Genomic DNA, 131,351 nt, shown 5'->3' on the forward strand with positions numbered 1-131,351 from the left:
TGCGGGGGGTGGTGTTTCAGGGTTTAGGACAGTACAGTGGTGTTCGGGCAGTGTAGGGGTCATGCAGGGGGGTGGTGTTTCAGGGTTTAGGGCAGTGCAGTTGTGTTTGGGCAGTGTAGGGGGTCGTTCAAGGGGGTGGTGTTTCAGGGTTTAGGGCAGTGCAGTGGTGTTCGGACAGTGTAGGGGTCTTGCTGGGGATGGTGTTTCAGGGTTCAAGTCAGTGCAGTGGTGTTCGGGTAGTGTAGCAGGTTGTGCAGAGGGGTGGTGTTTCAGGGATTAGGGCAATGCAGTGGTGTTCCGGCAGTGTAGGGGATTGTGCTGAGGGTGGTGTTTAGGCTTTAGGGCAGTGCAGTGGTGTTCGGGCAGAGTAGGGCGTCATGCTGGGGGCTGTGTTTCAGGATTTAGGGTAGTGCAGTGGTGTTCGGGCAGTGTAGGGCGTGGTGCTGGGGGTGGTGTTTCAGGGTTTAGGGCAGTGCAGTGGTGGTTGGGCAGTGTGGAGTGTCTTGTGGGGTGGTGTTTCAGGGTTTAGGGCAGTGTAGTGGTGTTCGGACAGTGTAGAGGGTCATGCAGGGGGGTGGTGTTTCAGGGATTAGGGCAGTGCAGTAGTGTTTGGGCAGTGTAGGGGGTCGTGCAGGGAGCTGGTGTTTCAGGGTTTAGGGCAGTGCAGTGGTGTTCAGGCAGTGTAGGGGGTTGTGCAGGGGGCTGGTGTTTCAGGGTTTATTTCAGTACAGTGGTGTTCGGGCAGTGTAGTGGGTGGTACAGGGGTATGGTGTTTCAGGGTTTAGGGCAGTGCAGTGGTGTTCGGTGAGTGTAGGGGGTCGTTCTGGGGCTGGTGTTTCAGGGTTTAGGGTAGTGCAGTGGTCTTCGGACAGTGTAGGGGGTCGTGCTGGGGGTGGTGTTTCAGGGTTTAGGGCAGTGCAGTGGTGTTTGGGCAGTGTAGGGGGTCGTGTTGAGGGTGGTGTTTTAGGCTTTAGGGCAGTGCAGTGGTGTTTGGGCAGTGTAGGGAGTCGTGCGGGGGTGTGTTTCAGGGTTTAGGGTAGTGCAGTGGTGTTCGGGCAGTGTAGGGGGTCGTGCTGGGGGTGGTGTTTCAGGGTTTAGGGCAGTGAAGTGGTGTTCGTGCAGTGTAGGGGGTCGTGCGGGGGGTGGTATTTCAGGGTTTAGGGCAGTGCAGTGGTGTTTGGGCAGTGAAGGGGGTCGTGCAGAGGGGTGGTGTTTCAGGAATTAGGGCAGTGCAGTGGTGTTCAGGCAGTGTAGGGGGTCGTGCAAGGGGCTGGTGTTTCAGAGTTTAGTTCAGTGGAGTGGTGTTTGTGAAATTGAGGGGGTCGTGCTGGGGCTGGTGTTTCAGGGTTTAGCGCAGTGCAGTGGTGTTTGGACAGTGTAGGGGGTCGTGCTGGGGGTAGAGTTTCAGGGTTTAGGGCAGTGCAGTGGTGTTCGGGCAGTGTAGGGGGTCATACTGGGAGTGGTGCTTCAGGATTTAGGGAAGTGCAGTGGTGTTCGCGCAGTGTAGGGGGTCGTGCTGGGGGTGGTGTTTCAGGGTTTAGGGCAGTGCAGTGGTGTTCGAGCAGTGTAGGGGGTCGTACGGGGGTGGTGTTTTAGTGTTTAGGGCAGAGCAGTGGTATTCGGGCAGAGTAGGGGGTTGTGCGGGTGGTGTTTCAGGGTTTAGGGCAGTGCAGTAGTGTTCAGGCAGTGTAGGGGGTCGTGCGGGGGTGGTGTTTCAGGGTTTAGGACAGTTCAGTGGTGTTCGGGCAGTGTAGGGGTCATGCAGGGGGGTGGTGTTTCAGGGTTTAGGGCAGTGCAGTTGTGTTTGGGCAGTGTAGGGGGTCGTTCAGGGGGGTGGTGTTTCAGGGTTTAGGGCAGTGCAGTGGTGTTCGGACAGTGTAGGGGTCTTGCTGGGGATGGTGTTTCAGGGTTCAAGTCAGTGCAGTGGTGTTCGGGTAGTGTAGCAGGTTGTGCAGAGGGGTGGTGTTTCAGGGATTAGGGCAATGCAGTGGTGTTCCGGCAGTGTAGGGGATCGTGCTGAGGGTGGTGTTTAGGCTTTAGGGCAGTGCAGTGGTGTTCGGGCAGAGTAGGGCATCATGCTGGGGGCTGTGTTTCAGGATTTAGGGTAGTGCAGTGGTGTTCGGGCAGTGTATGGCGTCGTGCTGGGGGTGGTGTTTCAGGGTTTAGGGCAGTGCAGTGGTGGTCGGGCAGTGTGGAGTGTCGTGTGGGGTGGTGTTTCAGGGTTTAGGGCAGTGTAGTGGTGTTCGGACAGTGTAGGGGGTCATGCAGGGGGGTGGTGTTTCAGGGATTAGGGCAGTGCAGTAGTGTTTGGGCAGTGTAGGGGGTTGTGCAGGGAGCTGGTGTTTCAGGGTTTAGGGCAGTGCAGTGGTGTTCAGGCAGTGTAGGGGGTCATGCAGGGGGTTTTTGTTTCAGGGTTTATTTCAGTACAGTGGTGTTCGGGCAGTGCAGTGGGTCGTACAGGGGTATGGTATTTCAGGGTTTAGGGCAGTGCAGTGGTGTTCGGTCAGTGTAGGGGTCGTTCTGGGGCTGGCGTTTCAGGTTTTAGGGCAGTGCAGTGGTCTTCGGACAGTGTAGGGGGTCGTGCTGGGGGTGGTGTTTCAGGGTTTAGGGCAGTGCAGTGGTGTTCGGGCAGTGTAGGGGGTCGTGTTGAGGGTGGTGTTTTAGGCTTTAGGGCAGTGCAGTGGTGTTTGGGCAGTGTAGGGGGTCATGCGGGGGGTGTGTTTCAGGGTTTAGGGTAGTGCAGTGGTGTTCGGGCAGTGTAGAGGGTCGTGCTGGGGGTGGTGTTTCAGGGGTTAGGGCAGTGCAGTGGTCGGACAGTGTAGGGGGTCGTGCGGGGGGTGGTATTTCAGGGTTTAGGGCAGTGCAGTGGTGTTTTGGCAGTGAAGGGGGTCGTGCAGAGGGGTGGTGTTTCAGGAATTAGGGCAGTGCAGTGGTGTTCAGGCAGTGTAGGGGGTCGTGCAAGGGGCTGGTGTTTCAGAGTTTAGTTCAGTGGAGTGGTGTTTGGGAAATGGAGGGGGTCGTGCTGGGGCTGGTGTTTCAGGGTTTAGGGCAGTGCAGTGGTGTTTGGACAGTGTAGGGGGTCGTGCTGGGGGTAGAGTTTCAGGGTTTAGGGCAGTGCAGTGGTGTTCGGGCAGTGTAGGGGGTCATACTGGGAGTGGTGCTTCAGGATTTAGGGAAGTGCAGTGGTGTTCGGGCAGTGTAGGGGGTCGTGCTGGGGGTGGTGTTTCAGGGTTTAGGGCAGTACAGTGGTGTTCAAGCAGTGTAGGGGGTCGTACGGGGGTGGTGTTTTAGTGTTTAGGGCAGTGCAGTGGTGTTCGGGCAGTGTAGGGGGTCATACTGGGAGTGGTGCTTCAGGATTTAGGGAAGTGCAGTGGTGTTCGGGCAGTGTAGGGGGTCGTGCTAGGGGTGGTGTTTCAGGGTTTAGGGCAGTGCAGTGGTGTTCAGGCAGTGTAGGGGGTTGTGCAGGGGGCTGGTGTTTCAGGGTTTATTTCAGTACAGTGGTGTTCGGGCAGTGTAGTGGGTCGTACAGGGGTATGGTGTTTCAGGGTTTAGGGCAGTGCAGTGGTGTTCGGTCAGTGTAGGGGGTCGTTCTGGGGCTGGTGTTTCAGGGTTTAGGGTAGTGCAGTGGTCTTCGGACAGTGTAGGGGGTCGTGCTGGGGGTGGTGTTTCAGGGTTTAGGGCAGTGCAGTGGTGTTCGGGCAGTGTAGGGGGTCGTGTTGAGGGTGGTGTTTTAGGCTTTAGGGCAGTGCAGTGGTGTTTGGGCAGTGTAGGGAGTCGTGCGGGGGTGTGTTTCAGGGTTTAGGGTAGTGCAGTGGTGTTCGGGCAGTGTAGGGGGTCGTGCTGGGGGTGGTGTTTCAGGGTTTAGGGCAGTGCAGTGGTCTTCGTGCAGTGTAGGGGGTCATGCGGGGGGTGGTATTTCAGGGTTTAGGGCAGTGCAGTGGTGTTTGGGCAGTGAAGGGGGTCGTGCAGAGGGGTGGTGTTTCAGGAATTAGGGCAGTGCAGTGGTGTTCAGGCAGTGTAGGGGGTTGTGCAAGGGGCTGGTGTTTCAGAGTTTAGTTCAGTGGAGTGGTGTTTGTGAAATTGAGGGGGTCGTGCTGGGGCTGGTGTTTCAGGGTTTAGGGCAGTGCAGTGGTGTTTGGACAGTGTAGGGGGTCGTGCTGGGGGTAGAGTTTCAGGGTTTAGGGCAGTGCAGTGGTGTTCGGGCAGTGTAGGGGGTCATACTGGGAGTGGTGCTTCAGGATTTAGGGAAGTGCAGTGGTGTTCGCGCAGTGTAGGGGGTCGTGCTGGGGGTGGTGTTTCAGGGTTTAGGGCAGTGCAGTGGTGTTCGAGCAGTGTAGGGGGTCGTACGGGGGTGGTGTTTTAGTGTTTAGGGCAGAGCAGTGGTATTCGGGCAGAGTAGGGGGTTGTGCGGGTGGTGTTTCAGGGTTTAGGGCAGTGCAGTAGTGTTCAGGCAGTGTAGGGGGTCGTGCGGGGGGTGGTGTTTCAGGGTTTAGGACAGTACAGTGGTGTTCGGGCAGTGTAGGGGTCATGCAGGGGGGTGGTGTTTCAGGGTTTAGGGCAGTGCAGTTGTGTTTGGGCAGTGTAGGGGGTCGTTCAAGGGGGTGGTGTTTCAGGGTTTAGGGCAGTGCAGTGGTGTTCGGACAGTGTAGGGGTCTTGCTGGGGATGGTGTTTCAGGGTTCAAGTCAGTGCAGTGGTGTTCGGGTAGTGTAGCAGGTTGTGCAGAGGGGTGGTGTTTCAGGGATTAGGGCAATGCAGTGGTGTTCCGGCAGTGTAGGGGATTGTGCTGAGGGTGGTGTTTAGGCTTTAGGGCAGTGCATTGGTGTTCGGGCAGAGTAGGGCGTCATGCTGGGGGCTGTGTTTCAGGATTTAGGGTAGTGCAGTGGTGTTCGGGCAGTGTAGGGCGTGGTGCTGGGGGTGGTGTTTCAGGGTTTAGGGCAGTGCAGTGGTGGTTGGGCAGTGTGGAGTGTCTTGTGGGGTGGTGTTTCAGGGTTTAGGGCAGTGTAGTGGTGTTCGGACAGTGTAGGGGGTCATGCAGGGGGGTGGTGTTTCAGGGATTAGGGCAGTGCAGTAGTGTTTGGGCAGTGTAGGGGGTCGTGCAGGGAGCTGGTGTTTCAGGGTTTAGGGCAGTGCAGTGGTGTTCAGGCAGTGTAGGGGGTTGTGCAGGGGGCTGGTGTTTCAGGGTTTATTTCAGTACAGTGGTGTTCGGGCAGTGTAGTGGGTGGTACAGGGGTATGGTGTTTCAGGGTTTAGGGCAGTGCAGTGGTGTTCGGTCAGTGTAGGGGTCGTTCTGGGGCTGGTGTTTCAGGGTTTAGGGTAGTGCAGTGGTCTTCGGACAGTGTAGGGGGTCGTGCTGGGGGTGGTGTTTCAGGGTTTAGGGCAGTGCAGTGGTGTTTGGGCAGTGTAGGGGGTCGTGTTGAGGGTGGTGTTTTAGGCTTTAGGGCAGTGCAGTGGTGTTTGGGCAGTGTAGGGAGTCGTGCGGGGGTGTGTTTCAGGGTTTAGGGTAGTGCAGTGGTGTTCGGGCAGTGTAGGGGGTCGTGCTGGGGGTGGTGTTTCAGGGTTTAGGGCAGTGAAGTGGTGTTCGTGCAGTGTAGGGGGTCGTGCGGGGGGTGGTATTTCAGGGTTTAGGGCAGTGCAGTGGTGTTTGGGCAGTGAAGGGGGTCGTGCAGAGGGGTGGTGTTTCAGGAATTAGGGCAGTGCAGTGGTGTTCAGGCAGTGTAGGGGGTCGTGCAAGGGGCTGGTGTTTCAGAGTTTAGTTCAGTGGAGTGGTGTTTGTGAAATTGAGGGGGTCGTGCTGGGGCTGGTGTTTCAGGGTTTAGCGCAGTGCAGTGGTGTTTGGACAGTGTAGGGGGTCGTGCTGGGGGTAGAGTTTCAGGGTTTAGGGCAGTGCAGTGGTGTTCGGGCAGTGTAGGGGGTCATACTGGGAGTGGTGCTTCAGGATTTAGGGAAGTGCAGTGGTGTTCGCGCAGTGTAGAGGGTCGTGCTGGGGGTGGTGTTTCAGGGTTTAGGGCAGTGCAGTGGTGTTCGAGCAGTGTAGGGGGTCGTACGGGGGTGGTGTTTTAGTGTTTAGGGCAGAGCAGTGGTATTCGGGCAGAGTAGGGGGTTGTGCGGGTGGTGTTTCAGGGTTTAGGGCAGTGCAGTAGTGTTCAGGCAGTGTAGGGGGTCGTGCGGGGGGTGGTGTTTCAGGGTTTAGGACAGTTCAGTGGTGTTCGGGCAGTGTAGGGGTCATGCAGGGGGGTGGTGTTTCAGGGTTTAGGGCAGTGCAGTTGTGTTTGGGCAGTGTAGGGGGTCGTTCAGGGGGGTGGTGTTTCAGGGTTTAGGGCAGTGCAGTGGTGTTCGGACAGTGTAGGGGTCTTGCTGGGGATGGTGTTTCAGGGTTCAAGTCAGTGCAGTGGTGTTCGGGTAGTGTAGCAGGTTGTGCAGAGGGGTGGTGTTTCAGGGATTAGGGCAATGCAGTGGTGTTCCGGCAGTGTAGGGGATCGTGCTGAGGGTGGTGTTTAGGCTTTAGGGCAGTGCAGTGGTGTTCGGGCAGAGTAGGGCATCATGCTGGGGGCTGTGTTTCAGGATTTAGGGTAGTGCAGTGGTGTTCGGGCAGTGTATGGCGTCGTGCTGGGGGTGGTGTTTCAGGGTTTAGGGCAGTGCAGTGGTGGTCGGGCAGTGTGGAGTGTCGTGTGGGGTGGTGTTTCAGGGTTTAGGGCAGTGTAGTGGTGTTCGGACAGTGTAGGGGGTCATGCAGGGGGGTGGTGTTTCAGGGATTAGGGCAGTGCAGTAGTGTTTGGGCAGTGTAGGGGGTTGTGCAGGGAGCTGGTGTTTCAGGGTTTAGGGCAGTGCAGTGGTGTTCAGGCAGTGTAGGGGGTCATGCAGGGGGTTTTTGTTTCAGGGTTTATTTCAGTACAGTGGTGTTCGGGCAGTGCAGTGGGTCGTACAGGGGTATGGTATTTCAGGGTTAAGGGCAGTGCAGTGGTGTTCGGTCAGTGTAGGGGTCGTTCTGGGGCTGGCGTTTCAGGTTTTAGGGCAGTGCAGTGGTCTTCGGACAGTGTAGGGGGTCGTGCTGGGGGTGGTGTTTCAGGGTTTAGGGCAGTGCAGTGGTGTTCGGGCAGTGTAGGGGGTCGTGTTGAGGGTGGTGTTTTAGGCTTTAGGGCAGTGCAGTGGTGTTTGGGCAGTGTAGGGGGTCATGCGGGGGGTGTGTTTCAGGGTTTAGGGTAGTGCAGTGGTGTTCGGGCAGTGTAGAGGGTCGTGCTGGGGGTGGTGTTTCAGGGGTTAGGGCAGTGCAGTGGTCGGACAGTGTAGGGGGTCGTGCGGGGGGTGGTATTTCAGGGTTTAGGGCAGTGCAGTGGTGTTTTGGCAGTGAAGGGGGTCGTGCAGAGGGGTGGTGTTTCAGGAATTAGGGCAGTGCAGTGGTGTTCAGGCAGTGTAGGGGGTCGTGCAAGGGGCTGGTGTTTCAGAGTTTAGTTCAGTGGAGTGGTGTTTGGGAAATGGAGGGGGTCGTGCTGGGGCTGGTGTTTCAGGGTTTAGGGCAGTGCAGTGGTGTTTGGACAGTGTAGGGGGTCGTGCTGGGGGTAGAGTTTCAGGGTTTAGGGCAGTGCAGTGGTGTTCGGGCAGTGTAGGGGGTCATACTGGGAGTGGTGCTTCAGGATTTAGGGAAGTGCAGTGGTGTTCGGGCAGTGTAGGGGGTCGTGCTGGGGGTGGTGTTTCAGGGTTTAGGGCAGTGCAGTGGTGTTCAAGCAGTGTAGGGGGTCGTACGGGGGTGGTGTTTTAGTGTTTAGGGCAGTGCAGTGGTGTTCGGGCAGTGTAGGGGGTCATACTGGGAGTGGTGCTTCAGGATTTAGGGAAGTGCAGTGGTGTTCGGGCAGTGTAGGGGGTCGTGCTGGGGGTGGTGTTTCAGGGTTTAGGGCAGTGCAGTGGTGTTCAGGCAGTGTAGGGGGTTGTGCAGGGGGCTGGTGTTTCAGGGTTTATTTCAGTACAGTGGTGTTCGGGCAGTGTAGTGGGTCGTACAGGGGTATGGTGTTTCAGGGTTTAGGGCAGTGCAGTGGTGTTCGGTCAGTGTAGGGGGTCGTTCTGGGGCTGGTGTTTCAGGGTTTAGGGCAGTGCAGTGGTCTTCGGACAGTGTAGGGGGTCGTGCTGGGGGTGGTGTTTCAGGGTTTAGGGCAGTGCAGTGGTGTTCGGGCAGAGTAGGGGGTCGTGTTGAGGGTGGTGTTTTAGGCTTTAGGGCAGTGCAGTGGTGTTTGGGCAGTGTAGGGAGTCGTGCGGGGGTGTGTTTCAGGGTTTAGGGTAGTGCAGTAGTGTTCGGGCAGTGTAGGGGGTCGTGCTGGGGGTGGTGTTTCAGGGTTTAGGGCAGTGCAGTGGTGTTCGGGCAGTGTAGGGGGTCGTGCGGGGGGTGGTATTTCAGGGTTTAGGGCAGTGCAGTGGTGTTTGGGCAGTGAAGGGGGTAGTGCAGAGGGGTGGTGTTTCAGGAATTAGGGCAGTGCAGTGGTGTTCAGGCAGTGTAGGGGGTCGTGCAAGGGGCTGGTGTTTCAGAGTTTAGTTCAGTGGAGTGGTGTTTGGGAAATGGAGGGGGTCGTGCTGGGGCTGGTGTTTCAGGGTTTAGGGCAGTGCAGTGGTGTTTGGACAGTGTAGGGGGTCGTGCTGGGGGTAGAGTTTCAGGGTTTAGGGCAGTGCAGTGGTGTTCGGGCAGTGTAGGGGGTCATACTGGGAGTGGTGCTTCAGGATTTAGGGAAGTGCAGTGGTGTTCGCGCAGTGTAGGGGTCGTGCTGGGGGTGGTGTTTCAGGGTTTAGGGCAGTGCAGTGGTGTTCGAGCAGTGTAGGGGGTCGTACGGGGGTGGTGTTTTATTGTTTAGGGCAGAGCAGTGGTATTCGGGCAGAGTAGGGGGTTGTGCGGGTGGTGTTTCAGGGTTTAGGGCAGTGCAGTAGTGTTCAGGCAGTGTAGGGGGTCGTGCGGGGGGTGGTGTTTCAGGGTTTAGGGCAGTTCAGTGGTGTTCGGGCAGTGTAGGGGTCGTGCAGGGGGGTGGTGTTTCAGGGTTTAGGGCAGTGCAGTTGTGTTTGGGCAGTGTAGGGGGTCGTTCAGGGGGGTGGTGTTTCAGGGTTTAGGGCAGTGCAGTGGTGTTCGGACAGTGTAGGGGTCTTGCTGGGGATGGTGTTTCAGGGTTCAAGTCAGTGCAGTGGTGTTCGGGTAGTGTAGCAGGTTGTGCAGAGGGTGGTGTTTCAGGGATTAGGGCAGTGCAGTGGTGTTCCGGCAGTGTAGGGGATCGTGCTGAGGGTGGTGTTTAGGCTTTAGGGCAGTGCAGTGGTGTTCGGGCAGAGTAGGGCATCATGCTGGGGGCTGTGTTTCAGGATTTAGGGTAGTGCAGTGGTGTTCGGGCAGTGTAGGGCGTCGTGCTTGGGGTGGTGTTTCAGGGTTTAGGACAGTGCAGTGGTGGTCGGGCAGTGTGGAGTGTCGTGTGGGGTGGTGTTTCAGGGTTTAGGGCAGTGTAGTGGTGTTCGGACAGTGTAGGGGGTTATGCAGGGGGGTGGTGTTTCAGGGATTAGGGCAGTGCAGTAGTGTTTGGGCAGTGTAGGGGGTCGTGCAGGGAGCTGGTGTTTCAGGGTTTAGGGCAGTGCAGTGGTGTTCAGGCAGTGTAGGGGTTCGTGCAGGGGGCTGGTGTTTCAGGGTTTATTTCAGTACAGTGGTGTTCGGGCAGTGTAGTGGGTCGTACAGGGGTATGGTATTTCAGGGTTTAGGGCAGTTCAGTGGTGTTCGGTCAGTGTAGGGGGTCGTGCTGGGGGTGGTGTTTCAGGGTTTAGGGCAGTGCAGTGGTGTTCGGGCAGTGTAGGGGTCGTGTTGAGGGTAGTGTTTTAGGCTTTAGGGCAGTGCAGTGTTGTTTGGGCAGTGTAGGGGGTCGTTGGGGGGGGTGTGTTTCAGGGTTTAGGGTAGTGCAGTGGTGTTCGGGCAGTGTAGGGGGTCGTGCTGGGGGTGGTGTTTCAGGGGTTAGGGCAGTGCAGTGGTCGGGCAGTGTAGGGGGTCGTGCGGGGGGTGGTATTTCAGGGTTTAGGGCAGTGCAGTGGTGTTTGGGCAGTGAAGGGGGTCGTGCAGAGGGGTGGTGTTTCAGGAATTAGGGCAGTGCAGTGGTGTTCAGGCAGTGTAGGGGGTCGTGCAAGGGGCTGGTGTTTCAGAGTTTAGTTCAGTGGAGTGGTGTTTGGGAAATGGAGGGGGTCGTGCTGGGGCTGGTGTTTCAGGGTTTAGGGCAGTGCAGTGGTGTTTGGACAGTGTAGGGGGTCATGCTGGGGGTAGAGTTTCAGGGTTTAGGGCAGTGCAGTGGTGTTCGGGCAGTGTAGGGGGTCATACTGGGAGCGGTGCTTCAGGGTTTAGGGCAGTGCAGTGGTGTTCAAGCAGTGTAGGGGGTCGTACGGGGGTGGTGTTTTAGTGTTTAGGGCAGTGCAGTGGTGTTCGGGCAGTGTAGGGGGTCATACTGGGAGTGGTGCTTCAGGATTTAGGGAAGTGCAGTGGTGTTCGGGCAGTGTAGGGGGTCGTGCTGGGGGTGGTGTTTCAGGGTTTAGGGCAGTGCAGTGGTGTTCAGGCAGTGTAGGGGGTCGTGCGGGGGGTGGTGTTTCAGGGTTTAGGGCAGTTCAGTGGTGTTCGGGCAGTGTGGGGGTCGTGCAGGGGGGTGGTGTTTCAGGGTTTAGGGCAGTGCAGTTGTGTTTGGGCAGTGTAGGGGGTCGTTCAGGGGGGTGGTGTTTCAGGGATTTGGGCAGTGCAGTGGTGTTCGGACAGTGTAGGGGGTCGTGCAGGGGGCTGGTGTTTCAGGGTTTAGGGCAGTGCAGTGGAGTTCGGGCAGTGTAGGGGTCATGCATGGGGCAGGTGTTTCAGGGTTTAGGGCAGTGTAGTGGTGTTCGGACAGTGTAGGGGGTCATGCAGGGGGCTGGTGTTTCAGGGTTTATTTCAGTACAGTGGTGTTCGGGCGGTGTAGTGGGTCGTACAGGGGTATGGTGTTTCAGGGTTTAGGGCAGTGCAGTGGTGTTCGGTCAGTGTAGGGGGTCGTTCTGGGGCTGGTGTTTCAGGGTTTAGGGCAGTGCAGTGGTGTTCGGGCAGTGTAGGGGGTCGTGTTGAGGGTGGTGTTTTAGGCTTTAGGGCAGTGCAGTGGTGTTTGGGCAGTGTAGGGAGTCGTGCGGGGGGTGTGTTTCAGGGTTTACGGTAGTGCAGTGGTGTTCGGGCAGTGTAGGAGGTCGTGCTGGGGGTGGTGTTTCAGGGTTTAGGGTAGTGCATTGGTGTTCGGGCAGTGTAGTGGGTCGTACTGGGGTATGGTGTTTCAGGGTTTAGGGCAGTGCAGTGGTGTTTGGTCCGTGTAGGGGGTCGTTCTGGGGCTGGTGTTTTAGGGTTTAGGGCAGTGCAGTGGTGTTCTGGCAGTGTAGGGGGTCGTGTTGAGGGTGGTGTTTTAGGCTTTAGGGCAGTGCAGTGGTGTTTGGGCAGTGTAGGGGGTCGTGCGGGGGGTGTGTTTCAGGGTTTAGGGTAGTGCAGTGGTGTTCGGGCAGTGTGGGGGTCGTGCAGGGGGGTGGTGTTTCAGGGTTTAGGGCAGTGCAGTTGTGTTTGGGCAGTGTAGGGGGTCGTTCAGGGGGGGGTGTTTCAGGGTTTAGGGCAGTGCAGTGGTGTTCGGACAGTGTAGGGGGTCATGCAGGGGGGTGGTGTTTCAGGGATTAGGGCAGTGCAGTAGTGTTTGGGCAGTGTAGGGGGTCGTGCAGGGAGCTGGTGTTTCAGGGTTTAGGGCAGTGCAGTGGTGTTCAGGCAGTGTAGGGGGTCGTGCAGGGGGCTGGTGTTTCAGGGTTTATTTCAGTACAGTGGTGTTCGGGCAGTGTAGTGGGTCGTACAGGGGTATGGTGTTTCAGGGTTTAGGGCAGTGCAGTGGTGTTCGGACAGTGTAGGGGGTCGTTCTGGGGCTGGTGTTTCAGGGTTTAGGGCAGTGCATTGGTGTTCGGACAGTGTAGGGGGTCGTGCTGGGGTGGTGTTTCAGGGTTTAGGGCAGTGCAGTGGTGTTCGGGCAGTGTAGGGGGTCGTGTTGAGGGTGGTGTTTTAGGCTTTAGGAAAGTGCAGTGGTGTTTGGGCAGTGTAGGGGGTCATGCAGGGGGTGTGTTTCAGGGTTTAGGGTAGTGCCGTGGTGTTCGGGCATTGTAGGGGGTCGTGCTGAGGGTGGTGTTTCAGGGTTTAGGGCAGTGCAGTGGTGTTCGGGCAGTGTAGGGGGTCGTGCGGGGGGTGGTATTTCAGGGTTTAGGGCAGTGCAGTGGTGTTTGGGCAGTGGAGGGGGGCCTGCAGAGGGGTGGTGTTTCAGGAACTGGGCAGTGCAGTGGTGTTCGGGCAGTGTAGGGGGTCGTGCTGGGAGTGGTGCTTCAGGGTTTAGGGCAGTACAGTAGTGTTCGGGCAGTGTAGGGGGTCATGCTGGGGGTGGTGTTTCAGGGTTTAGGGCAGTGCAGTGCTGTTCAGGCAGTGTAGGGGGTCATGCAGTGGGCTGGTGTTTCAGGGTTTAGGGCAGTGCAGTGGTGTTCGGGCAGTGTAGGGGGTCGTGCATGGGGTAGGTGTTTCAGGGTTTGGGGCAGTGCAGTGGTGTTGGGGCATTGTAGGGGGTAATGCTGGGGCTGGTGATTCAGGGTTTCAGGGCAGTGCAGTGGTGTTCAGACAGTGTAGGGGGTCGTGCTGGGAGTGGTGCTTCAGGGTTTAGGGCAGTACAGTAGTGTTCGGGCAGTGTAGGGGGTCATGCTGGGGGTGGTGTTTCAGGGTTTATGGCAGTGTAGTGGTGTTCGGGCAGTGTAGGGGGTCGTGCAGTGGGCTGGTGTTTCAGGGTTTAGGGCAGTGCAGTGGTGTTCGGGCAGTGTAGGGGGTCGTGCATGGGGTAGGTGTTTCAGGGTTTGGGGCAGTGCAGTGGTGTTGGGGCAGTGTAGGGGGTCATGCTGGTGGTGGTGTTTCAGGGTTTATGGCATTGCAGTGGTGTTCGGGCAGTGTAGGGGATCATGCTGGAAGTGGTGTTTTAGGGTTTAGGGCAGTGCAGTGGTGTACGGGCAGTGTAGGGGGTCATGCTGGGGGTGGTGTTTCAGGGTTAAGGGCAGTGCAGTAGTGTTCGGGCAGTGTAGGGGCCGTGCTGGGGCTAGTTTTTTAGCGTATAGGGCAGTGCAGTGGTGTTTGGGCAGTGTAGGGGTTCGTACGGGGTGGTGTTTTAGTGTTTAGTGCAGAGCAGTGGTATTCGGGCAGAGTAGGGGGTTGTGCGGGTGGTGTTTCAGGGTTTAGGGCAGTGCAGTGGTGTTCAGGCAGTGTAGGGGGTCGTGCGGGGGTGGTGTTTCAGGGTTTAGGGCAGTTCAGTGGTGTTCGGGCAGTGTAGGGATCGTGCAGGGGGGTGGTGTTTCAGGGTTTAGGGCAGTGCAGTTGTGTTTGGGCAGTGTAGGGGGTCGTTCAGGGGGGTGGTGTTTCAGGGTTTAGGGCAGTGCAGTGGTGTTCGGACAGTGTAGGGGGTCGTGCAGGGGCCCGTGTTTCAGGGTTTAGGGCAGTGCAGTGGTGTTCGGGCAGTGTAGGGGTCATGCATGGGGCAGGTGTTTCAGGGTTTAGGGCAGTGCGGTGGTGTTCGGGCAGTGTAGGGGGTCGTGCAGGGGTCTGGTGTTTCAGGGTTTAGGGCAGTGCAGTGCAGTGGTTTTCGGACAGTGTAGGGGGTCGTGCAGGGGGCAGGTGTTTCAGGGTTTAGGGCAGTGCAGTGGTGTTCGGGCATTGTAGGGGGTCGTGCTGGGGCTGGTGTTTCAGGGTTAAGGGCAGTACAGTGGTGTTCGGGCAGTGAAGGGGGTCGTGCTGGGAGTGGTACTTCAGGGTTTACGGCAGTGCAGTAGTGTTCGGGCAGTGTAGGGGGTCGTATTGGGGGTGGTGCTTCAGGGTTTATGGCAGTGCCGTGGTGTTTGGGCAGTGTAGGGAGTCGTACTGGGGGTAGTCTTTCAGGTTTTGGGACAGTGCAGTGGTGTTCGGGCAGTGTAGGGGTCTTGCTGGGGGTGGTGTTTCAGGGTTTAAGTCAGTGCAGTGGTGTTCGGGTCGTGTAGCAGGTTGTGCAGAGGGGTGGTGTTTCAGGGATCAGGGCAGTGCAGTGGTGTTCGGGCAGTGTAGGGGGTCGTGCTGAGGGTGGTGTTTATGCTTTAGGGCAGTGCAGTGGTGTTTGGGCAGAGTAGGGCGTCATGCTGGGGGCTGTGTTTCAGGGTTTAGGGTAGTGCAGTGGTGTTCGGGCAGTGTAGGGTGTCGTGCTGGGGGTGGTGTTTCAGGGTTTAGGGCAGTGCAGTGGTGGTCGGGCAGTGTGGAGTGTCGTGCGAGGTGGTGTTTCAGGGTTTAGGGCAGTGCAGTGGTGTTCGGACAGTGTAGGGGGTCGTGCAGTGGGCTGGTGTTTCAGGGTTTAGGGCAGTGCAGTGGTGTTCGGGCAGTGTAGGGGGTCGTGCATGGGGTAGGTGTTTCAGGGTTTGGGGCAGTGCAGTGGTGTTGGGGTATTGTAGGGTGTAATGCTGGGGCTGGTGATTCAGGGTTTAGGGCAGTGCAGTGGTGTTCAGACAGTGTAGGGTTCGTGCTGGGAGTGGTGCTTCAGGGTTTAGGGCAGTACAGTAGTGTTCGGGCAGTGTAGGGGGTCATGCTGGGGGTGGTGTTTCAGGGTTTATGGCAGTGTAGTGGTATTTGAGCAGTGTAGGGGGTCGTGCTGGGGGTAGTGTTTCAGGTTTTAGGGCAGTGTAGTGGTGTTCGGGCAGTGTAGGGGTCTTGCTGGGGGTGGTGTTATAGGGTTTAGGGCAGTGCAGTGGTGTTCGGGCAGTGTAGGGGGTCATGCTGGGGGTGGTGTTTCAGGGTTTATGGCATTGGAGTGGTGTTCGGGCAGTTTAGGGGATCATGCTGGAAGTGGTGTTTTAGGGTTTAGGGCAGTGCAGTGGTGTACGGGCAGTGTAGAGGGTCATGCTGGGGGTGGTGTTTCAGGGTTTAGGGCAGTGCAGTGGTGTTCGGGCAGTGTAGGGGCCGTGCTGGGGCTAGTTTTTTAGCGTATAGGGCAGTGCATTGATGTTTGGGCAGTGTAGGGGTTCGTACGGGGGTGGTGTTTTAGTGTTTAGTGCAGAGCAGTGGTATTCAGGCAGAGTAGGGGGATGTGCGGGTGGTGTTTCAGGCTTTAGGGCAGTGCAGTGGTGTTCAGGCAGTGTAGGGGGTCGTGCGGGGGTGGTGTTTCAGGGTTTAGGGCAGTTCAGTGGTGTTCAGGCAGTGTAGGGGTCGTGCAGGGGGGGGTGTTTCAGGGTTTAGGGCAGTGCAGTTGTGTTTGGGCAGTGTAGGGGGTCGTTCAGGGGGGTGGTGTTTCAGGGTTTAGGGCAGTGCAGTGGTGTTCGGACAGTGTAGGGGGTCGTGCAGGGGGCTGGTGTTTCAGGGTTTAGGGCAGTGCAGTGGTGTTCGGGCAGTGTAGGGGTCATGCATGGGGCAAGTGTTTCAGGGTTTAGGGCAGTGCAGTGGTGTTCGGGCAGTGTAGGGGGTTGTGCAGGGGGCTGGTGTTTCAGGGTTTAGGGCAGTGCAGTGGTCTTGGGACAGTGTAGGGGTCGTGCAGGGGGCAGGTGTTTCAGGGTTTAGGGCATTGCAGTGGTGTTCAGGCATTGTATGGGGTCGTGCTGGGGCTGGTGTTTCAGGCTTTAGGGCAGTGCAGTGGTGTTCAGACCGTGTAGGGGATCGTGCTGGGGGTAGAGTTTCAGGGTTAAGGGCAGTACAGTGCTGTTCGGGCAGTGAAGGGGGTCGTGCTGGGAGTGGTGCTTCAGGGTTTACGGCAGTGCAGTAGTGTTCGGGCAGTGTAGGGGTTCGTATTGGGGTGGTGCTTCAGGGTTTAGGGCAGTGCCGTGGTGTTTGGGCAGTGTAGGGAGTCGTACTGGGGGTAGTCTTTCAGGTTTTAGGACAGTGCAGTGGTGTTCGGGCAGTGCAGGGGTCTTGCTGGGGGTGGTGTTTCAGGGTTTAAGTCAGTGCAGTGGTGTTCGGGTAGTGTAGCAGGTTGTGCAGAGGGGTGGTGTTTCAGGGATTAGGGCAGTGCAGTGGTGTTCGGGCAGTGTAGGGGGTCGTGCTGAGGGTGGTGTTTAGGCTTTAGGGCAGTGCAGTGGTGTTCGGGCAGAGTAGGGCGTCATGCTGGGGGCTGTGTTTCAGGGTTTAGGGTAGTGCAGTGGTGTTCGGGCAGTGTAGGGCGTCGTGCTGGGGGTGGTGTTTCAGGGTTTAGGGCAGTGCAGTGGTGGTCGGGCAGTGTGGAGTGTTGTGCGGGGTGGTGTTTCAGGGTTTAGGGCAGTGCAGTGGTGTTCGGACAGTGTAGGGGGTCATGCAGGGGGGTTGTGTTTCAGGGATTAGGGCAGTGCAGTAGTGTTTGGGCAGTGTGGGGGGTCGTGCAGGGAGCTGGTGTTTCAGGGTTTAGGGCAGTGCAGTGGTGTTCAGGCAGTGTAGGGGGTCGTGCAGGGGGCTGGTGTTTCAGGGTTTATTTCAGTACAGTGGTATTCGGGTCGTACAGGGGTATGGTGTTTCAGGGTTTAGGGCAGTGCAGTGGTGTTCGGTCAGTGTAGGGGGTCGTTCTGGGGCTGGTGTTTCAGGGTTTAGGGCAGTGCAGTGGTCTTCGGACAGTGTAGGGGGTCGTGCTGGGGGTGGTGTTTCAGGGTTTAGGGCAGTGCAGTGGTGTTCAGGCAGTGTAGGGTGTCGTGTTGAGGGTGGTGTTTTAGGCTTTAGGGCAGTGCAGTGGTGTTTTGCCAGTGTAGGGGGTCGTGAGAAGGGTGTGTTTCAGGGTTTAGGGTAGTGCAGTGGTGTTCGGGCAGTGTAGGGGGTTGTGCTGGGGGTGGTGTTTCAGGGTTTAGGGAAGTGCAGTAGTGTTCGGGCAGTGTAGGGGGTCGTGCGGGGGGTGGTATTTCAGGGTTTAGGGCAGTGCAGTGTTGTTTGGGCAGTGAAGGGGGTCGTGCAGAGGTGTGGTGTTTCAGGAATTAGGGCAGTGCAGTGGTGTTCAGGCAGTGTAGGGGGTCGTGCAAGGGGCTGGTGTTTCAGAGTTTAGTTCAGTGGAGTGGTGTTTGGGCAGTGTATTGGGTCTTGCTGGGGTAGAGTTTCAGGGTTTAGGGCAGTGCGGTGGTGTTCGGGCAGTGTAGGGGGTCATACTGGGAGTGGTGCTTCAGGATTTAGGGAAGTGCAGTGGTGTTCGGGCAGTGTAGGTGGTCGTGCTGTGGGTGGTGTTTCAGGGTTTAGGGCAGTGCAGTGGTGTTCGAGCAGTGTAGGGGGTCGTACGGGGGTGGTGTTTTAGTGTTTAGGGCAGAGCAGTGGTATTCGGGCAGAGTAGGGGGTTGTGCGGGTGGTGTTTCAGGGTTTAGGGCAGTGCAGTGGTGTTCAGGCAGTGTAGGGGGTCGTGCGGGGGGTGGTGTTTCAGGGTTTAGGGCAGTTCAGTGGTGTTTGGGCAGTGTAGGGGTCATGCAGGGGGGTGGTGTTTCAGGGTTTAGGGCAGTGCAGTGTAGGGGGTCGTTCAGGGGGGTGGTGTTTCAGGGTTTAGGGCAGTGCAGTGGTGTTCGGGCAGTGTAGGGGTCGTGCATGGGGTAGGTGTTTCAGGGTTTGGGGCAGTGCAGTAGTGTTGGGGCAGTGTAGGGGGTCATGCTGGGGGTGGTGTTTCAGGGTTTATGGCATTGCAGTGGTGTTCGGGCAGTGTAGGGGATCATGCTGGAAGTGGTGATTTAGGGTTTAGGGCAGTGCAGTGGTGTACGGGCAGTGTAGGGGGTCATGCTGGGGGTGGTGTTTCAGGGTTAAGGGCAGTGCAGTAGTGTTCGGGCAGTGTAGGGGCTGTGCTGGGGCTAGTTTTTTAGCGTATAGGGCAGTGCAGTGGTGTTTGGGCAGTGTAGGGGTTCGTACGGGGGTGGTGTTTTAGTGTTTAGTGCAGAGCAGTGGTATTCGGGCAGAGTAGGGGGTTGTGCGGGTGGTGTTTCAGGGTTTAGGGCAGTGCAGTGGTGTTCAGGCAGTGTAGGGGGTCGTGCGGGGGTGGTGTTTCAGGGTTTAGGGCAGTTCAGTGGTGTTCGGGCAGTGTAGGGATCGTGCAGGGGGGTGGTGTTTCAGGGTTTAGGGCAGTGCAGTTGTGTTTGGGCAGTGTAGGGGGTCGTTCAGGGGGGTGGTGTTTCAGGGTTTAGGGCAGTGCAGTGGTGTTCGGACAGTGTAGGGGGTCGTGCAGGGGCCCGTGTTTCAGGGTTTAGGGCAGTGCAGTGGTGTTCGGGCAGTGTAGGGGTCATGCATGGGGCAGGTGTTTCAGGGTTTAGGGCAGTGCAGTGGTGTTCGGGCAGTGTAGGGGGTCGTGCAGGGGTCTGGTGTTTCAGGGTTTAGGGCAGTGCAGTGGTTTTCGGACAGTGTAGGGGGTCGTGCAGGGGGCAGGTGTTTCAGGGTTTAGGGCAGTGCAGTGGTTTTCGGACAGTGAAGGGGGTCGTGCAGGGGGCAGGTGTTTCAGGGTTTAGGGCAGTGCAGTGGTGTTCGGGCATTGTAGGGGGTTGTGCTGGGGCTGGTGTTTCAGGGTTAAGGGCAGTACAATGGTGTTCGGGCAGTGAAGGGGGTCGTGCTGGGAGTGGTACTTCAGGGTTTACGGCAGTGCAGTAGTGTTCGGGCAGTGTAGGGGGTCGTATTAGGGGTGGTGCTTCAGGGTTTATGGCAGTGCCGTGGTGTTTGGGCAGTGTAGGGAGTCGTACTGGGGGTAGTCTTTCAGGTTTTGGGACAGTGCAGTGGTGTTCGGGCAGTGTAGAGGTCTTGCTGGGGGTGGTGTTTCAGGGTTTAAGTCAGTGCAGTGGTGTTCGGGTAGTGTAGCAGGTTGTGCAGAGGGGTGGTTTTTCAGGGATTAGGGCAGTGCAGTGGTGTTCGGGCAGTGTAGGGGGTCGTGCTGAGGGTGGTGTTTATGCTTTAGGGCAGTGCAGTGGTGTTTGGGCAGAGTAGGGCGTCATGCTGGGGGCTGTGTTTCAGGGTTTAGGGTAGTGCAGTGGTGTTCGGGCAGTGTAGGGCGTCGTGCTGGGGGTGGTGTTTCAGGGTTTAGGGCAGTGCAGTGGTGGTCGGGCAGTGTGGAGTGTCGTGCGAGGTGGTGTTTCAGGGTTTAGGGCAGTGCAGTGGTGTTCGGACAGTGTAGGGGGTCGTGCAGTGGGCTGGTGTTTCAGGGTTTAGGGCAGTGCAGTGGTGTTCGGGCAGTGTAGGGGGTCGTGCATGGGGTAGGTGTTTCAGGGTTTGGGGCAGTGCAGTGGTGTTGGGGTATTGTAGGGTGTAATGCTGGGGCTGGTGATTCAGGGTTTAGGGCAGTGCAGTGGTGTTCAGATAGTGTAGGGTTTGTGCTGGGAGTGGTGCTTCAGGGTTTAGGGCAGTACAGTAGTGTTCGGGCAGTGTAGGGGGTCATGCTGGGGGTGGTGTTTCAGGGTTTATGGCAGTGTAGTGGTATTTGAGCAGTGTAGGGGGTCGTGCTGGGGGTAGTGTTTCAGGTTTTAGGGCAGTGTAGTGGTGTTCGGGCAGTGTAAGGGTCTTGCTGGGGGTGGTGTTATAGGGTTTAGGGCAGTGCAGTGGTGTTCGGGCAGTGTAGGGGCCGTGCTGGGGCTTGTTTTTTAGCGTATAGGGCAGTGCAGTGATGTTTGGGCAGTGTAGGGGTTCGTACGGGGGTGGTGTTTTAGTGTTTAGTGCAGAGCAGTGGTATTCAGGCAGAGTAGGGGGATGTGCGGGTGGTGTTTCAGGGTTTAGGGCAGTGCAGTGGTGTTCAGGCAGTGTAGGGGGTCGTGCGGGGGTGGTGTTTCAGGGTTTAGGGCAGTTCAGTGGTTTTCGGGCAGTGTAGGGGTCGTGCAGGGGGGTGGTGTTTCAGGGTTTAGGGCAGTGCAGTTGTGTTTGGGCAGTGTAGGGGGTCGTTCAGGGGGGTGGTGTTTCAGGGTTTAGGGCAGTGCAGTGGTGTTCGGACAGTGTAGGGGGTCGTGCAGGGGGCTGGTGTTTCAGGGTTTAGGGCAGTGCAGTGGTGTTCGGGCAGTGTAGGGGTCATGCATGGGGCAGGTGTTTCAGGGTTTAGGGCAGTGCAGTGGTGTTCGGGCAGTGTAGGGGGTTGTGCAGGGGGCTGGTGTTTCAGGGTTTAGGGCAGTGCAGTGGTCTTCGGACAGTGTAGGGGGTCGTGCAGGGGGCAGGTGTTTCAGGGTTTAGGGCAGTGCAGTGGTGTTCGGGCATTGTATGGGGTCGTGCTGGGGCTGGTGTTTCAGGCTTTAGGGCAGTGCAGTGGTGTTCAGACCGTGTAGGGGGTCGTGCTGGGGGTAGAGTTTCAGGGTTAAGGGCAGTACAGTGCTGTTCGGGCAGTGAAGGGGGTCGTGCTGGGAGTGGTGCTTCAGGGTTTACGGCAGTGCAGTAGTGTTCGGGCAGTGTAGGGGTTCGTATTGGGGTGGTGCTTCAGGGTTTAGGGCAGTGCCGTGGTGTTTGGGCAGTGTAGGGAGTCGTACTGGGGGTAGTCTTTCAGGTTTTAGGACAGTGCAGTGGTGTTCGGGCAGTGTAGGGGTCTTGCTGGGGGTGGTGTTTCAGGGTTTAAGTCAGTGCATTGGTGTTCGGGTAGTGTAGCAGGTTGTGCAGAGGGGTGGTGTTTCAGGGATTAGGGCAGTGCAGTGGTGTTCGGGCAGTGTAGGGGGTCGTGCTGAGGGTGGTGTTTAGGCTTTAGGGCAGTGCAGTGGTGTTCGGGCAGAGTAGGGCATCATGCTGGGGGCTGTGTTTCAGGGTTTAGGGTAGTGCAGTGGTGTTCGGGCAGTGTAGGGCGTCGTGCTGGGGGTGGTGTTTCAGGGTTTAGGGCAGTGCAGTGGTGGTCAGGCAGTGTGGAGTGTCGTGCGGGGTGGTGTTTCAGGGTTTAGGGCAGTGCAGTGGTGTTCGGACAGTGTAGGGGGTCATGCAGGGGGGTTGTGTTTCAGGGATTAGGGCAGTGCAGTAGTGTTTGGGTAGTGTAGGGGGTCGTGCAGGGAGCTGGTGTTTCAGGGTTTAGGGCAGTGCAGTGGTGTTCAGGCAGTTTAGGGGGTCGTGCAGGGGGCTGGTGTTTCAGGGTTTATTTCAGTACAGTGGTGTTCGGGTCGTACAGGGGTATGGTGTTTCAGGGTTTAGGGCAGTGCAGTGGTGTTCGGTCAGTGTAGGGGGTCGTTCTGGGGCTGGTGTTTCAGGGTTTAGGGCAGTGCAGTGGTCTTCGGACAGTGTAGGGGGTCGTGCTGGGGGTGGTGTTTCAGGGTTTAGGGCAGTGCAGTGGTGTTCGGGCAGTGTAGGGTGTCGTGTTGAGGGTGGTGTTTTAGGCTTTAGGGCAGTGCAGTGGTGTTTTGCCAGTGTAGGGGGTCGTGAGGGGGGTGTGTTTCAGGGTTTAGGGTAGTGCAGTGGTGTTCGGGCAGTGTAGGGGGTCGTGCTGAGGGCTCTGTTTCAGGGTTTAGGGCAGTGCAGTGGTGTTCAGGCAGTGTAGGGGGTCGTGCAAGGGGCTGGTGTTTCAGAGTTTAGTTCAGTGGAGTGGTGTTTGGGCAGTGTATTGGGTCTTGCTGGGGTAGAGTTTCAGGGATTAGGGCAGTGCGGTGGTGTTCGGGCAGTGTAGGGGGTCATACTGGGAGTGGTGCTTCAGGATTTAGGGAAGTGCAGTGGTGTTTGGGCAGTGTAGGTGGTCGTGCTGTGGGTGGTGTTTCAGGGTTTAGGGCAGTGCAGTGGTGTTTGAGCAGTGTAGGGGGTCGTACGGGGGTGGTGTTTTAGTGTTTAGGGCAGAGCAGTGGTATTCGGGCAGAGTAGGGGTTTGTGCGGGTGGTGTTTCAGGGTTTAGGGCAGTGCAGTGGTGTTCAGGCAGTGTAGGGGGTCGTGCGGGGGGTGGTGTTTCAGGGTTTAGGGCAGTTCAGTGGTGTTCGGGCAGTGTAGGGGTCATGCAGGGGGGTGGTGTTTCAGGGTTTAGGGCAGTGCAGCTGTGTTTGGGCAGTGTAGGGGGTCGTTCAGGGGGGTGGTGTTTCAGGGTTTAGGGCAGTGCAGTGGTGTTCGGACAGTGTAGGGGGTCGTGCAGGGGGCTAGTGTTTTAGGGTTTAGGGCAGTGCAGTGGTGTTCAGGCAGTGTAGGGGTCATGCATGGGGCAGGTGTTTCAGGGTTTAGGGCAGTGCAGTGGTGTTCGGGCAGTGTAAGGGTCTTGCTGTGGTTGGTGTTTCAGGGTTTAAGTCAGTGCAGTGGTGTTCGAGCAGTGTAGGGGGTCGTACGGGGGTGGTGTTTTAGTGTTTAGGGCAGAGCAGTGGTATTCGGGCAGAGTAGGGGGTTGTGCGGGTGGTGTTTCAGGGTTTAGGGCAGTGCAGTGGTGTTCGGGCAGTGTAGGGGTCATGCAGGGGGGTGGTGTTTCAGGGTTTAGGGCAGTGCAGTTGTGTTTGGGCAGTGTAGGGGGTCGTTCAGGGGGGTGGTGTTTCAGGGTTTATGGCAGTGCAGTGGTGTTCGGACAGTGTAGGAGGTCGTGCAGGGGGCTGTTGTTTCAGGGTTTAGGGAAGTGCAGTGGTGTTCGGGCAGTGTAGGGGTCATGCATGGGGCAGGTGTTTCAGGGTTTAGGGCAATGCAGTGTTTTCGGGCAGTGTAGGGGGTCGTGCAGGGGGCTGGTGTTTAAGGGTTTAGGGCAGTGCAGTGGTCTTCGGACAGTGCAGGGGGTCGTGCAGGGGGCAGGTGTTTCAGGGTTTAGGGCAGTGCAGTGGTGTTCGGGCGTTGTAGGGGGTCGTGGTGGGGCTGGTGTTTCAGGGTTTAGGGCAGTGCAGTAGTGTTCGGGCAGTGTAGGGGTCGTACTGGGGGTGGTGTTTCAGGGTTTAGGGCAGTGCCGTGGTGTTTGGGCAGTGTAGGGAGTTGTGCTGGGGGTAGTGTTTCAGGTTGTAGGACAGTGCAGTGGTGTTCAGGCAGTGTAGGGGTCTTGCTGTGGGTGGTGTTTCAGGGTTTAAGTCAGTGCAGTGGTGTTCGGGTGGTGTAGCAGGTTGTGCAGAGGGGTGGTGTTTCAGGGATTTGGGCAGTGCAGTGGTGTTCGGGCAGTGTAGGTGGTCGTGCTGAGGGTAGTGTTTTAGGCGTTAGGGCATTGCAGTGGTGTTCGAGCAGAGTAGGGCGTCATGCTGGGGGCTGTGTTTCAGGGTTTAGGGTAGTGCAGTGGTGTTCGGGCAGTGTAGGGGGTCGTGCTGGGGGTGGTGTTTCAGGGTTTAGGGCAGTGCAGTGGTGGTCAGGCAGTGTGGGGTGTCATGAGGGGTGGTGTTTCAGGGTTTAGGGCAGTGCAGTGGTGTTCAGACAGTGTAGGGGGTCATGCAGATGGGTGGTGTTTCAGGGATGAGGGCAGTGCAGTAGTGTTTGGGCAGTGTAGGGGGTCGTGCAGGGAGCTGGCATTTCAGGGTTTAGGGCAGTGCAGTGGTGTTCAGGCAGTGTAGGGGGTCGTGCAGGGGGCTGGTGTTTCAGGGTTTATTTCAGTACAGTGGTGTTCGGGCAGTGTAGTGGGTCATACAGGGGTATGGTGTTTCAGGGTTTAGGGAAGTGCAGTAGTGTTCGGTCAGTGTAGGGGGTCGTTCTGGGGCTGGTGTTTCAGGGTTTAGGGCAGTGCAGTGGTCTTCAGACAGTGTAGGGGGTCGTGCTGGGGTGGTGTTTCAGGGTTTAGGGCAGTGCAGTGGTGTTCGGGCAGTGTAGGGGGTCATGTTGAGGGTGGTGTTTTAGGCTTTAGGGCAGTGCAGTGGTGTTTGGGCAGTGTAGGGGGTCGTGCGGGGGATGTGTTTCAGGGTTTTTGGTAGTGCCATGGTGTTGGGGCATTGTAGGGGGTTGTGCTGAGGGTGGTGTTTCAGGGTTTAGGGCAGTGCAGTGGTGTTCGGGCAGTGTAGGGGGTCGTGCGGGGGGTGGTATTTCAGGGTTTAGGGCAGTGCAGTGGTGTTTGGCCAGTGGAGGGGGGCCTGCAGAGGGGTGGTGTTTCAGGAACTGGGCAGTACAGTGGTGTTCGGGCAGTGTAGGGGGTCGTACGGGGGTGGTGTTTTAGTGTTTAGGGCAGAGCAGTGGTATTCTGGCAGAGTAGGGGGTTGTGCGGGTGGTGTTTCAGGGTTTAGGGCAGTGCAGTGCTGTTCAGGCAGTGTAGGGGTTCGTGCAGTGGGCTGGTGTTTCAGGGTTTAGGGCAGTGCAGTGGTGTTCGGGCAGTGTAGGGGGTCGTGCATGGGGTAGGTGTTTCAGGGTTTGGGGCAGTGCAGTGGTGTTTGGGCATTGTAGGGGTAATGCTGGGGCTGGTGATTTAGGGTTTAGGGCAGTGCAGTGGTGTTCAGACAGTGTAGGGGGTCGTGCTGGGAGTGGTGCTTCAGGGTTTAGGGCAGTACAGTAGTGTTCGTGCAGTGTAGGGGTCTTGCTGGGGGTGGTGTTACAGGGTTTAGGGCAGTGCAGTGGTGTTCGGGCAGTGTAGGGGGTCGTGCAGGGGGCTGGTGTTTCAGGGTTTATTTCAGTACAGTGGTGTTCGGGCAGTGTAGTGGGTCGTACAGGGGTATGGTGTTTCAGGGTTTAGGGCAGTGCAGTGGTGTTCGGACAGTGTAGGGGGTCGTTCTGGGGCTGGTGTTTCAGGGTTTAGGGCAGTGCAGTGGTGTTCGGACAGTGTAGGGGGTCGTGCTGGGGTGGTGTTTCAGGGTTTAGGGCAGTGTAGTGGTGTTCGGGCAGTGTAGGGGGTCGTGTTGAGGGTGGTGTTTTAGGCTTTAGGAAAGTGCAGTGGTGTTTGGGCAGTGTAGGGGGTCATGCAGGGGGTGTGTTTCAGGGTTTAGGGTAGTGCCGTGGTGTTCGGGCATTGTAGGGGGTCGTGCTGAGGGTGGTGTTTCAGGGTTTAGGGCAGTGCAGTGGTGTTCGGGCAGTGTAGGGGGTCGTGCGGGGGGTGGTATTTCAGGGTTTAGGGCAGTGCAGTGGTGTTTGGGCAGTGGAGGGGGGCCTGCAGAGGGGTGGTGTTTCAGGAACTGGGCAGTGCAGTGGTGTTCGGGCAGTGTAGGGGGTCGTGCTGGGAGTGGTGCTTCAGGGTTTAGGGCAGTACAGTAGTGTTCGGGCAGTGTAGGGGGTCATGCTGGGGGTGGTGTTTCAGGGTTTAGGGCAGTGCAGTGCTGTTCAGGCAGTGTAGGGGGTCGTGCAGTGGGCTGGTGTTTCAGGGTTTAGGGCAGTGCAGTGGTGTTCGGGCAGTGTAGGGGGTCGTGCATGGGGTAGGTGTTTCAGGGTTTGGGGCAGTGCAGTGGTGTTGGGGCATTGTAGGGGGTAATGCTGGGGCTGGTGATTCAGGGTTTCAGGGCAGTGCAGTGGTGTTCAGACAGTGTAGGGGGTCGTGCTGGGAGTGGTGCTTCAGGGTTTAGGGCAGTACAGTAGTGTTCGGGCAGTGTAGGGGGTCATGCTGGGGGTGGTGTTTCAGGGTTTATGGCAGTGTAGTGGTGTTCGGGCAGTGTAGGGGGTCGTGCAGTGGGCTGGTGTTTCAGGGTTTAGGGCAGTGCAGTGGTGTTCGGGCAGTGTAGGGGGTCGTGCATGGGGTAGGTGTTTCAGGGTTTGGGGCAGTGCAGTGGTGTTGGGGCAGTGTAGGGGGTCATGCTGGTGGTGGTGTTTCAGGGTTTATGGCATTGCAGTGGTGTTCGGGCAGTGTAGGGGATCATGCTGGAAGTGGTGTTTTAGGGTTTAGGGCAGTGCAGTGGTGTACGGGCAGTGTAGGGGGTCATGCTGGGGGTGGTGTTTCAGGGTTAAGGGCAGTGCAGTAGTGTTCGGGCAGTGTAGGGGCCGTGCTGGGGCTAGTTTTTTAGCGTATAGGGCAGTGCAGTGGTGTTTGGGCAGTGTAGGGGTTCGTACGGGGTGGTGTTTTAGTGTTTAGTGCAGAGCAGTGGTATTCGGTCAGAGTAGGGGGTTGTGCGGGTGGTGTTTCAGGGTTTAGGGCAGTGCAGTGGTGTTCAGGCAGTGTAGGGGGTCGTGCGGGGGTGGTGTTTCAGGGTTTAGGGCAGTTCAGTGGTGTTCGGGCAGTGTAGGGATCGTGCAGGGGGGTGGTGTTTCAGGGTTTAGGGCAGTGCAGTTGTGTTTGGGCAGTGTAGGGGGTCGTTCAGGGGGGTGGTGTTTCAGGGTTTAGGGCAGTGCAGTGGTGTTCGGACAGTGTAGGGGGTCGTGCAGGGGCCCGTGTTTCAGGGTTTAGGGCAGTGCAGTGGTGTTCGGGCAGTGTAGGGGTCATGCATGGGGCAGGTGTTTCAGGGTTTAGGGCAGTGCGGTGGTGTTCGGGCAGTGTAGGGGGTCGTGCAGGGGTCTGGTGTTTCAGGGTTTAGGGCAGTGCAGTGCAGTGGTTTTCGGACAGTGTAGGGGGTCGTGCAGGGGGCAGGTGTTTCAGGGTTTAGGGCAGTGCAGTGGTGTTCGGGCATTGTAGGGGGTCGTGCTGGGGCTGGTGTTTCAGGGTTAAGGGCAGTACAGTGGTGTTCGGGCAGTGAAGGGGGTCGTGCTGGGAGTGGTACTTCAGGGTTTACGGCAGTGCAGTAGTGTTCGGGCAGTGTAGGGGGTCGTATTGGGGGTGGTGCTTCAGGGTTTATGGCAGTGCCGTGGTGTTTGGGCAGTGTAGGGAGTCGTACTGGGGGTAGTCTTTCAGGTTTTGGGACAGTGCAGTGGTGTTCGGGCAGGGTAGGGGTCTTGCTGGGGGTGGTGTTTCAGGGTTTAAGTCAGTGCAGTGGTGTTCGGGTAGTGTAGCAGGTTGTGCAGAGGGGTGGTGTTTCAGGGATCAGGGCAGTGCAGTGGTGTTCGGGCAGTGTAGGGGGTCGTGCTGAGGGTGGTGTTTATGCTTTAGGGCAGTGCAGTGGTGTTTGGGCAGAGTAGGGCGTCATGCTGGGGGCTGTGTTTCAGGGTTTAGGGTAGTGCAGTGGTGTTCGGGCAGTGTAGGGCGTCGTGCTGGGGGTGGTGTTTCAGGGTTTAGGGCAGTGCAGTGGTGGTCGGGCAGTGTGGAGTGTCGTGCGAGGTGGTGTTTCAGGGTTTAGGGCAGTGCAGTGGTGTTCGGACAGTGTAGGGGGTCGTGCAGTGGGCTGGTGTTTCAGGGTTTAGGGCAGTGCAGTGGTGTTCGGGCAGTGTAGGGGGTCGTGCATGGGGTAGGTGTTTCAGGGTTTGGGGCAGTGCAGTGGTGTTGGGGTATTGTAGGGTGTAATGCTGGGGCTGGTGATTCAGGGTTTAGGGCAGTGCAGTGGTGTTCAGACAGTGTAGGGTTCGTGCTGGGAGTGGTGCTTCAGGGTTTAGGGCAGTACAGTAGTGTTCGGGCAGTGTAGGGGGTCATGCTGGGGGTGGTGTTTCAGGGTTTATGGCAGTGTAGTGGTATTTGAGCAGTGTAGGGGGTCGTGCTGGGGGTAGTGTTTCAGGTTTTAGGGCAGTGTAGTGGTGTTCGGGCAGTGTAGGGGTCTTGCTGGGGGTGGTGTTATAGGGTTTAGGGCAGTGCAGTGGTGTTCGGGCAGTGTAGGGGGTCATGCTGGGGGTGGTGTTTCAGGGTTTATGGCATTGGAGTGGTGTTCGGGCAGTTTAGGGGATCATGCTGGAAGTGGTGTTTTAGGGTTTAGGGCAGTGCAGTGGTGTACGGGCAGTGTAGAGGGTCATGCTGGGGGTGGTGTTTCAGGGTTTAGGGCAGTGCAGTGGTGTTCGGGCAGTGTAGGGGCCGTGCTGGGGCTAGTTTTTTAGCGTATAGGGCAGTGCATTGATGTTTGGGCAGTGTAGGGGTTCGTACGGGGGTGGTGTTTTAGTGTTTAGTGCAGAGCAGTGGTATTCAGGCAGAGTAGGGGGATGTGCGGGTGGTGTTTCAGGCTTTAGGGCAGTGCAGTGGTGTTCAGGCAGTGTAGGGGGTCGTGCGGGGGTGGTGTTTCAGGGTTTAGGGCAGTTCAGTGGTGTTCAGGCAGTGTAGGGGTCGTGCAGGGGGGGGGTGTTTCAGGGTTTAGGGCAGTGCAGTTGTGTTTGGGCAGTGTAGGGGGTCGTTCAGGGGGGTGGTGTTTCAGGGTTTAGGGCAGTGCAGTGGTGTTCGGACAGTGTAGGGGGTCGTGCAGGGGGCTGGTGTTTCAGGGTTTAGGGCAGTGCAGTGGTGTTCGGGCAGTGTAGGGGTCATGCATGGGGCAGGTGTTTCAGGGTTTAGGGCAGTGCAGTGGTGTTCGGGCAGTGTAGGGGGTTGTGCAGGGGGCTGGTGTTTCAGGGTTTAGGGCAGTGCAGTGGTCTTGGGACAGTGTAGGGGGTCGTGCAGGGGGCAGGTGTTTCAGGGTTTAGGGCATTGCAGTGGTGTTCGGGCATTGTATGGGGTCGTGCTGGGGCTGGTGTTTCAGGCTTTAGGGCAGTGCAGTGGTGTTCAGACCGTGTAGGGGATCGTGCTGGGGGTAGAGTTTCAGGGTTAAGGGCAGTACAGTGCTGTTCGGGCAGTGAAGGGGGTCGTGCTGGGAGTGGTGCTTCAGGGTTTACGGCAGTGCAGTAGTGTTCGGGCAGTGTAGGGGTTCGTATTGGGGTGGTGCTTCAGGGTTTAGGGCAGTGCCGTGGTGTTTGGGCAGTGTAGGGAGTCGTACTGGGGGTAGTCTTTCAGGTTTTAGGACAGTGCAGTGGTGTTCGGGCAGTGCAGGGGTCTTGCTGGGGGTGGTGTTTCAGGGTTTAAGTCAGTGCAGTGGTGTTCGGGTAGTGTAGCAGGTTGTGCAGAGGGGTGGTGTTTCAGGGATTAGGGCAGTGCAGTGGTGTTCGGGCAGTGTAGGGGGTCGTGCTGAGGGTGGTGTTTAGGCTTTAGGGCAGTGCATTGGTGTTCGGGCAGAGTAGGGCGTCATGCTGGGGGCTGTGTTTCAGGGTTTAGGGTAGAGCAGTGGTGTTCGGGCAGTGTTGGGCGTCGTGCTGGGGGTGGTGTTTCAGGGTTTAGGGCAGTGCAGTGGTGGTCGGGCAGTGTGGAGTGTCGTGCGGGGTGGTGTTTCAGGGTTTAGGGCAGTGCAGTGGTGTTCGGACAGTGTAGGGGGTCATGCAGGGGGGTTGTGTTTCAGGGATTAGGGCAGTGCAGTAGTGTTTGGGCAGTGTGGGGGGTCGTGCAGGGAGCTGGTGTTTCAGGGTTTAGGGCAGTGCAGTGGTGTTCAGGCAGTGTAGGGGGTCGTGCAGGGGGCTGGTGTTTCAGGGTTTATTTCAGTACAGTGGTATTCGGGTCGTACAGGGGTATGGTGTTTCAGGGTTTAGGGCAGTGCAGTGGTGTTCGGTCAGTGTAGGGGGTCGTTCTGGGGCTGGTGTTTCAGGGTTTAGGGCAGTGCAGTGGTCTTCGGACAGTGTAGGGGGTCGTGCTGGGGGTGGTGTTTCAGGGTTTAGGGCAGTGCAGTGGTGTTCAGGCACTGTAGGGTGTCGTGTTGAGGGTGGTGTTTTAGGCTTTAGGGCAGTGCAGTGGTGTTTTGCCAGTGTAGGGGGTCGTGAGGGGGGTGTGTTTCAGGGTTTAGGGTAGTGCAGTGGTGTTCGGGCAGTGTAGGGGGTTGTGCTGGGGGTGGTGTTTCAGGGTTTAGGGAAGTGCAGTAGTGTTCGGGCAGTGTAGGGGGTCGTGCGGGGGGTGGTATTTCAGGGTTTAGGGCAGTGCAGTGTTGTTTGGGCAGTGAAGGGGGTCGTGCAGAGGTGTGGTGTTTCAGGAATTAGAGCAGTGCAGTGGTGTTCAGGCAGTGTAGGGGGTCGTGCAAGGGGCTGGTGTTTCAGAGTTTAGTTCAGTGGAGTGGTGTTTGGGCAGTGTATTGGGTCTTGCTGGGGTAGAGTTTCAGGGTTTAGGGCAGTGCGGTGGTGTTCGGGCAGTGTAGGGGGTCATACTGGGAGTGGTGCTTCAGGATTTAGGGAAGTGCAGTGGTGTTCGGGCAGTGTAGGTGGTCGTGCTGTGGGTGGTGTTTCAGGGTTTAGGGCAGTGCAGTGGTGTTCGAGCAGTGTAGGGGGTCGTACGGGGGTGGTGTTTTAGTGTTTAGGGCAGAGCAGTGGTATTCGGGCAGAGTAGGGGGTTGTGCGGGTGGTGTTTCAGGGTTTAGGGCAGTGCAGTGGTGTTCAGGCAGTGTAGGGGGTCGTGCGGGGGGTGGTGTTTCAGGGTTTAGGGCAGTTCAGTGGTGTTTGGGCAGTGTAGGGGTCATGCAGGGGGGTGGTGTTTCAGGGTTTAGGGCAGTGCAGTGTAGGGGGTCGTTCAGGGGGGTGGTGTTTCAGGGTTTAGGGCAGTGCAGTGGTGTTCGGGCAGTGTAGGGGTCGTGCATGGGGTAGGTGTTTCAGGGTTTATGGCATTGCAGTGGTGTTCGGGCAGTGTAGGGGATCATGCTGGAAGTGGTGATTTAGGGTTTAGGGCAGTGCAGTGGTGTACGGGCAGTGTAGGGGGTCATGCTGGGGGTGGTGTTTCAGGGTTAAGGGCAGTGCAGTAGTGTTCGGGCAGTGTAGGGGCTGTGCTGGGGCTAGTTTTTTAGCGTATAGGGCAGTGCAGTGGTGTTTGGGCAGTGTAGGGGTTCGTACGGGGGTGGTGTTTTAGTGTTTAGTGCAGAGCAGTGGTATTCGGGCAGAGTAGGGGGTTGTGCGGGTGGTGTTTCAGGGTTTAGGGCAGTGCAGTGGTGTTCAGGCAGTGTAGGGGGTCGTGCGGGGGTGGTGTTTCAGGGTTTAGGGCAGTTCAGTGGTGTTCGGGCAGTGTAGGGATCGTGCAGGGGGTGGTGTTTCAGGGTTTAGGGCAGTGCAGTTGTGTTTGGGCAGTGTAGGGGGTCGTTCAGGGGGGTGGTGTTTCAGGGTTTAGGGCAGTGCAGTGGTGTTCGGACAGTGTAGGGGGTCGTGCAGGGGCCCGTGTTTCAGGGTTTAGGGCAGTGCAGTGGTGTTCGGGCAGTGTAGGGGTCATGCATGGGGCAGGTGTTTCAGGGATTAGGGCAGTGCAGTGGTGTTCGGGCAGTGTAGGGGGTCGTGCAGGGGTCTGGTGTTTCAGGGTTTAGGGCAGTGCAGTGGTTTTCGGACAGTGTAGGGGGTCGTGCAGGGGGCAGGTGTTTCAGGGTTTAGGGCAGTGCAGTGGTTTTCGGACAGTGAAGGGGGTCGTGCAGGGGGCAGGTGTTTCAGGGTTTAGGGCAGTGCAGTGGTGTTCGGGCATTGTAGGGGGTTGTGCTGGGGCTGGTGTTTCAGGGTTAAGGGCAGTACAATGGTGTTCGGGCAGTGAAGGGGGTCGTGCTGGGAGTGGTACTTCAGGGTTTACGGCAGTGCAGTAGTGTTCGGGCAGTGTAGGGGGTCGTATTAGGGGTGGTGCTTCAGGGTTTATGGCAGTGCCGTGGTGTTTGGGCAGTGTAGGGAGTCGTACTGGGGGTAGTCTTTCAGGTTTTGGGACAGTGCAGTGGTGTTCGGGCAGTGTAGAGGTCTTGCTGGGGGTGGTGTTTCAGGGTTTAAGTCAGTGCAGTGGTGTTCGGGTAGTGTAGCAGGTTGTGCAGAGGGGTGGTTTTTCAGGGATTAGGGCAGTGCAGTGGTGTTCGGGCAGTGTAGGGGGTCGTGCTGAGGGTGGTGTTTATGCTTTAGGGCAGTGCAGTGGTGTTTGGGCAGAGTAGGGCGTCATGCTGGGGGCTGTGTTTCAGGGTTTAGGGTAGTGCAGTGGTGTTCGGGCAGTGTAGGGCGTCGTGCTGGGGGTGGTGTTTCAGGGTTTAGGGCAGTGCAGTGGTGGTCGGGCAGTGTGGAGTGTCGTGCGAGGTGGTGTTTCAGGGTTTAGGGCAGTGCAGTGGTGTTCGGACAGTGTAGGGGGTCGTGCAGTGGGCTGGTGTTTCAGGGTTTAGGGCAGTGCAGTGGTGTTCGGGCAGTGTAGGGGGTCGTGCATGGGGTAGTGTTTCAGGTTTTAGGGCAGTGTAGTGGTGTTCGGGCAGTGTAAGGGTCTTGCTGGGGGTGGTGTTATAGGGTTTAGGGCAGTGCAGTGGTGTTCGGGCAGTGTAGGGGCCGTGCTGGGGCTTGTTTTTTAGCGTATAGGGCAGTGCAGTGATGTTTGGGCAGTGTAGGGGTTCGTACGGGGGTGGTGTTTTAGTGTTTAGTGCAGAGCAGTGGTATTCAGGCAGAGTAGGGGGATGTGCGGGTGGTGTTTCAGGGTTTAGGGCAGTGCAGTGGTGTTCAGGCAGTGTAGGGGGTCGTGCGGGGGTGGTGTTTCAGGGTTTAGGGCAGTTCAGTGGTTTTCGGGCAGTGTAGGGGTCGTGCAGGGGGGTGGTGTTTCAGGGTTTAGGGCAGTGCAGTTGTGTTTGGGCAGTGTAGGGGGTCGTTCAGGGGGGTGGTGTTTCAGGGTTTAGGGCAGTGCAGTGGTGTTCGGACAGTGTAGGGGGTTGTGCAGGGGGCTGGTGTTTCAGGGTTTAGGGCAGTGCAGTGGTGTTCGGGCAGTGTAGGGGTCATGCATGGGGCAGGTGTTTCAGGGTTTAGGGCAGTGCAGTGGTGTTCGGGCAGTGTAGGGGGTTGTGCAGGGGGCTGGTGTTTCAGGGTTTAGGGCAGTGCAGTGGTCTTCGGACAGTGTAGGGGGTCGTGCAGGGGGCAGGTGTTTCAGGGTTTAGGGCAGTGCAGTGGTGTTCGGGCATTGTATGGGGTCGTGCTGGGGCTGGTGTTTCAGGCTTTAGGGCAGTGCAGTGGTGTTCAGACCGTGTAGGGGGTCGTGCTGGGGGTAGAGTTTCAGGGTTAAGGGCAGTACAGTGCTGTTCGGGCAGTGAAGGGGGTCGTGCTGGGAGTGGTGCTTCAGGGTTTACGGCAGTGCAGTAGTGTTCGGGCAGTGTAGGGGTTCGTATTGGGGTGGAGCTTCAGGGTTTAGGGCAGTGCCGTGGTGTTTGGGCAGTGTAGGGAGTCGTACTGGGGGTAGTCTTTCAGGTTTTAGGACAGTGCAGTGGTGTTCGGGCAGTGTAGGGGTCTTGCTGGGGGTGGTGTTTCAGGGTTTAAGTCAGTGCAGTGGTGTTCGGGTAGTGTAGCAGGTTGTGCAGAGGGGTGGTGTTTCAGGGATTAGGGCAGTGCAGTGGTGTTCGGGCAGTGTAGGGGGTCGTGCTGAGGGTGGTGTTTAGGCTTTAGGGCAGTGCAGTGGTGTTCGGGCAGAGTAGGGCATCATGCTGGGGGCTGTGTTTCAGGGTTTAGGGTAGTGCAGTGGTGTTCGGGCAGTGTAGGGCGTCGTGCTGGGGGTGGTGTTTCAGGGTTTAGGGCAGTGCAGTGGTGGTCAGGCAGTGTGGAGTGTCGTGCGGGGTGGTGTTTCAGGGTTTAGGGCAGTGCAGTGGTGTTCGGACAGTGTAGGGGGTCATGCGGGGGGTTGTGTTTCAGGGATTAGGGCAGTGCAGTAGTGTTTGGGTAGTGTAGGGGGTCGTGCAGGGAGCTGGTGTTTCAGGGTTTAGGGCAGTGCAGTGGTGTTCAGGCAGTTTAGGGGGTCGTGCAGGGGGCTGGTGTTTCAGGGTTTATTTCAGTACAGTGGTTTTCGGGTCGTACAGGGGTATGGTGTTTCAGGGTTTAGGGCAGTGCAGTGGTGTTCGGTCAGTGTAGGGGGTCGTTCTGGGGCTGGTGTTTCAGGGTTTAGGGCAGTGCAGTGGTCTTCGGACAGTGTAGGGGGTCGTGCTGGGGGTGGTGTTTCAGGGTTTAGGGCAGTGCAGTGGTGTTCGGGCAGTGTAGGGTGTCGTGTTGAGGGTGGTGTTTTAGGCTTTAGGGCAGTGCAGTGGTGTTTTGCCAGTGTAGGGGGTCGTGAGGGGGGTGTGTTTCAGGGTTTAGGGTAGTGCAGTGGTGTTCGGGCAGTGTAGGGGGTCGTGCTGAGGGCTCTGTTTCAGGGTTTAGGGCAGTGCAGTGGTGTTCAGGCAGTGTAGGGGGTCGTGCAAGGGGCTGGTGTTTCAGAGTTTAGTTCAGTGGAGTGGTGTTTGGGCAGTGTATTGGGTCTTGCTGGGGTAGAGTTTCAGGGATTAGGGCAGTGCGGTGGTGTTCGGGTAGTGTAGGGGGTCATACTGGGAGTGGTGCTTCAGGATTTAGGGAAGTGCAGTGGTGTTCGGGCAGTGTAGGTGGTCGTGCTGTGGGTGGTGTTTCAGGGTTTAGGGCAGTGCAGTGGTGTTTGAGCAGTGTAGGGGGTCGTACGGGGGTGGTGTTTTAGTGTTTAGGGCAGAGCAGTGGTATTCGGGCAGAGTAGGGGTCTGTGCGGGTGGTGTTTCAGGGTTTAGGGCAGTGCAGTGGTGTTCAGGCAGTGTAGGGGGTCGTGCGGGGGGTGGTGTTTCAGGGTTTAGGGCAGTTCAGTGGTGTTCGGGCAGTGTAGGGGTCATGCAGGGGGGTGGTGTTTCAGGGTTTAGGGCAGTGCAGCTGTGTTTGGGCAGTGTAGGGGGTCGTTCAGGGGGGTGGTGTTTCAGGGTTTAGGGCAGTGCAGTGGTGTTCGGACAGTGTAGGGGGTCGTGCAGGGGGCTAGTGTTTTAGGGTTTAGGGCAGTGCAGTGGTGTTCAGGCAGTGTAGGGGTCATGCATGGGGCAGGTGTTTCAGGGTTTAGGGCAGTGCAGTGGTGTTCGGGCAGTGTAAGGGTCTTGCTGTGGTTGGTGTTTCAGGGTTTAAGTCAGTGCAGTGGTGTTCGAGCAGTGTAGGGGGTCGTACGGGGGTGGTGTTTTAGTGTTTAGGGCAGAGCAGTGGTATTCGGGCAGAGTAGGGGGTTGTGCGGGTGGTGTTTCAGGGTTTAGGGCAGTGCAGTGGTGTTCGGGCAGTGTAGGGGTCATGCAGGGGGGTGGTGTTTCAGGGTTTAGGGCAGTGCAGTTGTGTTTGGGCAGTGTAGGGGGTCGTTCAGGGGGGTGGTGTTTCAGGGTTTATGGCAGTGCAGTGGTGTTCGGACAGTGTAGGAGGTCGTGCAGGGGGCTGTTGTTTCAGGGTTTAGGGAAGTGCAGTGGTGTTCGGGCAGTGTAGGGGTCATGCATGGGGCAGGTGTTTCAGGGTTTAGGGCAATGCAGTGGTGTTCGGGCAGTGTAGGGGGTCGTGCAGGGGGCTGGTGTTTAAGGGTTTAGGGCAGTGCAGTGGTCTTCGGACAGTGTAGGGGGTCGCGCAGGGGGCAGGTGTTTCAGGGTTTAGGGCAGTGCAGTGGTGTTCGGGCGTTGTAGGGGGTCGTGGTGGGGCTGGTGTTTCAGGGTTTAGGGCAGTGCAGTAGTGTTCGGGCAGTGTAGGGGGTCGTACTGGGGGTGGTGTTTCAGGGTTTAGGGCAGTGCCGTGTTGTTTGGGCAGTGTAGGGAGTCGTGCTGGGGGTAGTGTTTCAGGTTGTAGGACAGTGCAGTGGTGTTCAGGCAGTGTAGGGGTCTTGCTGTGGGTGGTGTTTCAGGGTTTAAGTCAGTGCAGTGGTGTTCGGGTAGTGTAGCAGGTTGTGCAGAGGGGTGGTGTTTCAGGGATTTGGGCAGTGCAGTGGTGTTCGGGCAGTGTAGGTGGTCGTGCTGAGGGTAGTGTTTTAGGCGTTAGGGCATTGCAGTGGTGTTCGAGCAGAGTAGGGCGTCATGCTGGGGGCTGTGTTTCAGGGTTTAGGGTAGTGCAGTGGTGTTCGGGCAGTGTAGGGGGTCGTGCTGGGGGTGGTGTTTCAGGGTTTAGGGCAGTGCAGTGGTGGTCAGGCAGTGTGGGGTGTCATGAGGGGTGGTGTTTCAGGGTTTAGGGCAGTGCAGTGGTGTTCAGACAGTGTAGGGGGTCATGCAGATGGGTGGTGTTTCAGGGATGAGGGCAGTGCAGTAGTGTTTGGGCAGTGTAGGGGGTCGTGCAGGGAGCTGGCATTTCAGGGTTTAGGGCAGTGCAGTGGTGTTCAGGCAGTGTAGGGGGTCGTGCAGGGGGCTGGTGTTTCAGGGTTTATTTCAGTACAGTGGTGTTCGGGCAGTGTAGTGGGTCATACAGGGGTATGGTGTTTCAGGGTTTAGGGAAGTGCAGTAGTGTTCGGTCAGTGTAGGGGGTCGTTCTGGGGCTGGTGTTTCAGGGTTTAGGGCAGTGCAGTGGTCTTCAGACAGTGTAGGGGGTCGTGCTGGGGTGGTGTTTCAGGGTTTAGGGCAGTGCAGTGGTGTTCGGGCAGTGTAGGGGGTCATGTTGAGGGTGGTGTTTTAGGCTTTAGGGCAGTGCAGTGGTGTTCGGGCAGTGTAGGGGGTCGTGCGGGGGATGTGTTTCAGGGTTTTTGGTAGTGCCATGGTGTTGGGGCATTGTAGGGGGTTGTGCTGAGGGTGGTGTTTCAGGGTTTAGGGCAGTGCAGTGGTGTTCGGGCAGTGTAGGGGGTCGTGCTGAGGGTGGTGTTTAGGCTTTAGGGTAGTGCAGTGGTGTTCGGGCGGAGTAGGGCGTCATGCTGGGGGTGGTGTTTCAGGGTTTAGGGCAGTGCAGTGGTGGTCAGGCAGTGTGGGGTGTCGTGCGGGGTGGTGTTTCAGGGTTTAGGGCAGTGCAGTGGTGTTCGGACAGTGTAGGGGTTCATGCAGGGGTTGGTGTTTCAGGGATTAGGGCAGTGCAGTAGTGTTTGGGCAGTGTAGGGGGTCGTGCAGGGAGCTGGTGTTTCAGGGTTTAGGGCAGTGCAGTGGTGTTCAGGCAGTGTAGGGGGTCGTGCAGGGGGCTGGTGTTTCAGGGTTTATTTCAGTACAGTGGTGTTCGAGCAGTGTAGTGGGTCGTACAGGGGTATGGTGTTTCAGGGTTTAGGGCAGTGCAGTGGTCTTCGGACAGTGTAGGGGTCGTGCTGGGGATGGTGTTTCAGGGTTTAGGGCAGTGCAGTGGTGTTCGGGCAGTGTAGGGGGTCGTGCAGGGGGTGGTATTTCAGGGTTTAGGGCAGTGCAATGGTGTTTGGGCAGTGAAGGGGGTCGTGTTGAGGGTGGTGTTTTAGGCTTTAGGGCAGTGAAGTGGTGTTTGGGCAGTGTAGGGGGTCGTGCGGGGGTGTGTTTCAGGGTTTAGGGTAGTGCAGTGGTGTTCGGGCAGTGTAGGGGGTCGTGCTGGGGGTGGTGTTTCAGGGTTTAGGGCAGTGCAGTGGTGTTCGGGCAGTGTAGGGGGTCGTGCAGGGGGTGGTATTTCAGGGTTTAGGGCAGTGCAATGGTGTTTGGGCAGTGAAGGGGGTCGTGTTGAGGGTGGTGTTTTAGGCTTTAGGGCAGTGAAGTGGTGTTTGGGCAGTGTAGGGGGTCGTGCGGGGGTGTGTTTCAGGGTTTAGGGCAGTGCAGTGGTGTTTGGACAGTGTAGGGGGTCGTGCTGGGGGTAGAGTTTCAGGGTTTAGGGCAGTGCAGTGGTGTTCGGGCAGTGTAGGGGGTCGTGCTGGGGGTGGTGTTTCAGGGTTTAGGGCAGTGCAGTGGTGTTCGGGCAGTGTAGGGGGTCGTGCTTGGAGTGGTGCTTCAGGATTTAGGGAAGTGCAGCTGTGTTCGGGCAGTGTATGGGTCTTGCTAGGTGTGGTGTTTCAGGGTTTATGGCAGGGCAGTGATGTTCGGGCAGTGTATGGGGTCATGCTGGGTGTGGTGTTTTGGGGTTTAGGGCAGTGCAGTGGTGTTCGGGCAGTGTAGGGGTCATACTGGGGCTAGTTTTTTTTAGCATTTAGAGCAGTGCAGTGGTGTTTGGTCAGTGTAGGGGGTCGTACTGGGGGTGGTGTTTTAGGGTTTAGGGCAGAGCAGTGGTATTCAGGCAGAGTAGGGGGTCGTGCGGGGTGGTGTTTCAGGGTTTAGGGCAGTGCAGTGGTGTTCAGGCAGTGTAGGGGGTCGTGCAGGTTGGTGGTGTTTCAGGGTTTAGGGCAGCGCAGTGGTGTTCGGACAGTGTAGGGGGTCGTGCTGGGGGTAGTGTTTCAGGTTTTGGGACAGTGCAGTGGTGTTCGGGCAGTGTAGGGGATCATGCTGGAAGTGGTGTTTTAGGGTTTAGGGCAGTGCAGTGGTGTACGGGCAGTGTAGGGGGTCATGCTGGGGGTGGTGTTTCAGGGTTTAGGGCAGTGCAGTGGTGTTCGGGCATTGTAGGAGCCGTGCTGGGGCTAGTTTTTTGGTGTTTAGGGAAGTGCAGTGGTGTTTGGGCAGTGTAGGGTGTCGTACGGGGGTGGTGTTTTAGTGTTTAGGGCAGAGCAGTGGTATTTGGGCAGAGTAGGGGGTTGTGCGGGTGGTGTTTCAGGGTTTAGGGCAGTGCAGTAGTGTTCAGGCAGTGTAGGGGGTCGTGCGGGGGGTTGTGTTTCAGGGTTTAGGGCAGTTCATTGGTGTTCGGGCAGTGTAGGGGTCGTGCAGGGGGGTGGTGTTTCAGGGTTTAGGGTAGTGCAGTTGTGTTTGGGCAGTCTAGGGGGTCGTTCAGGGGGGTGGTGTTTCAGGGTTTAGGGCAGTGCAGTGGTGTTCGGACAGTGTAGGGGGTCGTGCAGGGGGCTGTTGTTTCAGGGTTTAGGGCAGTGCAGTGGTGTTCGGGCAGTGTAGGGGTCATGCATGGGGCAGGTGTTTCAGGGTTTAGGGCAGTGCAGTGGTGTTCGGGCATTGTAGGGGGTCGTGCTGGGGCTGGTGTTTCAGGGTTTAGGGCAGTGCAGTGGTCTTCGGACAGTGTAGGGGGTCGTGCAGGGGGCAGGTGTTTCAGGGTTTAGGGCAGTGCAGTGGTGTTCGGGCATTGTAGGGGGTCGTGCTGGGGCTGGTGTTTCAGGGTTTAGGGCAGTGCAGTGGTGTTCGGACAGTGTAGGGGGTCGTGCTGGGGGTAGAGTTTCAGGGTTAAGGGCAGTACAGTGGTGTTCGGGCTGTGAAGGGGGTCGTGCTGGGAGTGGTGCTTCAGGGTTTACGGCAGTGCAGTAGTGTTCGTGCAGTGTAGGGGGTCGTACTGGGGGTGGTGTTTCAGGGTTTAGGGCAGTGCCGTGGTGTTTGGGCAGTGTAGGGAGTCGTGCTGGGGGTAGTGTTTCAGGTTTTAGGACAGTGCAGTGGTGTCCGGGCAGTGTAGGGGTCTTGCTGTGGGTGGTGTTTCAGGGTTTAAGTCAGTGCAGTGGTGTTCGGGTAGTGTAGCAGGTTGTGCAGAGGGGTGGTGTTTCAGGGATTTGGGCAGTGCAGTGGTGTTCGGGCAGTGTAGGGGGTCATGCTGAGGGTGGTGTTTTAGGCTTTAGGGCAGTGCAGTGGTGTTCGAGCAGAGTAGGACGTCATGCTGGGGGCTGTGTTTCAGGGTTTAGGGTAGTGCAGTAGTGTTCGGTCAGTATAGGGGGTCGTTCTGGGGCTGGTGTTTCAGGGTTTAGGGCAGTGCAGTGGTGTTCGGGCAGTGTAGGGGGTCATGTTGAGGGTGGTGTTTTAGGCTTTAGGGCAGTGCAGTGGTGTTTTGGCAGTGTAGGGGGTCATGCGGGGGGTGTTTTTCAGGGTTTAGGGTAGTGCCGTGGTGTTCGGGCAGAGTAGGGGGTCGTGCGGGGGGTGGTGTTTCAGGGTTTAGGGTAGTGCAGTTGTGTTTGGGCAGTGTAGGGGGTCGTTCAGGGGGGTGGTGTTTCAGGGTTTAGGGCAGTGCAGTGGTGTTCGGACAGTGTAGGGGGTCGTGCAGGGGGCTGTTGTTTCAGGGTTTAGGGCAGTGCAGTGGTGTTCGGGCAGTGTAGGGGTCATGCATGGGGCAGGTGTTTCAGGGTTTAGGGCAGTGCAGTGGTGTTCGGGCATTGTAGGGGGTCGTGCTGGGGCTGGTGTTTCAGGGTTTAGGGCAGTGCAGTGGTCTTGGGACAGTGTAGGGGGTCGTGCAGGGGGCAGGTGTTTCAGGGTTTAGGGCAGTGCAGTGGTGTTCGGGCATTGTAGGGGGTCGTGCTGGGGCTGGTGTTTCAGGGTTTAGGGCAGTGCAGTGGTGTTCGGACAGTGTAGGGGGTCGTGCTGGGGGTAGAGTTTCAGGGTTAAGGGAAGTACAGTGGTGTTCGGGCTGTGAAGGGGGTCGTGCTGGGAGTGGTGCTTCAGGGTTTACGGCAGTGCAGTAGTGTTCGTGCAGTGTAGGGGGTCGTACTGGGGGTGGTGTTTCAGGGTTTAGGGCAGTGCCGTGGTGTTTGGGCAGTGTAGGGAGTCGTGCTGGGGGTAGTGTTTCAGGTTTTAGGACAGTGCAGTGGTGTTCGGGCAGTGTAGGGGTCTTGCTGTGGGTGGTGTTTCAGGGTTTAAGTCAGTGCAGTGGTGTTCGGGTAGTGTAGCAGGTTGTGCAGAGGGGTGGTGTTTCAGGGATTTGGGCAGTGCAGTGGTGTTCGGGCAGTGTAGGGGGTCGTGTTGAGGGTGGTGTTTTAGGCTTTAGGGCAGTGCAGTGGTGTTCGAGCAGAGTAGGACGTCATGCTGGGGGCTGTGTTTCAGGGTTTAGGGTAGTGCAGTGGTGTTCGGGCAGTGTAGGGCGTTGTGCTGGGGGTGGTGTTTCAGGGTTTAGGGCAGTGCAGTGGTGGTCGGGCAGTGTGGGGTGTCATGCGGGGTGGTGTGTCAGGGTTTAGAGCAGTGCAGTGGAGTTCGGACAGTGTAGGGGGTCATGCAGGGGGGTGGTGTTTCAGGGATTAGGGCAGTGCAGTAGTGTTTGGGCAGTGTAGGGGGTCGTGCAGGGAGCTGGTGTTTCAGGGTTTAGGGCAGTGCAGTGGTGTTCATTCAGTGTAGGGGGTCGTGGAGGGGGCTGGTGTTTCAGGGCTTATTACAGTACAGTGGTGTTCGGCCAGTGTAGTGGGTCGTACAGGGGTATGGTGTTTCAGGGTTTATGGCAGTGCAGTAGTGTTCGGTCAGTGTAGGGGGTCGTTCTGGGGCTGGTGTTTCAGGGTTTAGGGCAGTGCAGTGGTGTTCGGGCAGTGTAGGGGGTCATGTTGAGGGTGGTGTTTTAGGCTTTAGGGCAGTGCAGTGGTGTTTTGGCAGTGTAGGGGGTCATGCGGGGGTGTTTTTCAGGGTTTAGGGTAGTGCCGTGGTGTTCGGGCAGTGTAGGGGGTCGTGCGGGGGGTGGTGTTTTAGGCTTTAGGGCAGTGCAGTGGTGTTTGGGCAGTGTAGGGGGTCGTGCGGGGCGTGTGTTTCAGGGTTTAGGGTAGTGCCGTGGTGTTCGGGCAGTGTAGGGGGTCGTGCTGGGGGTGGTGTTTCAGGGTTTAGGGCAGTGCAGTGGTGGTCGGGCAGTGTGGGGTGTCATGCGGGGTGGTGTGTCAGGGTTTAGAGCAGTGCAGTGGAGTTCGGACAGTGTAGGGGGTCATGCAGGGGGGTGGTGTTTCAGGGATTAGGGCAGTGCAGTAGTGTTTGGGCAGTGTAGGGGGTCGTGCAGGGAGCTGGTGTTTCAGGGTTTAGGGCAGTGCAGTGGTGTTCATTCAGTGTAGGGGGTTGTGGAGGGGGCTGGTGTTTCAGGGCATATTTCAGTACAGTGGTGTTCGGGCAGTGTAGTGGGTCGTACAGGGGTATGGTGTTTCAGGGTTTAGGGCAGTGCAGTAGTGTTCGGTCAGTGTAGGGGGTCGTTCTGGAGCTGGTGTTTCAGGGTTTAGGGCAGTGCAGTGGTCTTCGGACAGTGTAGGGGGTCGTGCTGGGGGTGGTGTTTCAGGGTTTAGGGCAGTGCAGTGGTGTTTGGGCAGTGTAGGGGGTCATGTTGAGGGTGGTGTTTTAGGCTTTAGGGCAGTGCAGTGGTGTTTGGGCAGTGTAGGGGGTCATGCGGGGGGTGTTTTTCAGGGTTTAGGGTAGTGCCGTGGTGTTCGGGCATTGTAGGGGGTCATGCTGAGGGTGGTATTTCAGGGTTTAGGGCAGTGCAGTGGTGTTCGGGCAGTGTAGGAGGTCGTGCGGGGTTGGTATTTCAGGGTTTAGGGCAGTGCAGTGGTGTTTGGGCAGTGGAGGGGGGCATGCAGAGGGGTGGTGTTTCAGGAATTAGGGCAGTGCAGTGGTGTTCAGGCAGTGTAGGGTAGTCGTACGGGGGTGGTGTTTTAGTGTTTAGGGCAGAGCAGTTGTATTCGTGCAGAGTAGGGGGCTGTGCGGGTGGTGTTTCAGGGTTTAGGGCAGTGCAGAGGTGTTCAGGCAGTGTAGGGGGTCATGCGGGGGGTGGTGTTTCAGGGTTTAGGGCAGTGCAGTGGTGTTCGGGCAGTATAGGGGGTCGTTCTGGGGCTGGTGTTTCAGGGTTTAGGGCAGTGCAGTGGTGTTTGGGCAGTGTAGGGGGTCATGTTGAGGGTGGTGTTTTAGGCTTTAGGGCAGTGCAGTGGTGTTTTGGCAGTGTAGGGGGTCATGCGGGGGGTGTTTTTCAGGGTTTAGGGTAGTGCCGTGGTATTCGGGCAGTGTAGGGGGTCGTGCGGGGGGTGGTGTTTTAGGCTTTAGGGCAGTGCAGTGGTGTTTGGGCAGTGTAGGGGGTCGTGCGGGGCGTGTGTTTCAGGGTTTAGGGTAGTGCCGTGGTGTTCGGGCAGTGTAGGGGGTCGTGCTGGGGGTAGTGTTTCAGGGTTTAGGGCAGTGCAGTGGTGGTCGGGCAGTGTGGGGTGTCATGCGGGGTGGTGTGTCAGGGTTTAGAGCAGTGCAGTGGAGTTCGGACAGTGTAGGGGGTCATGCAGGGGGGTGGTGTTTCAGGGATTAGGGCAGTGCATTAGTGTTTGGGCAGTGTAGGGGGTCGTGCAGGGAGCTGGTGTTTCAGGGTTTAGGGCAGTGCAGTGGTGTTCATTCAGTGTAGGGGATCGTGGAGGGGGCTGGTGTTTCAGGGCATATTTCAGTACAGTGGTGTTCGGGCAGTGTAGTGGGTCGTACAGGGGTATGGTGTTTCAGGGTTTAGGGCAGTGCAGTAGTGTTCGGTCAGTGTAGGGGGTCGTTCTGGAGCTGGTGTTTCAGGGTTTAGGGCAGTGCAGTGGTCTTCGGACAGTGTAGGGGGTCGTGCTGGGGGTGGTGTTTCAGGGTTTAGGGCAGTGCAGTGGTGTTTGGGCAGTGTAGGGGGTCATGTTGAGGGTGGTGTTTTGGCTTTAGGGCAGTGCAGTGGTGTTTGGGCAGTGTAGGGGGTCATGCGGGGGGTGTTTTTCAGGGTTTAAGGTAGTGCCGTGGTGTTCGGGCATTGTAGGGGGTCGTGCTGAGGGTGGTGTTTCAGGGTTTAGGGCAGTGCAGTGGTGTTCGGGCAGTGTAGGAGGTCGTGCGGGGGTGGTATTTCAGGGTTTAGGGCAGTGCAGTGGTGTTTGGGCAGTGGAGGGGGGCATGCAGAGGGGTGGTGTTTCAGGAATTAGGGCAGTGCAGTGGTGTTCAGGCAGTGTAGGGTAGTCGTACGGGGGTGGTGTTTTAGTGTTTAGGGCAGAGCAGTTGTATTCGTGCAGAGTAGGGGGCTGTGCGGGTGGTGTTTCAGGGTTTAGGGCAGTGCAGAGGTGTTCAGGCAGTGTAGGGGGTCATGCGGGGGGTGGTGTTTCAGGGTTTAGGGCAGTGCAGTGGTGTTCGGGCAGTGTAGGGGTCATGCATGGGGCAGGTGTTTCAGGGTTTAGGGCAGTGCAGTGGTGTTCGTGCAGTGTAGGGGGTCGTGCAGGGGGCTGGTGTTTCAGGGTTTAGGGCAGTGCAGTGGTCTTTGGACAGTATAGGGGTCGTGCAGGGGGCAGGTGTTTCAGGGTTTAGGGCAGTTCAGTGGTGTTCGGGCATTGTAGGGGGTTGTGCTGGAGCTGGTGTTTCAGGGTTTAGGGCAGTGCAGTGGTGTTCGGACAGTGTAGGGGGTCGTGCTGGGGGTAGAGTTTCAGGGTTAAGGGCAGTACAGTGGTGTTCGGGCAGTGAAGGGGGTCATGCTGGGAGTGGTGCTTCAGGGTTTACGGCAGTGCAGTAGTGTTCGGGCAGTGTAGGGGGTCGTACTGGGGGTGGTGTTTCAGGGTTTAGGGCAGTGCCGTGGTGTTTGGGCAGTGTAGGGAGTCGTGCTGGGGGTAGTGGTTCAGGTTTTAGGACAGCGCAGTGGTGTTCGGGCAGTATAGGGGTCTTGCTGGGGGTGGTGTTTCAGGGATTAGGGCAGTGCAGTGGTGTTTGGGCAGTGTAGGGGGTCGTGCTGAGGGTGGTGTTTAGGCTTTAGGGCAGTGCAGTGGTGTTCGGGCAGAGTAGGGCGTCATGCTGGGGGTGGTGTTTCAGGGTTTAGGGCAGTGCAGTGGTGGTCAGGCAGTGTGGGATGTCGTGCAGGGTGGTGTTTTAGGGTTTAGGGCAGTGCAGTGGTGTTCGGACAGTGTAGGGGTTCATGCAGGGGTTGGTGTTTCAGGGATTAGGGCAGTGCAGTAGTGTTTGGGCAGTGTAGGGGGTCGTGCAGGGAGCTGGTGTTTCAGGGTTTAGGGCAGTGCAGTGGTGTTCAGGCAGTGTAGGGGGTCGTGCAGGGGGCTGGTGTTTCAGGGTTTATTTCAGTACAGTGGTGTTCGAGCAGTGTAGTGGGTCGTACAGGGGTATGGTGTTTCAGGGTTTAGGGCAGTGCAGTGGTCTTCGGACAGTGTAGGGGTCGTGCTGGGGATGGTGTTTCAGGGTTTAGGGCAGTGCAGTGGTGTTCCGGCAGTGTAGGGGGTCGTGTTGAGGGTGGTGTTTTAGGCTTTAGGGAAGTGCAGTGGTGTTTGGGCAGTGTAGGGGGTCGTGCGGGGGGGTGTTTCAGGGTTTAGGGTAGTGCAGTGGTGTTCGGGCAGTGTAGGGGGTCGTGCTGGGGGTGGTGTTTCAGGGTTTAGGGCAGTGCAGTGGTGTTCGGGCAGTGTAGGGGGTCGTGCGGGGGGTGGTATTTCAGGGTTTAGGGCAGTGCAATGGTGTTTGGGCAGTGAAGGGGGTCGTGTTGAGGGTGGTGTTTTAGGCTTTAGGGCAGTGAAGTGGTGTTTGGGCAGTGTAGGGGGTCGTGCGGGGGTGTGTTTCAGGGTTTAGGGCAGTGCAGTGGTGTTTGGACAGTGTAGGGGGTCGTGCTGGGGGTAGAGTTTCAGGGTTTAGGGCAGTGCAGTGGTGTTCGGGCAGTGTAGGGGGTCGTGCTGGGGGTGGTGTTTCAGGGTTTAGGGCAGTGCAGTGGTGTTCGGGCAGTGTAGGGGGTCGTGCTTGGAGTGGTGCTTCAGGATTTAGGGAAGTGCAGCTGTGTTCGGGCAGTGTATGGGTCTTGCTAGGTGTGGTGTTTCAGGGTTTATGGCAGGGCAGTGATGTTCGGGCAGTGTATGGGGTCATGCTGGGTGTGGTGTTTTGGGGTTTAGGGCAGTGCAGTGGTGTTCGGGCAGTGTAGGGGTCATGCTGGGGCTAGTTTATTTTAGCATTTAGAGCAGTGCAGTGGTGTTTGGTCAGTGTAGGGGGTCGTACTGGGGGTGGTGTTTTAGGGTTTAGGGCAGAGCAGTGGTATTCAGGCAGAGTAGGGGGTCGTGCGGGGTGGTGTTTCAGGGTTTAGGGCAGTGCAGTGGTGTTCAGGCAGTGTAGGGGGTCGTGCAGGTTGGTGGTGTTTCAGGGTTTAGGGCAGCGCAGTGGTGTTCGGACAGTGTAGGGGGTCGTGCTGGGGGTAGTGTTTCAGGTTTTGGGACAGTGCAGTGGTGTTCGGGCAGTGTAGGGGATCATGCTGGAAGTGGTGTTTTAGGGTTTAGGGCAGTGCAGTGGTGTACGGGCAGTGTAGGGGGTCATACTGGGGGTGGTGTTTCAGGGTTTAGGGCAGTGCAGTGGTGTTCGGGCAGTGTAGGAGCCGTGCTGGGGCTAGTTTTTTGGTGTTTAGGGAAGTGCAGTGGTGTTTGGGCAGTGTAGGGTGTCGTACGGGGGTGGTGTTTTAGTGTTTAGGGCAGAGCAGTGGTATTTGGGCAGAGTAGGGGGTTGTGCGGGTGGTGTTTCAGGGTTTAGGGCAGTGCAGTGGTGTTCAGGCAGTGTAGGGGGTCGTGCGGGGGGTTGTGTTTCAGGGTTTAGGGCAGTTCATTGGTGTTCGGGCAGTGTAGGGGTCGTGCAGGGGGGTGGTGTTTCAGGGTTTAGGGTAGTGCAGTTGTGTTTGGGCAGTGTAGGGGGTCGTTCAGGGGGGTGGTGTTTCAGGGTTTAGGGCAGTGCAGTGGTGTTCGGACAGTGTAGGGGGTCGTGCATGGGGCTGTTGTTTCAGGGTTTAGGGCAGTGCAGTGGTGTTCGGGCAGTGTAGGGGTCATGCATGGGGCAGGTGTTTCAGGGTTTAGGGCAGTGCAGTGGTGTTCGGGCATTGTAGGGGGTCGTGCTGGGGCTTGTGTTTCAGGGTTTAGGGCAGTGCAGTGGTCTTCGGACAGTGTAGGGGGTCGTGCAGGGGGCAGGTGTTTCAGGGTTTAGGGCAGTGCAGTGGTGTTCGGGCATTGTAGGGGGTCGTGCTGGGGCTGGTGTTTCAGGGTTTAGGGCAGTGCAGTGGTGTTCGGACAGTGTAGGGGGTCGTGCTGGGGGTAGAGTTTCAGGGTTAAGGGCAGTACAGTGGTGTTCGGGCTGTGAAGGGGGTCGTGCTGGGAGTGGTGCTTCAGGGTTTACGGCAGTGCAGTAGTGTTCGTGCAGTGTAGGGGGTCGTACTGGGGGTGGTGTTTCAGGGTTTAGGGCAGTGCCGTGGTGTTTGGGCAGTGTAGGGAGTCGTGCTGGGGGTAGTGTTTCAGGTTTTAGGACAGTGCAGTGGTGTCCGGGCAGTGTAGGGGTCTTGCTGTGGGTGGTGTTTCAGGGTTTAAGTCAGTGCAGTGGTGTTCGGGTAGTGTAGCAGGTTGTGCAGAGGGGTGGTGTTTCAGGGATTTGGGCAGTGCAGTGGTGTTCGGGCAGTGTAGGGGGTCATGCTGAGGGTGGTGTTTTAGGCTTTAGGGCAGTGCAGTGGTGTTCGAGCAGAGTAGGACGTCATGCTGGGGGCTGTGTTTCAGGGTTTAGGGTAGTGCAGTAGTGTTCGGTCAGTATAGGGGGTCGTTCTGGGGCTGGTGTTTCAGGGTTTAGGGCAGTGCAGTGGTGTTCGGGCAGTGTAGGGGGTCATGTTGAGGGTGGTGTTTTAGGCTTTAGGGCAGTGCAGTGGTGTTTTGGCAGTGTAGGGGGTCATGTGGGGGGTGTTTTTCAGGGTTTAGGGTAGTGCCGTGGTGTTCGGGCAGTGTAGGGGGTCGTGCGGGGGGTGGTGTTTCAGGGTTTAGGGTAGTGCAGTTGTGTTTGGGCAGTGTAGGGGGTCGTTCAGGTGGGTGGTGTTTCAGGGTTTAGGGCAGTGCAGTGGTGTTCGGACAGTGTAGGGGGTCGTGCAGGGGGCTGTTGTTTCAGGGTTTAGGGCAGTGCAGTGGTGTTCGGGCAGTGTAGGGGTCATGCATGGGGCAGGTGTTTCAGGGTTTAGGGCAGTGCAGTGGTGTTCGGGCATTGTAGGGGGTCGTGCTGGGGCTGGTGTTTCAGGGTTTAGGGCAGTGCAGTGGTCTTCGGACAGTGTAGGGGGTCGTGCAGGGGGCAGGTGTTTCAGGGTTTAGGGCAGTGCAGTGGTGTTCGGGCATTGTAGGGGGTCGTGCTGGGGCTGGTGTTTCAGGGTTTAGGGCAGTGCAGTGGTGTTCGGACAGTGTAGGGGGTCGTGCTGGGGGTAGAGTTTCAGGGTTAAGGGCAGTACAGTGGTGTTCGGGCTGTGAAGGGGGTCGTGCTGGGAGTGGTGCTTCAGGGTTTACGGCAGTGCAGTAGTGTTCGTGCAGTGTAGGGGGTCGTACTGGGGGTGGTGTTTCAGGGTTTAGGGCAGTGCCGTGGTGTTTGGGCAGTGTAGGGAGTCGTGCTGGGGGTAGTGTTTCAGGTTTTAGGACAGTGCAGTGGTGTTCGGGCAGTGTAGGGGTCTTGCTGTGGGTGGTGTTTCAGGGTTTAAGTCAGTGCAGTGGTGTTCGGGTAGTGTAGCAGGTTGTGCAGAGGGGTGGTGTTTCAGGGATTTGGGCAGTGCAGTGGTGTTCGGGCAGTGTAGGGGGTCGTGTTGAGGGTGGTGTTTTAGGCTTTAGGGCAGTGCAGTGGTGTTCGAGCAGAGTAGGACGTCATGCTGGGGGCTGTGTTTCAGGGTTTAGGGTAGTGCAGTGGTGTTCGGGCAGTGTGGGGTGTCATGCGGGGTGGTGTGTCAGGGTTTAGAGCAGTGCAGTGGAGTTCGGACAGTGTAGGGGGTCATGCAGGGGGGTGGTGTTTCAGGGATTAGGGCAGTGCAGTAGTGTTTGGGATGTGTAGGGGGTCGTGCAGGGAGCTGGTGTTTCAGGGTTTAGGGCAGTGCAGTGGTGTTCATTCAGTGTAGGGGGTCGTGGAGGGGGCTGGTGTTTCAGGGCTTATTACAGTACAGTGGTGTTCGGCCAGTGTAGTGGGTCGTACAGGGGTATGGTGTTTCAGGGTTTAGGGCAGTGCAGTAGTGTTCGGTCAGTGTAGGGGGTCGTGCTGGGGATGGTGTTTCAGGGTTTAGGGCAGTGCAGTGGTGTTCGGGCAGTGTAGGGGATCGTGTTGAGGGTGGTGTTTTAGGCTTTAGGGCAGTGCAGTGGTGTTTGGGCAGTGTAGGGGGTCGTGCGGGGCGTGTGTTTCAGGGTTTAGGGCAGTGCAGTGGTGTTCATTCAGTGTAGTGGGTCGTACAGGGGTATGGTGTTTCAGGGTTTAGGGCAGTGCAGTAGTGTTCGGTCAGTGTAGGGGGTCGTTCTGGGGCTGGTGTTTCAGGGTTTAGGGCAGTGCAGTTGTGTTCGGGCAGTGTAGGGGATCGTGTTGAGGGTGGTGTTTTATGCTTTAGGGCAGTGCAGTGGTGTTTGGGCAGTGTAGGGGGTCGTGCAGGGCGTGTGTTTCAGGGTTTAGGGTAGTGCCGTGGTGTTCGGGCAGTGTAGGGGGTCATGCTGGGGGTGGTGTTTCAGGGTTTAGGGCAGTGCAGTGGTGGTCGGGCAGTGTGGGGTGTCATGCGGGGTGGTGTGTCAGGGTTTAGAGCAGTGCAGTGGAGTTCGGACAGTGTAGGGGGTCATGCAGGGGGGTGGTGTTTCAGGGATTAGGGCAGTGCAGTAGTGTTTGGGCAGTGTAGGGGGTCGTGCAGGGAGCTGGTGTTTCAGGGTTTAGGGCAGTGCAGTGGTGTTCATTCAGTGTAGGGGGTCGTGGAGGGGGCTGGTGTTTCAGGGCATATTTCAGTACAGTGGTGTTCGGGCAGTGTAGTGGGTTGTACAGGGGTATGGTGTTTCAGGGTTTAGGGCAGTGCAGTAGTGTTCGGTCAGTGTAGGGGGTCGTTCTGGGGCTGGTGTTTCAGGGTTTAGGGCAGTGCAGTGGTCTTCGGACAGTGTAGGGGGTCGTGCTGGGGGTGGTGTTTCAGGGTTTAGGGCAGTGCAGTGGTGTTCGGGCAGTGTAGGGGGTCGTGCGGGGGTTTGTGTTTCAGGGTTTAGGGCAGTTCAGTGGTGTTCGGGCAGTGTAGGGGTTGTGCAGGGGGGTGGTGTTTCAGGGTTTAGGGCAGTGCAGTGCAGTTGTGTTTGGGCAGTGTAGGGGGTCATTCAGGGGGGTGGTGTTTCAGGGTTTAGGGCAGTGCAGTGGTGTTCGGACAGTGTAGGGGATCGTGCAGGGGGCTGTTGTTTTAGGGTTTAGGGCAGTGCAGTGGTGTTCGGGCAGTGTAGGAGGTCGTGCAGGGGGCTGGTGTTTCAGGGTTTAGGGCAGTGCAGTGGTCTTCGGACAGTGTAGGGGGTCGTGCAGGGGGCAGGTGTTTCAAGGTTTAGGGCAGTGCAGTGGTGTTCGGGCATTGTATGGGGTCGTGCTGGGGCTGGTGTTTCAGGGTTTAGGGCAGTGCAGTGGTGTTCGGACAGTGTAGGGGGTCGTGCTGGGGGTAGAGTTTCAGGGTTAAGGGCAGTGCAGTGGTGTTCGGGCTGTGAAGGGGGTCGTGCTGGGAGTGGTGCTTCAGGGTTTACGGCAGTGCAGTAGTTTTCGGGCAGTGTAGGGGGTCGTACTGGGGGTGGTGTTTCAGGGTTTAGGGCAGTGCCGTGGTGTTTGGGCAGTGTAGGGAGTCGTGCTGGGGGTAGTGTTTCAGGTTTTAGGACAGTGCAGTGGTGTCCGGGCAGTGTAGGGGTCTTGCTGTGGGTGGTGTTTCAGGGTTTAAGTCAGTGCAGTGGTGTTCGGGTAGTGTAGCAGGTTGTGCAGAGGGGTGGTGTTTCAGGGATTTGGGCAGTGCAGTGGTGTTCGGGCAGTGTAGGGGGTCGTGCTGAGGGTGGTGTTTTAGGCTTTAGGGCAGTGCAGTGGTGTTCGAGCAGAGTAGAACGTCATGCTGGGGGCTGTGTTTCAGGGTTTAGGGTAGTGCAGTAGTGTTCGGTCAGTATAGGGGGTCGTTCTGGGGCTGGTGTTTCAGGGTTTAGGGCAGTGCAGTGGTGTTCGGGCAGTGTAGGGGGTCATGTTGAGGGTGGTGTTTTAGGCTTTAGGGCAGTGCAGTGGTGTTTTGGCAGTGTAGGGGGTCATGCGGGGGGTGTTTTTCAGGGTTTAGGGTAGTGCCGTGGTGTTCGGGCAGTGTAGGGGGTCGTGCGGGGGGTGGTGTTTTAGGCTTTAGGGCAGTGCAGTGGTGTTTGGGCAGTGTAGGGGGTCGTGCGGGGCGTGTGTTTCAGGGTTTAGGGTAGTGCCGTGGTGTTCGGGCAGTGTAGGGGGTCGTGCTGGGGGTGGTGTTTCAGGGTTTAGGGCAGTGCAGTGGTGGTCGGGCTGTGTGGGGTGTCATGCGGGGTGGTGTGTCAGGGTTTAGAGCAGTGCAGTGGAGTTCGGACAGTGTAGGGGGTCATGCAGGGGGGTGGTGTTTCAGGGATTAGGGCAGTGCAGTAGTGTTTGGGCAGTGTAGGGGGTCGTGCAGGGAGCTGGTGTTTCAGGGTTTAGGGCAGTGCAGTGGTGTTCATTCAGTGTAGGGGGTCGTGGAGGGGGCTGGTGTTTCAGGGCATATTTCAGTACAGTGGTGTTCGGGCAGTGTAGTGGGTCGTACAGGGGTATGGTGTTTCAGGGTTTAGGGCAGTGCAGTAGTGTTCGGTCAGTGTAGGGGGTCGTTCTGGAGCTGGTGTTTCAGGGTTTAGGGCAGTGCAGTGGTCTTCGGACAGTGTAGGGGGTCGTGCTGGGGGTGGTGTTTCAGGGTTTAGGGCAGTGCAGTGGTGTTTGGGCAGTGTAGGGGGTCATGTTGAGGGTGGTGTTTTAGGCTTTAGGGCAGTGCAGTGGTGTTTGGGCAGTGTAGGGGGTCATGCGGGGGGTGTTTTTCAGGGTTTAGGGTAGTGCCGTGGTGTTCGGGCATTGTAGGGGGTCATGCTGAGGGTGGTGTTTCAGGGTTTAGGGCAGTGCAGTGGTGTTCGGGCAGTGTAGGAGGTCGTGCGGGGGTGGTATTTCAGGGTTTAGGGCAGTGCAGTGGTGTTTGGGCAGTGGAGGGGGGCATGCAGAGGGGTGGTGTTTCAGGAATTAGGGCAGTGCAGTGGTGTTCAGGCAGTGTAGGGTAGTCGTACGGGGGTGGTGTTTTAGTGTTTAGGGTAGAGCAGTTGTATTCGTGCAGAGTAGGGGCTGTGCGGGTGGGGTTTCAGGGTTTAGGGCAGTGCAGAGGTGTTCAGGCAGTGTAGGGGGTCATGCGGGGGGTGGTGTTTCAGGGTTTAGGGCAGTGCAGTGGTGTTCGGGCAGTATAGGCGGTCGTTCTGGGGCTGGTGTTTCAGGGTTTAGGGCAGTGCAGTGGTGTTCGGGCAGTGTAGGGGGTCATGTTGAGGGTGGTGTTTTAGGCTTTAGGGCAGTGCAGTGGTGTTTTGGCAGTGTAGGGGGTCATGCGGGGGGTGTTTTTCAGGGTTTGGGGTAGTGCCGTGGTGTTCGGGCATTGTAGGGGGTCATGCTGAGGGTGGTGTTTCAGGGTTTAGGGCAGTGCAGTGGTGTTCGGGCAGTGTAGGAGGTCGTGCGGGGGTGGTATTTCAGGGTTTAGGGCAGTGCAGTGGTGTTTGGGCAGTGGAGGGGGGCATGCAGAGGGGTGGTGTTTCAGGAATTAGGGCAGTGCAGTGGTGTTCAGGCAGTGTAGGGTAGTCGTACGGGGGTGGTGTTTTAGTGTTTAGGGTAGAGCAGTTGTATTCGTGCAGAGTAGGGGCTGTGCGGGTGGTGTTTCAGGGTTTAGGGCAGTGCAGAGGTGTTCAGGCAGTGTAGGGGGTCATGCGGGGGGTGGTGTTTCAGGGTTTAGGGCAGTGCAGTGGTGTTCGGGCAGTATAGGCGGTCGTTCTGGGGCTGGTGTTTCAGGGTTTAGGGCAGTGCAGTGGTGTTCGGGCAGTGTAGGGGGTCATGTTGAGGGTGGTGTTTTAGGCTTTAGGGCAGTGCAGTGGTGTTTTGGCAGTGTAGGGGGTCATGCGGGGGGTGTTTTTCAGGGTTTAGGGTAGTGCCGTGGTGTTCGGGCAGTGTAGGGGGTCGTGCGGGGGGTGGTGTTTTAGGCTTTAGGGCAGTGCAGTGGTGTTTGGGCAGTGTAGGGGGTCGTGCGGTGCGTGTGTTTCAGGGTTTAGGGTAGTGCCGTGGTGTTCAGGCAGTGTAGGGGGTCGTGCTGGGGGTGGTGTTTCAGGGTTTAGGGCAGTGCAGTGGTGGTCGGGCAGTGTGGGGTGTCATGCGGGGTGGTGTGTCAGGGTTTAGAGCAGTGCAGTGGAGTTCGGACAGTGTAGGGGGTCATGCAGGGAGGTGGTGTTTCAGGGATTAGGGCAGTGCAGTAGTGTTTGGGCAGTGTAGGGGGTCGTGCAGGGAGCTGGTGTTTCAGGGTTTAGGGCAGTGCAGTGGTGTTCATTCAGTGTAGGGGGTCGTGGAGGGGGCTGGTGTTTCAGGGCATATTTCAGTACAGTGGTGTTCGGGCAGTGTAGTGGGTCGTATAGGGGTATGGTGTTTCAGGGTTTAGGGCAGTGCAGTAGTGTTCGGTCAGTGTAGGGGGTCGTTCTGGAGCTGGTGTTTCAGGGTTTAGGGCAGTGCAGTGGTCTTCGGACAGTGTAGGGGGTCGTGCTGGGGGTGGTGTTTCAGGGTTTAGGGCAGTGCAGTGGTGTTTGGGCAGTGTAGGGGGTCATGTTGAGGGTGGTGTTTTAGGCTTTAGGGCAGTGCAGTGGTGTTTGGGCAGTGTAGGGGGTCATGCGGGGGGTGTTTTTCAGGGTTTAGGGTAGTGCCGTGGTGTTCGGGCATTGTAGGGGGTCGTGCTGAGGGTGGTGTTTCAGGGTTTAGGGCAGTGCAGTGGTGTTCGGGCAGTGTAGGAGGTCGTGCGGGGGTGGTATTTCAGGGTTTAGGGCAGTGCAGTGGTGTTTGGGCAGTGGAGGGGGGCATGCAGAGGGGTGGTGTTTCAGGAATTAGGGCAGTGCAGTGGTGTTCAGGCAGTGTAGGGTAGTCGTACGGGGGTGGTGTTTTAGTGTTTAGGGCAGAGCAGTTGTATTCGTGCAGAGTAGGGGGCTGTGCGGGTGGTGTTTCAGGGTTTAGGGCAGTGCAGAGGTGTTCAGGCAGTGTAGGGGGTCATGCGGGGGGTGGTGTTTCAGGGTTTAGGGCAGTGCAGTGGTGTTCGGGCAGTGTAGGGGTCATGCATGGGGCAGGTGTTTCAGGGTTTAGGGCAGTGCAGTGGTGTTCGGGCAGTGTAGGGGGTCGTGCAGGGGGCTGGTGTTTCAGCGTTTAGGGCAGTGCAGTGGTCTTTGGACAGTATAGGGGTCGTGCAGGGGGCAGGTGTTTCAGGGTTTAGGGCAGTTCAGTGGTGTTCGGGCATTGTAGGGGGTTGTGCTGGGGCTGGTGTTTCAGGGTTTAGGGCAGTGCAGTGGTGTTCGGACAGTGTAGGGGGTCGTGCTGGGGGTAGAGTTTCAGGGTTAAGGGCAGTACAGTGGTGTTCGGGCAGTGAAGGGGGTCATGCTGGGAGTGGTGCTTCAGGGTTTACGGCAGTGCAGTAGTGTTCGGGCAGTGTAGGGGGTCGTACTGGGGGTGGTGTTTCAGGGTTTAGGGCAGTGCCGTGGTGTTTGGGCAGTGTAGGGAGTCGTGCTGGGGGTAGTGGTTCAGGTTTTAGGACAGCGCAGTGGTGTTCGGGCAGTATAGGGGTCTTGCTGGGGGTGGTGTTTCAGGGATTAGGGCAGTGCAGTGGTGTTTGGGCAGTGTAGGGGGTCGTGCTGAGGGTGGTGTTTAGGCTTTAGGGCAGTGCAGTGGTGTTCGGGCAGAGTAGGGCGTCATGCTGGGGGTGGTGTTTCAGGGTTTAGGGCAGTGCAGTGGTGGTCAGGCAGTGTGGGGTGTCGTGCGGGGTGGTGTTTCAGGGTTTAGGGCAGTGCAGTGGTGTTCGGACAGTGTAGGGGTTCATGCAGGGGTTGGTGTTTCAGGGATTAGGGCAGTGCAGTAGTGTTTGGGCAGTGTAGGGGGTCGTGCAGGGGGTGGTGTTTCAGGGTTTAGGGCAGTGCAGTGGTGGTCGGGCAGTGTGGGGTGTCATGCGGGGTGGTGTGTCAGGGTTTAGAGCAGTGCAGTGGAGTTCGGACAGTGTAGGGGGTCATGCAGGGGGGTGGTGTTTCAGGGATTAGGGCAGTGCAGTAGTGTTTGGGCAGTGTAGGGGGTCGTGCAGGGAGCTGGTGTTTCAGGCTTTAGGGCAGTGCAGTGGTGTTCATTCAGTGTAGGGGGTCGTGGAGGGGGCTGGTGTTTCAGGGCATATTTCAGTACAGTGGTGTTCGGGCAGTGTAGTGGGTCGTACAGGGGTATGGTGTTTCAGGGTTTAGGGCAGTGCAGTAGTGTTCGGTCAGTGTAGGGGGTCGTTCTGGGGCTGGTGTTTCAGGGTTTAGGGCAGTGCAGTGGTCTTCGGACAGTGTAGGGGGTCGTGCTGGGGGTGGTGTTTCAGGGTTTAGGGCAGTGCAGTGGTGTTCGGGCAGTGTAGGGGGTCGTGCGGGGGTTTGTGTTTCAGGGTTTAGGGCAGTTCAGTGGTGTTCGGGCAGTGTAGGGGTCGTGCAGGGGGGTGGTGTTTCAGGGTTTAGGGCAGTGCAGTGCAGTTGTGTTTGGGCAGTGTAGGGGGTCATTCAGGGGGGTGGTGTTTCAGGGTTTAGGGCAGTGCAGTGGTGTTCGGACAGTGTAGGGGGTCGTGCAGGGGGCTGTTGTTTTAGGGTTTAGGGCAGTGCAGTGGTGTTCGGGCAGTGTAGGAGGTCGTGCAGGGGGCTGGTGTTTCAGGGTTTAGGGCAGTGCAGTGGTCTTCGGACAGTGTAGGGGGTCGTGCAGGGGGCAGGTGTTTCAAGGTTTATGGCAGTGCAGTGGTGTTCGGGCATTGTATGGGGTCGTGCTGGGGCTGGTGTTTCAGGGTTTAGGGCAGTGCAGTGGTGTTCGGACAGTGTAGGGGGTCGTGCTGGGGGTAGAGTTTCAGGGTTAAGGGCAGTACAGTGGTGTTCGGGCTGTGAAGGGGGTCGTGCTGGGAGTGGTGCTTCAGAGTTTACGGCAGTGCAGTAGTTTTCGGGCAGTGTAGGGGGTCGTACTGGGGGTGGTGTTTCAGGGTTTAGGGCAGTGCCGTGGTGTTTGGGCAGTGTAGGGAGTCGTGCTGGGGGTAGTGTTTCAGGTTTTAGGACAGTGCAGTGGTGTCCGGGCAGTGTAGGGGTCTTGCTGTGGGTGGTGTTTCAGGGTTTAAGTCAGTGCAGTGGTGTTCGGGTAGTGTAGCAGGTTGTGCAGAGGGGTGGTGTTTCAGGGATTTGGGCAGTGCAGTGGTGTTCGGGCAGTGTAGGGGGTCGTGCTGAGGGTGGTGTTTTAGGCTTTAGGGCAGTGCAGTGGTGTTCGAGCAGAGTAGGACGTCATGCTGGGGGCTGTGTTTCAGGGTTTAGGGTAGTGCAGTAGTGTTCGGTCAGTATAGGGGGTCGTTCTGGGGCTGGTGTTTCAGGGTTTAGGGCAGTGCAGTGGTGTTCGGGCAGTGTAGGGGGTCATGTTGAGGGTGGTGTTTTAGGCTTTAGGGCAGTGCAGTGGTGTTTTGGCAGTGTAGGGGGTCATGCGGGGGGTGTTTTTCAGGGTTTAGGGTAGTGCCGTGGTGTTCGGGCAGTGTAGGGGGTCGTGCGGGGGGTGGTGTTTTAGGCTTTAGGGCAGTGCAGTGGTGTTTGGGCAGTGTAGGGGGTCGTGCGGGGCGTGTGTTTCAGGGTTTAGGGTAGTGCCGTGGTGTTCGGGCAGTGTAGGGGGTCGTGCTGGGGGTGGTGTTTCAGGGTTTAGGGCAGTGCAGTGGTGGTCGGGCAGTGTGGGGTGTCATGCGGGGTGGTGTGTCAGGGTTTAGAGCAGTGCAGTGGAGTTCGGACAGTGTAGGGGGTCATGCAGGGGGGTGGTGTTTCAGGGATTAGGGCAGTGCAGTAGTGTTTGGGCAGTGTAGGGGGTCGTGCAGGGAGCTGGTGTTTCAGGGTTTAGGGCAGTGCAGTGGTGTTCATTCAGTGTAGGGGGTCGTGGAGGGGGCTGGTGTTTCAGGGCATATTTCAGTACAGTGGTGTTCGGGCAGTGTAGTGGGTCGTACAGGGGTATGGTGTTTCAGGGTTTAGGGCAGTGCAGTAGTGTTCGGTCAGTGTAGGGGGTCGTTCTGGAGCTGGTGTTTCAGGGTTTAGGGCAGTGCAGTGGTCTTCGGACAGTGTAGGGGGTCGTGCTGGGGGTGGTGTTTCAGGGTTTAGGGCAGTGCAGTGGTGTTTGGGCAGTGTAGGGGGTCATGTTGAGGGTGGTGTTTTAGGCTTTAGGGCAGTGCAGTGGTGTTTGGGCAGTGTAGGGGGTCATGCGGGGGGTGTTTTTCAGGGTTTAGGGTAGTGCCGTGGTGTTCGGGCATTGTAGGGGGTCATGCTGAGGGTGGTGTTTCAGGGTTTAGGGCAGTGCAGTGGTGTTCGGGCAGTGTAGGAGGTCGTGCGGGGGTGGTATTTCAGGGTTTAGGGCAGTGCAGTGGTGTTTGGGCAGTGGAGGGGGGCATGCAGAGGGGTGGTGTTTCAGGAATTAGGGCAGTGCAGTGGTGTTCAGGCAGTGTAGGGTAGTCGTACGGGGGTGGTGTTTTAGTGTTTAGGGCAGAGCAGTTGTATTCGTGCAGAGTAGGGGGCTGTGCGGGTGGTGTTTCAGGGTTTAGGGCAGTGCAGAGGTGTTCAGGCAGTGTAGGGGGTCATGCGGGGGGTGGTGTTTCAGGGTTTAGGGCAGTGCAGTGGTGTTCGGGCAGTATAGGGGGTCGTTCTGGGGCTGGTGTTTCAGGGTTTAGGGCAGTGCAGTGGTGTTTGGGCAGTGTAGGGGGTCATGTTGAGGGTGGTGTTTTAGGCTTTAGGGCAGTGCAGTGGTGTTTTGGCAGTGTAGGGGGTCATGCGGGGGGTGTTTTTCAGGGTTTAGGGTAGTGCCGTGGTGTTCGGGCAGTGTAGGGGGTCGTGCGGGGGGTGGTGTTTTAGGCTTTAGGGCAGTGCAGTGGTGTTTGGGCAGTGTAGGGGGTCGTGCGGGGCGTGTGTTTCAGGGTTTAGGGTAGTGCCGTGGTGTTCGGGCAGTGTAGGGGGTCGTGCTGGGGGTGGTGTTTCAGGGTTTAGCGCAGTGCAGTGGTGGTCGGGCAGTGTGGGGTGTCATGCGGGGTGGTGTGTCAGGGTTTAGAGCAGTGCAGTGGAGTTCGGACAGTGTAGGGGGTCATGCAGGGGGGTGGTGTTTCAGGGATTAGGGCAGTGCAGTAGTGTTTGGGCAGTGTAGGGGGTCGTGCAGGGAGCTGGTGTTTCAGGGTTTAGGGCAGTGCAGTGGTGTTCATTCAGTGTAGGGGTTCGTGGAGGGGGCTGGTGTTTCAGGGCATATTTCAGTACAGTGGTGTTCGGGCAGTGTAGTGGGTCGTATAGGGGTATGGTGTTTCAGGGTTTAGGGCAGTGCAGTAGTGTTCGGTCAGTGTAGGGGGTCGTTCTGGAGCTGGTGTTTCAGGGTTTAGGGCAGTGCAGTGGTCTTCGGACAGTGTAGGGGGTCGTGCTGGGAGCTGGTGTTTCAGGGTTTAGGGCAGTGCAGTGGTGTTCATTCAGTGTAGGGGGTCGTGGAGGGGGCTGGTGTTTCAGGGCATATTTCAGTACAGTGGTGTTCGGGCAGTGTAGTGGGTCGTATAGGGGTATGGTGTTTCAGGGTTTAGGGCAGTGCAGTAGTGTTCGGTCAGTGTAGGGGGTCGTTCTGGAGCTGGTGTTTCAGGGTTTAGGGCAGTGCAGTGGTCTTCGGACAGTGTAGGGGGTCGTGCTGGGGGTGGTGTTTCAGGGTTTAGGGCAGTGCAGTGGTGTTTGGGCAGTGTAGGGGGTCATGTTGAGGGTGGTGTTTTAGGCTTTAGGGCAGTGCAGTGGTGTTTGGGCAGTGTAGGGGGTCATGCGGGGGGTGTTTTTCAGGGTTTAGGGTAGTGCCGTGGTGTTCGGGCATTGTAGGGGGTCGTGCTGAGGGTGGTGTTTCAGGGTTTAGGGCAGTGCAGTGGTGTTCGGGCAGTGTAGGAGGTCGTGCGGGGGTGGTATTTCAGGGTTTAGGGCAGTGCAGTGGTGTTTGGGCAGTGGAGGGGGGCATGCAGAGGGGTGGTGTTTCAGGAATTAGGGCAGTGCAGTGGTGTTCAGGCAGTGTAGGGTAGTCGTACGGGGGTGGTGTTTTAGTGTTTAGGGCAGAGCAGTTGTATTCGTGCAGAGTAGGGGGCTGTGCGGGTGGTGTTTCAGGGTTTAGGGCAGTGCAGAGGTGTTCAGGCAGTGTAGGGGGTCATGCGGGGGGTGGTGTTTCAGGGTTTAGGGCAGTGCAGTGGTGTTCGGGCAGTGTAGGGGTCATGCATGGGGCAGGTGTTTCAGGGTTTAGGGCAGTGCAGTGGTGTTCGGGCAGTGTAGGGGGTCGTGCAGGGGGCTGGTGTTTCAGGGTTTAGGGCAGTGCAGTGGTCTTTGGACAGTATAGGGGTCGTGCAGGGGGCAGGTGTTTCAGGGTTTAGGGCAGTTCAGTGGTGTTCGGGCATTGTAGGGGGTTGTGCTGGGGCTGGTGTTTCAGGGTTTAGGGCAGTGCAGTGGTGTTCGGACAGTGTAGGGGGTCGTGCTGGGGGTAGAGTTTCAGGGTTAAGGGCAGTACAGTGGTGTTCGGGCAGTGAAGGGGGTCATGCTGGGAGTGGTGCTTCAGGGTTTACGGCAGTGCAGTAGTGTTCGGGCAGTGTAGGGGGTCGTACTGGGGGTGGTGTTTCAGGGTTTAGGGCAGTGCCGTGGTGTTTGGGCAGTGTAGGGAGTCGTGCTGGGGGTAGTGGTTCAGGTTTTAGGACAGCGCAGTGGTGTTCGGGCAGTATAGGGGTCTTGCTGGGGGTGGTGTTTCAGGGATTAGGGCAGTGCAGTGGTATTTGGGCAGTGTAGGGGGTCGTGCTGAGGGTGGTGTTTAGGCTTTAGGGCAGTGCAGTGGTGTTCGGGCAGAGTAGGGCGTCATGCTGGGGGTGGTGTTTCAGGGTTTAGGGCAGTGCAGTGGTGGTCAGGCAGTGTGGGGTGTCGTGCGGGGTGGTGTTTCAGGGTTTAGGGCAGTGCAGTGGTGTTCGGACAGTGTAGGGGTTCATGCAGGGGTTGGTGTTTCAGGGATTAGGGCAGTGCAGTAGTGTTTGGGCAGTGTAGGGGGTCGTGCAGGGGGTGGTGGTTCAGGGTTTAGGGCAGTGCAGTGGTGGTCGGGCAGTGTGGGGTGTCATGCGGGGTGGTGTGTCAGGGTTTAGAGCAGTGCAGTGGAGTTCGGACAGTGTAGGGGGTCATGCAGGGGGGTGGTGTTTCAGGGATTAGGGCAGTGCAGTAGTGTTTGGGCAGTGTAGGGGGTCGTGCAGGGAGCTGGTGTTTCAGGCTTTAGGGCAGTGCAGTGGTGTTCATTCAGTGTAGGGGGTCGTGGAGGGGGCTGGTGTTTCAGGGCATATTTCAGTACAGTGGTGTTCGGGCAGTGTAGTGGGTCGTACAGGGGTATGGTGTTTCAGGGTTTAGGGCAGTGCAGTAGTGTTCGGTCAGTGTAGGGGGTCGTTCTGGGGCTGGTGTTTCAGGGTTTAGGGCAGTGCAGTGGTCTTCGGACAGTGTAGGGGGTCGTGCTGGGGGTGGTGTTTCAGGGTTTAGGGCAGTGCAGTGGTGTTCGGGCAGTGTAGGGGGTCGTGCGGGGGTTTGTGTTTCAGGGTTTAGGGCAGTTCAGTGGTGTTCGGGCAGTGTAGGGGTCGTGCAGGGGGGTGGTGTTTCAGGGTTTAGGGCAGTGCAGTGCAGTTGTGTTTGGGCAGTGTAGGGGGTCATTCAGGGGGGTGGTGTTTCAGGGTTTAGGGCAGTGCAGTGGTGTTCGGACAGTGTAGGGGGTCGTGCAGGGGGCTGTTGTTTTAGGGTTTAGGGCAGTGCAGTGGTGTTCGGGCAGTGTAGGAGGTCGTGCAGGGGGCTGGTGTTTCAGGGTTTAGGGCAGTGCAGTGGTCTTCGGACAGTGTAGGGGGTCGTGCAGGGGGCAGGTGTTTCAAGGTTTATGGCAGTGCAGTGGTGTTCGGGCATTGTATGGGGTCGTGCTGGGGCTGGTGTTTCAGGGTTTAGGGCAGTGCAGTGGTGTTCGGACAGTGTAGGGGGTCGTGCTGGGGGTAGAGTTTCAGGGTTAAGGGCAGTACAGTGGTGTTCGGGCTGTGAAGGGGGTCGTGCTGGGAGTGGTGCTTCAGGGTTTACGGCAGTGCAGTAGTTTTCGGGCAGTGTAGGGGGTCGTACTGGGGGTGGTGTTTCAGGGTTTAGGGCAGTGCCGTGGTGTTTGGGCAGTGTAGGGAGTCGTGCTGGGGGTAGTGTTTCAGGTTTTAGGACAGTGCAGTGGTGTCCGGGCAGTGTAGGGGTCTTGCTGTGGGTGGTGTTTCAGGGTTTAAGTCAGTGCAGTGGTGTTCGGGTAGTGTAGCAGGTTGTGCAGAGGGGTGGTGTTTCAGGGATTTGGGCAGTGCAGTGGTGTTCGGGCAGTGTAGGGGGTCGTGCTGAGGGTGGTGTTTTAGGCTTTAGGGCAGTGCAGTGGTGTTCGAGCAGAGTAGGACGTCATGCTGGGGGCTGTGTTTCAGGGTTTAGGGTAGTGCAGTAGTGTTCGGTCAGTATAGGGGGTCGTTCTGGGGCTGGTGTTTCAGGGTTTAGGGCAGTGCAGTGGTGTTCGGGCAGTGTAGGGGGTCATGTTGAGGGTGGTGTTTTAGGCTTTAGGGCAGTGCAGTGGTGTTATGGCAGTGTAGGGGGTCATGCGGGGGGTGTTTTTCAGGGTTTAGGGTAGTGCCGTGGTGTTCGGGCAGTGTAGGGGGTCGTGCGGGGGGTGGTGTTTTAGGCTTTAGGGCAGTGCAGTGGTGTTTGGGAAGTGTAGGGGGTCGTGCGGGGCGTGTGTTTCAGGGTTTAGGGTAGTGCCGTGGTGTTCGGGCAGTGTAGGGGGTCGTGCTGGGGGTGGTGTTTCAGGGTTTAGGGCAGTGCAGTGGTGGTCGGGCAGTGTGGGGTGTCATGCGGGGTGGTGTGTCAGGGTTTAGAGCAGTGCAGTGGAGTTCGGACAGTGTAGGGGGTCATGCAGGGGGGTGGTGTTTCAGGGATTAGGGCAGTGCAGTAGTGTTTGGGCAGTGTAGGGGGTCGTGCAGGGAGCTGGTGTTTCAGGGTTTAGGGCAGTGCAGTGGTGTTCATTCAGTGTAGGGGGTCGTGGAGGGGGCTGGTGTTTCAGGGCATATTTCAGTACAGTGGTGTTCGGGCAGTGTAGTGGGTCGTACAGGGGTATGGTGTTTCAGGGTTTAGGGCAGTGCAGTAGTGTTCGGTCAGTGTAGGGGGTCGTTCTGGAGCTGGTGTTTCAGGGTTTAGGGCAGTGCAGTGGTCTTCGGACAGTGTAGGGGGTCGTGCTGGGGGTGGTGTTTCAGGGTTTAGGGCAGTGCAGTGGTGTTTGGGCAGTGTAGGGGGTCATGTTGAGGGTGGTGTTTTAGGCTTTAGGGCAGTGCAGTGGTGTTTGGGCAGTGTAGGGGGTCGTGCGGGGCGTGTGTTTCAGGGTTTAGGGTAGTGCCGTGGTGTTCGGGCAGTGTAGGGGGTCGTGCTGGGGGTAGTGTTTCAGGGTTTAGGGCAGTGCAGTGGTGGTCGGGCAGTGTGGGGTGTCATGCGGGGTGGTGTGTCAGGGTTTAGAGCAGTGCAGTGGAGTTCGGACAGTGTAGGGGGTCATGCAGGGGGGTGGTGTTTCAGGGATTAGGGCAGTGCATTAGTGTTTGGGCAGTGTAGGGGGTCGTGCAGGGAGCTGGTGTTTCAGGGTTTAGGGCAGTGCAGTGGTGTTCATTCAGTGTAGGGGATCGTGGAGGGGGCTGGTGTTTCAGGGCATATTTCAGTACAGTGGTGTTCGGGCAGTGTAGTGGGTCGTACAGGGGTATGGTGTTTCAGGGTTTAGGGCAGTGCAGTAGTGTTCGGTCAGTGTAGGGGGTCGTTCTGGAGCTGGTGTTTCAGGGTTTAGGGCAGTGCAGTGGTCTTCGGACAGTGTAGGGGGTCGTGCTGGGGGTGGTGTTTCAGGGTTTAGGGCAGTGCAGTGGTGTTTGGGCAGTGTAGGGGGTCATGTTGAGGGTGGTGTTTTGGCTTTAGGGCAGTGCAGTGGTGTTTGGGCAGTGTAGGGGGTCATGCGGGGGGTGTTTTTCAGGGTTTAAGGTAGTGCCGTGGTGTTCGGGCATTGTAGGGGGTCGTGCTGAGGGTGGTGTTTCAGGGTTTAGGGCAGTGCAGTGGTGTTCGGGCAGTGTAGGAGGTCGTGCGGGGGTGGTATTTCAGGGTTTAGGGCAGTGCAGTGGTGTTTGGGCAGTGGAGGGGGGCATGCAGAGGGGTGGTGTTTCAGGAATTAGGGCAGTGCAGTGGTGTTCAGGCAGTGTAGGGTAGTCGTACGGGGGTGGTGTTTTAGTGTTTAGGGCAGAGCAGTTGTATTCGTGCAGAGTAGGGGGCTGTGCGGGTGGTGTTTCAGGGTTTAGGGCAGTGCAGAGGTGTTCAGGCAGTGTAGGGGGTCATGCGGGGGGTGGTGTTTCAGGGTTTAGGGCAGTGCAGTGGTGTTCGGGCAGTATAGGGGTCGTTCTGGGGCTGGTGTTTCAGGGTTTAGGGCAGTGCAGTGGTGTTCGGGCAGTGTAGGGGGTCATGTTGAGGGTGGTGTTTTAGGCTTTAGGGCAGTGCAGTGGTGTTTTGGCAGTGTAGGGGGTCATGCGGGGGGTGTTTTTCAGGGTTTAGGGTAGTGCCGTGGTGTTCGGGCAGTGTAGGGGGTCGTGCGGGGGGTGGTGTTTTAGGCTTTAGGGCAGTGCAGTGGTGTTTGGGCAGTGTAGGGGGTCGTGCGGGGCGTGTGTTTCAGGGTTTAGGGTAGTGCCGTGGTGTTCGGGCAGTGTAGGGGGTCGTGCTGGGGGTGGTGTTTCAGGGTTTAGGGCAGTGCAGTGGTGGTCGGGCAGTGTGGGGTGTCATGCGGGGTGGTGTGTCAGGGTTTAGAGCAGTGCAGTGGAGTTCGGACAGTGTAGGGGGTCATGCAGGGGGGTGGTGTTTCAGGGATTAGGGCAGTGCAGTAGTGTTTGGGCAGTGTAGGGGGTCGTGCAGGGAGCTGGTGTTTCAGGGTTTAGGGCAGTGCAGTGGTGTTCATTCAGTGTAGGGGGTCGTGGAGGGGGCTGGTGTTTCAGGGCATATTTCAGTACAGTGGTGTTCGGGCAGTGTAGTGGGTCGTATAGGGGTATGGTGTTTCAGGGTTTAGGGCAGTGCAGTAGTGTTCGGTCAGTGTAGGGGGTCGTTCTGGAGCTGGTGTTTCAGGGTTTAGGGCAGTGCAGTGGTCTTCGGACAGTGTAGGGGGTCGTGCTGGGGGTGGTGTTTCAGGGTTTAGGGCAGTGCAGTGGTGTTTGGGCAGTGTAGGGGGTCATGTTGAGGGTGGTGTTTTAGGCTTTAGGGCAGTGCAGTGGTGTTTGGGCAGTGTAGGGGGTCATGCGGGGGGGTGTTTTTCAGGGTTTAGGGTAGTGCCGTGGTGTTCGGGCATTGTAGGGGGTCGTGCTGAGGGTGGTGTTTCAGGGTTTAGGGCAGTGCAGTGGTGTTCGGGCAGTGTAGGAGGTCGTGCGGGGGTGGTATTTCAGGGTTTAGGGCAGTGCAGTGGTGTTTGGGCAGTGGAGGGGGGCATGCAGAGGGGTGGTGTTTCAGGAATTAGGGCAGTGCAGTGGTGTTCAGGCAGTGTAGGGTAGTCGTACGGGGGTGGTGTTTTAGTGTTTAAGGCAGAGCAGTTGTATTCGTGCAGAGTAGGGGGCTGTGCGGGTGGTGTTTCAGGGTTTAGGGCAGTGCAGAGGTGTTCAGGCAGTGTAGGGGGTCATGCGGGGGGTGGTGTTTCAGGGTTTAGGGCAGTGCAGTGGTGTTCGGGCAGTGTAGGGGTCATGCATGGGGCAGGTGTTTCAGGGTTTAGGGCAGTGCAGTGGTGTTCGGGCAGAGTAGGGGGTCGTGCAGGGGGCTGGTGTTTCAGGGTTTAGGGCAGTGCAGTGGTCTTTGGACAGTATAGGGGTCGTGCAGGGGGCAGGTGTTTCAGGGTTTAGGGCAGTTCAGTGGTGTTCGGGCATTGTAGGGGGTTGTGCTGGGGCTGGTGTTTCAGGGTTTAGGGCAGTGCAGTGGTGTTCGGACAGTGTAGGGGGTCGTGCTGGGGGTAGAGTTTCAGGGTTAAGGGCAGTACAGTGGTGTTCGGGCAGTGAAGGGGGTCATGCTGGGAGTGGTGCTTCAGGGTTTACGGCAGTGCAGTAGTGTTCGGGCAGTGTAGGGGGTCGTACTGGGGGTGGTGTTTCAGGGTTTAGGGCAGTGCCGTGGTGTTTGGGCAGTGTAGGGAGTCGTGCTGGGGGTAGTGGTTCAGGTTTTAGGGCAGTGCAGTGGTGTTTGGGCAGTATAGGGGGTCGTGCTGAGGGTGGTGTTTAGGCTTTAGGGCAGTGCAGTGGTGTTCGGGCAGAGTAGGGCGTCATGCTGGGGGTGGTGTTTCAGGGTTTAGGGCAGTGCAGTGGTGGTCAGGCAGTGTGGGGTGTCGTGCGGGGTGGTGTTTTAGGGTTTAGGGCAGTGCAGTGGTGTTCGGACAGTGTAGGGGTTCATGCAGGGGTTGGTGTTTCAGGGATTAGGGCAGTGCAGTAGTGTTTGGGCAGTGTAGGGGGTCGTGCAGGGAGCTGGTGTTTCTGGGTTTAGGGCAGTGCAGTGGTGTTCAGGCAGTGTAGGGGGTCGTGCAGGGGGCTGGTGTTTCAGGGTTTATTTCAGTACAGTGGTGTTCGAGCAGTGTAGTGGGTCGTACAGGGGTATGGTGTTTCAGGGTTTAGGGCAGTGCAGTGGTCTTCGGACAGTGTAGGGGTCGTGCTGGGGATGGTGTTTCAGGGTTTAGGGCAGTGCAGTGGTGTTCCGGCAGTGTAGGGGGTCGTGTTGAGGGTGGTGTTTTAGGCTTTAGGGAAGTGCAGTGGTGTTTGGGCAGTGTAGGGGGTCGTGCGGGGGGGTGTTTCAGGGTTTAGGGTAGTGCAGTGGTGTTCGGGCAGTGTAGGGGGTCGTGCTGGGGGTGGTGTTTCAGGGTTTAGGGCAGTGCAGTGGTGTTCGGGCAGTGTAGGGGGTCGTGCGGGGGGTGGTATTTCAGGGTTTAGGGCAGTGCAATGGTGTTTGGGCAGTGAAGGGGGTCGTGTTGAGGGTGGTGTTTTAGGCTTTAGGGCAGTGAAGTGGTGTTTGGGCAGTGTAGGGGGTCGTGCGGGGGGTGTGTTTCAGGGTTTAGGGCAGTGCAGTGGTGTTTGGACAGTGTAGGGTGTCGTGCTGGGGGTAGAGTTTCAGGGTTTAGGGCAGTGCAGTTGTGTTCGGGCAGTGTAGGGGGTCGTGCTGGGGGTGGTGTTTCAGGGTTTAGGGCAGTGCAGTGGTGTTCGGGCAGTGTAGGGGGTCGTGTTGAGGGTGGTGTTTTAGGCTTTAGGGCAGTGAAGTGGTGTTTGGGCAGTGTAGGGGGTTGTGCGGTCGGGGTGTTTCAGGGTTTAGGGTAGTGCCGTGGTATTCGGGCATTGTAGGGGGTCGTGCTGAGGGTGGTGTTTCAGGGTTTAGGGCAGTGCAGTGGTGTTCGGGCAGTGTAGGGGGTCGTGCGGACGGTGGTATTTCAGGGTTTAGGGCAGTGCAGTGGTGTTTGGGCAGTGGAGGGGGGCCTGCAGAGGGGTGGTGTTTCAGGAATTAGGGCAGTGCAGTGGTGTTCAGGCAGTGTAGGGGGTCGTACGGGGGTGGTGTTTTAGTGTTTAGGGCAGAGCAGTGGTATTTGGGCAGAGTAGGGGGTTTTGCGGGTGGTGTTTCAGGGTTTAGGGCAGTGCAGTGGTGTTCAGGCAGTGTAGGGGGTCGTGCGGGGGGTGGTGTTTCAGGGTTTAGGGCAGTTCAGTGGTGTTCGGGCAGTGTAGGGCGTTGTGCTGGGGGTGGTGTTTCAGGGTTTAGGGCAGTGCAGTGGTGGTCGGGCAGTGTGGGGTGTCGTGCGGGGTGGTGTTTCAGGGTTTAGGGCAGTGCAGTGGTGTTCGGACAGTGTAGGGGTCATGCAGGGGGTGGTGTTTCAGGGATTGGGGCAGTGCAGTAGTGTTTGGGCAGTGTAGGGGGTCGTGCAGGGAGCTGGTGTTTCAGGGTTTAGGGCAGTGCAGTGGTGTTCAGGCAGTGTAGGGGGTCGTGCAGGGGGCTGGTGTTTCAGGGTTTATTTCAGTACAGTGGTGTTCGGGCAGTGTAGTGGGTCGTACAGGGGTATGGTGTTTCAGGGTTTAGGGCAGTGCAGTGGTGTTCGGTCAGTGTAGGGGGTCGTTCTGGGTCTGGTGTTTCAGGGTTTAGGGCAGTGCAGTGGTCTTTGGACAGTGTAGGGGGTCGTGCTGGGGATGGTGTTTCAGGATTTAGGGCAGTGCAGTGGTGTTCCGGCAGTGTAGGGGGCCATGTTGAGGGTGGTGTTTTAGGCTTTAGGGAAGTGTAGTGGTGTTTGGGCAGTGTAGGGGGTCGTGCGGGGGTGTGTTTCAGAGTTTAGGGTAGTGCAGTGGTGTTCGGGCAGTGTAGGGGGTCGTGCTGGGGGTGGTGTTTCAGGGTTTAGGGCAGTGCAGTGGTGTTCAGGCAGTGTAGGGGGTCGTGCGGGGGGTGGTATTTCAGGGTTTAGGGCAGTGCAGTGGTATTCAGGCAGTGTAGGGGGTCGTGCAGGGGGCTGGTGTTTCAGAGTTTAGTTCAGTGAAGTGGTGTTTGGGAAATGTATGGGGTCGTGCTGGGGCTGGTGTTTCAGGGTTTAGGGCAGTGCAGTGGTGTTCGGACAGTGTAGGGGGTCATGCTGGGGGTAGAGTTTCAGGGTTTAGGGAAGTGCAGTGGTGTTCGGGCAGTGTAGGGGCTCATACTGGGAGTGGTGCTTCAGGATTTAGGGAAGTGCAGTGGTGTTCGGGCAGTGTAGGGGGTCGTGCTGGGGGTGGTGTTTCACGGTTTAGGGTAGTGCAGTGGTGTTCGGGCAGTGTAGGGGGTCGTGTTGAGGGTGGTGTTTTAGGCTTTAGGGCAGTGAAGTGGTGTTTGGGCAGTGTAGGGGGTTGTGCGGGGGGTGTGTTTCAGGGTTTAGGGTAGAGCCGTGGTGTTCGGGCATTGTAGGGGGTCAGGCTGAGGGTGGTGTTTCAGGGTTTAAGGCAGTGCAGTGGTGTTCGGGCAGTGTAGGGGGTCATGCGGGGGGTGGTATTTCAGGGTTTACGGCAGTGCAGTGGTGTTTGGGCAGTGGAGGGGGGCCTGCAGAGGGGTAGTGTTTCAGGAATTAGGGCAGTGCAGTGGTGTTCAGGCAGTGAAGGGGGTCGTGCTGAGGGTGGTGTTTAGGCTTTAGGGCAGTGCAGTGGTGATCGGGCAGAGTAGGGCGTCATGGTGGGGGCTGTGGTTCAGGGTTTAGGGTAGTGCAGTGGTGTTCGGGCAGTGTAGGGCGTCGTGCTGGGGGTGGTGTTTCAGGGTTTAGGGCAGTGCAGTGGCGGTCGGGCAGTGTGGGGTGTCGTGCGGGGTGGTGTTTCAGGGTTTAGGGCAGTGCAATGGTGTTCGGACAGTGTAGGGGGTCATGCAGGGGGGTGGTGTTTCAGGGATTAGGGCAGTGCAGTAGTGTTTGGGCAGTGTAGGGGGTCGTGCAGGGAGCTGGTGTTTCAGGGTTTAGGGCAGTGCAGTGGTGTTCAGGCAGTATAGGGGGTCGTGCAGGGGGCTGGTGTTTCAGGGTTTATTTCAGTACAGTGGTGTTCGGGCAGTGTAGTGTGTCGTACAAGGGTATGGTGTTTCAGGGTTTAGGGCAGTGCAGTGGTGTTCGGTCAGTGTAGGGGGTCGTTCTGGGGCTGGTGTTTCAGGGTTTAGGGCAGTGCAGTGGTGTTCGGACAGTGTAGGGGGTCGTGCTGGGGGGGGTGTTTCAGGGTTTAGGGCAGTGCAGTGGTGTTCGGGCAGTGTAGGGGGTCGTGTTGAGGGTGGTGTTTTAGGCTTTAGGGCAGTGCAGTGGTGTTTGGGCAGTTAAGGGGGTCGTGCAGAGGGGGGGTGTTTTAGGCTTTAGGGCAGTGAAGTGGTGTTTGGGCAGTGTAGGGGGTCATGCGGGGGGTGGTGTTTAGGCTTTAGGGCAGTGCAATGTTGTTCGGTCAGTGTAGGGGGTTGTACTGGGGGTGGTGTTTCAGGGTTTAGGGCAGTGCCGTGGTGTTTGGGCAGTGTAGGGAGTCGTGCTGGGGGTAGTGGTTCAGGTTTTAGGACAGCGCAGTGGTGTTCGGGCAGTAAAGGGGTCTTGCTGGGGGTGGTGTTTCAGGGATTAGGGCAGTGCAGTGGTGTTTGGGCAGTGTAGGGGGTCGTGCTGAGGGTGGTGTTTAGGCTTTAGGGCAGTGCAGTGGTGTTCGGGCAGAGTAGGGCGTCATGCTGGGGGTGGTGTTTCAGGGTTTAGGGCAGTGCAGTGGTGGTCAGGCAGTGTGGGGTGTCGTGCGGGGTGGTGTTTCAGGGTTTAGGGCAGTGCAGTGGTGTTCGGACAGTGTAGGGGTTCATGCAGGGGTTGGTGTTTCAGGGATTAGGGCAGTGCAGTAGTGTTTGGGCAGTGTAGGGGGTCGTGCAGGGAGCTGGTGTTTCAGGGTTTAGGGCAGTGCAGTGGTGTTCAGGCAGTGTAGGGGGTCGTGCAGGGGGCTGGTGTTTCAGGGTTTATTTCAGTACCGTGGTGTTCGAGCAGTGTAGTGGGTCGTACAGGGGTATGGTGTTTCAGGGTTTAGGGCAGTGCAGTGGTCTTCGGACAGTGTAGGGGTCGTGCTGGGGATGGTGTTTCAGGGTTTAGGGCAGTGCAGTGGTGTTCCGGCAGTGTAGGGGGTCGTGTTGAGGGTGGTGTTTTAGGCTTTAGGGAAGTGCAGTGGTGTTTGGGCAGTGTAGGGGGTCGTGCGGGGGGGTGTTTCAGGGTTTAGGGTAGTGCAGTGGTGTTCGGGCAGTGTAGGGGGTCGTGCTGGGGGTGGTGTTTCAGGGTTTAGGGCAGTGCAGTGGTGTTCGGGCAGTGTAGGGGGTCGTGCGGGGGGTGGTATTTCAGGGTTTAGGGCAGTGCAATGGTGTTTGGGCAGTGAAGGGGGTCGTGTTGAGGGTGGTGTTTTAGGCTTTAGGGCAGTGAAGTGGTGTTTGGGCAGTGTAGGGGGTCGTGCGGGGGGTGTGTTTCAGGGTTTAGGGCAGTGCAGTGGTGTTTGGACAGTGTAGGGGGTCGTGCTGGGGGTGGTGTTTCAGGGTTTAGGGCAGTGCAGTGGTGTTCGGGCAGTGTAGGGGGTCGTGTTGAGGGTGGTGTTTTAGGCTTTAGGGCAGTGAAGTGGTGTTTGGGCAGTGTAGGGGGTCGTGCGGGCGGGGTGTTTCAGGGTTTAGGGTAGTGCCGTGGTATTCGGGCATTGTAGGGGGTCGTGCTGAGGGTGGTGTTTCAGGGTTTAAGGCAGTGCAGTGGTGTTCGGGCAGTGTAGGGGGTCGTGCGGACGGTGGTATTTCAGGGTTTAGGGCAGTGCAGTGGTGTTTGGGCAGTGGAGGGGGGCCTGCAGAGGGGTGGTGTTTCAGGAATTAGGGCAGTGCAGTGGTGTTCAGGCAGTGTAGGGGGTCGTACGGGGGTGGTGTTTTAGTGTTTAGGGCAGAGCAGTGGTATTTGGGCAGAGTAGGGGGTTTTGCGGGTGGTGTTTCAGGGTTTAGGGCAGTGCAGTGGTGTTCAGGCAGTGTAGGGGGTCGTGCGGGGGGTGGTGTTTCAGGGTTTAGGGAAGTTCAGTGGTGTTCGGGCAGTGTAGGGCGTTGTGCTGGGGGTGGTGTTTCAGGGTTTAGGGCAGTGCAGTGGTGGTCGGGCAGTGTGGGGTGTCGTGCGGGGTGGTGTTTCAGGGTTTAGGGCAGTGCAGTGGTGTTCGGACAGTGTAGGGGTCATGCAGGGGGTGGTGTTTCAGGGATTGGGGCAGTGCAGTAGTGTTTGGGCAGTGTAGGGGGTCGTGCAGGGAGCTGGTGTTTCAGGGTTTAGGGCAGTGCAGTGGTGTTCAGGCAGTGTAGGGGGTCGTGCAGGGGGCTGGTGTTTCAGGGTTTATTTCAGTACAGTGGTGTTCGGGCAGTGTAGTGGGTCGTACAGGGGTATGGTGTTTCAGGGTTTAGGGCAGTGCAGTGGTGTTCGGTCAGTGTAGGGGGTCGTTCTGGGTCTGGTGTTTCAGGGTTTAGGGCAGTGCAGTGGTCTTTGGACAGTGTAGGGGGTCGTGCTGGGGATGGTGTTTCAGGATTTAGGGCAGTGCAGTGGTGTTCCGGCAGTGTAGGGGGCCGTGTTGAGGGTGGTGTTTTAGGCTTTAGGGAAGTGTAGTGGTGTTTGGGCAGTGTAGGGGGTCGTGCGGGGGTGTGTTTCAGAGTTTAGGGTAGTGCAGTGGTGTTCGGGCAGTGTAGGGGGTCGTGCTGGGGGTGGTGTTTCAGGGTTTAGGGCAGTGCAGTGGTGTTCAGGCAGTGTAGGGGGTCGTGCGGGGGGTGGTATTTCAGGGTTTAGGGCAGTGCAGTGGTATTCAGGCAGTGTAGGGGGTCGTGCAGGGGGCTGGTGTTTCAGAGTTTAGTTCAGTGAAGTGGTGTTTGGGAAATGTATGGGGTCGTGCTGGGGCTGGTGTTTCAGGGTTTAGGGCAGTGCAGTGGTGTTCGGACAGTGTAGGTGGTCGTGCTGGGGGTAGAGTTTCAGGGTTTAGGGCAGTGCAGTGGTGTTCGGGCAGTGTAGGGGGTCATACTGGGAGTGGTGCTTCAGGATTTAGGGAAGTGCAGTGGTGTTCGGGCAGTGTAGGGGGTCGTGCTGGGGGTGGTGTTTCACGGTTTAGGGTAGTGCAGTGGTGTTCGGGCAGTGTAGGGGGTCGTGTTGAGGGTGGTGTTTTAGGCTTTAGGGCAGTGAAGTGGTGTTTGGGCAGTGTAGGGGGTTGTGCGGGGGGTGTGTTTCAGGGTTTAGGGTAGAGCCGTGGTGTTCGGGCATTGTAGGGGGTCAGGCTGAGGGTGGTGTTTCAGGGTTTAAGGCAGTGCAGTGGTGTTCGGGCAGTGTAGGGGGTCATGCGGGGGGTGGTATTTCAGGGTTTAGGGCAGTGCAGTGGTGTTTGGGCAGTGGAGGGGGGCCTGCAGAGGGGTAGTGTTTCAGGAATTAGGGCAGTGCAGTGGTGTTCAGGCAGTGAAGGGGGTCGTGCTGAGGGTGGTGTTTAGGCTTTAGGGCAGTGCAGTGGTGTTCGGGCAGAGTAGGGCGTCATGGTGGGGGCTGTGGTTCAGGGTTTAGGGTAGTGCAGTGGTGTTCGGGCAGTGTAGGGCGTCGTGCTGGGGGTGGTGTTTCAGGGTTTAGGGCAGTGCAGTTGCGGTCGGGCAGTGTGGGGTGTCGTGCGGGGTGGTGTTTCAGGGTTTAGGGCAGTGCAATGGTGTTCGGACAGTGTAGGGGGTCATGCAGGGGGGTGGTGTTTCAGGGATTAGGGCAGTGCAGTAGTGTTTGGGCAGTGTAGGGGGTCGTGCAGGGAGCTGGTGTTTCAGGGTTTAGGGCAGTGCAGTGGTGTTCAGGCAGTATAGGGGGTCGTGCAGGGGGCTGGTGTTTCAGGGTTTATTTCAGTACAGTGGTGTTCGGGCAGTGTAGTGTGTCGTACAGGGGTATGGTGTTTCAGGGTTTAGGGCAGTGCAGTGGTGTTCGGTCAGTGTAGGGGGTCGTTCTGGGGCTGGTGTTTCAGGGTTTAGGGCAGTGCAGTGGTGTTCGGACAGTGTAGGGGGTCGTGCTGGGGGGGGTGTTTCAGGGTTTAGGGCAGTGCAGTGGTGTTCGGGCAGTGTAGGGGGTCGTGTTGAGGGTGGTGTTTTAGGCTTTAGGGCAGTGCAGTGGTGTTTGGGCAGTGTAGGGGGTCGTGCGGGGGGGGTGTTTCAGGGTTTAGGGTAGTGCAGTGGTGTTTGGGCAGTGTAGGGGGTCGTGCTGGGGGTGGTGTTTCAGGGTTTAGGGCAGTGCAGTGGTGTTCGGGCAGTGTAGGGGGTCGTGCAGGGGGTGGTATTTCACGGTTTAGGGCAGTGCAGTGGTGTTTGGGCAGTTAAGGGGGTCGTGCAGAGGGGGGGTGTTTCAGGAATTAGGGCAGTGCAGTGGTGTTCAGGCAGTGTAGGGGGTCGTGCAGGGGGCTGGTGTTTCAGAGTTTACTTCAGTGCAGTGGTATTTGGGAAATGTAGGGGGTCGTGCTGGGGCTGGTGTTTCAGGGTTTAGGGCAGTGCAGTGGTGTTTGGACAGTGTAGGGGGTCGTGCGGGGGGTGTGTTTCAGGGTTTAGGGTAGTGCAGTGGTGTTTGGGCAGTGTAGGGGGTCGTGCTGGGGGTGGTGTTTCAGGGTTTAGGGCAGTGCAGTGGTATTCGGGTAGAGTAGGGGGTTGTGCGGGTGGTGTTTCAGGGTTTAAGGCAGTGCAGTGGTGTTCAGGCAGTGTAGGGGGTCGTGCGGGGGGTGGTGTTTCAGGGTTTAGGGCAGTTCAGTGGTGTTCGGGCAGTGTAGGGGTCGTGCAGGGGGGTGGTGTTTCAGGGTTTAAGGCAGTGCATTTGTGTTTGGGCAGTGTAGGGGGTCTTTCAGGGGGTGGTGTTTCAGGGTTTAGGGCAGTGCAGTGGTGTTCGGACAGTGTAGGGGGTCGTGCAGGGGGCTGGTGTTTCAGGGTTCAGGGCAGTGCAGTGGTGTTCGGGCAGTGTAGGGGTCATGCATGGGGCAGGTGTTTCAGGGTTTAGGGCAGTGCAGTGGTGTTAGGGCAGTGTAGGGGGTCGTGCAGGGGGCTGGTGTTTCAGGGTTTAGGGCAGTGCAGTGGTCTTTGGACAGTGTAGGGGGTCGTGCAGGGGGCAGGTGTTTCAAGGTTTAGGGCAGTGCAGTGCTGTTCGGACAGTGTAGGGGGTCGTGCTGGGGGTAGATTTTCAGGGTTAAGGGCAGTACAGTGGTGTTTGGGCAGTAAAGGGGGTCGTGCTGGGAGTGGTGCTTCAGGGTTTACGGCAGTGCAGTAGTGTTCGGGCAGTGTAGGGGGTCGTACTGGGGGTGGTGTTTCAGGGTTTAGGGCAGTGCTGTGGTGTTCGGGCAGTGTAGGAGTCTTGCTGGGGGTGGTGTTTCAGGGTTTAAGTCAGTGCAGTGGTGTTCGGGTAGTGTAGCAGGTTGTGCAGAGGGGTGGTGTTTCAGGGATTAGGGCAGTGCAGTGGTGTTCGGGCAGTGTAGGGGTCGTGCTGAGGGTGGTGTTTAGGCTTTAGGGCAGTGCAGTGGTGTTCGGGCAGAGTAGGGCGTCATGCTGGGGGCTGTGTTTCAGGGTTTAGGGTAGTGCAGTGGTGTTCGGGCAGTGTAGGGCGTCGTGCGGGGGGTGGTGTTTCAGGGTTTAGGGCAGTGCAGTGGTGGTCGGGCAGTGTGGGGTGTCGTGCGGGGTGGTGTTTCAGGGTTTAGGGCAGTGCAGTGGTGTTCGGACAGTATAGGGGGTCATGCAGGGGGGTGGTGTTTCAGGGATTAGGGCAGTGCAGTAGTGTTTGGACAGTGTAGGGGGTCGTGCAGGGAGCTGGTGTTTCAGGGTTTAGGGCAGTGCAGTGGTGTTTAGGCAGTGTAGGGGGTCGTGCAGGGGGCTGGTGTTTCAGGGTTTATATCAGTACAGTGGTGTTCGGGCAGTGTAGTGGGTCGTACAGGGGTATGGTGTTTCAGGGTTTAGGGCAGTGCAGTGGTGTTCGGTCAGTGTAGGGGGTCGTTCTGGGGCTGGTGTTTCAGGATTTAGGGCAGTGCAGTGGTCTTCGGACAGTGTAGGGGGTCGTGCTGGGGGTGGTGTTTCAGGGTTTATGGCAGTGTAGTGGTATTTGAGCAGTGTAGGGGGTCGTGCTGGGGGTAGTGTTTCAGGTTTTAGGGCAGTGTAGTGGTGTTCGGGCAGTGTAGGGGTCTTGCTGGGGGTGGTGTTATAGGGTTTAGGGCAGTGCAGTGGTGTTCCGGCAGTGTGGGGTGTCGTGCGGGGTGGTGTTTCAGGGTTTAGGGCAGTGCAGTGGTGTTCGGGCAGTGTAGGGGATCATGCTGGAAGTTGTGTTTTAGGGTTTAGGGCAGTGCAGTGGTGTACGGGCAGTGTAAGGGGTCATGCTGGGGGTGGTGTTTCAGGGTTTAGGGCAGTGCAGTGGTGTTCGGGCAGTGTAGGGGCCGTGCTGGGGCTAGTTTTTTAGTGTATATGGCAGTGCAGTGGTGTTTGGGCAGTGTAGGGGTTCGTACGGGGGCGGTGTTTTAGTGTTTAGTGCAGAGCAGTGGTATTCGGGCAGAGTAGGGCGTTGTGCTGGGGGTGGTGTTTCAGGGTTTAGGGCAGTGCAGTGGTGGTCGGGCAGTGTGGGGTGTCGTGCGGGGTGGTGTTTCAGGGTTTAGGGCAGTGCAGTGGTGATCGGACAGTGTAGGGGTCATGCAGGGGGGTGGTGTTTCAGGGATTGGGGCAGTGCAGTAGTGTTTGGGCAGTGTAGGGGGTCGTGCAGGGAGCTGGTGTTTCAGGGTTTAGGGCAGTGCAGTGGTGTTCAGGCAGTGTAGGGGGTCGTGCAGGGGGCTGGTGTTTCAGGGTTTATTTCAGTACAGTGGTGTTCAGGCAGTGTAGTGGGTCGTACAGGGGTATGGTGTTTCAGGGTTTAGGACAGTGCAGTGGTGTTCGGTCAGTGTAGGGGGTCGTTCTGGGTCTGGTGTTTCAGGGTTTAGGGCAGTGCAGTGGTCTGTGGACAGTGTAGGGGGTCGTGCTGGGGATGGTGTTTCAGGATTTAGGGCAGTGCAGTGGTGTTCCGGCAAGGTAGGGGGCCGTTTTGAGGGTGGTGTTTTAGGCTTTAGGGAAGTGCAGTGGTGTTTGGGCAGTGTAGGGGGTCGTGCGGGGGTGTGTTTCAGAGTTTAGGGTAGTGCAGTGGTGTTCGGGCAGTGTAGGGGGTCGTGCGGGGGGTGGTATTTCAGGGTTTAGGGCAGTGCAGTGGTGTTTGGGCAGTGAAGGGGGTCGTGCAGAGGGGTGGTATTTCAGGAATTAGGGCAGTGCAGTGGTGTTCAGGCAGTGTAGGGGGTCGTGCAAGGGGCTGGTGTTTCAGAGTTTAGTTCAGTGAAGTGGTGTTTGGGAAATGTATGGGGTCGTGCTGGGGCTGGTGTTTCAGGGTTTAGGGCAGTGCAGTGGTGTTCGGACAGTGTAGGGGGTCGTGCTGGGGGTAGAGTTTCAGGGTTTAGGGCAGTGCAGTGGTGTTCGGGCAGTGTAGGGGTTCATACTGGGAGTGGTGCTTCAGGATTTAGGGAAGTGCAGTGGTGTTCGGGCAGTGTAGGGGGTCGTGCTGGGGGTGGTGTTTCAGGGTTTAGGGTAGTGCAGTGGTGTTCGGGCAGTGTAGGGGGTCGTGTTGAGGGTGGTGTTTTAGGCTTTAGGGCAGTGAAGTGGTGTTTGGGCAGTGTAGGGGGTCGTGCGGGGGGGTGTTTCAGGGTTTAGGGTAGAGCCGTGGTGTTCGGGCATTGTAGGGGGTCAGGCTGAGGGTGGTGTTTCAGGGTTTAAGGCAGTGCAGTGGTGTTCGGGCAGTGTAGGGGGTCGTGCGGGGGGTGGTATTTCAGGGTTTAGGGCAGTGCAGTGGTGTTTGGGCAGTGGAGGGGGCCTGCAGAGGGGTAGTGTTTCAGGAATTAGGGCAGTGCAGTGGTGTTCAGGCAGTGAAGGGGGTCGTGCGGGGGGTGGTGTTTCAGGGATTTGGGCAGTGCAGTGGTGTTCGGGCAGTGTAGGGGGTCGTGCTGAAGGTGGTGTTTAGGCTTTAGGGCAGTGCAGTGGTGCTTGGGCAGAGTAGGGCGTCATGGTGGGGGCTGTGGTTCAGGGTTTAGGGTAGTGCAGTGGTGTTCGGGCAGTGTAGGGCGTCGTGCTGGGGGTGGTGTTTCAGGGTTTAGGGCAGTGCAGTGGCGGTCGGGCAGTGTGGGGTGTCGTGCGGGGTGGTGTTTCAGGGTTTAGGGCAGTGCAATGGTGTTCGGACAGTGTAGGGGGTCATGCAGGGGGGTGGTGTTTCAGGGATTAGGGCAGTGCAGTAGTGTTTGGGCAGTGTAGGGGGTCGTGCAGGGAGCTGGTGTTTCAGGGTTTAGGGCAGTGCAGTGGTGTTCAGGCAGTATAGGGGGTCGTGCAGGGGGCTGGTGTTTCAGGGTTTATTTCAGTACAGTGGTGTTCGGGCAGTGTAGTGTGTCGTACAGGGGTATGGTGTTTCAGGGTTTAGGGCAGTGCAGTGGTGTTCGGTCAGTGTAGGGGGTCGTTCTGGGGCTGGTGTTTCAGGGTTTAGGGCAGTGCAGTGGTCTTCGGACAGTGTAGGGGGTCGTGCTGGGGGGGTGTTTCAGGGTTTAGGGCAGTGCAGTGGTGTTCGGGCAGTGTAGGGGGTCGTGTTGAGGGTGGTGTTTTAGGCTTTAGGGCAGTGCAGTGGTGTTTGGGCAGTGTAGGGGGTCGTGCGGGGGGTGTGTTTCAGGGTTTAGGGTAGTGCAGTGGTGTTTGGGCAGTGTAGGGGGTCGTGCTGGGGGTGGTGTTTCAGGGTTTAGGGCAGTGCAGTGGTGTTCGGGCAGTGTAGGGGGTCGTGCAGGGGGTGGTATTTCAGTGTTTAGGGCAGTGCAGTGGTGTTTGGGCAGTTAAGGGGGTCGTGCAGAGGGGGGGTGTTTCAGGAATTAGGGCAGTGCAGTGGTGTTCAGGCAGTGCAGGGGGTCGTGCAGGGGGCTGGTGTTTCAGAGTTTACTTCAGTGCAGTGGTGTTTGGGAAATGTAGGGGGTCGTGCTAGGGCTGGTGTTTCAGGGTTTAGGGCAGTGCAGTGGTGTTTGGACAGTGTAGGGGGTCATGCGGGGGGTGTGTTTCAGGGTTTAGGGTAGTGCAGTGGTGTTTGGGCAGTGTAGGGGGTCGTGCTGGGGGTGGTGTTTCAGGGTTTAGGGCAGTGCAGTGGTATTCGGGCAGAGTAGTGGTCATGCAGGGGGTGGTGTTTCAGGGATTGGGGCAGTGCAGTAGTGTTTGGGCAGTGTAGGGGGTCGTGCAGGGAGCTGGTGTTTCAGGGTTTAGGGCAGTGCAGTGGTGTTCAGGCAGTGTAGGGGGTCGTGCAGGGGGCTGGTGTTTCAGGGTTTATTTCAGTACAGTGGTGTTCGGGCAGTGTAGTGGGTCGTACAGGGGTATGGTGTTTCAGGGTTTAGGGCAGTGCAGTGGTGTTCGGTCAGTGTAGGGGGTCGTTCTGGGTCTGGTGTTTCAGGGTTTAGGGCAGTGCAGTGGTCTTTGGACAGTGTAGGGGGTCGTGCTGGGGATGGTGTTTCAGGATTTAGGGCAGTGCAGTGGTGTTCCGGCAGTGTAGGGGGCCGTGTTGAGGGTGGTGTTTTAGGCTTTAGGGAAGTGTAGTGGTGTTTGGGCAGTGTAGGGGGTCGTGCGGGGATGTGTTTCAGAGTTTAGGGTAGTGCAGTGGTGTTCGGGCAGTGTAGGGGGTCGTGCTGGGGTGGTGTTTCAGGGTTTAGGGCAGTGCAGTGGTGTTCAGGCAGTGTAGGGGGTCGTGCGGGGGGTGGTATTTCAGGGTTTAGGGCAGTGCAGTGGTATTCAGGCAGTGTAGGGGGTCGTGCAGGGGGCTGGTGTTTCAGAGTTTAGTTCAGTGAAGTGGTGTTTGGGAAATGTATGAGGTCGTGCTGGGGCTGGTGTTTCAGGGTTTAGGGCAGTGCAGTGGTGTTCGGACAGTGTAGGTGGTCGTGCTGGGGGTAGAGTTTCAGGGTTTAGGGCAGTGCAGTGGTGTTCGGGCAGTGTAGGGGGTCATACTGGGAGTGGTGCTTCAGGATTTAGGGAAGTGCAGTGGTGTTCGGGCAGTGTAGGGGGTCGTGCTGGGGGTGGTGTTTCACGGTTTAGGGTAGTGCAGTGGTGTTCGGGCAGTGTAGGGGGTCGTGTTGAGGGTGGTGTTTTAGGCTTTAGGGCAGTGAAGTGGTGTTTGGGCAGTGTAGGGGGTTGTGCGGGGGGTGTGTTTCAGGGTTTAGGGTAGAGCTGTGGTGTTCGGGCATTGTAGGGGGTCAGGCTGAGGGTGGTGTTTCAGGGTTTAAGGCAGTGCAGTGGTGTTCGGGCAGTGTAGGGGGTCATGCGGGGGTGGTATTTCAGGGTTTAGGGCAGTGCAGTGGTGTTTGGGCAGTGGAGGGGGGCCTGCAGAGGGGTAGTGTTTCAGGAATTAGGGCAGTGCAGTGGTGTTCAGGCAGTGAAGGGGGTCGTGCTGAGGGTGGTGTTTAGGCTTTAGGGCAGTGCAGTGGTGTTCGGGCAGAGTAGGGCGTCATGGTGGGGGCTGTGGTTCAGGGTTTAGGGTAGTGCAGTGGTGTTCGGGCAGTGTAGGGCGTCGTGCTGGGGGTGGTGTTTCAGGGTTTAGGGCAGTGCAGTGGCGGTCGGGCAGTGTGGGGTGTCGTGCGGGGTGGTGTTTCAGGGTTTAGGGCAGTGCAATGGTGTTCGGACAGTGTAGGGGGTCATGCAGGGGGGTGGTGTTTCAGGGATTAGGGCAGTGCAGTAGTGTTTGGGCAGTGTAGGGGGTCGTGCAGGGAGCTGGTGTTTCAGGGTTTAGGGCAGTGCAGTGGTGTTCAGGCAGTATAGGGGGTCGTGCAGGGGGCTGGTGTTTCAGGGTTTATTTCAGTACAGTGGTGTTCGGGCAGTGTAGTGTGTCGTACAGGGGTATGGTGTTTCAGGGTTTAGGGCAGTGCAGTGGTGTTCGGTCAGTGTAGGGGGTCGTTCTGGGGCTGGTGTTTCAGGGTTTAGGGCAGTGCAGTGGTGTTCGGACAGTGTAGGGGGTCGTGCTGGGGGGGGTGTTTCAGGGTTTAGGGCAGTGCAGTGGTGTTCGGGCAGTGTAGGGGGTCGTGTTGAGGGTGGTGTTTTAGGCTTTAGGGCAGTGCAGTGGTGTTTGGGCAGTGTAGGGGGTCGTGCGGGGGGGGTGTTTCAGGGTTTAGGGTAGTGCAGTGGTGTTTGGGCAGTGTAGGGGGTCGTGCTGGGGGTGGTGTTTCAGGGTTTAGGGCAGTGCAGTGGTGTTCGGGCAGTGTAGGGGGTCGTGCAGGGGGTGGTATTTCACGGTTTAGGGCAGTGCAGTGGTGTTTGGGCAGTTAAGGGGGTCGTGCAGAGGGGGGGTGTTTCAGGAATTAGGGCAGTGCAGTGGTGTTCAGGCAGTGTAGGGGGTCGTGCAGGGGGCTGGTGTTTCAGAGTTTACTTCAGTGCAGTGGTGTTTGGGAAATGTAGGGGGTCGTGCTGGGGCTGGTGTTTCAGGGTTTAGGGCAGTGGTGTTTGGACAGTGTAGGGGGTCGTGCGGGGGGTGTGTTTCAGGGTTTAGGGTAGTGCAGTGGTGTTTGGGCAGTGTAGGGGGTCGTGCTGGGGGTGGTGTTTCAGGGTTTAGGGCAGTGCAGTGGTATTCGGGCAGAGTAGGGGGTTGTACGGGTGGTGTTTCAGGGTTTAAGGCAGTGCAGTGGTGTTCAGGCAGTATAGGGGGTCGTGTGGGGGGTGGTGTTTCAGGGTTTAGGGCAGTTCAGTGGTGTTCGGGCAGTGTAGGGGTCGTGCAGGGGGGTGGTGTTTCAGGGTTTAGGGCAGTGCATTTGTGTTTGGGCAGTGTAGGGGGTCGTTCAGGGGGTGGTGTTTCAGGGTTTAGGGCAGTGCAGTGGTGTTCGGACAGTGTAGGGGGTCGTGCAGGGGGCTGGTGTTTCAGGGTTCAGGGCAGTGCAGTGGTGTTCGGGCAGTGTAGGGGTCATGCATGGGGCAGGTGTTTCAGGGTTTAGGGCAGTGCAGTGGTGTTCGGGCAGTGTAGGGGGTCGTGCAGGGGGCTGGTGTTTCAGGGTTTAGGGCAGTGCAGTGGTCTTCGGACAGTGTAGGGGGTCGTGCAGGGGGCAGGTGTTTCAAGGTTTAGGGCAGTGCAGTGGTGTTCGGACAGTGTAGGGGGTCGTGCTGGGGGTAGATTTTCAGGGTTAAGGGCAGTACAGTGGTGTTTGGGCAGTAAAGGGGGTCGTGCTGGGAGTGGTGCTTCAGGGTTTACGGCAGTGCAGTAGTGTTCGGGCAGTGTAGGGGGTCGTACTGGGGGTGGTGTTTCAGGGTTTAGGGCAGTGCTGTGGTGTTCAGGCAGTGTAGGAGTCTTGCTGGGGGTGGTGTTTCAGGGTTTAAGTCAGTGCAGTGGTGTTCGGGTAGTGTAGCAGGTTGTGCAGAGGGGTGGTGTTTCAGGGATTAGGGCAGTGCAGTGGTGTTCGGGCAGTGTAGGGGTCGTGCTGAGGGTGGTGTTTAGGCTTTAGGGCAGTGCAGTGGTGTTCGGGCAGAGTAGGGCGTCATGCTGGGGGCTGTGTTTCAGGGTTTAGGGTAGTGCAGTGGTGTTCGGGCAGTGTAGGGCGTCGTGCGGGGGGTGGTGTTTCAGGGTTTAGGGCAGTGCAGTGGTGGTCGGGCAGTGTGGGGTGTCGTGCGGGGTGGTGTTTCAGGGTTTAGGGCAGTGCAGTGGTGTTCGGACAGTATAGGGGGTCATGCAGGGGGGTGGTGTTTCAGGGATTAGGGCAGTGCAGTAGTGTTTGGACAGTGTAGGGGGTCGTGCAGGGAGCTGGTGTTTCAGGGTTTAGGGCAGTGCAGTGGTGTTCGGTCAGTGTAGGGGGTCGTTCTGGGGCTGGTGTTGCAGGATTTAGGGCAGTGCAGTGGTCTTCGGACAGTGTAGGGGGTCGTGCTGGGGGTGGTGTTTCAGGGTTTATGGCAGTGTAGTGGTATTTGAGCAGTGTAGGGGGTCGTGCTGGGGGTAGTGTTTCAGGTTTTAGGGCAGTGTAGTGGTGTTCGGGCAGTGTAGGGGTCTTGCTGGGGGTGGTGTTATAGGGTTTAGGGCAGTGCAGTGGTGTTCGGGCAGTGTGGGGTGTCGTGCGGGGTGGTGTTTCAGGGTTTAGGGCAGTGCAGTGGTGTTCGGGCAGTGTAGGGGATCATGCTGGAAGTTGTGTTTTAGGGTTTAGGGCAGTGCAGTGGTGTACGGGCAGTGTAAGGGGTCATGCTGGGGGTGGTGTTTCAGGGTTTAGGGCAGTGCAGTGGTGTTCGGGCAGTGTAGGGGCCGTGCTGGGGCTCGTTTTTTAGTGTATATGGCAGTGCAGTGGTGTTTGGGCAGTGTAGGGGTTCGTACGGGGGCGGTGTTTTAGTGTTTAGTGCAGAGCAGTGGTATTCGGGCAGAGTAGGGCGTTGTGCTGGGGGTGGTGTTTCAGGGTTTAGGGCAGTGCAGTGGTGGTCGGGCAGTGTGGGGTGTCGTGCGGGGTGGTGTTTCAGGGTTTAGGGCAGTGCAGTGGTGTTCGGACAGTGTAGGGGTCATGCAGGGGGGTGGTGTTTCAGGGATTGGGGCAGTGCAGTAGTGTTTGGGCAGTGTAGGGGGTCGTGCAGGGAGCTGGTGTTTCAGGGTTTAGGGCAGTGCAGTGGTGTTCAGGCAGTGTAGGGGGTCGTGCAGGGGGCTGGTGTTTCAGGGTTTATTTCAGTACAGTGGTGTTCAGGCAGTGTAGTGGGTCGTACAGGGGTATGGTGTTTCAGGGTTTAGGACAGTGCAGTGGTGTTCGGTCAGTGTAGGGGGTCGTTCTGGGTCTGGTGTTTCAGGGTTTAGGGCAGTGCAGTGGTCTGTGGACAGTGTAGGGGGTCGTGCTGGGGATGGTGTTTCAGGATTTAGGGCAGTGCAGTGGTGTTCCGGCAGTGTAGGGGGCCGTGTTGAGGGTGGTGTTTTAGGCTTTAGGGAAGTGCAGTGGTGTTTGGGCAGTGTAGGGGGTCGTGCGGGGGTGTGTTTCAGAGTTTAGGGTAGTGCAGTGGTGTTCGGGCAGTGTAGGGGGTCGTGCGGGGGGTGGTATTTCAGGGTTTAGGGCAGTGCAGTGGTGTTTGGGCAGTGAAGGGGGTCGTGCAGAGGGGTGGTGTTTCAGGAATTAGGGCAGTGCAGTGGTGTTCAGGCAGTGTAGGGGGTTGTGCAAGGGGCTGGTGTTTCAGAGTTTAGTTCAGTGAAGTGGTGTTTGGGAAATGTATGGGGTCGTGCTGGGGCTGGTGTTTCAGGGTTTAGGGCAGTGCAGTGGTGTTCGGACAGTGTAGGGGGTCGTGCTGGGGGTAGAGTTTCATAGTTTAGGGCAGTGCAGTGGTGTTCGGGCAGTGTAGGGGGTCATACTGGGAGTGGTGCTTCAGGATTTAGGGAAGTGTAGTGGTGTTCGGGCAGTGTAGGGGGTCATGCTGGGGGTGGTGTTTCAGGGTTTAGGGTAGTGCAGTGGTGTTCGGGCAGTGTAGGGGGTCGTGTTGAGGGTGGTGTGTTAGGCTTTAGGGCAGTGAAGTGGTGTTTGGGCAGTGTAGGGGGTCGTGCGGGGGGTGTTTCAGGGTTTAGGGTAGAGCCGTGGTGTTGGGGCATTGTAGGGGGTCAGGCTGAGGGTGGTGTTTCAGGGTTTAAGGCAGTGCAGTGGTGTTCGGGCAGTGTAGGGGGTCGTGCGGGGGGTGGTATTTCAGGGTTTAGGGCAGTGCAGTGGTGTTTGGGCAGTGGAGGGGGGCCTGCAGAGGGGTAGTGTTTCAGGAATTAGGGCAGTGCAGTGGTGTTCAGGCAGTGAAGGGGGTCGTGCAGGGGGTGGTGTTTCAGGGATTTGGGCAGTGCAGTGGTGTTCGGGCAGTGTAGGGGGTCGTGCTGAAGGTGGTGTTTAGGCTTTAGGGCAGTGCAGTGGTGCTTGGGCAGAGTAGGGCGTCATGGTGGGGGCTGTGGTTCAGGGTTTAGGGTAGTGCAGTGGTGTTCGGGCAGTGTAGGGCGTCGTGCTGGGGGTGGTGTTTCAGGGTTTAGGGCAGTGCAGTGGCGGTCGGGCAGTGTGGGGTGTCGTGCGGGGTGGTGTTTCAGGGTTTAGGGCAGTGCAATGGTGTTCGGACAGTGTAGGGGGTCATGCAGGGGGGTGGTGTTTCAGGGATTAGGGCAGTGCAGTAGTGTTTGGGCAGTGTAGGGAGTCGTGCAGGGAGCTGGTGTTTCAGGGTTTAGGGCAGTGCAGTGGTGTTCAGGCAGTATAGGGGGTCGTGCAGGGGGCTGGTGTTTCAGGGTTTATTTCAGTACAGTGGTGTTCGGGCAGTGTAGTGTGTCGTACAGGGGTATGGTGTTTCAGGGTTTAGGGCAGTGCAGTGGTGTTCGGTCAGTGTAGGGGGTCGTTCTGGGGCTGGTGTTTCAGGGTTTAGGGCAGTGCAGTGGTCTTCGGACAGTGTAGGGGGTCGTGCTGGGGGGGTGTTTCAGGGTTTAGGGCAGTGCAGTGGTGTTCGGGCAGTATAGGGGGTCGTGTTGAGGGTGGTGTTTTAGGCTTTAGGGCAGTGCAGTGGTGTTTGGGCAGTGTAGGGGGTCGTGCGGGGGGTGTGTTTCAGGGTTTAGGGTAGTGCAGTGGTGTTTGGGCAGTGTAGGGGGTCGTGCTGGGGGTGGTGTTTCAGGGTTTAGGGCAGTGCAGTGGTGTTCGGGCAGTGTAGGGGGTCGTGCAGGGGGTGGTATTTCAGGGTTTAGGGCAGTGCAGTGGTGTTTGGGCAGTTAAGGGGGTCGTGCAGAGGGGGGGTGTTTCAGGAATTAGGGCAGTGCAGTGGTGTTCAGGCAGTGCAGGGGGTCGTGCAGGGGGCTGGTGTTTCAGAGTTTACTTCAGTGCAGTGGTGTTTGGGAAATGTAGGGGGTCGTGCTGGGGCTGGTGTTTCAGGGTTTAGGGCAGTGCAGTGGTGTTTGGACAGTGTAGGGGGTCGTGCGGGGGGTGTGTTTCAGGTTTTAGGACAGTGCAGTGGTGTCCGGGCAATGTAGGGGTCTTGCTGTGGGTGGTGTTTCAGGGTTTAAGTCAGTGCAGTGGTGTTCGGGTAGTGTAGCAGGTTGTGCAGAGGGGTGGTGTTTCAGGGATTTGGGCAGTGCAGTGGTGTTCGGGCAGTGTAGGGGGTCGTGCTGAGGGTGGTGTTTTAGGCTTTAGGGCAGTGCAGTGGTGTTCGAGCAGAGTAGGACATCATGCTGGGGGCTGTGTTTCAGGGTTTAGGGTAGTGCAGTAGTGTTCGGTCAGTATAGGGGGTCGTGCTGGGGGTGGTGTTTCAGGGTTTAGGGCAGTGCAGTGGTATTCGGGCAGAGTAGGGGTCATGCAGGGGGTGGTGTTTCAGGGATTGGGGCAGTGCAGTAGTGTTTGGGCAGTGTAGGGGGTCGTGCAGGGAGCTGGTGTTTCAGGGTTTAGGGCAGTGCAGTGGTGTTCAGGCAGTGTAGGGGGTCGTGCAGGGGGCTGGTGTTTCAGGGTTTATTTCAGTACAGTGGTGTTCGGGCAGTGTAGTGGGTCGTACAGGGGTATGGTGTTTCAGGGTTTAGGGCAGTGCAGTGGTGTTCGGTCAGTGTAGGGGGTCGTTCTGGGTCTGGTGTTTCAGGGTTTAGGGCAGTGCAGTGGTCTTTGGACAGTGTAGGGGGTCGTGCTGGGGATGGTGTTTCAGGATTTAGGGCAGTGCAGTGGTGTTCCGGCAGTGTAGGGGGCCTTGTTGAGGGTGGTGTTTTAGGCTTTAGGGAAGTGTAGTGGTGTTTGGGCAGTGTAGGGGGTCGTGCGGGGGTGTGTTTCAGAGTTTAGGGTAGTGCAGTGGTGTTCGGGCAGTGTAGGGGGTCGTGCTGGGGGTGGTGTTTCAGGGTTTAGGGCAGTGCAGTGGTGTTCAGGCAGTGTAGGGGGTCGTGCGGGGGGTGGTATTTCAGGGTTTAGGGCAGTGCAGTGGTATTCAGGCAGTGTAGGGGGTCGTGCAGGGGGCTGGTGTTTCAGAGTTTAGTTCAGTGAAGTGGTGTTTGGGAAATGTATGGGGTCGTGCTGGGGCTGGTGTTTCAGGGTTTAGGGCAGTGCAGTGGTGTTCGGACAGTGTAGGTGGTCGTGCTGGGGGTAGAGTTTCAGGGTTTAGGGCAGTGCAGTGGTGTTCGGGCAGTGTACGGGGTCATACTGGGAGTGGTGCTTCAGGATTTAGGGAAGTGCAGTGGTGTTCGGGCAGTGTAGGGGGTCGTGCTGGGGGTGGTGTTTCACGGTTTAGGGTAGTGCAGTGGTGTTCGGGCAGTGTAGGGGGTCGTGTTGAGGGTGGTGTTTTAGGCTTTAGGGCAGTGAAGTGGTGTTTGGGCAGTGTAGGGGGTTGGGCGGGGGGTGTGTTTCAGGGTTTAGGGTAGAGCCGTGGTGTTCGGGCATTGTAGGGGGTCAGGCTGAGGGTGGTGTTTCAGGGTTTAAGGCAGTGCAGTGGTGTTCGGGCAGTGTAGGGGGTCATGCGGGGGGTGGTATTTCAGGGTTTAGGGCAGTGCAGTGGTGTTTGGGCAGTGGAGGGGGGCCTGCAGAGGGGTAGTGTTTCAGGAATTAGGGCAGTGCAGTGGTGTTCAGGCAGTGAAGGGGGTCGTGCTGAGGGTGGTGTTTAGGCTTTAGGGCAGTGCAGTGGTGTTCGGGCAGAGTAGGGCGTCATGGTGGGGGCTGTGGTTCAGGGTTTAGGGTAGTGCAGTGGTGTTCGGGCAGTGTAGGGCGTCGTGCTGGGGGTGGTGTTTCAGGGTTTAGGGCAGTGCAGTGGCGGTCGGGCAGTGTGGGGTGTCGTGCGGGGTGGTGTTTCAGGGTTTAGGGCAGTGCAATGGTGTTCGGACAGTGTAGGGGGTCATGCAGGGGGGTGGTGTTTCAGGGATTAGGGCAGTGCAGTAGTGTTTGGGCAGTGTAGGGGGTCGTGCAGGGAGCTGGTGTTTCAGGGTTTAGGGCAGTGCAGTGGTGTTCAGGCAGTATAGGGGGTCGTGCAGGGGGCTGGTGTTTCAGGGTTTATTTCAGTACAGTGGTGTTCGGGCAGTGTAGTGTGTCGTACAGGGGTATGGTGTTTCAGGGTTTAGGGCAGTGCAGTGGTGTTCGGTCAGTGTAGGGGGTCGTTCTGGGGCTGGTGTTTCAGGGTTTAGGGCAGTGCAGTGGTGTTCGGACAGTGTAGGGGTCGTGCTGGGGGGGGTGTTTCAGGGTTTAGGGCAGTGCAGTGGTGTTCGGGCAGTGTAGGGGGTCGTGTTGAGGGTGGTGTTTTAGGCTTTAGGGCAGTGCAGTGGTGTTTGGGCAGTGTAGGGGGTCGTGCGGGGGGGTGTTTCAGGGTTTAGGGTAGTGCAGTGGTGTTTGGGCAGTGTAGGGGGTCGTGCTGGGGGTGGTGTTTCAGGGTTTAGGGCAGTGCAGTGGTGTTCGGGCAGTGTAGGGGGTCGTGCAGGGGGTGGTATTTCACGGTTTAGGGCAGTGCAGTGGTGTTTGGGCAGTTAAGGGGGTCGTGCAGAGGGGGGGTGTTTCAGGAATTAGGGCAGTGCAGTGGTGTTCAGGCAGTGTAGGGGGTCGTGCAGGGGGCTGGTGTTTCAGAGTTTACTTCAGAGCAGTGGTGTTTGGGAAATGTAGGGGGTCGTGCTGGGGCTGGTGTTTCAGGGTTTAGGGTAGTGCAGTGGTGTTTGGGCAGTGTAGGGGGTCGTGCTGGGGGTGGTGTTTCAGGGTTTAGGGCAGTGCAGTGGTATTCGGGCAGAGTAGGGGGTTGTGCGGGTGGTGTTTCAGGGTTTAAGGCAGTGCAGTGGTGTTCAGGCAGTGTAGGGGGTCGTGCGGGGGGTGGTGTTTCAGGGTTTAGGGCAGTTCAGTGGTGTTCGGGCAGTGTAGGGGTCGTGCAGGGGGGTGGTGTTTCAGGGTTTAGGGCAGTGCATTTGTGTTTGGGCAGTGTAGGGGGTCGTTCAGGGGGTGGTGTTTCAGGGTTTAGGGCAGTGCAGTGGTGTTCGGACAGTGTAGGGGGTCGTGCAGGGGGCTGGTGTTTCAGGGTTCAGGGCAGTGCAGTGGTGTTCGGGCAGTGTAGGGGTCATGCATGGGGCAGGTGTTTCAGGGTTTAGGGCAGTGCAGTGGTGTTCGGGCAGTGTAGGGGGTCGTGCAGGGGGCTGGTGTTTCAGGGTTTAGGGCAGTGCAGTGGTCTTCGGACAGTGTAGGGGGTCGTGCAGGGGGCAGGTGTTTCAAGGTTTAGGGCAGTGCAGTGGTGTTCGGACAGTGTAGGGGGTCGTGCTGGGGGTAGATTTTCAGGGTTAAGGGCAGTACAGTGGTGTTTGGGCAGTAAAGGGGGTCGTGCTGGGAGTGGTGCTTCAGGGTTTACGGCAGTGCAGTAGTGTTCGGGCAGTGTAGGGGGTCGTACTGGGGGTGGTGTTTCAGGGTTTAGGGCAGTGCTGTGGTGTTCGGGCAGTGTAGGAGTCTTGCTGGGGGTGGTGTTTCAGGGTTTAAGTCAGTGCAGTGGTGTTCGGGTAGTGTAGCAGGTTGTGCAGAGGGGTGGTGTTTCAGGGATTAGGGCAGTGCAGTGGTGTTCGGGCAGTGTAGGGGTCGTGCTGAGGGTGGTGTTTAGGCTTTAGGGCAGTGCAGTGGTGTTCGGGCAGAGTAGGGCGTCATGCTGGGGGCTGTGTTTCAGGGTTTAGGGTAGTGCAGTGGTGTTCGGGCAGTGTAGGGCGTCGTGCGGGGGGTGGTGTTTCAGGGTTTAGGGCAGTGCAGTGGTGGTCGGGCAGTGTGGGGTGTCGTGCGGGGTGGTGTTTCAGGGTTTAGGGCAGTGCAGTGGTGTTCGGACAGTATAGGGGGTCATGCAGGGGGGTGGTGTTTCAGGGATTAGGGCAGTGCAGTAGTGTTTGGACAGTGTAGGGGGTCGTGCAGGGAGCTGGTGTTTCAGGGTTTAGGGCAGTGCAGTGGTGTTTAGGCAGTGTAGGGGGTCGTGCAGGGGGCTGGTGTTTCAGGGTTTATATCAGTACAGTGGTGTTCGGGCAGTGTAGTGGGTCGTACAGGGGTATGGTGTTTCAGGGTTTAGGGCAGTGCAGTGGTGTTCGGTCAGTGTAGGGGGTCGTTCTGGGGCTGGTGTTTCAGGATTTAGGGCAGTGCAGTGGTCTTCGGACAGTGTAGGGGGTCGTGCTGGGGGTGGTGTTTCAGGGTTTATGGCAGTGTAGTGGTATTTGAGCAGTGTAGGGGGTCGTGCTGGGGGTAGTGTTTCAGGTTTTAGGGCAGTGTAGTGGTGTTCGGGCAGTGTAGGGGTCTTGCTGGGGGTGGTGTTATAGGGTTTAGGGCAGTGCAGTGGTGTTCGGGCAGTGTGGGGTGTCGTGCGGGGTGGTGTTTCAGGGTTTAGGGCAGTGCAGTGGTGTTCGGGCAGTGTAGGGGATCATGCTGGAAGTTGTGTTTTAGGGTTTAGGGCAGTGCAGTGGTGTACGGGCAGTGTAAGGGGTCATGCTGGGGGTGGTGTTTCAGGGTTTAGGGCAGTGCAGTGGTGTTCGGGCAGTGTAGGGGCCGTGCTGGGGCTAGTTTTTTAGTGTATATGGCAGTGCAGTGGTGTTTGGGCAGTGTAGGGGTTCGTACGGGGGCGGTGTTTTAGTGTTTAGTGCAGAGCAGTGGTATTCGGGCAGAGTAGGGCGTTGTGCTGGGGGTGGTGTTTCAGGGTTTAGGGCAGTGCAGTGGTGGTCGGGCAGTGTGGGGTGTCGTGCGGGGTGGTGTTTCAGGGTTTAGGGCAGTGCAGTGGTGTTCGGACAGTGTAGGGGTCATGCAGGGGGGTGGTGTTTCAGGGATTGGGGCAGTGCAGTAGTGTTTGGGCAGTGTAGGGGGTCGTGCAGGGAGCTGGTGTTTCAGGGTTTAGGGCAGTGCAGTGGTGTTCAGGCAGTGTAGGGGGTCGTGCAGGGGGCTGGTGTTTCAGGGTTTATTTCAGTACAGTGGTGTTCAGGCAGTGTAGTGGGTCGTACAGGGGTATGGTGTTTCAGGGTTTAGGACAGTGCAGTGGTGTTCGGTCAGTGTAGGGGGTCGTTCTGGGTCTGGTGTTTCAGGGTTTAGGGCAGTGCAGTGGTCTGTGGACAGTGTAGGGGGTCGTGCTGGGGATGGTGTTTCAGGATTTAGGGCAGTGCAGTGGTGTTCCGGCAGTGTAGGGGGCCGTGTTGAGGGTGGTGTTTTAGGCTTTAGGGAAGTGCAGTGGTGTTTGGGCAGTGTAGGGGGTCGTGCGGGGTGTGTTTCAGAGTTTAGGGTAGTGCAGTGGTGTTCGGGCAGTGTAGGGGGTCGTGCGGGGGGTGGTATTTCAGGGTTTAGGGCAGTGCAGTGGTGTTTGGGCAGTGAAGGGGGTCGTGCAGAGGGGTGGTGTTTCAGGAATTAGGGCAGTGCAGTGGTGTTCAGGCAGTGTAGGGGGTCGTGCAAGGGGCTGGTGTTTCAGAGTTTAGTTCAGTGAAGTGGTGTTTGGGAAATGTATGGGGTCGTGCTGGGGCTGGTGTTTCAGGGTTTAGGGCAGTGCAGTGGTGTTCGGACAGTGTAGGGGGTCGTGCTGGGGGTAGAGTTTCAGGGTTTAGGGCAGTGCAGTGGTGTTCGGGCAGTGTAGGGGGTCATACTGGGAGTGGTGCTTCAGGATTTAGGGAAGTGCAGTGGTGTTCGGGCAGTGTAGGGGGTCGTGCTGGGGGTGGTGTTTCAGGGTTTAGGGTAGTGCAGTGGTGTTCGGGCAGTGTAGGGGGTCGTGTTGAGGGTGGTGTTTTAGGCTTTAGGGCAGTGAAGTGGTGTTTGGGCAGTGTAGGGGGTCATGCGGGGGGGTGTTTCAGGGTTTAGGGTAGAGCCGTGGTGTTCGGGCATTGTAGGGGGTCAGGCTGAGGGTGGTGTTTCAGGGTTTAAGGCAGTGCAGTGGTGTTCGGGCAGTGTAGGGGGTCGTGCGGGGGGTGGTATTTCAGGGTTTAGGGCAGTGCAGTGGTGTTTGGGCAGTGGAGGGGGGCCTGCAGAGGGGTAGTGTTTCAGGAATTAGGGCAGTGCAGTGGTGTTCAGGCAGTGAAGGGGGTCGTGCGGGGGGTGGTGTTTCAGGGATTTGGGCAGTGCAGTGGTGTTCGGGCAGTGTAGGGGGTCGTGCTGAAGGTGGTGTTTAGGCTTTAGGGCAGTGCAGTGGTGCTTGGGCAGAGTAGGGCGTCATGGTGGGGGCTGTGGTTCAGGGTTTAGGGTAGTGCAGTGGTGTTCGGGCAGTGTAGGGCGTCGTGCTGGGGGTGGTGTTTCAGGGTTTAGGGCAGTGCAGTGGCGGTCGGGCAGTGTGGGGTGTCATGCGGGGTGGTGTTTCAGGGTTTAGGGCAGTGCAATGGTGATCGGACAGTGTAGGGGGTCATGCAGGGGGGTGGTGTTTCAGGGATTAGGGCAGTGCAGTAGTGTTTGGGCAGTGTAGGGGGTCGTGCAGGGAGCTGGTGTTTCAGGGTTTAGGGCAGTGCAGTGGTGTTCAGGCAGTATAGGGGGTCGTGCAGGGGGCTGGTGTTTCAGGGTTTATTTCAGTACAGTGGTGTTCGGGCAGTGTAGTGTGTCGTACAGGGGTATGGTGTTTCAGGGTTTAGGGCAGTGCAGTGGTGTTCGGTCAGTGTAGGGGGTCGTTCTGGGGCTGGTGTTTCAGGGTTTAGGGCAGTGCAGTGGTCTTCGGACAGTGTAGGGGGTCGTGCTGGGGGGGTGTTTCAGGGTTTAGGGCAGTGCAGTGGTGTTCGGGCAGTGTAGGGGGTCGTGTTGAGGGTGGTGTTTTAGGCTTTAGGGCAGTGCAGTGGTGTTTGGGCAGTGTAAGGGGTCGTGCGGGGGGTGTGTTTCAGGGTTTAGGGTAGTGCAGTGGTGTTTGGGCAGTGTAGGGGGTCGTGCTGGGGGTGGTGTTTCAGGGTTTAGGGCAGTGCAGTGGTGTTCGGACAGTGTAGGGGGTCGTGCTGGGGGTAGAGTTTCAGGGTTTAGGGCAGTGCAGTGGTGTTCGGGCAGTGTAGGGGGTCATACTGGGAGTGGTGCTTCAGGATTTAGGGAAGTGCAGTGGTGTTCGGGCAGTGTAGGGGGTCGTGCTGGGGGTGGTGTTTCAGGGTTTAGGGTAGTGCAGTGGTGTTCGGGCAGTGTAGGGGGTCGTGTTGAGGGTGGTGTTTTAGGCTTTAGGGCAGTGAAGTGGTGTTTGGGCAGTGTAGGGGGTCATGCGGGGGGGTGTTTCAGGGTTTAGGGTAGAGCCGTGGTGTTCGGGCATTGTAGGGGGTCAGGCTGAGGGTGGTGTTTCAGGGTTTAAGGCAGTGCAGTGGTGTTCGGGCAGTGTAGGGGGTCGTGCGGGGGGTGGTATTTCAGGGTTTAGGGCAGTGCAGTGGTGTTTGGGCAGTGGAGGGGGGCCTGCAGAGGGGTAGTGTTTCAGGAATTAGGGCAGTGCAGTGGTGTTCAGGCAGTGAAGGGGGTCGTGCGGGGGGTGGTGTTTCAGGGATTTGGGCAGTGCAGTGGTGTTCGGGCAGTGTAGGGGGTCGTGCTGAAGGTGGTGTTTAGGCTTTAGGGCAGTGCAGTGGTGCTTGGGCAGAGTAGGGCGTCATGGTGGGGGCTGTGGTTCAGGGTTTAGGGTAGTGCAGTGGTGTTCGGGCAGTGTAGGGCGTCGTGCTGGGGGTGGTGTTTCAGGGTTTAGGGCAGTGCAGTGGCGGTCGGGCAGTGTGGGGTGTCGTGCGGGGTGGTGTTTCAGGGTTTAGGGCAGTGCAATGGTGATCGGACAGTGTAGGGGGTCATGCAGGGGGGTGGTGTTTCAGGGATTAGGGCAGTGCAGTAGTGTTTGGGCAGTGTAGGGGGTCGTGCAGGGAGCTGGTGTTTCAGGGTTTAGGGCAGTGCAGTGGTGTTCAGGCAGTATAGGGGGTCGTGCAGGGGGCTGGTGTTTCAGGGTTTATTTCAGTACAGTGGTGTTCGGGCAGTGTAGTGTGTCGTACAGGGGTATGGTGTTTCAGGGTTTAGGGCAGTGCAGTGGTGTTCGGTCAGTGTAGGGGGTCGTTCTGGGGCTGGTGTTTCAGGGTTTAGGGCAGTGCAGTGGTCTTCGGACAGTGTAGGGGGTCGTGCTGGGGGGGTGTTTCAGGGTTTAGGGCAGTGCAGTGGTGTTCGGGCAGTGTAGGGGGTCGTGTTGAGGGTGGTGTTTTAGGCTTTAGGGCAGTGCAGTGGTGTTTGGGCAGTGTAAGGGGTCGTGCGGGGGGTGTGTTTCAGGGTTTAGGGTAGTGCAGTGGTGTTTGGGCAGTGTAGGGGGTCGTGCTGGGGGTGGTGTTTCAGGGTTTAGGGCAGTGCAGTGGTGTTCGGGCAGTGTAGGGGGTCGTGCAGGGGGTGGTATTTCAGGGTTTAGGGCAGTGCAGTGGTGTTTGGGCAGTTAAGGGGGTCGTGCAGAGGGGGGGGTGTTTCAGGAATTAGGGCAGTGCAGTGGTGTTCAGGCAGTGCAGGGGGTCGTGCAGGGGGCTGGTGTTTCAGAGTTTACTTCAGTGCAGTGGTGTTTGGGAAATGTAGGGGGTCGTGCTGGGGCTGGTGTTTCAGGGTTTAGGGCAGTGAAGTGGTGTTTGGACAGTGTAGGGGGTCGTGCGGGGGGTGTGTTTCAGGGTTTAGGGTAGTGCAGTGGTGTTTGGGCAGTGTAGGGGGTCGTGCTGGGGGTGGTGTTTCAGGGTTTAGGGCAGTGCAGTGGTATTCGGGCAGAGTAGGGGGTTGTGCGGGTGGTGTTTCAGGGTTTAAGGCGGTGCAGTGGTGTTCAGGCAGTGTAGGGGGTCGTGCGGGGGGTGGTGTTTCAGGGTTTAGGGCAGTTCAGTGGAGTTCGGGCAGTGTAGGGGTCGTGCAGGGGGGTGGTGTTTCAGGGTTTAGGGCAGTGCATTTGTGTTTGGGCAGTGTAGGGGGTCGTTCAGGGGGTGGTGTTTCATGGTTTAGGGCAGTGCAGTGGTGTTCGGACAGTGTAGGGGGTCGTGCAGGGGGCTGGTGTTTCAGGGTTTAGGGCAGTGCAGTGGTGTTCGAGCAGTGTAGGGGTCATGCATGGGGCAGGTGATTCAGGGTTTAGGGCAGTGCAGTGGTGTTCGGGCAGTGTAGGGGGTCGTGCAGGGGGCTGGTGTTTCAGGGTTTAAGGCAGTGCAGTGGTCTTCGGACAGTGTAGGGGGTCGTGCAGGGGGCAGGTGTTTCAAGGTTTAGGGCAGTGCAGTGGTGTTCGGGCATTGTATGGGGTCGTGCTGGGGCTGGTGTTTCAGGGTTTAGGGCAGTGCAGTGGTGTTCGGGCATTGTAGGGGTTCATGCTGGGGCTGGTGTTTCAGGGTTTAGGGCAGTGCAGTGGTGTTCGGACAGTGTAGGGGGTCGTGCTGGGGGTAGAGTTTCAGGGTTAAGGGCAGTACAGTGGTGTGCGGGCAGTGAACGGGGTCGTGCTGGGAGTGGTGCTTCAGGGTTTACGGCAGTGCAGTAGTGTTCGGGCAGTGTAGGGGGTCGTGCTGAGGGTGGTGTTTCAGGGTTTAGGGCAGTGCAGTTGTGTTCGGGCTGTGTAGGGGGTCGTGCTGGGGGTGGTGTTTCAGGGTTTAGGGCAGTGCAGTTGTGTTGGGGCAGTGTAGGGGGTCATGCTGGGGGTGGTGTTTCAGAGTTTAGGGCAGTGCAGTGGTGTGTTCTGGCAGTTTAGGGGGTCATGCTGGGGTAGGGTTTTAGGGTTTAGGGTAGTGCAGTGGTGTTCGGGTAGTGTAGGGGGTCGTGCTGGGGGTAGTGTTTTAGAGTTTAGGGTAGTGCATTTGTGATTGTGTAGAGAGGGGGGTCGTGCTGGGGGTAGTGTTTTAGGGTTTAGGGCAGTGCAGTGGTGTTTGTGTTGTATAGGGGGTCGTGCTGAGGGTGGTGTTTTAGGCTTTAGGTCAGTGCCGTGGTGTTCGGGCAGTGTAGGGGGTCGTGCTGAGGGCTCTGTTTCAGGGTTTAGGGTAGTGCAGTGGTGTTAGGGCAGTGTAGGGGGTCGTGCTGGGGGTGGTGTTTCAGGGCTTAGGGCAGTGCAGTTGTGTTCGGGCAGTGTAGGGGTTCTTGCAGGGGGTGATGTATTAGGGTTTAGGGTAGTGCAGTGGTGACTGTGTAGTGAAGGGTTCGTGCTGGGATTAGTGTTTTAGGGCTTAGGGTAGTGCAGCGGTGGTTGTGTAGTGTAGGGGGTCGTGTTTTAGAGTTTAGGGTAGTGCAGTGGTTTTTGGGTAGTGTAGGGGGTCATGTGGGGGTAGTGTTTTAGAGTTTAGGGCAGTGCAGTGGTGTTCGGGCAGTGTAAGGGGTCATGCAAGGGGGTGGTGTTTTAGGGTTTAGGGCAGTGTAGTAGTGTTCAGGCAGTGTAGGGGGTCGTGTAGGGGGTGGTGTTTTAGGGTTTAGGGTAGTGCAGTGGTGTTTGGGCAGTGAAGAGGGTCGTGCAGGGGGTGTTGTTTTAGGGCTTAGGGCAGTGCAGTGGTGTTCGGGCAGTGTAGGGGGTCATGCAGGGGGTGGTGTTTTAGGGTTTAGTGCAGTGATGTTCGGGCAGTGTTGGGGTCGTGCAGGGGTTGGTGTTTTAGGGTTTAGGGCAGTTCAGTGGTGTTCGGGCAGTGTAGGGGTCATGCTGGGGGTGATGTATTAGGGTTTAGGGTAGTGCAGTGGTGTTTGGTTAGTGTAGGGGGTCGTGCAGCGGGTAGTGTTTTATGGTTTAGGGTAGTGCAGTGGTGTTTGGGTAGTGTGGGGGGTCATGCTGGGGTAGTGTTTTAGGGTTTAGTGTAGTGCAGTGATGTTTGGGTAGTGTAGGGGGTCGTGCTGGGGGTAGTGTTTTAGGGTTTAGGGTAGTGCAGTGGTGTTTGTGCAGTGTAGGGGGTCCTGCTGGTGGTAGTTTTTTAGGGTTTAGGGCAGTGCAGTGGTCTTTGGGTAGTGTAGGAGGTCGTGCTGGGGGTAGTGTTTTAGGGTTTAGGATAGAGCAGTTGTGTTTGGGTAGTGTAGGGGTCGTGCTGGGGCTAGTTTTTTAGTGTTTAGGGCAGTGCAGTGGTGTTTGGGCAGTGTAGGGGGTCGTACGGGGGTGGTGTTTTAGTGTTTAGGGCAGAGCAGTGGTATTCGGGCAGAGTAGGGGGTTTTGCGGGTGGTGTTTCAGGGTTTAGGGCAGTGCAGAGGTGTTCAGGCAATGTAGGGGTTCGTGCGGGGGGTGGTGTTTCAGGGTAAAGGGCAGTTCAGTGGTTTTCGGGCAGTGTAGGGGTCGTGCAGGGGGGTGGTGTTTCAGGGTTTAGGGCAGTGCAGTTGTGTTTGGGGAGTGTAGGGGGTCGTTCAGGGGGGTGGTGTTTCAGGGTTTAGGGCAGTGCAGTGGTGTTCGGACAGTGTAGGGGGTCGTGCAGGGGGCTGGTGTATCAGGGTTTAGGGCAGTGCAGTGGTGTTCAGGCAGTGTAGGAGTCATGCATGGGGCAGGTGTATCAGGGTTTAGGGCAGTGCAGTGGTCTTCGGACAGTGTAGGGGGTCGTGCAGGGGGCAGGTGTTTCAGGGTTTAGGGCAGTGCAGTGGTGTTCGGGCATTGTAGGGGGTCGTGCTGGGGCTGGTGTTTCAGGGTTTAGGGCAGTGCAGTGGTGTTCGGACAGTGTAGGGGGTCGTGCTGGGGGTAGAGTTTCAGGGTTAAGGGCAGTACAGTGGTGTGCGGGCAGTGAAGGGGGTCGTGCTGGGAGTGGTGCTTCAGGGTTTACGGCAGTGCAGTAGTGTTCGGGCAGTGTAGGGGGTCGTGCTGAGGGTGGTGTTTCAGGGTTTAGGGCAGTGCAGTTGTGTTCGGGCTGTGTAGGGGGTCGTGCTGGGGGTGGTGTTTCAGGGTTTAGGGCAGTGCAGTTGTGTTCGGGCAGTGTAGGGGGTTATGCTGGGGGTGGTGTTTCAGAGTTTAGGGCAGTGCAGTGGTGTGTTCTGGCAGTGTACGGGGTCATGCTGGGGTAGGGTTTTAGGGTTTAGGGTAGTGCAGTGGTGTTCGGGTAGTGTAGGGGGTCGTGCTGAGGGTGGTGTTTTAGGCTTTAGGTCAGTGCCGTGGTGTTCGGGCAGTGTAGGGGGTCGTGCTGAGGGCTCTGTTTCAGGGTTTAGGGTAGTGCAGTGGTGATTGTGTAGAGAGGAGGGTCGTGCTGGGGGTAGTGTTTTAGGGTTTAGGGCAGTGCAGTGGTGTTTGTGTAGTATAGGGGGTCGTGCTGAGGGTGGTGTTTTAGGCTTTAGGTCAGTGCCGTGGTGTTCGGGCAGTGTAGGGGGTCGTGCTAAGGGCTCTGTTTCAGGGTTTAGGGTAGTGCAGTGGTGTTAGGGCAGTGTAGGGGGTCATGCTGGGGGTGGTGTTTCAGGGCATAGGGCAGTGCAGTTGTGTTCGGGCAGTGGGGGTTCTTGCAGGGGGTGGTGTTTCAGGTATTAGGGCAGTGCAGCTGTGTTCGTGCAGTTTAGGGGGTCGTGCAGGGGGCTGGTGTTTCAGGGTTTAGCGCAGTGCAGTGGTGTTTGGGCAGTGTAGGAGGTCGTGCAGGGGGCTGGTGTTTCAGGGTTTAGGGCAGTGCAGTGTTCAGGCAGTGTAGGAGGTCGTACAGGGTTATGGTGTTTCAGGGTTTTGGGCAGTGCAGTGGTGATCGGGGAGTGTAGCGGGTCGTGCTGGGGGTAGAGTTTCAGGGTTTAGGGCAGTGCCGTGGTGTTCAGGCAGTGTAGGGGGTCGTGCTGGGAGTGGTGCTTCAGGATTTAGGGAAGTGCAGTGGTGTTCGGGCAGTGTAGTGGTCTTGCTGGGGGTGGTGTTTCAGGGTTTATGGTAGTGCAGTGGTGTTCGGGCAGTGTATGGGGTCATGCTGGGTGTGGTGTTTTGGGGTTTAGGGTAGTGCAGTGGTGTACGGGCAGTGTAGGGGTTCGTGCAGGGGGTAGAGTTTCAGGGTTTAGGGCAGTGCAGTGGTGTTCGGGCAGTGTAGGGAGTCATGCTGGGGGTGGTGTTTCAGGGTTTTAGGCAGTGCAGTGGTATTCGGGCAGTGTAGGGGGTCATGCAGGGGTGGTGTTTCAGGGTTTAGGGCAGTGCAGTGGTCTTCGGACAGTGTAGGGGGTCGTGCAGGGGGCAGGTGTTTCAGGGTTTAGGGCAGTGCAGTGGTGTTCGGGCATTGTAGGGGGTCGTGCTGGGGCTGGTGTTTCAGGGTTTAGGGCAGTGCAGTGGTGTTCGGACAGTGTAGGGGGTCGTGCTGGGGGTAGAGTTTCAGGGTTAAGGGCAGTACAGTGGTGTTCATGCAGTGAAGGGGGTCGTGCTGGGAGTGGTGCTTCAGGGTTTACGGCAGTGCAGTAGTGTTCGGGCAGTGTAGGGGGTCGTGCTGAGGGTGGTGTTTCAGGGTTTAGGGCAGTGCAGTTGTGTTCGGGCTGTGTAGGGGGTCGTGCTGGGGGTGGTGTTTCAGGGTTTAGGGCAGTACAGTTGTGTTCGGGCAGTGTAGGGGGTCATGCTGGGGGTGGTGTTTCAGAGTTTAGGGCAGTGCAGTGGTGTGTTCTGGCAGTGTAGGGGGTCGTGCTGGGGTAGGGTTTTAGGGTTTAGTGTAGTGCAGTGGTGTTCGGGGAGTATAGGGGGTCGTGCTGGGGGTAGTGTTTTAGGGTTTAGGGTAGTGCATTGGTGATTGTGTAGAGAGGGGGGTCGTGCTGGGGGTAGTGTTTTAGGGTTTAGGGCAGTGCAGTGGTGTTTGTGCAGTATAGGGGGTCGTGCTGAGGGTGGTGTTTTAGGCTTTAGGTCAGTGCCGTGGTGTTCGGGCAGTGTAGGGGGTCGTGCTGAGGGCTCTGTTTCAGGGTTTAGGGTAGTGCAGTGGTGTTAGGGCAGTGTAGGGGGTCGTGCTGGGGGTGGTGTTTTAGGGCTTAGGGCAGTGCAGTTGTGTTCGGACAGTGTAGGGGTTCTTGCAGGGGGTGGTGTTTCAGGGATTAGGGCAGTGCAGTGGTGTTCAGGCAGTGTAGGGGGCCGTGCGGGGGGTGGTGTTTCAGGGTTTAGGGCAGTTCAGTGGTGTTCGGGTAGTGTAGGGGTTGTGCAGGGGGGTGGTGTTCCAGGGTTTAGGGCAGTGCAGTTGTGTTTGGGCAGTGTAGGGGGTCGTTCAGGGGGGTGGTGTTTCAGGGTTTAGGGCAGTGCAGTGGTGTTCGGACAGTGTAGGGGGTCGTGCAGGGGGCTGGTGTTTCAGGGTTTAGTGCAGTGCAGTGGTGTTCGGGCATTGTAGGGGTCATGCATGAGGCAGGTGTTTCAGGGTTTAGGGCAGTGCAGTGGTGTTCGGGCAGTGTAGGGGGTCGTGCAGGGGGCTGGTGTTTCAGGGTTTAGGGCAGTGCAGTGGTCTTCGGACAGTGTAGGGGGTCGGGCAGGGGGCAGTTGTTTCAGGGTTTAGGGCAGTGCAGTGGTGTTCGGGCATTGTAGGGGGTCGTGCTGGGCTGGTGTTTCAGGGTTTAGGGCAGTGCAGTGGTGTTCGGACAGTGTAGGGGGTCGTGCTGGGGCTAGAGTTTCAGGGTTAAGAGCAGTACAGTGGAGTTCGGGCAGTGAAGGGGTCGTGCTGGGAGTGGTGCTTCAGGGTTTACGGCAGTGCAGTAGTGTTCGGGCAGTGTAGGAGGTCGTACTGGGGGTGGTGTTTCAGGGTTTAGGGCAGTGCCGTCGTGTTTGGGCAGTGTAGGGAGTTGTGCTGGGGGTAGTGTTTCAGGTTTTAGGACAGTGCAGTGGTGTTCGGGCAGTGTAGAGGTCTTGCTCGGGGTGGTGTTTCAGGGTTTAGGTCAGTGCAGTGGTGTTCGGGTAGTGTAGCAGGTTGTGCAGAGGGGTGGTGTTTCAGGGATTAGGGCAGTGCAGTGGTGTTCGGGCAGTGTAGGGGATCGTGCTGAGGGTGGTGTTTTAGGCTTTAGGGCAGTGCAGTGATGTTCGGGCAGAGTAGGGCGTCATGCTGGGGGCTGTGTTTCAGGGTTTAGTGTAGTGCAGTGGTGTTCGGACAGTGTAGGGGGTCATGCAGGGGGTGATGTTTCAGGGATTAGGGCAGTGCAGTAGTGTTTGGGCAGTGTAGGGGGTCGTGCAGGGAGCTGGTGTTTCAGGGTTTAGGGCAGTGCAGTGGTGTTCAGGCAGTGTAGGGGGTCGTGCAGGGGGCTGGTGTTTCAGGGTTAGGGCAGTGCAGTGGTCTTCGGACAGTGTAGGGGGTCGTGCTGGGGGTGGTGTTTCAGGGTTTAAGGCAGTGCAGTGGTGTTCGGGCAGTGTAGGGGGTCGTGTTGAGGGTGGTGTTTTTGGCTTTAGGGCAGTGCAGTGGTGTTTGGGCAGTGTAGGGGGTCGTGCTGGGGGCTGTGTTTCAGGGTTTAGGGTAGTGCAGTGGTGTTCGGGCAGTGTAGGGGGTCGTTCTGGGGGTGGTGTTTCAGGGTTTAGGGCAGTGCAGTGGTGTTCGAGCAGTGTAGGGGGTCATACGGGGGTGGTGTTTTAGTGTTTAGGGCAGAGCAGTGGTATTCGGGCAGAATAGGGGGTTTTGTGGGGGTGGTGTTTCGGGGTTTAGGGCAGTGCAGTGGTGTTCAGGCAGTGTAGGGGGTCGTGCGGGGGGTGGTGTTTCAGGGTTTAGGGCAGTTCAGTGGTGTTCGGGCAGTGTAGGGGTCGTGCAGGGGGGTGGTGTTTCAGGATTTAGGGCAGTACAGTTGTGTTTGGGCAGTGTAGGGGGTCGTTCAGGGGGGTGGTGTTTCAGGGTTTAGGGCAATGCAGTGGTGTTCGGACAGTGTAGGGGGTCGTGCAGGGGGTGGTGTTTCAGGGTTTAGGGCAGTGCAGTGGTGTTCGGGCAGTGTAGGGGGTCGTGTTGAGGGTGGTGTTTTTGGCTTTAGGGCAGTGCAGTGGTGTTTGGGCAGTGTAGGGGGTCGTGCTGGGGGCTGTGTTTCAGGGTTTAGGGTAGTGCAGTGGTGTTCAGGCAGTGTAGGGGGTCGTTCTGGGGGTGGTGTTTCAGGGTTTAGGGCAGTGCAGTGGTGTTCGAGCAGTGTAGGGGGTCATACGGGGGTGGTGTTTTATTGTTTAGGGCAGAGCAGTGGTATTCGGGCAGAGTAGGGGGTTTTGTGGGGGTGGTGTTTCAGGGTTTAGGGCAGTGCAGTGGTGTTCAGGCAGTGTAGGGGGTCGTGCGGGGGGTGGTGTTTCAGGGTTTAGGGCAGTTCAGTGGTGTTCGGGCAGTGTAGGGGTCGTGCAGGGGGGTGGTGTTTCAGGGTTTAAGGCAGTGCAGTTGTGTTTGGGCAGTGTAGGAGGTCGTTGAGGGGGGTGGTGTTTCAGGGTTTAGGGCAATGCAGTGGTGTTCGGACAGTGTAGGGGGTCGTGCAGGGGGCTGGTGTTTCAGGGATTAGGGCAGTGCAATGGTGTTCGGGCAGTGTAGGTGTCATGCATGGGGCAGGTGTTTCAGGGTTTAGGGAGGTGCAGTGGTTGTCGGGCAGTGTAGGGGGTCGTGCAGGGGGCTGGTGTTTCAGGGTTTAGGGCAGTGCAGTGGTCTTCGGACAGTGTAGGGGGTCGTGCAGGGGGCAGGTGTTTCAGGGTTTAGGGCAGTGCAGTGGTGTTCGGGCATTGTAGGGGGTCGTGCTGGGGATGGTGTTTCAGGGTTTAGGGCAGTGGTGTTCGGACAGTGTAGGGGGTAGTGTAGGGGGTCATGCTGGGGGTAGTGTTTTAGGGTTTAGGATAGAGCAGTTGTGTTTGGGTAGTGTAGGGGGTCGTGCTAGGGGTAGAGTTTTAGGGTTTAAGGTAGTGCTGTTGTATTTTGGTAGTGTAGGGGGTCGTGCAGGGGTAGTGTTTTAGGGTTTAGGGCAGTGCAGTAGTGTTCGGGCAGTGTAGGGGGTCATGCAGGGGGTGGTATTTTAGGGTTTAGGGCAGTGCAGTAGTGTTCGGGCAGTGTAGGGGGTCGTGTAGGGGGTGGTGTTTTAGGTTTTAGTGCAGTGGTGTTCGGGCAGTGTTGGGGTCATCCAGAGGTTGGTGTTTTAGGGTTTAGGGCAGTTCAGTGGTGTTCGGGCAGTGTAGGGGGTCATAATGGGGGTGATGTATTAGGGTTTAGGTTAGTGCAGTGGTGACTGTGTAGTGAAGGGTTCGTGCTGGGATTAGTGTTTTAGGGCTTAGGGTAGTGCAGCGGTGGTTGTGCAGTGTAGGGGGTCGTGTTTTTGGGTATAGGGTAGTGCAGTGGTCTTTGGGTAGTGTAGGGGGTCGTGTGGGGGGTAGTGTTTTAGAGTTTAGGGTAGTGCAGTGGGTTTTGGGTAGGGTAGGGGGTCATGTGGGGGTAGTGTTTTAGAGTTTAGGGCAGTGCAGTGGTGTTTGGACAGTGTGGGGGTTGTGTAGGGGGTGGTGTTTTAGGGTTTAGGGAAGTGCAGTGGTATTCGGGCAGTGTAGGGGGTCGTACAGGGAGAGTGTGTTAGGGTTTAGGGCAGTGCAGTGGTGTTCGGGCAGTGTAAGGGGTCGTGCAAGGGGGTGGTGTTTTAGGGTTTAGGGCAGTGCAGTAGTGTTCAGGCAGTGTAGGGGGTCGTGTAGGGGGTGGTGTTTTAGGGTTTAGGGTAGTGCAGTGGTGTTTGGGCAGTGAAGAGGGTCGTGCAGGGGGTGTTGTTTTAGGGTTTAGGGCAGTGCAGTAGTGTTCAGGCAGTGTAGGGGGTCGTGTAGGGGGTGGTGTTTTAGGGTTTAGGGTAGTGCAGTGGTGTTTGGGCAGTGAAGAGGGTCATGCAGGGGGTGGTGTTTTAGGGTTTAGTGCAGTGGTGTTCGGGCAGTGTTGGGGTCATGCAGGGGTTGGTGTTTTAGGGTTTAGGGCAGATCAGTGGTGTTCGGGCAGTGTAGGGGGTCATGCTGGGGTTGATGTATTAGGGTTTAGGGTAGTGCAGTGGTGTTTGGTTAGTGTAGGGGGTCGTGCTGCGGGTAGTGTTTTATGGTTTAGGGTAGTGCAGTGGTGTTTGGGTAGTGTGGGGGGTCATGCTGGGGTAGTGTTTTAGGGTTTAGGGTAGTGCAGTGGTGTTTGCGTAGTGTAGGGGGTCGTGCTGGGGGTAGTGTTTTAGGGTTTAGGGTAGTGCAGTGGTGTTTGTGCAGTGTAGGGGGTCCTGCTGGTGGTAGTGTTTTAGGGTTTAGGGCAGTGCAGTGGTCTTTGGGTAGTGTAGGAGGTCGTGCTTGGGGTAGTGTTTTAGGGTTTAGGATAGAGCAGTTGTGTTTGGGTAGTGTAGGGGTCGTGCTGGGGCTAGTTTTTTAGCGTTTAGGGCAGTGCAGTGGTGTTTGGGCAGTGTAGGGGGTCGTACGGGGTGGTGTTTTAGTGTTTAGGGCAGAGCAGTGGTATTCGGGCAGAGTAGGGGGTTGTGCAGGGGGCTGTTGTTTCAGGGTTTAGGGCAGTGCAGTGGTGTTCGGGCAGTGTAGGGGTCATGCATGGGGCAGGTGTTTCGGGGTTTAGGGCAGTGCAGTGGTGTTCGGGCATTGTAGGGGGTCGTGCTGGTGCTGGTGTTTCAGGGTTTAGGGCAGTGCAGTGGTCTTCGGACAGTGTAGGGGGTCGTGCAGGGGGCTGGTGTTTCAGGGTTTAGGGCAGTACAGTGGTGTTCGGGCAGTGTAGGGGTCATGCATGGGGCAGGTGTTTCAGGGTTTAGGGCAGTGCAGTGGTCTTCGGACAGCGTAGGGGGTCGTGCAGGGGGCAGGTGTTTCAGGGTTTAGGGCAGTGCAGTGGTGTTCGGGCATTGTAGGGGGTCATGCTGGGGCTGGTGTTTCAAGGTTCAGGGCAGTGCAGTGGTGTTCGGACAGTGTAGGGGGTCGTGCTGGGGTAGGGTTTTAGGGTTTAGGGTAGTGCAGTGGTGTTTGGGCAGTGTAGGGGGTCGTTCAGGGGGGTGGTGTTTCAGGGTTTAGGGCAGTGCAGTGGTGTTCGGACAGTGTAGGGGGTCGTGCAGGGGGCTGGTGTTTCAGGGTTTAGGGCAGTACAGTGGTGTTCGGGCAGTGTAGGGGTCATGCATGGGGCAGGTGTTTCAGGGTTTAGGGCAGTGCAGTGGTCTTCGGACAGCGTAGGGGGTCGTGCAGGGGGCAGGTGTTTCAGGGTTTAGGGCAGTGCAGTGGTGTTCGGGCATTGTAGGGGGTCATGCTGGGGCTGGTGTTTCAAGGTTCAGGGCAGTGCAGTGGTGTTCGGACAGTGTAGGGGGTCGTGCTGGGGTAGGGTTTTAGGGTTTAGGGTAGTGCAGTGGTGTTCGGGTAGTGTAGGGGGTCGTGCTGGGGGTAGTGTTTTAGGGTATAGGGTAGTGCATTGGTGATTGTTTAGAGAAGGGGGTCGTGCTGGGGGTAGTGTTTTAGGGTTTAGGGCAGTGCAGTGGTGTTTGTGTAGCATAGGGGGTCGTGCTGAGGGTGGTGTTTTAGGCTTTAGGTCAGTGCAGTGGTGTTCGGGCAGTGTAGGGGGTCGTGCTGAGGGCTCCGTTTCAGGGTTTAGGGTAGTGCAGTGGTGTTAGGGCAGTGTAGGGGTTCTTGCAAGGGGTGGTGTTTCAGGGATTAGGGCAATGCAGTGGTGTTCGTGCAGTTTAGGGGGTCGTGCAGGGGGCTGGTGTTTCAGGGTTTAGGGCAGTGCAGTGGTGTTCGGGCAGTGTAGGAGGTCGTGCAGGGGGCTGGTGTTTCAGGGTTTAGGGCAGGGCAGTGGTGTTCGGGCAGTGTAGGAGGTCGTACAGGGGTATGGTGTTTCATAGTTTTGGGCAGTGCAGTGGTGATCGGGCAGTGTAGGGGGTCATGCTGGGGGTAGAGTTTCAGGTTTTAGGGCAGTGCATTGGTGTTCAGGCAGTGTAGGGGGTCGTGCTGGGAGTGGTGCTTCAGGATTTAGGGAAGTGCAGTGGTGTTCGGGCAGTGTAGGGGTCTTGCTGGGGGTGGTTTTTCAGGGTTTATGGCAGTGCAGTGGTGTTCGGGCAGTGTATGGGGTAATGCTGGGTGTGGTGTTTTGTGGTTCAGGGCAGTGCAGTGGTGTTCGGGCAGTGTAGGGATCATGCTGGGGCTAGTTTTTTTAGCATTTAGGGCAGTGCATTGGTGTTTGGGCAGTGTAGGGGGTCGTGCTGGGGTTGGTGTTTTAGGGTTTAGGGCAGAGCAGTGGTATTCGGGCAGAGTAGGGGGTCGTGCGGGGTGGTGTTTCAGGGTTTAGGGCAGTGCAGTGGTGTTCAGGCAGTGTAGGGGGTCGTGCAGGTGGGTGGTGTTTCAGGGTTTAGGGCAGTGCAGTTGTGTTTGGGCAGTGTATGGGGTCGTTCAGGGGGGTGGTGTTTCAGGGTTTAGGGCAGTGCAGTGGTGTTCGGACAGTGTAGGGGGTCGTGCAGGGGGCTGGTGTTTCAGGGTTTAGGGCAGTGCAGTGGTGTTCGGGCATTGTAGGGGTCATGCATGAGGCAGGTGTTTCAGGGTTTAGGGCAGTGCAGTGGTGATCGGGCATTGTAGGGGTCATGCATGAGGCAGGTGTTTCAGGGTTTAGGGCAGTGCAGTGGTGTTCGGGCAGTGTAGGGGGTCGTGCAGGGGGCTGGTGTTTCAGGGTTTAGGGCAGTGCAGTGGAGTTCGGGCATTGTAGGGGGTCGTGCTGGGCTGGTGTTTCAGGGTTTAGGGCAGTGCAGTGGTGTTCGGACAGTGTAGGGGGTCGTGCTGGGGCTAGAGTTTCAGGGTTAAGGGCAGTACAGTGGAGTTCGGACAGCGAAGGGGGTCGTGCTGGGAGTGGTGCTTCAGGGTTTACGGCAGTGCAGTAGTGTTCGGGCAGTGTAGGAGGTCGTACTGGGGGTGGTGTTTCAGGGTTTAGGGCAGTGCCGTCATGTTTGGGCAGTGTAGGGAGTCATGCTGGGGGTAGTGTTTCAGGTTTTAGGATAGTGCAGTGGTGTTTGGGCAGTGTAGGGGTCTTGCTGGGGGTGGTGTTTCAGGGTTTAGGCCAGTGCAGTGGTGTTCGGGTAGTGTAGCAGGTTGTGCAGAGGGGTGGTGTTTCAGGGATTAGGGCAGTGCAGTGGTGTTCCGGCAGTGTAGGGGGTCGTGCTGAGGGTGGTGTTTTAGGCTTTAGGGCAGTTCAGTGATGTTCGGGCAGAGTAGGGCGTCATGCTGGGGGCTGTGTTTCAGGGTTTAGGGTAGTGCAGTGGTGTTCGGGCAGTGTAGGGGGTCGTGCTGGGGGTGGTGTTTCAGGGTTTAGGGCAGTGCAGTGGTGGTCGGGCAGTGTGGGGTGTTGTGCGGGGTGGTGTTTCAGGGTTTAGGGCAGTGCAGTGGTGTTCAGACAGTGTAGTGGGTCATGCAGGGGGGTGATGTTTCAGGGATTAGGGCAGTGCAGTAGTGTTTGGGCAGTGTAGGGGGTCGTGCAGGGAGCTGGTGTTTCAGGGTTTATGGCAGTGCAGTGGTGTTCAGGCAGTGTAGGGGGTCGTGCAGGGGGCTGGTGTTTCAGGGTTTATTTCAGTACAGTGGTGTTCGGGCAGTGTAGTGGGTCGTACAGGGGTATGGTGTTTCAGGGTTTAGGGCAGTTCAGTGGTGTTCGGTCAGTGTAGGTGGTCGTTCTGGGGCTGGTGTTTCAGGGTTAGGGCAGTGCAGTGGTGTTTGGGCAGTGTAGGGGGTCGTGTTGAGGGTGGTGTTTTTGGCTTTAGGGCAGTGCAGTGGTGTTTGGGCAGTGTAGGGGGTCGTGCTGGGGGCTGTGTTTCAGGGTTTAGGGTAGTGCAGTGGTGTTCGGGCAGTGTAGGGGGTCGTTCTGGGGGTGGTGTTTCAGGGTTTAGGGCAGTGCAGTGGTGTTGGAGCAGTGTAGGGGGTCATACGGAGGGTGGTGTTTTAGTGTTTAGGGCAGAGCAGTGGTATTCGGGCAGAGTAGGGGGTTTTGTGGGGGTGGTGTTTCAGGGTTTAGGGCAGTGCAGTGGTGTTCAGGCAGTGTAGGGGGTCGTGTGGGGGGTGGTGTTTCAGGGTTTAGGGCAGTTCAGTGGTGTTCGGGCAGTGTAGGGGTCGTGCAGGGGGGTGGTGTTTCAGGGTTAGGGCAGTGCAGTTGTGTTTGGGCAGTGTAGGGGGTCGTTCAGGGGGGTGGTGTTTCAGGGTTTAGGGCAATGCAGTGGTGTTTGGACAGTGTAGGGGGTCGTGCAGGGGGCTGGTGTTTCAGGGTTTAGGGCAGTGCAGTGGTGTTCGGGCAGTGTAGGGGTCATGCATGGGGCAGGTGTTTCAGGGTTTAGGGCAGTGCAGTGGTCTTTGGACAGTGTAGGGGGTCGTGCAGGGGGCTGGTGTTTCAGGGTTTAAGGCAGTGCAGTGGTGTTCGGGCATTGTAGGGGGTCGTGCTGGGGCTGGTGTTTCAGGGTTTAGGGCAGTGCAGTGGTGTTCGGACAGTGTAGGGGGTAGTGTAGGGGGTCGTGCTGGGGGTAGTGTTTTAGGGATTAGGATAGAGCAGTTGTGTTTGGGTAGTGTAGGGGGTCGTGCTAGGGGTAGACTTTTAGGGTTTAAGGTAGTGCTGTTGTATTTTGGTAGTGTAGGGGGTCGTGCAGGGGTAGTGTTTTAGGGTTTAGGGCAGTGCAGTGGTGTTCGGGTTGAGTAGGGGGTCGTACTGGGGGTGGTGTTTTAGGGTTTAGGGCAGCGCAGTGTTGTTCGGTCAGTGTAGGGGGTCCTGCAGGGGGTGGTATTTTAGGGTTTAGGGCAGTGCAGTAGTGTTCGGGCAGTGTAGGGTGTCGTGTAGGGGGTGGTGTTTTAGGGTTTAGGGCAGTGCAGTGGTGTTTGGGCAGTGAAGAGGGTCTTGCAGGGGGTGTTGTTTTAGGGTTTAGGGCAGTGCAGTGGTGTTCGGGCAGTGTAGGTGGTCTTGCAGGGGGTGGTGTTTTAGGTTTTAGTGCAGTGGTGTTCGGGCAGTGTTGGGGTCGTCCAGAGGTTGGTGTTTTAGGGTTTAGGGCAGTTCAGTGGTGTTCGGGCAGTGTAGGGGGTCATGATGGGGGTGATGTATTAGGGTTTAGGGTAGTGCAGTGGTGACTGTGTAGTGAAGGGTTCGTGCTGGGATTAGTGTTTTAGGGCTTAGGGTAATGCAGCGGTGGTTGTGTAGTGTAGGGGGTCGTGTTTTAGGGTTTAGGGTAGTGCAGTGGTCTTTGGGTAGTGTAGGGGGTCGTGTGGGGGGTAGTGTTTTAGAATTTAGGGTAGTGCAGTGGTTTTTGGGTAGTGTAGGGGGTCATGTGGGGGTAGTGTTTTAGAGTTTAGGGTAGTGCAGTGGTGTTCGGGCAGTGTAAGGGGTTATGCAAGGGGGTGGTGTTTTAGGGTTTAGGGCAGTGCAGTAGTGTTCAGGCAGTGTAGGGGGTCGTGTAGGGGGTGGTGTTTTAGGGTTTAGGGTAGTGCAATAGTGTTCAGGCAGTGTAGGAGGTCGTGTAGGAGGTCATGTTTTAGGGTTTAGGGTAGTGCAGTGGTGTTTGGGCAGTGAAGAGGGTCATGCAGGGGGTGTTGTTTTACGGCTTAGGGCAGTGCAGTGGTGTTCGGGCAGTGTAGGGGGTCATGCAGGGGGTGGTGTTTTAGGGTTTAGTGCAGTGATGTTCGGGCAGTGTTGGGGTCGTGCAGGGGTTGGTGTTTTAGGGTTTAGGGCAGTTCAGTGGTGTTCGGGCAGTGTAGGGGGTCATGCTGGGGGTGATGTATTAGGGTTTAGGGTAGTGCAGTGGTGTTTCGTTAGTGTAGGGGGTCGTGCTGCGGGTAGTGTTTTATGGTTTAGGGTAGTGCAGTGGTGTTTGGGTAGTGTGGGGGGTCATGCTGGGGTAGTGTTTTAGGGTTTAGTGTAGTGCAGTGGTGTTTGGGTAGTGTAGGGGGTCGTGCTGGGGGTAGTGTTTTAGGGTTTAGGGTAGTGCAGTGGTGTTTGTGCAGTGTAGGGGGTCCTGCTGGTGGAAGTGTTTTAGGGTTTAGGGCAGTGCAGTGGTCTTTGGGTAGTGTAGGAGGTCGTGCTGGGGGTAGTGTTTTAGGGTTTAGGATAGAGCAGTTGTGTTTGGATAGTGTAGGGGTCGTGCTGGGGCTAGTTTTTTAGCGTTTAGGGCAGTGCAGTGGTGTTTGGGCAGTGTAGGGGGTCGTACGGGGGTGGTGTTTTAGTGTTTAGGGCAGAGCAGTGGTATTCGGGCAGAGTAGGGGGTTTTGCGGGTGGTGTTTCAGGGTTTAGGTCAGTGCAGTGGTGTTCAGGCAATGTAGGGGGCCGTGCAGGGGGCTGGTGTTTCAGGGTTTAAGGCAGTGCAGTGGTGTTTGGGCAGTGTAGGGGGTCGTTCAGGGGGGTGGTGTTTCAGGGTTTAGGGCAATGCAGTGGTGTTTGGACAGTGTAGGGGGTCGTGCAGGGGGCTGGTGTTTCAGGGTTTAGGGCAGTGCAGTGGTGTTCGGGCAGTGTAGGGGTCATGCATGGGGCAGGTGTTTCAGGGTTTAGGGCAGTGCAGTGGTCTTCGGACAGTGTAGGGGGTCATGCAGGGGGCTGGTGTTTCAGGGTTTAAGGCAGTGCAGTGGTGTTCGGGCATTGTAGGGGGTCGTGCTGGGGCTGGTGTTTCAGTGTTTAGGGCAGTGCAGTGGTGTTCGGACAGTGTAGGGGGCAGTGTAGGGGTCGTGCAGGGGGGTGGTGTTTCAGGGTTTAGGGCAGTGCAGTTGTGTTTGGGCAGTGTAGGGGGTCGTTCAGGGGGGTGGTGTTTCAGGGTTTAGGGCAATGCAGTGGTGTTGGGACAGTGTAGGGGGTCGTGCAGGGGGCTGGTGTTTCAGGGTTTAGGGCAGTGCAGTGGTGTTCGGGCAGTGTAGGGGTCATGCATGGGGCAGGTGTTTCAGGGTTTAGGGCAGTGCAGTGGTCTTCGGACAGTGTAGGGGGTCATGCAGGGGGCTGGTGTTTCAGGGTTTAAGGCAGTGCAGTGGTGTTCGGGCATTGTAGGGGGTCGTGCTGGGGCTGGTGTTTCAGGGTTTAGGGCAGTGCAGTGGTGTTCAGACAGTGTAGGGGGTAGTGTAGGGGGTCATGCTGGGGGTAGTGTTTTAGGGATTAGGATAGAGCAGTTGTGTTTGGGTAGTGTAGGGGGTCGTGCTAGGGGTAGACTTTTAGGGTTTAAGGTAGTGCTGTTGTATTTTGGTAGTGTAGGGGGTCGTGCAGGGGTAGTGTTTTAGGGTTTAGGGCAGTGCAGTGGTGTTCGGGTTGAGTAGGGGATCGTACTGGGGGTGGTGTTTTAGGGTTTAGGGCAGCGCAGTGTTGTTCGGTCAGTGTAGGGGGTCCTGCAGGGGGTGGTATTTTAGGGTTTAGGGCAGTGCAGTAGTGTTCGGGCAGTGTAGGGTGTCGTGTAGGGGGTGGTGTTTTAGGGTTTAGGGCAGTGCAGTGGTGTTTGGGCAGTGAAGAGGGTCTTGCAGGGGGTGTTGTTTTAGGGTTTAGGGCAGTGCAGTGGTGTTCGGGCAGTGTAGGTAGTCTTGCAGGGGGTGGTGTTTTAGGTTTTAGTGCAGTGGTGTTCGGGCAGTGTTGGGGTCGTCCAGAGGTTGGTGTTTTAGGGTTTAGGGCAGTTCAGTGGTGTTCGGGCAGTGTAGGGGGTCATGATGGGGGTGATGTATTAGGGTTTAGGGTAGTGCAGTGCTGACTGTGTAGTGAAGGGTTCGTGCTGGGATTAGTGTTTTAGGGCTTAGGGTAGTGCAGCGGTGGTTGTGTAGTGTAGGGGGTCGTGTTTTAGGGTTTAGGGTAGTGCAGTGGTCTTTGGGTAGTGTAGGGGGTCGTGTGGGGGGTAGTGTTTTAGAATTTAGGGTAGTGCAGTGGTTTTTGGGTAGTGTAGGGGGTCATGTGGGGGTAGTGTTTTAGAGTTTAGGGCAGTGCAGTGGTGTTCGGGCAGTGTAAGGGGTTATGCAAGGGGGTGGTGTTTTAGGGTTTAGGGCAGTGCAGTAGTGTTCAGGCAGTGAGGGGGTCGTGTAGGGGGTGGTGTTTTAGGGTTTAGGGTAGTGCAGTAGTGTTCAGGCAGTGTAGGAGGTCGTGTAGGGGGTGGTGTTTTAGGGTTTAGGGTAGTGCAGTGGTGTTTGGGCAGTGAAGAGGGTCGTGCAGGGGGTGTTGTTTTAGGGCTTAGGGCAGTGCAGTGGTGTTCGGGCAGTGTAGGGGGTCATGCAGGGGGTGGTGTTTTAGGGTTTAGTGCAGTGATGTTCGGGCAGTGTTGGGGTCGTGCAGGGGTTGGTGTTTTAGGGTTTAGGGCAGTTCAGTGGTGTTCGGGCAGTGTAGGGGGTCATGCTGGGGGTGATGTATTAGGGTTTAGGGTAGTGCAGTGGTGTTTGGTTAGTGTAGGGGGTCGTGCTGCGGGTAGTGTTTTATGGTTTAGGGTAGTGCAGTGGTGTTTGGGTAGTCTGGGGGGTCATGCTGGGGTAGTGTTTTAGGGTTTAGTGTAGTGCAGTGGTGTTTGGGTAGCGTAGGGGGTCATGCTGGGGTAGTGTTTTAGAGTTTAGGGTAGTGCAGTGGTGTTTGTGCAGTGTAGGGGGTCCTGCTGGTGGTAGTGTTTTAGGGTTTAGGGCAGTGCAGTGGTCTTTGGGTAGTGTAGGAGGTTGTGCTGGGGGTAGTGTTTTAGGGTTTAGGATAGAGCAGTTGTGTTTGGATAGTGTAGGGGTCGTGCTGGGGCTAGTTTTTTAGCGTTTAGGGCAGTGCAGTGTTGTTTGGGCAGTGTAGGGGGTCGTACGGGGGTGGTGTTTTAGTGTTTAGGGCAGAGCTGTGGTATTCGGGCAGAGTAGGGGTTTTGCGGGTGGTGTTTCAGGGTTTAGGGCAGTGCAGTGGTGTTCAGGCAATGTAGGGGTTCGTGCGGGGGGTGGTGTTTCAGGGTAAAGGGCAGTTCAGTGGTGTTCGGGCAGTGTAGGGGTCGTGCAGGGGGGTGGTGTTTCAGGGTTTAGGGCAGTGCAGTTGTGTTTGGGCAGTGTAGGGGGTCGTTCAGAGGGGTGGTGTTTCAGGGTTTAGGGCAGTGCAGTGGTGTTCAGACAGTGTAGGGGGTCGTGCAGGGGGCTGGTGTTTCAGGGTTTAGGGCAGTGCAGTGGTGTTCAGGCAGTGTAGGGGTCATGCATGGGGCAGGTGTTTCAGGGTTTAGGGCAGTGCAGTGGTCTTCGGACAGTGTAGGGGGTCGTGCAGGGGGCAGGTGTTTCAGGGTTTAGGGCAGTGCAGTGGTGTTCGGGCATTGTAGGGGGTCGTGCTGGGGCTGGTGTTTCAGGGTTTAGGGCAGTGCAGTGGTGTTCGGACAGTGTAGGGGTCGTGCTGGGGGTAGAGTTTCAGGGTTAAGGGCAGTACAGTGGTGTGCGGGCAGTGAAGGGGGTCGTGCTGGGAGTGGTGCTTCAGGGTTTACGGCAGTGCAGTAGTGTTCGGGCAGTGTAGGGGGTCGTGCTGAGGGTGGTGTTTCAGGGTTTAGGGCAGTGCAGTTGTGTTCGGGCTGTGTAGGGGGTCGTGCTGGGGGTGGTGTTTCAGGGTTTAGGGCAGTGCATTTGTGTTCGGGCAGTGTAGAGGGTCATGCTGGGGGTGGTGTTTCAGAGTTTAGGGCAGTGCAGTGGTGTGTTCTGACAGTGTAGGGGGTCGTGCTGAGGTAGGGTTTTAGGGTTTAGGGTAGTGCAGTGGTTTTCGGGTAGTGTAGGGGGTCGTGCTGGGGGTAGTGTTTTAGGGTTTAGGGTAGTGCATTGGTGATTGTGTAGAGAGGGGGGTCGTGCTAGGGGTAGTGTTTTAGGGTTTAGGGCAGTGCAGTGGTGTTTGTGTAGTATAGGGGTCGTGCTGAGGGTGGTGTTTTAGGCTTTAGGTCAGTGCCGTGGTGTTCGGGCAGTGTAGGGGGTCGTGCTGAGGGCTCTGTTTCAGGGTTTAGGGTAGTGCAGTGGTGTAAGGGCAGTGTAGGGGGTCGTGCTGGGGGTGGTGTTTCAGGGCTTAGGGCAGTGCAGATGTGTTCGGGCAGTGTAGGGGTTCTTGCAGGGGGTGGTGTTTCAGGTATTAGGGCAGTGCAGCTGTGTTCGTGCAGTTTAGGGGGTCGTGCAGGGGGCTGGTGTTTCAGGGTTTAGCGCAGGCCAGTGGTGTTTGGGCAGTGTAGGAGGTCATGCAGGGGGCTGGTGTTTCAGGGTTTAGGGCAGTGCAGTGGTGTTCGGGCAGTGTAGGAGGTCGTACAGGGTTATGGTGTTTCAGGGTTTTGGGCAGTGCAGTGGTGATCGGGCAGTGTAGGGGGTCGTGCTGAGGGCTCTGTTTCAGGGTTTAGGGTAGTGCAGTGGTGTTCAGGCAGTGTAGGGGGTCGTGCTGGGAGTGGTGCTTCAGGATTTAGGGAAGTGCAGTGGTGTTTGGGCAGTGTAGGGGTCTTGCTGGGGGTGGTGTTTCAGGGTTTATGGTAGTGCAGTGGTGTTCGGGCAGTGTATGGGGTCATGCTGGGTGTGGTGTTTTGGGGTTTAGGGCAGTGCAGTGGTGTTCGGGCAGTGTAGGGGGTCGTGCAGGGGGTAGAGTTTCAGGGTTTAGGGCAGTGCAGTGGTGTTCGGGCAGTGTAGGGGGTCATGCTGGGGGTGGTGTTTCAGGGTTTTAGGCAGTGCAGTGGTATTCGGGCAGTGTAGGGGGTCATGCAGGGGTGGTGTTTCAGGGTTTAGGGCAGTGCAGTGGTCTTCGGACAGTGTAGGGGGTCGTGCAGGGGGCAGGTGTTTCAGGGTTTAGGGCAGTGCAGTGGTGTTCGGGCATTGTAGAGGGTCGTGCTGGGGCTGGTGTTTCAGGGTTTAGGGCAGTGCAGTGGTGTTCGGACAGTGTAGGGGGTCGCGCTGGGGGTAGAGTTTCAGGGTTAAGGGCAGTACAGTGGTGTTCGTGCAGTGAAGGGGGTCGTGCTGAGGGTGGTGTTTTAGGCTTTAGGTCAGTGCCGTGGTGTTCGGGCAGTGTAGGGGGTCGTGCTGAGGGCTCTGTTTCAGGGTTTAGGGTAGTGCAGTGGTGTTAGGGCAGTGTAGGGGGTCGTGCTGGGGGTGGTGTTTCAGGGCTTAATGCAGTGCAGTTGTGTTCAGGCAGTGTAGGGGGTCGTGTAGGGGGTGGTGTTTTAGGGTTTAGGGTAGTGCAGTAGTGTTCAGGCAGTGCAGGGGGTCGTGTAGGGGGTGGTGTTTTAGGGTTTAGGGTAGTGCAGTGGTGTTTGGGCAGTGAAGAGGGTCGTGCAGGGGGTGTTGTTTTAGGGCTTAGGGCAGTGCAGTGGTGTTCGGGCAGTGTAGGGGGTCATGCAGGGGGTGGTGTTTTAGGGTTTAGTGCAGTGATGTTCGGGCAGTGTTGGGGTTGTGCAGGGGTTGGTGTTTTAGGGTTTAGGGCAGTTCAGTGGTGTTCGGGCAGTGTAGGGGGTCATGCTGGGGGTGATGTATTAGGGTTTAGGGTAGTGCAGTGGTGTTTGGTTAGTGTAGGGGGTCGTGCTGCGGGTAGTGTTTTATGGTTTAGGGTAGTGCAGTGTTGTTTGGGTAGTGTGGGGGGTCGTGCTGGGGGTAGTGTTTTAGGGTTTAGGGTAGTGCAGTGGTGATTGTGCAGTGTAGGGGGTCCTGCTGGTGGTAGTTTTTTAGGGTTTAGGGCAGTGCAGTGGTCTTTGGGTAGTGTAGGAGGTCGTGCTGGGGGTAGTGTTTTAGGGTTTAGGATAGAGCAGTTGTGTTTGGGTAGTGTAGGGGTCGTGCTGGGGCTTTTTTTTAGCGTTTAGGGCAGTGCAGTGGTGTTTGGGCAGTGTAGGGGGTCGTACGGGGGTGGTGTTTTAGTGTTTAGGGCAGAGCAGTGGTATTCGGGCAGAGTAGGGGGTTTTGCGGGTGGTGTTTCAGGGTTTAGGGCAGTGCAGTGGTGTTCAGGCAATGTAGGGGTTCGTGCGGGGGGTGGTGTTTCAGGGTAAAGGGCAGTTCAGTGGTGTTCGGGCAGTGTAGGGGTCGTGCAGGGGGGTGGTGTTTCAGGGTTTAGGGCAGTGCAGTTGTGTTTGGGCATGGTAGGGGGTCGTTCAGGGGGGGGTGTTTCAGGGTTTAGGGCAGTGCAGTGGTGTTCAGACAGTGTAGGGGGTCGTGCAGGGGGCTGGTGTTTCAGGGTTTAGGGCAGTGCAGTGGTGTTCAGGCAGTGTAGGGGTCATGCATGGGGCAGGTGTTTCAGGGTTTAGGGCAGTGCAGTGGTCTTCGGACAGTGTAGGGGGTCGTGCAGGGGGCAGGTGTTTCAGGGTTTAGGGCAGTGCAGTGGTGTTCGGGCATTGTAGGGGGTCGTGCTGGGGCTGGTGTTTCAGGGTTTAGGGCAGTGCAGTGGTGTTCGGACAGTGTAGGGGGTCGTGCTGGGAGTAGAGTTTCAGGGTTAAGGGCAGTACAGTGGTGTGCGGGCAGTGAAGGGGGTCGTGCTGGGAGTGGTGCTTCAGGGTTTACGGCAGTGCAGTAGTGTTCGGGCAGTGTAGGGGGTCGTGCTGAGGGTGGTGTTTCAGGGTTTAGGGCAGTGCAGTTGTGTTCGGGCTGTGTAGGGGGTCGTGCTGGGGGTGGTGTTTCAGGGTTTAGGGCAGTGCAGTTGTGTTCGGGCAGTGTAGAGGGTCATGCTGGGGGTGGTGTTTCAGAGTTTAGGGCAGTGCAGTGGTGTGTTCTGGCAGTGTAGGGGGTCGTGCTGGGGTGGGGTTTTAGGGTTTAGGGTAGTGCAGTGGTGTTCGGGTAGTGTAGGGGGTCGTGCTGGGGGTAGTGTTTTAGGGTTTAGGGTAGTGCATTGGTGATTGTGTAGAGAGGGGGGTCGTGCTGGGGGTAGTGTTTTAGGGTTTAGGGCAGTGCAGTGGTGTTTGTGTAGTATAGGGGGTCGTGCTGGGGGTGGTGTTTTAGGCTTTAGGTCAGTGCCGTGGTGTTCGGGCAGTGTAGGGGGTCGTGCTGAGGGCTCTGTTTCAGGGTTTAGGGTAGTGCAGTGGTGTTAGGGCAGTGTAGGGGGTCGTGCTGGGGGTGGTGTTTCAGGGCTTAGGGCAGTGCAGTTGTGTTCGGGCAGTGTAGGGGTTCTTGCAGGGGGTGGTGTTTCAGGTATTAGGGCAGTGCAGCTGTGTTCGTGCAGTTTAGGGGGTCGTGCAGGGGGCTGGTGTTTCAGGGTTTAGCGTAGTGCAGTGGTGTTTTGGCAGTGTAGGAGGTCGTGCAGGGGGCTGGTGTTTCAGGGTTTAGGGCAGTGCAGTGGTGTTCGGGCAGTGTAGGAGGTCGTACAGGGTTATGGTGTTTCAGGGTTTTGGGCAGTGCAGTGGTGATCGGGGAGTGTAGCGGGTCGTGCTGGGGGTAGAGTTTCAGGGTTTAGGGCAGTGCAGTGGTGTTCAGGCAGTGTAGGGGGTCGTGCTGGGAGTGGTGCTTCAGGATTTAGGGAAGTGCAGTGGTGTTCGGGCAGTGTAGGGGTCTTGCTGGGGGTGGTGTTTCAGGGTTTATGGTAGTGCAGTGGTGTTCGGGCAGTGTATGGGGTCATGCTGGGTGTGGTGTTTTGGGGTTTAGGGCAGTGCAGTGGTGTTCGGGCAGTGTAGGGGGTCGTGCAGGGGGTAGAGTTTCAGGGTTTAGGGCAGTGCAGTGGTGTTCGGGCAGTGTAGGGGGTCATGCTGGGGGTGGTGTTTCAGGGTTTTAGGCAGTGCAGTGGTATTCGGGCAGTGTAGGGGTCATGCAGGGGTGGTGTTTCAGGGTTTAGGGCAGTGCAGTGGTCTTCGGACAGTGTAGGGGGTCGTGCAGGGGGCAGGTGTTTCAGGGTTTAGGGCAGTGCAGTGGTGTTTGGGCATTGTAGGGGGTCGTGCTGGGGCTGGTGTTTCAGGGTTTAGGGCAGTGCAGTGGTGTTCGGACAGTGTAGGGGGTCGCGCTGGGGGTAGAGTTTCAGGGTTAAGGGCAGTACAGTGGTGTTTGTGCAGTGAAGGGGGTCGTGCTGGGAGTGGTGCTTCAGGGTTTACGGCAGTGCAGTAGTGTTTGGGCAGTGTAGGGGGTCGTGCTGAGGGTGGTGTTTCAGGGTTTAGGGCAGTGCAGTTGTGTTCGGGCTGTGTAGGGGGTCGTGCTGGGGGTGGTGTTTCAGGGTTTAGGGCAGTGCAGTTGTGTTCGGGCAGTGTAGGGGGTCATGCTGGGGGTGGTGTTTCAGAGTTTAGGGCAGTGCAGTGGTGTGTTCTGGCAGTGTAGGGGGTCGTGCTGGAGTAGGGTTTTAGGGTTTAGTGTAGTGCAGTGGTGTTCGGGTAGTATAGGGGGTCGTGCTGGGGGTAGTGTTTTAGTGTTTAGGGTAGTGCATTGGTGATTGTGTAGAGAGGGGGGTCGTGCTGGGGGTAGTGTTTTAGGGTTTAGGGCAGTGCAGTGGTGTTTGTGTAGTATAGGGGGTCGTGCTGAGGGTGGTGTTTTAGGCTTTAGGTCAGTGCCATGGTGTTCGGGCAGTGTAGGGGGTCGTGCTGAGGGCTCTGTTTCAGGGTTTAGGGTAGTGCAGTGGTGTTAGGGCAGGTTAGGGGGTCATGCTGGGGTTGGTGTTTTAGGGCTTAGGGCAGTGCAGTTGTGTTCGGACAGTGTAGGGGTTCTTGCAGGGGGTGGTGTTTCAGGGATTAGGGCAGTGCAGCTGTGTTCGTGCAGTTTAGGGGGTCGTGCAGGGGGCTGGTGTTTCAGGGTTTATCGCAGTGCCGTGGTGTTCGGGCAGTGTAGGAGGTCGTGCAGGGGGCTGGTGTTTCAGGGTTTAGGGCAGTGCAGTGGTGTTCGGGCAGTGTAGGAGGTCGTACAGGGTTATGGTGTTTCAGGGTTTTGGGCAGTGCAGTGGTGATCGGGCAGTGTAGGGGGTTGTGCTGGGGGTAGAGTTTCAGGGTTTAGGGCAGTGCAGTGGTGTTCAGGCAGTGTAGGGGGTCGTGCTGGGAGTGGTGCTTCAGGATTTAGGGAAGTGCAGTGGTGTTCGGGCAGTGTAGGGGTCTTGCTGGGGGTGGTGTTTCAGGGTTTATGGTAGTGCAGTGGTGTTCGGACAGTGTATCGGGTCATGCTGGGTGTGGTGTTTTGGGGATTAGGGCAGTGCAGTGGTGTTGGGCAGTGTATGGGGTCATTCTAGGGCTGGTGTTGCATTGTTTAGGGCAGTGAAGTGGTGTTCGGACAGTGTAGGGGGTCGTGCAGGGGTAGAGTTCCAGGGTTTAGAGCAGTGTAGTGGTGTTCGGGCAGTGTAGGGGGTCATGCTGGGGGTGGTGTTTCAGGGTTTTGGGCAGTGCAGTGGTGTTCGGGCAGTGTAGTGGGTCATGCAGGGGTAGTGTTTCAGGGTTTACGGCAGTGGGGTGGTGCTCGGGCAGTGTAGGGGGTCGTGCAGGGGGTGGTGTTTCAGTGTTTAGGGCAGTGCAGTGGTGGTCGGGCAGTGTAGGGGGTCGTGCTGAGGGAGGTGTTTCAGGGTTTATTTCAGTACAGTGGTGTTCGGGCAGTGTAGGGGGTCGTACAGGGGTATGGTGTTTCAGGGTTTAGGGCAGTGCAGTGGTGTTCGGACAGTGTAGGGGGTCGTGCAGGGTATAGAGTTTCAGGGTTTAGGGCAGTGCAGTGGTGTTCGGGCAGTGTAGGGGGTCATGCTGGGGGTGGTGTTTCAGGGTTTAGGGCAGTGCAGTGGTGTTCGGGCAGTGTAGGGGGTCGTGCAGGGGTATTGTTTCAGGGTTTGGGGCAATGCGGTGGTGCTCGGGCAGTGTAGGGGGTCGTGCGGGGGTGGTGTTTCAGTGTTTAGGGCAGTGCAGTGGTGTTCGGGCAGTGTAGGGGGTCGTGGTGGGGGTGGTGTTTCAGGGTTTAGGGCAATGCAGTTGTGTTCGGGCTGTGTAGGGAGTCGTGCTGGGGGTGGTGTTTCAGGGTTTAGAGCAGTGCAGTTGTGTTCGGGCAGTGTAGGGGGTCATGCTGGGAGTGGTGTTTCAGGGTTTAGGGCAGTGCAGTGGTGTGTTCTGGCAGTGTAGGGGGTCGTGCTGGGGTAGGGTTTTAGGGTTTAGGGTAGTGCAGTGGTGTTCGGGTTGTTAAATGGTAGCGGCAGTTTCAGTCGATAACCTTTCAAGTATTGCCCGGCTGTAATCGCCTCTTATACCATTCGATGATTAACCAACAAAAGAGGCAGGCGCTGGAGACTGGAAGGCAGGAAACAGGGTTTATTTCTCATGAGGAGAGCCTGTCATTTCGGACACGCACACAGAATGTCTTCGGGAGGTGCTCTAACCACATCTCTGAGGCCTGGCCTCTTATACACAGGTTTATTGCTTTATTACACGTGACACATTCTTGTTAAGACTTTGATGTACGGAAAGACATCCTTGGAATCCCCACTTCAAGCTCGTTCCCACACATATCTACAGTAAGTGATGGCTATTCCACAGCAGGATACTCTGTCGATTCCCGGAACAGGGTATCTGATCGGATCGCACGGGGTGGGAGGCCTTTGATTTAGTTGGAGATCCTTTGAATCGGGGCAACTGCTTACAGGAAGGGGGCCAATAAATGGCAGCTGCAGGACCAGGTGGTGGCTTGGGAGCGGGGCAGGGCAGAGGAAGGGGGTTCATCAAAGGACGGGGAGGTGCTGGCCCCGGGGGGGGGGTTTTCACTTCCGAGGTAGGGTCGCGCTGGGGAGGAGTGTATGGTCAATGCACGAGAGAGCGGGGGGTGTTCGCAGCGCCAAGGGAACGCGCTGGTGATCGGCGAGGGGCAGAGGGGCCATGGCGCTTTCAAAATGGCTACTGCTTAAGTGAGCGTACGGGCCTGAGAGGGGACAAGGTGGCGCCGATTATGTTGACATCGCAAACCAGATTTTAACATTCCTCCCTTTTCAACATATCTAGCCAGCTTGTCTAGCCGACATCCACCTTCGTTAAATTCTTAGCCACGACATCGTAAAAGCGTTCATGCGTTCCTGTTTTCAAAGTACAGAGTCTTAGGACAGACAGGAATAATCTGACACAATTGTACATAATTACATGTAGTTGATGTGATAGGCGAGGAGGTAGCGCATACAAAATTACATCAGCTGCGTCATATGTCAGACCCGGAGATAGGAGGAGGGAAGCTCGCTTGAACACAAACATGATACCGTAAAAAATGTTCTGGCAAAACAAGGAATATTACGTACATTACTTAAGGCCTAGACTTCGTGTGGATCAAACTAGACAGCATAGTCATGTGCACGGCTGATGTTATACAATTGTCATTATACAAAGTTAATGTTTCTTAACTATCAGTGTACAGTTGGAAGTGACCGATGTAATATCTTGAAACCTCGATTGGAAGATAGTCAATACGAAAGTGGTTGGGAGAGGAATTCAACTCAACATGAGTTACAGTCAGAGGGGGCGGGGGGGCAATGTCCAAAAGGGAGTTCTTCTTTCCAGTGTCCTATTACAGCGAGCCATCACTGGTAAGCTCTCATTGTTCTTCTTCTTTTGTTGGCACTGTTGAGCACCGGCGGTGGAGCTAAGGTCCAGCTCAAATCCAGGTTTTCACGTTGCAGGGTGTGACCATTCTTTGCTCTCGGATCACAGTCCTGTTTTGTCCTGTTCCCTAACTGATCTTATCATAGGTACCTTGAGACGGGGTACCCGCATTTCGTTCTTCTTTTGTCAAGTCAAGTTCAAAATCCCATATGAAAAAAGGGGGGGGATAGGGGCGTGCTTTGGGAGGCCGAGGGAAGAGGGGGTGGAGTGGGATCGGATCAAAAAGCGGACCAAGGAGAGCAGAATCTTTTAGCACTGAGCCCATCAATCGGGCTCGACGGGCTGATACTTCAGGCACAAGCTGATCAGTGAGCAGGGGGGCTTCGGGATAGCCCTTCTTTCTATCGCTTTCCATGCTGAGAATGGTGCCTCGTCCCACATCTTTTTGCTCCGTGGCTCCCCCTTGGTCGAGGCCATAGATGTTCCATGATCCACAGCCAGGCTGTGCGTCACATCCGACCCTTCTCCTCCGATGACCGCATGTTATCTTTGAATGAGTACAAGAAACAAAATCTTAGAGAACTGGTAGGGAAGACGTTTACACACTTCATTCTCTCTCCCAACCCCAAGTAGTCGGGGAAACGTTTATCGGTCACTCTATGGTGGATGTCTATTAACTCTTATGTCGGTGTATGCTACTAACTCATTAATCATTGCTGTGGTGCAGGCTTGCGAGTGTTCCTGCAAATTTCCATCATCAGGTCTGCTAGGTGTTGATTCCTGTACCTTATAAACGTGGCAAGAAGTCTGACATCTATCAACTTCCTGGTCTATCAAAATTCGAACCGGCTTCTCCTGTAGAGACTCGTCTTTCTAACACAAGCCCTGTTGATTCATATTTTTCTCCAGGGACTGCTAAGTTTATGAAAAAGTGCGAGGTGCTACTGTCATGGGCTCACAAATATCTGTTTCGGGAGGAACACAAGCTAAACATTTTTCTTGCTGGAGACAATAGTTAACCTTTATCAGTTTTAGGCGATGTATCTTTAAAAACATGGTCATCAGCTGCATTGCTTAAAATATCCAGGGACGGCTAGTACAGAACTGGGACTATTCTGCGAGGACGGGGTGCTTAGACGCTCTATTTTCTGTGCAATGGGCGGGGCGATTCTGAGCGATGGAGGTGGAGTCGTTAGAGCCATAAAACAACAAAAACCACTGACATATAGTTCCCGTTATAAGGGCTAGATTGGGAGACATCAGTCGTCTTACCTGTCCTTTCTTTCTCAGCCAATTAAGTTCCATCATTTTACAGAAAGGAGAGGTAGTAGTGTGGCAAAATACGGTCGTTTTGCTTCTGTCAATTTGGTCGAACACTGTCGTATTTAGGCCAATTATACGTATACTGAGGAGGTACAGTGTCGTCATCTATTCAAAAAGAGGGCAAGAGAGAGAGAGAGAGAGAGAGAGAGAGAGAGAGAGAGAGAGAGAGAGACAAAAACGTGTACGATGATAGGCCACTTGGTGTACACACAACATAGAGCAGCACGGGTCAGTTTTACGTACAAAAACACAAGCTGGGGGAACACATAAATCCAACGTTCACGTACACACAAATACCGGATAGGGTGTAACAGTACATACATCAAGCACAGAAACCTAAGACGAAGACACAGAGCTATTTTGGGTAAGGGGACCTTTCCTTTCCTGTCCTTTTTCTATGCGTGCTGCGTATTTTCCGTAAGTCATTTGGGGGGGGGGAGGGGTCGGACTTTTTACTCCCCTCCCTTTCTGGGCAATTTTGTTGGAGGCCTCATTTTTGAAAAATACTTACTCCTCTTTTTCCGGTCGGACATTAGTCCAGTCGTGTTTATACTCACGGTGGAGCCTTCCAACCCCTGAGCAGGCGGTGATCCAAACTGAGGCAGAGGAGGGGTATCGGTCGGACGTTCAATGGTACAACTCTTATTTTCGAAGTGGATGGAAGAAGAAGTGGTGAATCTAAAACATGCCAGTATCCCTAACTTCTGGGCTGAGGGGGGGTTTTGGATGAACCCCGACCTGGGGTATTCTTAACTTCTCTTATTTAGTCAGCACACGAATCGACTCACTGGTGGTACATTTGGGTTATCAGTTGGAGTCGGGTTCGTCGTACTGAAATGACCCTTCAAGTTTCTGGTGTAAGTCACCCTCCAATTTACTAGCTTCCGGGAGAGGGAGAGTCGTTTCTTCAAACGAGGAGTTACCATATTCGGGCTTATTTTCCCATCCCCTTGATCGATAGACAAGCATTTCAGTCATACAAAGACGTTCTCTCCAGCGACCCAGGCATATGCAATACATACACATTCATACCGTACAATCAGGGCACGTACGCACAGTCATACCATACAGTTTTTCACGTTCCCAGTGATGGTCTGCACTCCACGCACCATCTCACAGCGCTTGTCTATGTCTTTCCCTACATGGAGCACGGTGCTGTCCATGTCCACTCCATTCTTTAGTCGGAACTCCGATGTAACCTACAGAGAAGAAAAGAAGGGGGGGGGGCAGCATTCAAAGCACATCAGCGCGCATAAACACGAAAAAGTTCTACTTACCACGTACCAGACTAGCTGCAGGAACGTATAATACCACAGATCTTGACTATCCTTTTCGCATTTTTTTTTCTGTGTACTATATCCTTCCTTTCTACTATACCAAAAATGCTTCATTTTATTTGTCCCTAAATTCGAGTTCCCTCTTCGTGCATTTGTTTCTCAATTAGTCGTATATTATGGGACAAAATACCATACCTTACATTCGGCAGATACCTTAAGCTACAGTCAACCATTTTCTAACAACTCTGGAAAAAGACAGGTGTGATGGATACAAATTTTCATCAATCCAAAATTCAGGCAAAAGGGTCTGCATTATCTGTCTTCTATTGTTTGGGAATGACAGCCATTATTCAAAACCTTACCAACCTAGGCGATTGTTATGACGCTGATTCCATAATTCCTTCGAAAACCCTTTATTGTGAAAATGTCAGTATACAAATACGGGCCTACAACCGTATAGGCCGGCCACGGTGCAAGAGGCATCGAGTATCATGAGCAACACTACCTTAACGCAAAAATAAAAATAATCAATAATGAGAAGACCAGCATCAATAAGGTTGTTCGCATGCCCAGTCAGTACCCTCCCCATCCCCTGTCCGCCATGTGCAAAAAGACCGTATACATATCCCTTAACATCAATGCCAAGTAGCCGGAACGCCATAAGGAGTTGTAGGTCCCTCCTACATCGGCGCCATTTTGGGGCGAGGTCGGGTGGGTCCAGGGTACAGTCTAAATGTTTCCACTAACTAGCGGCCGGACTAGAATCCCTTTCGGCAGTTCAAAAAATTTTCATTATGCCAACAGAAAGAACAGACAGCATGAACCGTGACTCGAAGGTGGGGAAAGCAAAGTTTTTTTTTTCCTACCGGGTCATGCTGAGGTTCCACCGGAACTGATTCGAGTTGGTAGTCTACAGTGTCTCCTGGTAATTCAAACAGAAGCTGGCGTCAGCATGAGGGCACCACCATCTCGCAGCAATGCCGTGGTCCTTTCGGAGAGCGGGACAGCAGGCGTGTCTCTCTGCCGACGCCCTGAATCAGTCTCTCTCACGGCACCAAATGGGGACAAGGTGGCTGCCGCCCGGGGCAAAGACATGTTAATGTGGAATGATCGAGCAATAGTGGCGGTTGCCCCCACCGGAAGTCCGCGGGAGTCGAGGGCCAATGACTCCCGTAGAATCTGCAAAGCTGAGAGGACGTCTTCAAGGGTGGGGCCCATGCCCGAGCAGGCAAGCTTCCGAGTTCCAAGGTAGCCCAGAGCCATCTTAGTGGACCAGGCCCGAATCCGAAGAGCCGGCCGCCATTTTGAGAGTCCTGTGGCAGCAGCAGTTCTCCACCACAGCCACCGGAGTGGGTCCCCCGACCAACCAACTGCGGGGGCCCACTTCTTGGGTGGAACGCTAATGGAAACTTGGTGCAGAAAGGAACCTCCGCCTGGGTGGTCGTCCGGTAGGTGAAACGTTAATGGCTGTCCTGCTGCAGCTGGCCGGCGAGGGAAACGATAAGGGGCGCTCTCTCAGCTGGTTGGAGAGTGAAATGCTAAGGGGTGCCCTACTGCAACTGAGGAGCCTCCACCTGGGGAGGCGGGGGAGGCCCGTTCGCGTCGCCTCCCCCCAGGGCACCCCACGCCGTCTTTCGGCGCAGCATTGCAGGATGGCCAGACCAGCGCAACAACTTGCTGGACACCACCTCGGTGCCGTCCGGATCTCGCGCGCCGTGTTGCCTCCAGCCTATTCGCACAACAGTCCGCCACTGATGCCGCCTCACAGGCCGATGGATTTTGTAGGCTTTTTTATAGCCCAAAGCCTACTAAAAGACAGACCAAAGCAGCCCAATGTTGCTACAATGTTGCTACTCCGAGGAAGGAGGGACAGGGACTGTGTCAAGCGGACGGTGAATGCTTTGGGATGGATGTTGCAGCAGGCTGCCATGTAAATAGTTGTTTAAAAAGAGTGTTTTAACGTGTTTACCCTGTTGGAGTGTTGCATATACCTACAAGTTTTTAAAGCGTTTTAATCATACTACTTTGTTGGAGTGTTGTACATATTTGTAATCTGGCAACGAGTACAAAGATGTTACTGCATAACCAGAAAAAGACATAGCCCAATTGTGCGCGATCTAGCCCAGTTCGGCGACGCCGATGGTGGGTATCAGCAGACTTCCATTTGTGTAGGGTTTTGTCGTTTTATTGGGCGGGGTGGGTGGTAGGGCAGACATGCTTAGGCAGCGAGAGCGACGGAGCCGAGCTACCTCGTGGCCATCTCGACCGTGAGCTTGGCTCCTTCCCCTAGTTTCATATTTTTCGCGAAGGGCTATTTCCTAATGTTTCTTATTTTTGCAGGGTCAAAAGGATCCCATCAGTGGCCTACTGGTTTTGCTCGATTCCTTTTGTTTTTCTATAGCGATTTTTATGCCATAGTTTGCTAGAAAGGTACAGCGGCTAATCCGTATTTTATATGTATGTCCTCTTTATTAGGGGTGCCCTCCGGTGGGGCCGGACGAGCTACCTCTAATAAATGGTCCGGGTAGAACCAAAGAACCAATTACCAATCAGTGGGGAGAAGATAGGCATGACAGGTTACAAAGGGGGACAAAAGTCCGCACTACCTATCCTTCACTATCTGCAAAGACTAGACAGAATATTTCTATTCTACGTTATTTGCAAACAGAGAATACCCCCAAAGAACCAATATCGAACAACCAGTGTTCAGACATTCAAACAATCAAATGGTGAGAAAGAGATAGGCACGACGGGTTACAAAGGGGGACAAAAGTCCGCACTACCTATCCTTCACTATCTGCAAAGACTAGACAGAATATTTCTATTCTGCGTTATTTGCAAACAGAGAATATCTCAAAAAGCACTATTCGTCAAAAACAATCAATGTTCGGACAATCAATCAGTGGGGAGAAAAATAGGCACGACAGGTTACAAAGGGGGACAAAAGTCCGCGTTACCTACCCTTCACTATCTGCAAAGGGAGAGAGAGTATTTCTACTCTTCCCTGTTTGTAGGCAGCGAATATCTCAAAAAGAACAATCAAATAAGCAATACTAGTATTTTCAATCAATCAATCAATCGTTTCGCAATTTGCCGTGTTACACGACCTTACCCGGACCGCATGGACAGTTTCTCGTCTTCCGCCTCCAGCGCCCGATCGTCCACTACTCTCCGTATTTGCCGCGGCACTCCTGATGGTTCCCAGTCAGGACCGTAGATCACTCGAGAGAGGTCTGCTCGGAACCAGTGAAGTTCGGATGATCGGCTGCCAGACGAGGGTCTATCGGGCAGGAGCTCTTCGCGATCGTTGCAGTCGTTCACTCTGTCGTCGGGACCTCTCCCGTTGGATCCACGTGTCGCTGATGGGCCCCACGTTGGGCGCCAATTATTAAATGGTAGCGGCAGTTTCAGTCGATAACCTTTCAAGTATTGCCCGGCGGTAATCGCCTCTTATACCATTCGATGATTAACCAACAAAAGAGGCAGGCGCTGGAGATCTCTGAGGCCTGGCCTCTTATACACAGGTTTATTGCTTTATTACACGTGACACATTCTTGTTGAGACTTTGATGTACGGAAAGACATCCTTGGAATCCCCACTTCAAGCTCGTTCCCACACATATCTACAGTAAGTGATGGCTATTCCACAGCAGGATACTCTGTCGATTCCCGGAACGGGATATCTGATCGGATCGCACGGGGTGGGAGGCCTTTGATTTAGTCGGAGATCCTTTGAATCGGGGCAACTGCTTACAGGAAGGGGGCCAATAAATGGCAGATGCAGGACCAGGTGGTGGCTTGGCAGCGGGGCAGGGCAGAGAAAGGGGGTTCATCAAAGGATGGGGAGGTGCTGGCCCCGGGGGGGGGTTTTCGCTTCCGAGGTAGGGTCACGCTAGCGAGGGGTGTATGGTCAATGCACGAGAGAGCGGGGGGTGTTCGCAGCGCCAAGGGAACGCGCTGGTGATCGGCAAGGGGCAGAGGGGCCATGGCGCTTTCAAAATGGCTACTGCTTAAGTGAGCGTACGGGCCTGAGAGGGGACAAGGTGGCGCCGATTATGTTGACATCGCAAACCAGATTTTAACAGGGTAGTGTAGGGGGTCGTGCTGGGGGTAGTGTTTTAGGGTTTAGGGTAGTGCATTGGTGATTGTGTAGGGAAGGGGGTCGTGCTGGGGGTAGTGTTTTAGGGTTTAGGGCAGTGCAGTGGTGTTTGTGTAGTATAGGGGGTCGTGCTGAGGGTGGTGTTTTAGGCTATAGGTCAGTGCAGTGGTGTTCGGGCAGTGTAGGGGGTCGTACTATGGGCTCTGTTTCAGGGTTTCGGGTAGTGCAGTGGTGTTTGGGCAGTGTAGGGGTTCTTACAGGGGGTGGTGTTTTAGGGATTAGGGCAGTGCAGTGGTGTTCGTGCAGTTTAGGGGGTTGTGCAGGGGGCTGGTGTTTCAGGGTTTAGGGCAGTGCAGTGGTGTTCGGGCAGTGTAGGAGGTCGTGCAGGGGGCTGGTGTTTCAGGGTTTAGGGCAGGGCAGTGGTGTTCGGGCAGTGTAGGAGGTCGTACAGGGGTATGGTGTTTCATGGTTTTGGGCAGTGCAGTGGTGATCAGGCAGTGTAGGGGGTCGTGCTGGGGGTAGAGTTTCAGGGTTTAGGGCAGTGCAGTGATGTTCAGGCAGTGTAGGGGGTCGTGCTGGGAGTGGTGCTTCGGGATTTAGGGAAGTGCAGTGGTGTTCGGGCAGTGTAGGGGTCTTGCTGGGGGTGGTGTTTCAGGGGTTATGGCAGTGCAGTGGTGTTCGGGCAGTGTATGGGGTCATGCTGGGTGTGGTGTTTTGTGGTTTAGGGCAGTGCAGTGGTGTTCGGGCAGTGTAGGGCTCATGCTGGGGCTAGTTTTTTTTAGCATTTAGGGCAGTGCAGTGGTGTTTGGGCAGTGTAGGGGGTCGTGCTGGGGGTGGTGTTTTAGGGTTTAGGGCAGAGCAGTGGTATTCGGGCAGAGTAGGGGGTCGTGCGGGGTGGTGTTTCAGGGTTTAGGGCAGTGCAGTGGTGTTCAGGCAGTGTAGGGGGTCGTGCAGGTGAGTGGTGTTTCAGGGTTTAGGGCAGTGCAGTTGTGTTCGGGCAGTGTAAGGGTCATGCTGGGGCTAGTTTTTTTTAGCATTTAGGGCAGTGCAGTGGTGTTTGGGCAGTGTAGGGGGTCGTGCTGGGGGTGGTGTTTTAGGGTTTAGGGCAGAGCAGTGGTATTCGGGCAGAGTAGGGGGTCGTGCGGGGTGGTGTTTCAGGGTTTAGGGCAGTGCAGTTGTGTTCAGGCAGTGTAGGGGGTCGTGCAGGTGGGTGGTGTTTCAGGGTTTAGGGCAGTGCAGTTGTGTTTGGGCTGTGTAAGGGGTCGTGCAGGGGGTAGAGTTTCAGGGTTTAGGGCAGTGCAGTGGTGTTCGGGCAGTATAGGGGGTCATGCTGGGGGTGGTGTTTCAGGGTTTTGGGCAGTGCAGTGGTGTTCGGGCAGTGTAGGGGGTCGTGCAGGGGTGGTATTTCAGGGTTTAGGGCAGTGCGGTGGTGCTCGGGCAGTGTAGGGGGTCGTGCAGGGGGTGGTGTTTCAGTGTTTAGGGCAGTGCAGTGGTGTTCGGGCAGTGTAGGGGGTCGTGCTGAGGGAGGTGTTTCAGGGTTTATTTCAGTACAGTGGTGTTCGGGCAGTGTAGGGGGTCATACAGGGGTATGGTGTTTCAGGGTTTAGGGCAGTGCAGTGGTGTTCGGAAAGTGTAGGGGGTCGTGCAGGGGTATTGTTTCAGGGTTTGGGGCAGTGCGGTGGTGCTCGGGCAGTGTAGGGGGTCGTGCAAGGGGTGGTGTTTCAGTGTTTAGGGCAGTGCAGTGGTGTTCGGGCAGTGTAGGGGTTCGTGCTTAGGGTGGTGTTTCAGGGTTTAGGGCAATGCAGTTGTGTTCGGGCTGTGTAGGGGGTCGTGCTGGGGGTGGTGTTTCAGGGTTTAGGGCAGTGCAGTTGTGTTCGGGCAGTGTAGGCGGTCATGCTGGGAGTGGTGTTTCAGGGTTAAGGGCAGTGCAGTGGTGTGTTCTGGCAGTGTAGGGGGTCGTGCTGGGGTATGGTTTTAGGGTTTAGGGTAGTGCATTGGTGATTGTGTAGAGAAGGGGGTCGTGCTGGGGGTAGTGTTTTAGGGTTTAGGGCAGTGCAGTGGTGTTTGTGTAGTATAGGGGGTCGTGCTGAGGGTGGTGTTTTAGGCTTTAAGTCAGTGCAGTGGTGTTCGGGCAGTGTAGGAGGTCGTGCTGAGGGCTCTGTTTCAGGGTTTAGGGTAGTGCAGTGGTGTTAGGGCAGTGTAGGGGTTCTTGCAGGGGTGGTGTTTCAGGGATCAGTGCAGTGGTGTTCGTGCAGTTTAGGGGGTTGTGCAGGGGGCTGGTGTTTCAGGGTTTAGGGCAGTGCAGTGGTGTTCGGGCAGTGTAGGAGGTCGTGCAGGGGGCTGGTGTTTCAGGGTTTAGGGCAGGGCAGTGGTGTTCGGGCAGTGTAGGAGGTCGTACAGGGGTATGGTGTTTCATGGTTTTGGGCAGTGCAGTGGTGATCGGGCAGTGTAGGGGGTCGTGCTGGGGGTAGAGTTTCAGGGTTTAGGGCAGTGCAGTGGTGTTCAGGCAGTGTAGGGGGTCGTGCTGGGAGTGGTGCTTCAGGATTTAGGGAAGTGCAGTGGTGTTCGGGCAGTGAATGGGGTCTTGCTGGGGGTGGTGTTTCAGGGTTTATGGCAGTGCAGTGGTGTTCGGGCAGTGTATGGGGTCATGCTGGGTGTGGTGTTCTGTGGTTTAGGGCATTGCAGTGGTGTTCGGGCAGTGTAGGGGTCATGCTGGGGCTAGTTTTTTTTAGCATTTAGGGCAGTGCAGTGGTGTTAGGGCAGTGTAGGGGGTCGTGCTGGGGGTGGTGTTTTAGGGTTTAGGGCAAAGCAGTGGTATTCGGGCAGAGTAGGGGGTCGTGCGGGGTGGTGTTTCAGGGTTTAGGGCAGTGCAGTGATGTTCAGGCAGTGTAGGGGGTCCTGCGGGGGTGGTGTTTCAGGGTTTAGGGCAGTTCAGTGGTGTTCGGGCAGTGTAGGGGTCGTGCAGGGGGGTGGTGTTTCAGGGTTTAGGGCAGTGCAGTGGTGTTCGGGCAGTGTAGGGGGTCGTGCAGTGGGCTGGTGTTTCAGGGTTTAGGGCAGTGCAGTGGTGTTCGGGCAGTGTAGGGGGTCGTGCATGGGGCAGGTGTTTCAGGGTTTGGGGCAGTGCAGTGGTGTTGGGGCATTGTAGGGGGTCATGCTGGGGCTGGTGTTTCAGGGTTTAGGGCAGTGCAGTGGTGTTCAGACAGTGTAGGGGGTTGTGCTGGGAGTGGTGCTTCAGGGTTTAGGGCAGTACAGTAGTGTTCAGGCAGTGTAGGGGGTCGTGCTGGGGGTGATGTTTCAGGGTTTATGGCAGTGTAGTGGTGTTTGAGCAGTGTAGGGGGTTGTGCTGGGGGTAGTGTTTCAGGTTTTAGGGCAGTGTAGTAGTGTTCGGGCAGTGTAGGGGTCTTGCTGGGGGTTGTGTTATAGGGTTTAGGGCAGTGCAGTGGTGTTTGGGCAGTGTAGGGGGTCATGGTGGGGGTGGTGTTTCAGGGTTTATAGCACTGCAGTGGTGTTCGGGCAGTGTAGGGGATCATGCTGGGTGTGGTGTTTTAGGGTTTAGGGCAGTGCAGTGGTGTTTGGGCAGTGTAGGGGGTCATGCTGGGGGTGGTGTTTCAGGGTTTAGGGCAGTGCAGTGGTGTTCGGGCAGTGTAGGGGTCGTGCTGGGGCTAGTTTTTTAGCGTTTAGGTCAGTGCAGTGGTGTTTGGCCAGTGTAGGGGGTCGTATGGGGGTGGTGTTTTAGTGTTTAGGGCAGAGCAGTGGTATTCGGGCAGAGTAGGGGGTTGTGCGGGTGGTGTTTCAGGGATTAGGGCAGTGCAGTGGTGTTCAGGCAGTGTAGGGGGTCGTGCGGGGTGGTGTTTCAGGGTTTAGGGCAGTTCAGTGGTGTTCGGGCAGTGTAGGGGTCGTGCAGAGGGGTGGTGTTTCAGGGTTTAGGGCAGTGCAGTTGTGTTTGGGCAGTGTAGGGGGTCGTACAGTGTATGGGGTTTAGGGCAGTGCAGTGGTGTTCGGACAGTGTAGGGGGTCGTGCAGGGGGCTGGTGTTTCAGGGTTTAGGGCAGTGCAGTGGTGTTCGGGCATTGTAGGGGTCACGCATGAGGCAGGTGTTTCAGGGTTTAGGGCAGTGCAGTGGTGTTCGGGCAGTGTAGGGGGTCGTGCAGGGGGCTGGTGTTTCAGGTTTTAGGGCAGTGCATTGGTGTTCGGACAGTGTAGGGGGTCGTGCTGGGGCTAGAGTTTCAGGGTTAAGGGCAGTACAGTGGAGTTCGGCCAGTGAAGGGGGTCGTGCTGGGAGTGGTGCTTCAGGGTTTACGGCAGTGCAGTAGTGTTCGGGCAGTGTAGGAGGTCGTACTCCGGGTGGTGTTTCAGGGTTTAGGGCAGTGCCGTCGTGTTTGGGCAGTGTAGGGAGTCGTGTTGGGGGTAGTGTTTCAGGTTTTAGGACAGTGCAGTGGTGTTCGGGCAGTGTAGGGGTCTTGCTGGGGTGGTGTTTCAGGGTTTAGGTCAGTGCAGTGGTGTTCGGGTAGTGTAGCAGGTTGTGCAGAGGGGTGGTGTTTCAGGGATTAGGGCAGTGCAGTCGTGTTCGGGCAGTGTAGGGGGTCGTGCTGAGGGTGGTGTTTTAGGCTTTAGGGCAGTGCAGTGATGTTCGGGCAGAGTAGGGTGTCATGCTGGGGGCTGTGTTTCAGGGTTTAGGGTAGTGCAGTGGTGTTCGGGCAGTGTAGGGGGTCGTGCTGGGGGTGGTGTTTCAGGGTTTAGGGCAGTGCAGTGGTGGTCGGGCAGTGTGGGGTGTCGTGCGGGGTGGTGTTTCAGGGTTTAGGGCAGTGCAGTGGTGTTCGGACAGTGTAGGGGGTCATGCAGGGGGGTGATGTTTCAGGGATTAGGGCAGTGCAGTAGTGTTTGGGCAGTGTAGGGGGTCGTGCAGGGAGCTGGTGTTTCAGGGTTTAGGGCAGTGCAGTGGTGTTCAGGCAGTGTAGGGGGTCGTGCAGGGGCTGGTGTTTCAGGGTTTATTTCAGTTCAGTGGTGTTCGGGCAGTGTAGTGGGTCGTTCTGGGGCTGGTGTTTCAGGGTTAGGGCAGTGCAGTGGTCTTCGGACAGTGTAGGGGGTCGTGCTGGGGGTGGTGTTTCAAGGTTTAGGGCAGTGCAGTGGTGTTCGGGCAGTGTAGGGGGTCGTGTTGAGGGTGGTGTTTTTGGCTTTAGGGCAGTGCAGTGGTGTTTGGGCAACGTAGGAGGTCATGCTGGGGGCTGTGTTTCAGGGTTTAGGGTAGTGCAGTGGTCTTTGGGTAGTGTAGGGGGTTGTGTGGGGGGTAGTGTTTTAGAGTTTAGGGTAGTGCAGTGGTTTTTGGGTAGTGTTGGGGGTCATGTGGGGGTAGTGTTTTAGAGTTTAGTGCAGTGGTGTTTGGACAGTGTAGGGGGTTGTGCAGGGGGTGGTGTTTTAGGGTTTAGGGAAGTGCAGTGGTATTCGGGCAGTTTAGGAGGTTGTGCAGGGGAGTGGTCTTTTAGGGTTTAGGACAGTGCAGTGGTGTTCGGGCAGTGTAGGGGGTCGTACAGGGAGAGTGTGTTAGGGTTTAGGGCAGTGCAGTGGTGTTCGGGCAGTGTAAGGGGTCGTGCAAGGGGGTGGTGTTTTAGGGTTTAGGGCAGTGCAGTAGTGTTCAGGCAGTGTAGGGGGTCGTGTAGGGGGTGGTGTTTTAGGGTTTAGGGTAGTGCAGTGGTGTTTGGGCAGTGAAGAGGGTCGTGCAGGGGGTGTTGTTTTAGAGCTTAGGGCAGTGCAGTGGTGTTCGGGCAGTGTAGGGGGTCGTGCAGGGGGTGGTGTTTTAGGGTTTAGTGCAGTGGTGTTCGGGCAGTGTTGGGGTTGTGCAGGGGTTGGTGTTTTAGGGTTTAGGGCAGTTCAGTGGTGTTCGGGCAGTGTAGGGGGTCATGCTGGGGGTGATGTATTAGGGTGTAGGGTAGTGCAGTGGTGTTTGGTTAGTGTAGGGGGTCGTGCTGCGGGTATTGTTTTATGGTTTAGGGTAGTGCAGTGGTGTGTGGGTAGTGTGGGGGGTCATGCTGGGGTACTGTTTTAGGGTTTAGGGTAGTGCAGTGGTCTTTGGGTAGTGTAGG

This window comes from Triturus cristatus, chromosome 1_1 (assembly GCF_964204655.1).
Source record: "Triturus cristatus chromosome 1_1, aTriCri1.1, whole genome shotgun sequence".
Taxonomy (NCBI): domain Eukaryota; kingdom Metazoa; phylum Chordata; class Amphibia; order Caudata; family Salamandridae; genus Triturus; species Triturus cristatus.